We start from the raw sequence: 144,179 nt of genomic DNA, 5'->3' as shown, positions 1-144,179 counted from the left end.
AACCCACTATCCCCACTTTGCCTCAGTTTTGGCTACTGCCCAGTCTCCATCTAGCCCGTTCCCTGGGGCAGACTGCAGTATCAGCCACTCATCATAGGCAAAGGGGTTTGGACCTGCTGCCTTGGCATACCTCTTGGGCTGCCCCCTGCAATCCCCAGTACCTCTTGGCCTTATGCTAGGCCGCAGCCTGGGGCTTTCCAGACAGGAGCTCCCCAGCTCCTCTGCCTTTCCCCAGCCCTGGTCCCCTCAGGTACCCTGTGTCTAACTCCCTGCAGCCAGGCCCTTCTCCCTCTATAGGCAGAAAGAGACTGTCTGGGCTCCTGGCTCACTGCCTCTTATAGGGGCCAGCTGGGCCTGATTGGGACCTGGCCACGGCTGAGCCTACTTTCTCCCAATCAGCCCAGGCTTCTTGCTCCAGCCACAGCCCTCTCCTGGGCTGTTTTAAGCCCCAAAGGGCAGGAGCAGGTAACCACCCCACTACAGAAAGGAAGGAGGAGATGAGATGCCCCTGGCTTACCCTCTCCAAAGACGATACAATAGAATCTCAGAGTTACAAACACCAGAATTACAAACTGATCAGTCCAACCACACACCTCATTTGGAACAGGAAGTGTGCAATCATTCAGCAGCAGAGACCAAAAAAAAAAAAAAAAAGCAAATATAATACAGTACTGTGTTAAACATAAACTACTAAAAAATAAAGGGAAAGCATCATTTTTCTTCTGCATAGTAAAGTTTCAAAGCTGTATTATGTCAATGTTCAGTAGTAAACTTTTGAAAGAATAACCATAACATTTTGTTCAGAATTACAAAAAACCTCCATGCCCGAGGTGTTTGTAATGGTGAGGTTCTACTGTACATCCAGCAACAGAATTTATTCCTGTATCTTGTAGTTTAAGAAGCAGCATCTTTCCTTTTGGCTGCCTGTGCTTTAACTCTTCCTCTATATGCCAAACTCAACCACTATAGTGTGTGGCTACTGCTCCTAAGGATTCCACTCTCTTTTGGTTTGTTACCACTTCCCCTTTGTTAGTGACTGTCAAGTCTAAAAGGCCTCCCTTGTTGCCTTTTCTGCTTTTTGTATTAGAAAATTACCCTACGCAAAATGTTATCTCTTTATCTTGGAGGCAAACATTTTCTTCTTTAAAAGACTAACCTCTCTTCCTTTCTACCTTTCATCTAACAGCCTGCAAGGATTCTTCACGGGTAGTTTTTGTGCAAGGATTGCCATCTTTCATCTCTGCAAGCTGTTTCACTACCCATAATCCTGTAGCCATGGGGGGTAGGGAACAGTTCCTTGAAATGCCTTTAGATGATCACAGATGGGGTCAGACCCTTTCCTTTACAAAGATTTATTTGTAGAAATGAAATTCTAGCATATTTCACATTGTACTAAGATTTTATTACACTTGGGCAGGACTGCACCCGGAGGCAATGTTGATCAGTATATAAGGCACTGACCTGTGACTCATGAGAGCTGGGTTCTATTCTTGGCTCTGCACGTCACCTCTCTGTTTCTCTATCTATAATATGGGGATAATAATTATTTCTTTTAGTTGTAAAGTGATCTGAGATCTAAAAGTGAGAAGTGATATATAAGGGCCAAGTATTACTATTATCATGTACAAGCTCCAATTGTTAATGCCAGTTCTATTGTATCTAGCCTCAGTCTTGAACTATTACAAAATGCTATTGACTTGCCTACAGCAACTTGCAGGAGTAGATGTGTTGCATTAATCTGGTTTCACTTTTTCTTCTCTGCCAGGCTGCAGAAGGTAGCATGGGGCAGCTGCCTCTTGTCACCAAGAGTGGTCACATGTGAAGTGCCACAGGGCTCTTTTCTATGTACCCTCTTACTCAGTTTCTGTGCCAAACCAGAGGGGGAGCTCATGAGACACTACTGGCTGCAAACCCATAAGAGGCTGATAACACCCAGCTCTACATCTCTTTTTCAACAGACAGGAATAGAGCCATTGCCCCAGTCTCTGAAGGAAAATCTGGTGGCACATGAAGGTTAGGCGAGCTGTTGCTATCCTTGTTAGTAAGGGGGCTCTAAGAATCAGGATAGTCCAGCTTGTTGACTGGTAAATCCAGCTGAGCAGATGTGTTTAAGATTGTAGGTTAACAGAAGAGAAGTCAGATTATTTAGTGTCATCAAAACTGAGAACACTGTGAAAGTGGAAGGAGAAATCTGCTGAAGGACACAGAGTGGCAGTCAGTCAGAAATACTGCTCCCTGCTGCGCTTCTCCCTCCAGAGGACAGCCAAGGACACATCCACCATTGGCTGTGTGGAACATTTATAACTCAAGGGCTTGTCTACATCAGAAAGTTGCAGCGCTGGTGAGGGAGTTACAGCGCTGCAACTTAGGAGGTGTACACATCTGCAGGGCACCACCAGCGCTGCAACTCCCTGTTTGCAGCGCTGGCCGTACTCCCGTTTTGTCTCGGGTGTAGAGGATCCAGCGCTGGTGATCCAGCGCTGGTAATCAAGTATAGACACTTACCAGCGCTTTTCTTGACCTCCGTGGAATAAGCAGGTATCCCAGCATACCTGAGGAAGCCTCTGGTAATCAAGCTGGTCTCCTTCCCCGGCTTGCTCTCGCGTTCCCCGAACCCCGAGCAAGCAGGTCTCCTTCCCTGAGGTTTGCTGAGTGGTTCGGGGAACGCGAGAGCAAACCGGGAAAGGAGACCAGCTTCGCCGCGGTTTGCTCTCTCGTTCCCCGAACCCCCGAACAAGCAGGTCTCCTTCCCTGCGGTTTGCAGGGTGGTTCGGGGAACGCGAGAGCAAACTGCGGCGAAGCTGGTCTCCTTTCCCGGTTTGCTCTCTCGTTCCCCGAACCCCCGAGCAAGCAGGTCTCCTTCCCTGCGGTTTGCAGGGTGGTTCGGGGAACGCGAGAGCAAACCGCGGCGAAGCTGGTCTCCTTTCCCGGTTTGCTCTCTCGTTCCCCGAACCCCGAGCAAGCAGGTCTCCTTCCCTGCGGTTTGCTGAGTGGTTCCGGGAACGCGAGAGCAAACCGGGAAAGGAGACCAGCTTCGCCGCGGTTTGCTCTCGCGTTCCCCGAACAAGCAGGTCTCCTTCCCTGCGGTTTGCAGGGTGGTTCGGGGAACGCGAGAGCAAACCGGGAAAGGAGACCAGCTTCGCCGCGGTTTGCTCTCGCGTTCCCCGAACAAGCAGGTCTCCTTCCCTGCGGTTTGCAGGGTGGTTCGGGGAACGCGAGAGCAAACCGCGGCGAAGCTGGTCTCCTTTCCCGGTTTGCTCTCGCGTTCCCCGAACCCCCCCTTGAAGCCGCCCAACAGCGCTGCAGTGTGGCCACATCTAACACCACTTGCAGCGCTGGTTGCTGTAAGTGTGGCCACTCTGCAGCGCTGGCCCTATACAGCTGTACTAATACAGCTGTAACAACCAGCGCTGCAAAATTTTAGATGTAGACATGGCCTCAGAGATTATTTTTTTAGACACCAACAGCTCCAATGGTGAAATAATTTAGTTGTCTGTAATTCAAAGACTAAAATATCTCACTTCCAGAAACACTGATGAGTATCGATGACAAAATCAGACATTGGGACAATTGGGAAATGATGCTGTTCATGTCTGATGAGAAGGAAATGTAAAGCCTGTTAATGCCATTAACATCTCCAGGAACCCTCTTCCCTCCCTCCCCCCATGATTTGTGAGTGCTGGGAAAGATACTATAGAACAAAGGTGGGCAACTTTTTAGAAGCGGTGTGCCGAGTCTTCACTTATTCACTTTAACTTAAGGTTTCTAGTGCTGGTAATATATTTTTAATTTTTTTAAGAAGGTCTCTCTCTATAAGTCTAAATTATATAACTAAACTTTTGTTGTACATAAAGTAAACAAGGTTTTCAAAATGTTTAAGAAGCTTAATTTAAAATTAAATTAAATTGCTGATCTTAAGCCGCTGGACCACTCAGCCCACTGCCAGCCTGGGGTTCCGTTCACCTAGTTTGGCAGCGGGCTGAGTGGGGCCTGCGGGACCCCGTCTGGCAAGGGGCTGGCAGCTGAGACCCCAGACTGGGGATGCAGGTGGGAATGTGGGAGAGGGGGTGCAGGAGCTCCCGTTTGGCGCTCAGGGTGGGGGTGGGGATGTGGGGAGTGCAAGAATCAGGGCATGGGGCATGGGGGGGCTGGGTTGTGGGAAGTACAGGGGTCAGGGCAGAGGGCGGGTGTGTGTGAGGGGGTATGCGCAATTCCACTCCTTTCTCTAGGGCCCTGTCCATCCCCACCTCTTCTCTGCCTCCTCCCTGGAGCTCCCCTCTCCCCCTCGCAAGGGCAATCAGCTGATCAGCACAGGGAAGGAGAGGAGGAGGTGCAGGAAGGCAGCACGCTGGGGGAAGAAGCGGGGGAGGGAGGAGCTTGGCTGCTGGTAGGACCAAGCTTCTGCCTCCTGCCCCCGCAGGAGAGAGCGGTGGGCAGGGGGGCTGAGTGGGGCCAGGAACTCAGCAGGTGGCAGGGAGCTGCGTGCCATTAAAAATTGGCTTGGGTGCTGTCTTTGGCACATGTGCTGCAGGTTGCCAACCCCTGCTATAGAATAATAAAAGCACGCTCCCCACTGGGTTCTCCTCCTTGTAAACACAAAGAAATCCATAAAAAAACAAACAAAGAGACATGGAGATCACCTATGAGCAATCTCAAAATAACATGCACAGTATGATACTGCACAAGTATCTCTGACCCAAATAATTTCTGGCATAATACATTTGTCCATGGTATACACAAATATTAACTATAGATTCAGAGGATCATTTTCATATTCGCATTTCTCAGATGCACAAGGGATTTATTTATTTTTAAACTATTCTGTCCTGTTCCTGCATTCCTCATGCACTCGAACACCCAACGATGTTAATGTGCATTTTACATGTGTGAGGGATACAGAATCAGGCACTTAATAAAATTAATATATTTCATTTTGGTTAGGCAAGCAGCTAAGTGCTATTTTGCTAAATTAACAACACAGTCAATTACAGACATTTTAATGTAGGGTGCTGATTTTTATTATTTTTTACTTCTTTCAGTATACAAAAATTATCCATCTCTCGCCCTAGGGACTCTTACTAACTTTAAACATACACAACAACAAATAATTAAGCATGAAAGTAAATAAAAGAGACCAGTTTTGTCTAATTTATTCTTAATATGAATTCACTTAACTCTTATTATTTAAGTCAGGAATCTTGAATTATCTACAATATTGTGATGCTGTTTGATCCAAATATAACTATTTATATCATTACTATTGCCAGTGTTAGATAATTGCAACAAATCTTGTACAAAATATGTCATGTAAGTTGTTTATAGAAAAGTTATGATTTGCTGAGTATGATTATCCTGTTTGTACATATGTATCATCTTTGTATCTAAAGTTATGAATATTGACTGTTTACCAGTTTTTAAAATGTGTTTGTTCCTGGGGTAACAGCCACAAGGTAGTTTGGACCCAGTCTAACCAGCACATTGTGGGTGGACCATTCAAGTTGATGGCCCATTTAAAAACACAGTGGGCCATAGAAGAAGCTTGTCCGCACCCAGTGAGCCTTCCTGTGGACACTTTAGCCAAAATATGGGTAATGGCTGCTTCTATGAGTCATCAAAGCATGTGATGACTTGCATGCAAGGGCATATGACTTGCTCATGTGACCATGGACTCCATCTTGTGCCTGTAATTTCCCACAAACTAAGACTGAGAGCAGTCCCTCCACATGGGAAAAGGTATAAAGGACCCTGGAAGCATCTCCATTTTGACCTCTTTCCTGCTCTGATCTCTGGACTATGGACTTACACTAAAAGGAGCATTCCAGCCAATGGACTGAGGACCTTCCAATCTTCTGAAAGTTACCAGACACTTTACAAGACAGCATCAGAGGGGTAGCCCTGTTAGTCTGGATCTGTAAAAGCAGCAAAGAGTCCTGTGGCACCGTATAGACTAACAGACATATCGTGGGTGAAAGCTCATGCTCCAATACGTCTGTTAGTCTATAAGGTGCCACAGGACTCTTTGCTGCTTTTTCAAGACAGCAATTTATTCCAGCACTGCTTCAAACCTGATACAAGAACCTGAAATGATTGTATGAATTTGATTTCCTTAACCATTTTAACTCTCTACTTTTTCTTTTCTCTTATAAATAAACCTTTAGATATTAGATATTAAAGGATTGACAACAGCGTGATTATTGGGTAAGATCTGAGTTATATATTGACTGGTTATGTGGCTGATCTCTTGGGATTAGAAGGGCCCTTTGATGAAATTGGTTTTAAATAATCATTAATCATAAAGTCTAGTGTCTGCGTGGTGAAATGAGTGCTGGAAAAAAGACTGCATTTTTTACTTCCTGTTAACCAGTGTGGTGAGAGAGAAAAAACAGTTACTTATCTTCTTGTAACTATTGTTCTTTGAGATGTGTTGCTCATATCCACTCCAAATAGGTGTGCAAGCACAGCGTGCATGACAGATGGAAGATTTATCCCCTAGCAGTATCCGTAGGGTCAGCCTGTGCACCCCCTGGGGTTGCGCCTTCATGGCGTTCAATATAGGACCTTGCCAACCCACCACCCCTTCAGTTCCTTCTTGCCAGATACTCTGGCAGAGGGGAAGGAGGGAGGGTATTGGAATGGACATAAGCAACACATCTTGAAGAACAACTGTTATGAGAAGGTGAGTAACCGTTTTTTCTTCTTTGAGTGATTGCTCATATTAGTTGCAATCAGGTGATTCCCAAGCCTAAATTTGAAGGCTGGGTTGGAGCTTAAATGTTCGCTGACTGAAGCACCACCCTACCAATGGCTGTGTCATCTCTGACCTGTTGGGTAATGGCATAATGCAATGTGAATGTATGAATGGAGGACCTCATCACCGCTCTGCATATTTCCTGGATTGGAATGTGTGCCAGGAACATTGCTGACAAAGGCTGCACCCTGGTGAAGTGCGCTGTGAGTGGATGGGCAGGTATCTTTGCCAGGTTGTAACATTCCCGGATGCAAGACGTGATCCATGACAAAATCCTTTGGCAGGAGACTGGAAGCCCTTTCATTCTGTCCTCTACTGCGATGAACAACTGCATAGACATCTGGAATGGTTTGGTTCACTTGATGTAAAAGGCTAACACTCGGCGAACATCCCGTGAGTGAAGATTTGTTCCCTGCTGTTGCATGCAGCTTAGGGTAGAAAACAGTGAAGAAAATGTCCTGGTCGATATGAAACTGGGAGACAACCTTAGGGAGGAATGCTGAATAGGGTCTGTGCTGAACCTTGTCTTTGTAGAACACTGTGTAGGAAGGCTCTGATGTTTGGGCCCTGAGCTCAGATACGCTCTTGGCTGAGGTTATCGCTGTGACGTTGCAGTCTATATGGTTTTATAAAAATATGCTAATGAGTGAATATAATGTAACTGGAATATACTTCATGCAAAAGGTCTCTTGTAAGGTATCATTACAAATCTTATAATCTACTGAGTGTGATCATCCTAGTTGTATAAATGTACCACTCTTGTATCAGAAACTAGAAATATGAAATATAACTCTGAGGGCCTATTGTAATTATGCAAAGTGTGGGCCATTAATGGTGGTTTGGAATCTTGATGACACCCATTAACCAGGACCATTGTCTGCAGATGGGTGTGTAAGTCTTCTTGTATACAAGTGTGCTGGCAAGTGGGCAATGAAGTCTTGCAGTGACGTGTGATCATGTAACCTGAACTGGAAGCCATCTTTAACCTTTCCATTGAGAAGGAGGTTGTGGGAACCCAGAGAAAGACAAAGAATTCCCACCTTATGCAAAAGATATATAAAGGGATGGAATAGAACAAAGCGAGATGAGCCATCATGAAGAATCCCCTAGCTACCACCTGAGCTGGAACAAGAGCTGTACCAGGGGAAAGAATTGTGCCCAGGCCTGGAAGGTGTCCAGTCTGAGAAAAAAACTTACTGAAGCATCTCTGAGTGTGAGATTATCTATATTCAGTTTGATTAGACATAGCTTTGTGCATTTTATTTTATTTTGCTTGGTGACTTACTTTGTTCTGTCTGTTACCACTTGGAACCACTTAAATCCTACTTTCTCTATTTAATAAAATCACTTTTTACTTATTAATTAACTCAGAGTATGTATTATTACCTGGGGGAGCAAACAACTGTGCATATCTCTCTATCAGTGTTATAGAGGGTGAACAATTTATGAGTTTACCCTGTATAAAATTGATTTATTTGGGTTTAGACCCCACTGGGAGATGGGCATCTGAGTGTTAAAGACAGAAACACTTCTGTTAGCTGCTTTCAGGTAAACCTGCAGCTTTGGGACAAGTAATTCAGACCCTGGGTCTTTGTTGGAGCAGATGGGAGTGTCTGACTCAGCAAGATAGGGTGCTAGAGTCCTGAGCTGGCAGGAAAAGCAAGGGCAGAAGTAGTCTTGGCACATCGAGTGGCAGCTCCCAGGGGGTTTCTGTGATCTAACTCATCACAATCGCTACCAGAAATGCCAACTTGTACGAGAGGTAGAGAACAGAGCATGTTGCCTGCGGTTTGAATGGTGGCCCCATCCATCTGGAAAGGACAAGATTGAGGTCCGAGGCTAGGACTGGGCTGTCGGACGTGTGGATATAGCTGACCATAGGGTTGGCAAAGACCGATCAGCCCTCTGTGCTTGGATGGAAGGCAGAAATGGCGGCCAAGTGAACCGTTATTGACGACATGGACAGCCTTTAACATTTAAGGTGGAGAAGGTAGTCCAGTATAAGGGGTATGGACACAAGCATTGGGGACAGACAGTGTTGCACCAACCAGACTGAAAATCTCTTCCACTTGGCCAGGTAAGTGTCCCTGGTGGAAGGTTTCTATTGCCAAGGAGGACTTGTTTGACTGGGTCCAAACAAGCGAGTTCTGTCAGGTTCAGCTATGGAACTTCCACGATGTGAGGTGCAGCAACTTGAGGTTCGGGTGCTGAAGACGGCCATGATCCTGTGTTAACAAGTCCGGGAAGAGTGGCAAGGTGATTGGGGCTTCCATGGACATGTCGAAGAGAGATGTGTACCAGTGTTGACGGGGCCGAGGCCTCGTCCCGCTGAACTTTGAGGGGCACCTTGTGAACGAGAGGGATGGGAGGGAACATGTACAAGAGGTGGATTTCCCAAGGAAGAAGGAACCTGTCCACAATGGAGCCTGGGCTGTGATTCAGGAAGGATCAAAACTGCTAACACTTTCTGTTGTGTTGCGTAGCAAACAGATCTATCTGGGGAAACCCCCACTTTGGAAAATGGAGTTTGTGACATCCAGGGGCAGGGACCACTCCTGGCTATAGAATGACCTACTGAGATAGTCCTCTAACTCATTCTGTACTCTAGTGCGGTACAATGCTTCCAGGTGTATCGAATGAGCTACACAAAAGTCCTACATCATGAGGGCTTCCTGGCACAAGAGAGAGGAATGTGCATCCCCTTTTGTTGATATAAAACATCACCGTGGTGTTGTCTGTCATAACTGATACACATCTCCTCGTCAAGTGGGCTCTGAAATTCTGGCATGGTAGGCACCCCAGTCTCAGCTCTCTGACACTGATATGGCAAATGAGCTGATCAAGAGATCAGAGAGCTTATGTCATGAGGTCTCCCAGATGTGCACCCAAGCCCAAGGCTGACACGTCCATCACCAGCGAGAGGGATGGCTGAGGACTGGTGAAGGGGACTCCTGCACACACTACCTGTGGGTTGAGCCACCACAGGAGGGAGTCGAGGACCGGGCAAGGTAGAGTAATGACCCTGTCCAAATTGTCTCTAACTGGCCAATACACCAAAGCTCGCCAATTGGAGCCGCCGGAGTCTGAGACTGTCATGTTGCACTATGTATGTACAAGCAACCATATGTCCCAGGAGTTTCAGGCAATTCCTTGCTTTGGTGCCTGAGACCTAGTATGATGTTGCCTAGGGCCCAGAATCTCACTTCTGGGAGGTATGCCCTGGCCTGTGTCGAGTTCAGTACCGCCCCTATGAAGTCTATCAGCTGAACCAGGGACAGCGTAGATTTCCTCACGTTCACGAGAAGGCCCAGTTTATCGAAAATCATTATTATGAAGTTGACTTGTGCCTACACTTGAATCCTGAAGTGGCCTTTGATCAGCCAGTCATCTGAAACACCTGCACCTGCCACCTGTGCAGGAACACAGCCATGACTGCCATGCACTTGGTAAACACTCGAGGTGCTACTGACAGGCTGAACGGGAAGACTGTGAATTGGTAATGGGCGTGGTTGACCACAAACCTGAAATCCTTCTGTTGGACAGTGTGATGGCTATGTGAAAGTATGCATCCTTCAAGTTGAGGGCGGCATACCAGTCCCCTGGATCCAAGGAAGGGATAATGGAGGCCAAAGAGACCATGCGGAACTTCAGTTTCTTCATGAACCTGTTGAGTTCTCACAGGTCTAGGACAGGCCTTTCAGTATTAGGAATAGAAACCCTTGCCCTTCAGCTCCTGAGGAACCTCCTCCACTGTCGAGCGATAGGAGTGATTGAACCTCCTTTATGAGGAGTTGCTCATGAGAAGAGTCCCTGAGGAGGTACGAGAAAGGGAGGAAGGGCGGGAGGGCAAAGAATTGGAGGAAATATCACCTCTCTACCATGTGGAGCACCCAATGCTCCGATGTGATATAGACCCATGCAGGGTAGAAAGGGGATAGTCGGGACAAAAAGGTAAGGCAGTGTCGGAGAAAAACGCAGTTCTCGCTTTTTTGTTTGGGTGCAGCAAAATCAAATACTTTATTATTTCTCCAGCAATTGCAATAGAGGGAGGGAGTGCCCTAGGACACTGGGTCGCCCCAGTCCCGGACAGGTCTCTCAACACGTAAACAATTACAGCAAGCATTTATACCTCTGTTACAGACAATAACAAGCAATAATACAGACAATAATGAGCAATAGCTGCATTTTGTTTATGCATAGGCTATCCTGCTATCTCATTTTCCTCACTTCTGGGTGCCAGTCTACGTATTTGATTAGCAGTGCAAGGTCGTGATAACTTCTCACACAGTTCTTCCCTACTCGCCTCGCACTATCCTTGCTTCTACAAATCTCACGTCATTAGGGTTACAGCTGGCCTAACTCTTGTTAACTGACTGACATGCATTAAGATTCCCTACAAATCCTTGTCAATTCTTTTCCTACTTCTACACTCCCCCCTTTTGTACTTCTAGTACAACAGATATTCTCAAATCTCTATTTGCATTAAGCCATGGATTTCTGATTCTACATCAGATGTTTCAACCTTAGGGATTTTCACTGGATGTAATGACAATACATGATTAGCATGGACATGAAAGGTATTACTATTATTATGTCTTTTACAACAACAACAACATAATCCTAAACTAACTAACAACAATGCAAGCAATAATATCTCCATAGCAATAATATGGTTGTTGTACAGTTTTGGTTACAAAGCATAATATATCATACTTAGTACACGAAGTAGACACTCTATAAGCTGTATGAAAGGCATTCTTTTCAGCTTGATATATATTCTGAAGCATGTGAATTTGCCCTTGCAATTCAGAGATTCTTTAAACCTCTGGTAACAATGAAAACAAATTTTGAAATCGATCCGGTACTAAGCTGGTCCAATTAAAGGGTATCTGGAAACTAAGGGCTACTTGCAAAATTCTGTCTGCAGGCCAATAAACAATATGATTGCCTGCAGTAGGGGTAAGATGAATGTGTATATCTTGCAACATGATGGTTTTAACATACATACAGCTATCATTAGCTTGAAAAGTAAGTGTCCTGTCAGGATAGTTCCTTGTCCTTTACCCTCCCAGCAAACATTATCATGAACAGTGACAACTTCCTCTGGCTTCAGTTTATGGATACACTGAAGCTGCAGGGGTTCTAACAGCCAAATGTCCATTGACTCCCTATTCCTATCCAAAATGTCAGGTGTTATTCTAGGGGCACTGACTATAAATCAGTTAGGTATACCAGGTGGTCTAATTTCCCAGATGTCTCGGTGAATAATCCAGTCCCATATGCATCCTTCCCATGGACCCATCAGGATTCGGTATGTGGGAGCCCACACCCCCTTAACCAGTCCAAAAGCTTGGAAGGAGCACTGTGAATGTCCACACTTCCACCCAGAAAGTCTCCAGTATGTCTCCATGACCACAGATCAGATGGTACTCCTGATGTGTCTGTAAGGATAGTGGGCAAAGTCTAGTGCTCAAGATCACTCCAAATGGCCATCAGCTGGTCATTCAGGAAATCCTGAATTTCTAAACATACTAGATCCCACTGCAATGCCTTCCCAGCCTCAGTGATATTCAATACCATCTCTGTCAGTAACTTCTGGGTCATTGAACTAAGGGTGGAAATAACATGTAACTCACCAACTCCAGCCTGTAGTTGGGTTAGCTGAGCTCCAGAAATAAGGCTAGTGGCCTTTTCTAGTTGGCCCAATTTCTTATTATGTTCTTGGCTTTTAATAATATTCCAAATGGCTGCTGCGCTATTGGCCCCATCCCATAGGGATCCGGTCAAGTCCCTCTTCTTCCAGAGGAAATAACCCAGGCCCTCTGTTGTGCTAATCTAATGGCAGCCCCTAGTGTTGTATTAATCACAGTCCATTGATATTCTAATACATATCTCTTTGGTGTAGTACTATATCACATCTGTTGGTTGTATACCTTTAACTAATCTCAGGTACTTTCAAGAGGCATTGACATTAATTGCATAGGAGGGGGTGTATTGCAATAAGGTACAGGTTACATTATCAGTCACTGGAATGGTTTCAATACAAGTAAAATTTCCAGTGGCAGAACAAACTCTTTGGGTATTCATTTGATTATTCACTAATTGCGTAACCAAATAACAATAAGGGCTTCTTTCATGTAACACAGTACAAATTCCAGGAATAGCTATCATATCTACTTCACTATGGAACCCATCAATTTCAATTACAGATACTTGGGGTTTATTTGTAGTGATATCGTAGATTTCTATTTCCACTGATCCACTTAATTCTCCACTCAATTGTTCACTTATATGGGATATCCTGAACTTCTTAAATATTTTTTCTTTTTTTTTCCCAATCTTTAAATAAATCACTAAAGTGTGAAGGCCTTGTCCATTGGTTTTATCAAATATATGGCATTGTCTGTATTTGGATGTATTACAGGGGTTATAGTGTAATGGAGGAGATGGCAGTGGCAACAAAGTGCCTTTGGTACTTGTCATTTAAAATCCAATTAGAGAGAGCAATACATGCTGAAGTATTTATCCAAAACACATGGCACAGCCTGTACAATAAACCCCAAAATCCAATTAATACCACATTCCCAAGCAGGGTCCCACAAATTTCTTCCTGCCAGTGTATAATTCTTTGTTTCTTCACCAGGATCAGTTCTTAATGTCCTTTCTACTCAGGAATTCCTGGATTTTGGCAATTTCAGTGGAATGAGTGTTCCTTCTTCTTTCCCGAAACATTTGTGGCTCAGCATCCCACAGGGGAGAGGCTACCAGCACATCACCCTGTAATGGTTTTGATTCTTCTAGAAAAATCCAAAGGCACAGTAGGTCTGTCAGTGGACAAAGGAGAGGTTACTAGCACTTCACCTTGTCCTTTTTCCCTGCTGTCCAGAAGGCACAGAAGGAGAAATAGACTAATCATCAGTAGAAGAATCCTCCCGAGGTGGAGAGGTCTTTTTCCAGTGAGAATCATGGGTCCAAGCAGTCAGTCTTTGGCACTTCACAGCGGTGTTGGTAGTCAGGAGGACTTAATAAGGGCCTTTCCAGAATGGAGCCAAAGCAGTCTTTCGTTAGTGGACCTTTACATAGATCCAGTCTCCTGGTTCCAACAAGTGGCAGGGCTTTGGGTAATGCTTCTTTACCTGTGAGAAAAGAAACCTAACGCATTTCATTAGTGCCTGGCAGTGTTTTGCAGATCTCATAGCTGCTTGGGCACATTCAAGCCCCACTCCCTTTTCTTGGTTGTCAGCCAAGTCTTAGCTGTGAGCAGTGTCCTTGAATGGGGCCAGTGTCTTATCTTTAGACTGAACATGCTAGCTATTTTTTTTCAGTTAATTCATTCTGTTCTTTTTCCTTCTTCCCTTCTTGGCTTCTTTTAACCTACAAAGGAAACTTCCACTCTTCACTCATACACCTTTTTCCCAACCATGAACACATAAACATTGTCATTATCCTGTATATTAGTCTTATTATTCAATGTATGCCACATATACCCTTCCATTAAAATAACTTTATTACAGAGCTTTGGAGCAACAAGTCAGGACAAGCACACCCACTTCGAGGAGTTCACTCAATACAACCTCTGGTGTCCAATAGCTTCCCACCATCCCCAGCCCTCTGGCTAGAAATCTGAGGTAGCCAGAAGAATTCCATATACAATATGGGGAGTGGGTTAACTTTTCATGTCCTTGCTTCCAAAGACTGTTTGTAGGCAAATTTTAACAACAATTTTTTAATAGAGATTTCTCAGTAGGCGTTGCCATCCCCCAAATTGTCGGAGTAAAATGCAGTTCTTGCTTTTTTGTTTGGGTGCAGCAAAATCAAATACTTGCTTATTTCTCCAGCAATTGCAATAGAGGGAGGGAGTGCCCTAGGACACTGGGTCGCCCCAGTCCCGGACAGGTCTCTCAACACGTAAACAATTACAGCAAACATTTTTACCTTTGTTACAGACAATAACAAGCAATAATACAGACAATAATGAGCAATAGCTGCATTTTGTTTATGCATAGGCTATCCTGCTATCTCATTTTCCTCACTTCTGGGTGCCAGTCTACGTATTTGATTAGCAGTGCAAGGTCGTGATAACTTCTCACACAGTTCTTCCCTACTCGCCTTGCACTATCCTTGCTTCTTCAAATCTCACGTCATTAGGGTTACAGCTGGCCTAACTCCTGTTAACTGACTGACATGCATTAAGATTCCCTACAAATCCTTGTCAATTCTTTCCCTCCTTCCACAGCAGGATGGATCCAGTGGTGGCGCTGATACGTCATCCTTGAGCACTCCTTCAAAAGGCCTGCTTCTGGCCTGAAGACAGCTTGGTTTGGCCAGAGCCCTGGCCTGAGGATGGGTGTGGTCTTTTCCTGCCACTCCTGTTTCTCCTCTGAGAACCATCCTGCCAGTTCTGCGGTTGGTAGAACCATGGGGGAGGCTGCAGCCAGAAATGCTTCTGCAGAGTGGGAGGGGTATGGAGGCCCAGGGACTTGAGGGTGGCCCTCGAGTCCTTTAAACTCTGGAGTCTTTTATCGGTTTTCTCTGAGAAGAGGGCTAAACCCGTGAAAGAGAGGTCTTGTATGGTCTGATGGAATTTGTAGGGAAGACCAGAGACCTGGAGCCAGGCCACCCTGTACCAATGGTGCAGGTGGCAACATCCACTCCGTCCAGCGCCGCCTATAGGGAGGCCCGAACATTGAGTTTGCCCTCCTCTACCAGCACAGAGAATTCTGTGCAGGAGTCCTGCGGCAGCATCTCAGCAAATTTGGCCATCACTCCACAGGTGATGCATCAATCCACAGGCTGAGCGTGAGCAGGTGTGAACACACTTGCTCAAGATGGCCTGTTAGTTGGAGCTGCAATCCCCTGGTTGAATAGACCTTCCATTCAAGACCACTGGAGGCAGTGGGGCTGAGGTGACGTGGCCCGACTTGGGCCTCCCTACTGGAGGCTCCTTCAGCTTGGTTGGGGGGATATTGACCCCTCTCAAGCCTCCTTTTCTTCTGGGATACCGGGGATTGGGAACGGTGCCTCCCAGTAGTCTGCTTGTGTGCAGAGCCATGGCAGTGCCTAGCGTCTCTTGAGGAGTCCTTCTTTGGCCTCAGCTCACAAGTCGATGGTGCCGGTGCACTCCCAGTGGTGCTCGGGATGGGATCTGCCCACCCGGAATCAGATTATGGGTGGAGTGCAGCCCCCGTGAGGAGGATCTTAAGCCGCTGCTCCCTTCCTTAAAGGTCCTGGGATGAAGCCCTCAGCAGATCTTGCAGTGGTCCTTCTGATGACTCTCCTCCAAACACTTCAGACAAGAAGTGTGCAGGTCGCTCCTGGGCATAGACTTGCCACAGTCCTCACAGGGTTTAAACCCCGGGGACTGAGGCATGCCCCGGTGCCAGGAGAGCATTGGGTGGGGAGAGGACCCTCCAAGGAAACTTATGAAAACTATAACTAACTACTAATACTAATATACTACTACTAACTAAACTACAACTATGTGCACAGAAAAATGGACACTGCCAAGAAAGGAGCTTGCTGAGGCAAGAGCTATGGGATGTTCCAGCTAGCCGTCACTAGTGGTAAGAAGGAACTGAGGGGGTGGCAAGTCGGCAGGGCCGTATATCGAGCACCATGAAAGCGCAACCCCAGGGAGCGCCCAGGCTGACCCTACGGATACTGCTAGAGGGAAAATCTTCTGCTGTTGTGCACATGGTGCACACACACCTGATTGGAATTGACATGAGCAATCGCTTGAAGAAGAAGTTTAGTTGCATCTGAAGAAGTGGGTATTCACCCACGAAAGCTCATGCTCCAAAACGTCTGTTAGTCTATAAGGTGCCACAGGATTCTTTGCTGCTTTTACAAGTTTAGTTGTGTTACTGGCTTGGTATATCTAATGGTAGAATAACCACCAGTCTGGGGTATGTCTGCCCTATATCTCAGCAGTTCATCCTGAATTTGGCATCCTCAGCTGTGACCCACTGAGGCATGGTGACTACTATATAAAGCTTAATTCTAGATGTTAACCCCTCAGGGAAAAGACTGCCTCTTTACTAAATGTCTGCGCAACACCTAGCACAATGAAGTCCCAGACCATGACTTGAGCGATGTAGGCATAATAAAATAATAATAAATAATTCGTGCTTCTCTAGTACACCTCCCTTTACTAGCCCAAATTCAGTTATGTATTCAAGCACATGCCCAACTTTGAAGTCACTGGGACTACTCATGTGCTTAAAATTAGGCGCATGTTTAAATACTTTGCTGAATCGGTGACTTAAGCATCACTTGTAAAGCATTCTGACACAGCTTAAGTGACACTATGAGCTTCACCTATTGTAATGCAGTTGTCAGCCAGTTTATGAGCAGACACAGGTGTTTAGAGACACTTTCCAAATGAGATCTACCAATAATAAATATTGGAGTCTGCAATTTATAATACATTATTCCAGAAAATACGGTCACCTAGCAGCCAGCCACCAAATGGTTGTCTCATTTCAAAGACTACGAACTCCAGATTGCCATAATGTGAACAAATCATGGCATTATCCTAATAAATTGAAGACTACATCTGTTATCCTACACCTGCCATCACTTGCATAGTGAGGCAACAGAATGATTTATAGTTCCAGACTTCACATCATTATGAAATGGTGCATGAATAGACATGTGTGCAATCAACTGCTCCTGGAACAGATCGAAATCTAGCAATGTCATAAACTTCAGACATTATTTCCTGCTAATGCTGAACCGCTATGGAACTATTAATATCATGAGCAGATCTTCTGGGAATGACATTCGGAAACTAGTGACTAACATCCATATGTGCCCAACAGTGGTTTGATGAAAAATTATAAGGAATACTGAGTCTAAAGCATCTTTGACAACAGTAGCTAATGAATAACTTCTAATAGTTTGACTCATTTTAACTCATCATATGGAGCCTACTCATAACATTTGTGCACAGTGCAAAGATGAAAATCAATTTCTATACATGTGGCTTTTGTGTGCTAATAAAAAAGAGATCATTTCAAGCTATTTCTATTTTGCACTTTATTTAAAGGAAAGAAGCAGTATGGCAAGATTTAAAGGTGTAGCTGTAGCTCAGAAAGAACATATCAGCTAATACAGAGAAAATTTACTACAATACTGCCACGGCCAATAGGAAGTTTTACCCACTACTGGTTCCAGCCCTGCAACAATACCTATGCACCATGTTACTCCTGGGGGAATTCTGTGCCAAAAAAAAAAAAAAAAAAAAAAAGTCTGCATACCATCTTTTAAAATTCTGCAAAATTCTGCATATTTTATTCGTCAAAATAACACTATTTATTCACACCAGTTTCAATTGTTTTAGTCATTTATTTCAAAATACCGGTCAGCAAGTATTACTGTAACAATACAAGTATCAGAGGGGTAGCCATGTTAGGCTGCAGCCACAAAAATGAGGAGTCCAGTGGCACCTTAAAGACTAACAGATTTATTTGGGTACAAGCTTTTGTGGGTAAAAACCACTTCTTCAGATGCAACAATACAGACACATAAAAATTCCCCTAGGAGTACAGAGTTAAAGAAACCCCTACAACAATCCAGTTCCCCAAAGCCCAGCTGCAGGGTGCCCCCCCAGCAGAGACACCTGCACCTGTACCCCCCCCCAGGGCCCAGCTGCAGAACCCCCCAGCCAACCCAGACACCTACACCTCTACTCCCAGAGCCAAGGGATCCAGAGGAAGAAACAGCCTGATGCTGGGTCCCAGGCTTGTATGGAGTTTTCTGCATGCTGCCTCCTTCCTTCAGGGCATGCTGAGAACTGCAGCTGCTGAGATCCCTCCAGTTCCCTCCTTCTCCCCCCGGCAGTTTCTTCTATTTGCAAGCTGGGCTTTGCCAGGTCCAGCATCCCCTAGCGTCGGCCAGCAGCTCTGCAGCCTGTGGGGTGGAGAAAGGAAATTCTGCATGCACATTAATTTCTGTGTAAATTCTGCATTGCGCAGTGGCACAGAACACCCCCAGGAGTAAAAATGTGTTGAATGAAAATATGCTGAGGCCTAAGGTTTTTTTTTTAATTTTTCAAGAACCAAGAGTTTCTTTGCTTATTTTTTAATTATTCTTCATTTTCTCTATCTGCATTAGAACTCGCTTACACCGCTCTTCACTAACCTAACAACACAGTACTAGTTGATTATATTATAACACATTACCAAGCAATTCATATTGATTACTGATCATTTCATACACCCTGCACAGGACAGGGGTGCTACATAGTTCTCACAAGCAAGTTAGATTATAGCCTGTTTAAAGGCCATATAAATCAGTGCAAACAAGGCGATTATGCTTTTTGTTGATTCCAGGAATTTATGGCTAGATACTAAAGGTGGAACCATTGGAAATGCAGATTAGTCAAAAGTAAAATGTTCTATAGTAATGTAGTGATATCAGCTAATTTTTAGATGGAAGCCTGTCTGCTGTCCTGGCAGCTCCACTGCCTCCTCAGGTCCTTTGCTGGGCTGCCACTGAGCTGGAGCTCCCAGGGCCTCCAGGCTCTCAAGTCCTTGGCAGCTCACCGTGTGGGCTGCTGTTGAGCCCCAGATCCCAAGTTCCTCAGCTCTTCAGTAACCAGGAGCCTGGAAGCTCCTGGCTCCTCTGCAGCTCACCTGGCAGGTTGTCATGGAGCTGAGGCTGCCAAGAAGCATATTTCATTTTTAAAACTCCAAATGTGCTTACTATGAGAATATTTCAGTGTTTCCAAAACATTTTTTCCCAAAAAACTTGACATTTTTCATAGAAGTGAAATTCACTTTCCTGACCAATATTTTTATATACAGATATTTCACTGATAGATGAAAGTTTGTTAGAGAGAGGTGCATAGATTTTTGGTGACTTAGGGCCAGATTTTAAAGGCATTTAGATGGCATAAATTGCACCTAGTGGAATTTCCGAAAGTGCCTAGGCGATTAACACCCATCTGTGAAAGTTAAGTGCTTTTCAAAATCCTACTAGGTGCGTATCTGCATCTTTAGCCATCTAATACCTTTAAAATCTGACCCTTAATATTGAAAATGAACATTTGTGAGTTCTTTTTATTGCTTCTGTGAGAACGTCTCTGTAATAAATGTCAACTTTCCCTATATTTGGCAGGGGGGTTTATTGGTCTTTTGAGGATTTAATACATTTTGTGAGGATTACTGCTGTTCAGAGGTGTTTTGGATCCTGGAAGGTGTTTAAATTGTGAATTTTTTATTAAGAATTCACAGTATATTAATAATGTTTCCTGTAAATTAGTTATGTGTAAATGGGAACTACTCTCTCAAAACACAGGGTACAGGGCTAAATTCTGCCTTGGCATATACCCAATAAAATCACATTGACTTCACTAAAACTGAATAGGTTGTAAATCAAGTCAGATTTGGTCAATACAATGAAACAAATATAAAGCTCTGGGATCTATAACTCACTAATTTTATTTTTCTATTAAAATTCCTTCAAGAGCTGTTTCTTTTTTTTAGTGAGACCATAATTTCCAATCAACAGCCTCTGCCTCAAGGAAGAGGAAAGATGTGGCCACAAGACCAGCTTTATGCTTTCAAATGAAAATATGTGTCTTCATGTTTGTTAGTTATTTAGGATCCTTATCCAGATCCTGTTGAAGTCCACCATTTATGGGCTTTGGAGCAGGCCTTTAATAGTGGCAAAGAGACTATGTCTCAAAAACTGATCTTGGTTACTTTTATCCTAGATTTTCTATAGTGTGGCATTACCTGATTACTTTTATCTGACTTAGATTTTCTATAGCATGGCATGTCTATTACGCTGTTTAGCACTATTCTGTCTCAGAAGTTATATGAATTGTTTTGATTGTTACTAATAAACTGTTTCTGCATACAAAGACAAAACATTCTTCAAACCTTATTCACTGTACTGCTCTCTCCCCCCTCCCATCAAAATAATATTTACTTTCCTATTATGCTTCTTTTACTTCCAAAACACCTTTTCAGACATACCATTTTATCTCCAAACAATCTCATTCTGAAAGCAAGTGAGAAAGTTTAGAGAAAAGCACTTCATGTTTGCTGCAAGCTGTCTGATCTGGAAAGAATATACGAACCTTGCTGTATGAAATTCTAGGACAGGAAGCTTTTTTTAATCAGGATTAAAATTTTCTTATGCAGATTATCAGAAATATACCAGCAATGGAAATCCAAACCTGGAACTGCTCTCAGATTATTTCTCTATAAAATGACTCATGATTTTATCATGAAGCTCATGGTATTTGGTGTTTTTCTTCAGATATGTCTACACTTAAGCTGGCGGGGTGTGAATCTCAGTTTGAGGAAGCATACTCATGAGGAAACTGTGATCGAGCTAGTGCAATCAAAATAGAAAATAGCCATAGCAATGAAAGTAGCTAGCTGCCCTGAGTATGTGCCTAGGGTCTTGGATGGGTACATACTTGGGACAGCTAGCCCTGTTGCAGCTCTCACTACTGGTACATTCTGTTTTAGTGCACTAGCTTGATGAGAGCTAGTCCAGGTATATCTCCTCAAGACAGGAATCACACCCCCAGCTCAAAGTGTAGCCATATCCTTAAAATCCCAGCTTCTTGGAATCCAGCAATTACAAAATAATCTTAGTTTTCATTTAAAACAAAAGTGAGTTTCTAACCCTTGTAGTTGAGGAGAACAGCTTGAAAATGTGACCCAAGTGCACTCTAAAAGCTCACAACAAAGGGCAGGGGAGCAAAGAAAAAGACCCTAACATTCATTATTTTTTAAAATCTCACGATTTCTAAGCAACTTATGATTTTTTGGGGCCTGTCTCATGATTTTTGAACTTTTGGGTTTGGCAACACTCATGGAGTAGTCTGTTGAATAAAAGGCTGTGATCGCATCACTTAGAGCCTTATTATACTCTCATTTACACAACTCCACTGACATTAGTGGAGTTACTCCTGATATTATACTGGTTTGATTCTGGTTCTTGGTCCAGTTCTCCTTTACATTGCAACCCCTTTACACTATTCCAGGAGCGAAACGATGTTGTAAGACCATTGGAATCACCCCTCAGGGAATGCCCTGTGTGAGCTGATTCCCCAGATGATGCAGAGCCACAGAATAAGCTCTTAGCCACTATTCCTTGTAGTCTTTGGCATCAGGGACATGTTGAGGAGAAAGTAGATGTGGCCTGATCATGCTTTTCTCTGGGTAACCTTAATTATGAATGAGCCCAAAGAAAGGTTCTGCAGTAAAGCATAAATCAGAATAGCCCCGAGGCTCTCTAACGTAATCAATGGAGCCAGACCCAGAATACAAGTATTACAAAGATGGTTTACAGTCATCTTTGTCCCACCCTGCATTTCTGCACCATAGCTCAGCTGGAATGAAGTATTTGGCCCTTAGTTTTGAAACTATCAAAACTCCATAATGCAAAGTTTCCCTCCTCCTCTAATTCCCATCCTTCCACTTTCTTGTTAATGTCTCTTCTCACACATTACCACTCCAGTTTCATTTCAAGCACCAATTCAGAAGTGTTATGTTCTAGCTGCTTTACAAGACTGTGATGTAAATATCTTAATTTTTAAATAAAATTTCAACCTTTCTTCTCGTATTTCTAATCTTCATTTCAATTCCCCTTTCCAAGCCCAGTTCAGAAAACATATAATTAATAAAAATAATCCTTTACACTTATTTACCTCCTCTATCTGAAGATTTCAAAGCACTTTGGAAACATTAATTAAACCTCATAACACACCTCTAAGGTAGGGAAGTATTTGAGATAAAAAGAAACTGAAAGACAGAAATTAAATGATTTTCCCTTGGTCACGCAGTAAGCCAGTGGCAGTGCTTAGAATATAATTAGCAATCCGGAGATGCAGTCACCTCCTCTAACCACTACACCAATGCTTCCTTCCTCCAGACTCTGATCTTATTTATACAGGACTCAAGATGGACTAATCCCATTGAAATGAGACTGAGGTGTAACTGAGATGAGAATCTGGCCCTGATAGTCTTCTCTTTCTTTTCATTTCCCTCATTATCATTTGCCCTTTTTCTCAATGATAACACGCAGGTTCCACACTGAGCCTATCATAGCACTGTCTGATTTTATATAAATGGTCTCTGAGAACTCAGTGCACTGAAGCTGAGAGTGGGATGCATCACTAGGGAGAGACAGACTCATACGAGCAGTAAAAAGAGACCAGCTGTAATCTGTTTCACTTTCTAAACTACATTTAGAAATGACATTATTTGTACAGTGGCACAAAAGGTTAGGTCTCCCTGTCATAAACAGATAGCTAAGGGTTAATGTCTCTTTCACCTGGAAAGAAGTAATCTGAAACACCAGAGGACCAATCAGGAAACCAGACTTTTTCAGGTCTGGGTGGAGGGAAGTTTGTGTGTGAGTCCTTTGTTTTTGGTCTTGTGCCTATCTCCCTCTCGGCTATGGGAAGGATTTCTCTATTTCCTGCTTTCTAATCTTCTGTTTCCAAGTTGTGAGTAGAGAGATCATAATACAATAGGGGTTATTGTTTTTTTCTTTTGTATTTACATGGTATAGTTGCTAGAGTGCTTTGAATTGTATTCTTTTTGAATAAGGCTGTTTATTCATATTCCTTTTAAGCAATTGACCCTGTATTTGTCACCTTAATACAGAGAGACTATTTTTTATGTATTTTTCTTTCTTTTTACATAAAGCTTTCTTTTTAAGACCTGTTGGAGTTTTTCTTTAGTGGGGAACTCCAGGGAATTGAGTCTGTGCTCACCAGGGAATTGGTGGGAGAAAGAAGTCAGGGGGAAATCTGTGTGTGTTAGATTTACTAGCCTGACTTTGCATTCCCTCTGGGTGAGGGGGGAAGAGAGATTAGCTCTCGGTACTTCTCTTTTCCAAGGCTGGAAACGGGGAGGGTGGAATCCCTCTGTTTAGATTCACGGAGCTTGCTTCTGTGTGTCTCTCCAGGAACACCTGGAGGGGGGAAGGGAAAAGGTTTATTTCCCTTTGTTGTGAGACTCAAGGGATTTGGGTCTTGGGGTCCCCAGGGAAGGTTTGGGGGGACCAGAGTGCCCCAAAACACACTAATTTTTTGGGTGGTGGCAGCTTTACCAGGTCCAAGCTGGTAACTAAGATTGGAGGTTTTCATGCTAACCCCCATATTTTGGACGCTAAGGTCCAAATCTGGGACTAGGTTATGATATGGTGTGCAGTGGTGAGATAGAATCCAGAAGCCAGTAGGAATATTATATTTTTCTTTTCTCTGCTAGGGGCTTTTAAGCAGAGAGAAACAGTTTGGTTTTAAAAGGAACCAGAGAGAATTTTTTTCCTGCTCTCTCTGGCAGTTTTTGGCTTGCATATTAAGCAAGGACCCATTAAGGGACTATTACGAGTCTTTTATCACACAATAGCACTCCCATTAGGAGTCAAATACCAGCACTATACACATGCAAATAAAGTGGTTTTTCTGGTTTACTTTACATTGAAAAGATTAGCTAGAGGAAGAAAGGGAAAAAGGCACTGTTGCTAGGCAGACGCCAGGAGGCAACAGAGCCTGCAGTTCAGAAAACAAACACCAGAGGGCACCCCAACCCAAGAAAACAGGAACCATGACTTCCAAGGAAAAAAGGGAGGCAGAAGAACAAATCAAAGAAGCTGAACACAGGCGACAACTGGAGCTGAAAGAAAAGGAAGAAAGCATCAAACTGGCAGCCTACAAAAGAGAACAAGCAGCCAAAGAGGCAGCCCACAAAAGAAAACTAGAAGAAGAAGAGGTGGCCCACCGAAGGAAACTAGAAGAAGAAGAGGCGGCCCACCACTGAGACATGGAAAAACAACAAAAAGAAGTGGAAAAACAACAAAAAGAAAGTGAAGAGAGGGAAAAACAGAGAAAACTTGAACTGGAATTAGAAAAGGCTAAGCAACAGGCTCCAGCCAGTCCTAACAACCCTTCGCCAATTATGGTTCCACATCACAGGAAATTTCCCACCTACAAGGCAGGTGATGACACTGAGGCCCTTCTTGGAAAATTTTGAAAGAGCCTGTCTTGGGTACAGCATCCCTGAAGACCAGTACATGGTAGAATTGAGGCCACAGCTCAGTGGACCTTTAGCAGAGGTGGCAGCTGAAATGCCTAAGGAGAACATGAACGACTATAAACTTTTTCAAACCAAGGCCAGATACAGAATGGGGATAACCCCGGATCATGCCCGTCGCCGTTTCAGAACCCAAAAGTGGAAACCAGATGTGTCATTTCCCAAACACGCCTACAATGTTGGGAAAAATTATGAGGCCTGGATATCAGGACACAATGTTAAATCCTTGGAAGAACTGCACCTCCTCATACAAATGGAGCAGTTCTTGGATGGTGTTCCTGAGGACATAACATGGTACATACAAGATGGAAAACCCAAAAATCTCGCTGAGGCGGGGGAGATTGGAGCCAGATGGATGGAAGTGGCAGAAAGCAAGAAAGCTACTGTCAAGGGGAATGAATACCCCAGGGGGCACACCGACCATAAACCCTACAACCGAGGGCAGCCAAAAACCCCACCTACAACCCAAGTAAAGCCACAGACACACTATTCTTCCACCTCACCAGTCTCCAGTAACTCACCTCGACCCAGTGACCCATCAGATGGAAGATGCTTTAAGTGTAATGAACTGGGACATATCAAGGCCAACTGTCCAAAGAACGCCATCCGAGTGCAGTTCATTACACCACCATCACCCAAAAGATCCCCAGGCCCAGATGCCTCTCAAATACCCTTGGAGCGGAGGGAAAATTTGAGAGTGGGCGGAAAGAAGGTTACTGCGTGGAGAGACACGCACAAGTGTCAGCTATCCACCAATCCTTCGTAGACCCCAAATTCATCAACCCAAAGGCCAAAGTGACAATTTACCCCTTCATGTCACAAGCTGTAGACTTGCCTACAGCTGAACTGCCTGTCCAGTACAAAGGCTGGTCAGGAATGTGGACTTTTGCAGTCTATGACAATTATCCTATCCCCATGCTACTGGGGGAAGACTTGGCCAACCAGGTGAAGCGGGCCAAGAGAGTGGGAATGGTTACACGTAGCCAAACCAGGCAAGCTTCCAGACCCATTCCTGTTCCTGAGCCGTCCACAGGGGCCCCGTCTGTGTTACCAGAGACCCAGACAGAGGTAGTGGACCCGGATTCCATGCCAACCACTGAAACAGCCACAGCACCTCCAGTCCCAGGCCCGGAACTGGAACAGCAACCAGCACCAGCAAGTGCAACCACATCTTCAAACTCAACGCCAGAGGGCACCAGCGAGCCAAAACTGGCAGAAGCAACAGACAGCCATACTCAAAAGGCTCAGCCAGAGCCTGAAATACCCTCAGGTGCACCAGCGGAGAGCGGTTCACCAGCAACGGAAACAACCCCATCACCTACATCGCTTCCAGAGGGACCAAGCCCAAGTCTCCAGTCTGAGGAAGAACTGGTGACCCCAGCCTCAAGGGAACAGTTCCAGACTGAGCAGGAAGCAGATGACAGCCTTCAGAAAGCTTGGGCGGCGGCACGAAGCACCCCACCGCCTCTCAGCTCTTCAAATCGATCCCGAAGGAATATGAATAAACGGCCTTATTCAAAAAGAATACAATTCAAAGCACTCCAGCAACTATACCATGTAAATACAAAAGAAAAAAACAATAACCCCTATTGTATTATGATCTCTGTACTCACAACTTGGAAACAGAAGATTAGAAAGCAGGAAATAGAGAAATCCTTCCCATAGCCGAGAGGGAGATAGGCACAAGACCAAAAACAAAGGACTCACACACAAACTTCCCTCCACCCAGACCTGAAAAAGTCTGGTTTCCTGATTGGTCCTCTGGTCAGGTGTTTCAGATTACTTCTTTCCAGGAGAAAGAGACGTTAACCCTTAGCTATCTGTTTATGACAGTCCCATTTGAAGAGGCAATAATGCAGAAACTTCACTGGGATAAGAGTCTTCAGACCAGTTAATTGCCTCATAAAATGAGAAACCCGATTCTTTTATTTCTTAATTAAAATTAGAACAGGAAAAGAATCTTACATTGATTTAATTGATATCCACCTGTCATTTGCAAACATAATAATGGTTTGTCCACAGGACAAGTAAGAAATAAAGCTGACACAATAGTCTTTCCAGGGACCATTGATTTGCAGATTCAGCTTTCTTGTCTGTCTTGTTAGAATGCATGCCAAGCATGATCACATCACATAATATATTTTTATTAAAGTGCTCTGTTACTAATTGGAATTGTGCAAATTCAGTCTAGAAATACAATGTGTTCTGAAATACCAGCATGGATTCTCTGAAGACTGTTTGCAGAGTTGCTCTCAAAGGAGTTTATAGGAATTAGACAACATTAGCTACACAGTGACCTTTATTGACTTCAGAGTGAATCAGTCTATTGACTTTCTAAAGGCTATCCTTGCTAAGTTTACATTCAGCTTATTTCAAGATCTTTCTTGGTCTCTCGAACAATTTCACTGCTATATTTGGTCACTGAATCATTGTTACAAGGCATTAATATAATGGACCTGTTATAGCATAAAATTAGAGAGGAAAAAAGCTTAGTAAGACATCTTGTCCATTTCCCTGTCAATAGATGAGTGTTTCTTAGAGTACACTCTTGAGTGCTTTGTCCATTCTACTTCTACATTCCTCAAGCAATAAGGCTGACACAATTACCCTTTGGACAATATTCCAGTGTAGCAGACATCACTGTTAAGGTTTTCCCTGACAATAAGTCTAATTTTTTCTTTGCTCAGTTTCAGCCCATTATTTATAGTTTTGCCCCCTGGGTCCACTCTGAACAATTCCTCTTTCTCTTAGTTGATTAAGCCTTTCATTCATATAGCTGTAGATAGATATCTTGTCACCATATCCCAAGCCCTGAAACTCCTTTACACACTTATACATAACAGGATTCATTCTCCCTTGCTTTTACACATGTGCAAATGTGTTGTAAAATTTTATTGCATCGTATCTTTGTACTCTTTTTGCACAGGACTAGATGCTAATCTCCCACCGGGAAATCTTCCTGGTGATGCTACAAATAGCCTCTGAGTTATGGCTGCAGGGTTATGTGACCAAGTCACTTGCTACTGGACTCCATGATAATATTAGTATTTTTCTACAAACTGGGGGTGGGAACCACACTGGGAGACAAAGGATTCCTGCCCTATGCAAAAACTATTTAAGGCAGGGAAGTGACATTATCGGGATTCATTCTTCATTGACTTCCCACCCAACAAGGAAGACTGCTGAAAACACCTGAAAAAGAACTGGAGGGAAGGACTGAACACAGGCTAGAGGATTTTCTAGTGTGTAAAAGGAATATCTGGAGTTTTAAGCTGCAAGAAAGTCTCTGCAATCTGCCTAAAACATCATTTTGGGTGAGAATTTGCTGCTTATAACCAATTTCTTTAGTATATTAAACTTAGATTGTGTGTTTGTTTCATTTGCTAGGTAATTGGCTTTGATCTGTTTGTTAGCCCTTATAATTACTTAAAATCTATCTTTTGTAGTTAATAAACTTGTTTTGTTTTGTCTAAAACCAGTGTGTGTGGAAATCATAACTTGGGACAGAAAGCTGTGTGTCTCTCTCTCCACATTGAGGGAAGGGGCAAATTTCATGAGCTTATGCTGTATAGTTCTCTGTCCAGCGCAAGACGGATAAATTTTGGTTTTACACTCTAGAAAAGATGTGCACTTGAGTAACTGGGCAACTCCTTAGCTGACCTGTCCCATGCAGAGCTGATCTCAGCATCTGTGTGTATAGCTATAGCTTGGTGTGTCCCTACTTGTATGTGTGCTGGTAAAGTGCAATCTGAAGCTTGAGGGAGGGTTTGGCTGGCTTGCCTCAGCAATACAGTGTAAAGGGAGCCCAGGCTGGTGGGTCAGGCGGGCTCAGTGGTACCTCAGTTCCAGGCGGCACCCTGAAGATGTGGGGGAACCCATCACAGGCATCTCTTATCTTCTATGTGGGAAAACACACAGCATTAGGAAGAGCCAAAGTCTATGTTCTGCAGTCTTAGAAAATCATCAAACATTATGTGCTAAGAGATTTTGGCAAACCAGTAAAGTGCCTGAATCACTATTGCTTAAAGTAGCCAACTCAGCAGTCTGTAAATTGGCCAGACAGTAGCCTTAGCTTAGCCAACGCAGGAGGGGAGGGTGTTTTGGGTGCCACAGAAAGGGCAGCTTGACCCCACATCCTTCCTGCTAAGAATGTTGAAATTGCTGATACAGGGGAGTTGCATCTTACGGGGGGTTAGGTTCTAAAGTCAGCGCATAAGGCAAAAATCGCGTATAGACAAAATTACCCTTGAAAAATCCCTTAAATCACCCATAAAGTACAGTATCCTGTACATGGTTTTGTGTATACAACCCTGTACAGTAATACTGTATGTATAAATGTATAATGTACACAGTAATATAACAAACAGTACATATGCAAAATATAATTTTACAGTATTTTTAACCACATAAAAGAGAGAGAGAGATGGAAGAATGAAAGAATAAAAAAGGAAAACATTAAACCTACCCATTCCATTCATCTTGGATATTCTTGTAGTCTACAACGACAATAATGGTGATATGATGACTGTGACAATGGTGATGCGACAGCAATGAATGATGACGATGATTAGTACAGCACTCGTATGATGAATGATGAGACGATGAAGATGGGCGCTGTACACACTCCAATGATTAGTCTTCCTCTTCTCCAACAACACTACTTGGGGGTCGTCAGGGCTTGATGTCAATCCAGGAGACAGAGGTGACGGAGAGCAAGTCATAGACGAAGTGATTGGCTATGGTTCAGCACAGGAGCGGCGCGAGGCTTTTTGGCGCCCTAGGCGCAGGGCCGGCTCGCAGGTCCCGCGGCTCCGGTGGACCTCCCGCAGGCATTCCTGCGGACGGTCCGCTGGTCCTGCGGCTCTGGTGGACCTGCCGCAGGCGTCCCTGCAGATGCTCCACCGGAGCCGTGGGACCAACGGACCGTCCACAGGCACGCCTGTGGGAGGTCCACTGGAGCAGTCTGCCACCCTCCCAAATCCTAGTGCCCTAGGCGACCGCCTAGGTCGCCTAAATGGAAGCGCTGGCCTTGTTTCAGCACGAGAAGTTGATTGTGCGGGCTCATCTGCTGCTGGTTGTTTTTTCTTGAAAAATATGGTGATTGGCAACTGTCGCTGTTGTTTCTTGAGCAGCTCAAACACTTCTTGATATGGTCTCAAATCGTCTGTAATACTACGTGTGATTTTGAGGCTTCACTCCATAGAGGGATCGTATTCAGAAATTAAATCATTCAAGTGTTTCACTGCTTGGAACACTTCAGCAAATTTATGAAGATTCCAACTTGCTGGCTCTTCCTGTACGTCGTCATCATCTTTGTCTTCTGTAAAAGATTTTATTAGTTCCTCTAACTCTTCATTAGTTAACGTTTCTCTATGGCTCTCAATTAATTCTTCAATTTCTTCCTCAAGGACGTCAACGAAGCCATCACCACCCACTTGCCTGGCCACCTGAACAATGTGTTTCACTTCTTTGATATCTCTTATATACTCTTGAGGGAATGGCTGACAACAATCTAGGAGGTTCAAGGAAAATGTAGTTCTCAGAAAGTTTGGAAAGTTCCATGAGATTCTACAAAGGTCCAGAACATTTGAGGAGGTTAGTGAAAAAATGAATCCAGAATACCTGAGACATTTTACTTCAAAAAAATTATTTTTCCTTTTGTCGCTAACAACAAAAACAGCACTCTGAGCCTGGCATTCCCCCAAGCCCGGCACCCCTGGCTGTCACCTGGGTCGCCTGCCCCTAAATCCGGCCCTGCTAATACCCCTTTGTCCACTAGCTGATGGATACCAAAACAGCTTTCTGATTCTGCTTATATTTCCAAAACTCTATTGTAATCTGTTTCAAAAGCTGGGAAGGCTTCCTGGGGTTGCAGGCTCCATCCCCAATTATGCTCGTTAAATGGCCTCCCCTTTCCCTTTATTTAGCTTTATGGCTTTGTTTACCTATCCTGTACATATACTTTTCACTATCTTCTGAATTTACATTGGAGCCACGGGAAAAACGGACAAACCAACATTTCTTTGTCTAGGACAGGCTGGGTTTCTGCATTGCTTGCAAATCATCTTTTAAGAACATATTTCTAGCACACATCTATAATTCTCTATACACCGCCTAGTGCATACATCACACAATAATAATAATAATCAGTGTTACTGATTTGCATATGATACTTTACATGACACCTTTTTAGATACAGACTATGACAGCAATATGTTGAGGCAACAGCCACAACAGGTTGAGATAACAGAGTCTCAGGCCTTGGAGCAAACAGAACAAGTGGACTTGCCACCTCCTGACAGCAGTAGTGCTGATGTTGCAGGGGAGCCCTGAAGATCCAGGCAATAGCGCTGGCACCTCAAAGACTAGTTGAACATTGGTAGCAAGTTTAGTTATTAGGTTGGGTATAAGCATTTGTAATTGTGTTATATTAATGATTGGTTGTTTTAAGCATTAAATTTGGATTTGGAAGGGAAGATATGGTATTGGGAACTATGCCTTTAAGCACTGATCTTCCAAGACAGAGTTTGGGCAAGGCACTATGAAGCTCTTGTTGTTATTCACAGAAAGACACAGAATAAAGCAGATTTCTTGCAAGCATCTTAAGCACTGAAGCCCAGATCCTCAAAGGTATTTATACTCCTAACTCTTGGGAAGTTAGGAGTCTAAACACCTATTGAGGAGTGGGGCCTGAATGATCATTGAGCACCACATGGGTAACTATACCTGACATCAATCCTGGGCAAAATAATAGAAAAGCTGATTTGGGATTCAATCTACAAAGAATTGAAGGATAGGAATATAATTAGTGCCAGTCAACATGGGTTTATGGAATAGGTTTTGTGAAACAAATCTGATTTCATTTTTTGATATCAATGATTAAAAGTTTGATTGATAAAAATAATTATGAAGATGTAACAGATTTTTCTAAGGTATTTGACATAGCACTACATGCCTTTCTGATCTGAAGATTTAGTGCCATATAATATCAAAGTGCATATTAAATGGATTCAGAACTGGCTAATTGTCAGAACTCAAAAAGTAGCAGTCAATAGGGAATCATCAAATGAGGTTTTGCAAGGATTGGTATAACTCTGATGCTATTCAACATTTTCATTAATAAAATGTTTGACGACACAAAGATTAATGGAGTGATAAAATAATGATGGAGACAGAGAAGTCATACAAATGGTCTGGATCATTTGGTAAGCGCCCATTGGGCCCATTCAAACAAAATGTATTTCAATATAGTCAAATGCAAAGGTATACATCTAGGATTAAGAAATGCAGGTCATATCTAGAGGATAGAGGACTCTTATCCTGGAAAGCAGTGATTGTGACAAGGATTTAGGGGTCACAATGGACATACAACTCAATATGAGCTCCCAGTGCAATGCTGTGGAAAAAACAGCTAATGAGATCCTTATAAACAGGGGAGTAGCGAACAGGAGTAGGCAGGTGATTTTACTTCCGTAAACAACATTGCTGAGACCAATACCAGAATATTGCAAACAATTCTGGTGTCCATATTTTGAAAAGAATCTAGAAAACTTGAATAGTGTGCAGAAAAAAGACAAAAGTGGTTCAGGGCCAGAAAAAAATGCCTTTCTGCGAGAGACATAAGGAGCTAAATCAGTTTAGTTGTCAAAAAGATTGAGAGGTGAACTGATAACAGTGTATAAGTACTTTCAAGGAAAGAAAATACTGATGACTGAAGGGCTCTTTATTCTAGTGAAGAAAGGCACAAGAACCACCAATGGGCTGACAAATTCAAATTAGAAATTAGGCACAATTATTTAACAGTGATGGTGATTAACCATTGGAACTAACTGCAGTACTAAGAGTAGTGGTAGATTCTCCATATCTTGGAGTCTTCAGATCAAAACTAAATGGCTTTCAGAAACATATGCTTTAGCCAAACCCAATTTATGCTTCAGTCAAACATAAGTTATTAGGCTCAATACAGGGATAACTGGGTGAAATTTAATGGCCTATGATATATGGGAGGTCAGACTATTGATGTAATGGTCCCTTCTGGCCTCAGAATTTATGAATTTATGAATCTTCACTAGGTCCCTCCTCATGAACGGCAATCTACCAGGGCATGCACCCAGAAAGACCTGCCAGAGAACACAGACACCATTACAAGATCATATAAATGCAAGAGGTAACAGTATGAACTGTAATGGCCAAAAGTTATTCATCTTCCCACTTATTCCTAACAAGTAGTACCATCCAGGAGATACCAATTACTTTCCTTATATTATAACTGTAAATTCAGATTATAATATCTATGTACAATCTAAAAGATTAACAAATTTTATTGGTACAAGGATGCCAAAGGGTGCAAGTTGCAGTTACTCTCTGGCTACTCCCTGGCATTACACCTGGCAGTAGATTGCTCTACCATTTTGTCAGTCTCTGGCTAGCACTCCATTTAGGCACTGGGGTGTTACTTTACTCCTTAAAGACATAAGTGAGCAACCTGACTGGCTCCTAAACCAAGCAATATTTAAATGTAGCCTCTTGCTCAAAAAAACAAGTATTGTCACAGATGTTCAGCCCCTTTAGTAATCAGGCCTCTTTAAAGTGTCTGAAGTTAGCCACCTAAAAATAAAAGCTCCCAAAAGCACTAGTGACTTTTGAAAACTCAGGTCTGTATCTACAGTGTTAAAGTTTGGGAATAAACCATAGATGTGGATAGGACCACAAGAATTGCCCTACCAGATCAGACACGAGGTCCATCTAGTCCAGTATCCTGTCTCTGACAGTAACCAGTATCAGATGCTTCAGAGGAAGGTGTAAGAACCCTGCAGTTAACAGATGTAGGATAAGCTAAGACCCACATTAGGTCTCATCCTGATATCAAATGATTAGAGATTGTTAAGCTCTGAAGCATGAGGTTTAATATCCCTCTGAACATTTTATCATTAATTATAATAATTCTGGATATTCTTGATAGCAATATAAGCGTCCAGTTCCTTTTTAAATTTTGCTAAATTCAATAACATCCTGTGGCAATGAGTTCCTAGTCCAATTATTTGTTGTGTGAAATATTATTTCCCTTTTTTTGTGTCAGTTCTGAATTTTGTCATATTTTAAATTCACTGAACATCCCCTTGTTCTTGTGTTATGAGACAGGAAGAACAGAAATTCCTGATCTCTTCCCTATACAATTCATCTTGTGAGGGTGCTATGCTGATTCTATACCAACAGGGGAACAGTATCAGATCCAGATAATACTTAGTTCTGCCTTGAGTGTAGGGGACTGGACAAGATGACCTCTCGAGGTCCCTTCCACTTCTGTATTCTATTTGCGTAGAATGAGTTTGATTCTGAGCTTGTACGTGAATAACCAAGAGATTACACTGTATAAAAAGAGGATGCAATTGTAGTGTAATTGCCATTGATTCTACAGTGGGGTAAAAACATTCAGATAAGGGCATTTAAGGGGGGAAACAAAGCTAAAAGGGTATAAAAATGTGGAAGGGGACATAATCTATACAAGGGTAGGAACAAAGTTTGAACTGAATATAACCAATAGAGTTTTGTCTTTCTAATATACACAGACTGAAACAATAGCTCTGAGAGGTGTGAATGTCCCCTATTCATCTCAATGGATTGCAAACTCTGAAACCCAAGGGTGACAATCAAAATCCCAACATTGTTTGTTATTTTACTACACATAATTTTAGTAGAAACATCCATCTAATGTGTTTATCTCAAATCCCAAACTGCCTCACATATCTTCCAAGGTTTCAAAAGCCTCAACAGTCTCCCACCTGGGTGCCAAGACTCCAAGCTCCCCTATCAAAAACAACTTCTCCAATGTATAACAACCTATGCCGTTAAAAACTGAAAGGGTGGAGATGGCATAAAATAAATTGAATTTAAGATTAAAATAAAATATACAGTTGATATTCTATGAATTCCATATTCACTTTGAATGCTTACATTCAAATTTATGTTGAATCCTTAACCGAATTTTTGGTGGTTTCTTGTACTGCGAGGTCATTTTTAGCACAATATGGCACCTGTAAGTGGAAACAGTAATACACCATATGAGATCTGATACAGTCATATTTTTCTGCCTCTTTTCCCTCTCATTAATCATCGACAGATACCTGGAAGGATTTGCCATTTTCTGATAAGCAAGAACATGTTAACCAAAACACATTGCTGTTTACAGAGCACTGGAAACATCCCCACACTGCTAAGCTGAGAGTCATCCCCAGAAGACACTTTTATTGTAAACCTGTCAAATTGTCTTATGCTGCAGTAGCAACAACAATGTAAGCAGACGCACTGCAACAAAAGATGTAGTAGTGCTAAACACCATCATGAGTCTCTAGAAAGTCATACAAGCAGGAAGCTTTAGGAGAATAATTTCTCTTCTGCACATATACTACTACCTTGCATTTCCCCTTGTGATCATGACATATAAAAGGTTGAGATATTAGTTGTCCCAGTTACAGGGCTGGCTGCACTTCTGTGTCCTTCTGATTTCTTTGAGTGCACCCCTACGATGTTAACCTCATTCCTTTACCTATCCTGAGGTGGAATTCCACAATTCTCCCACTCTTAGACCAGACCGTGGAGCTACAGTACCCTGTGCCTCAACCATGCTTACCCAGCAAGGCTGATGCACACAATCTCATGAATAAATATCTTTTCTTTACCATAAAAAAGTGCCAGTTCTTAGAGACACTAGTATGATGGATTTGGAGCTGCTCTGTAATTATTGAATAAATTAATATTATATGTTGACCTGAATAATGGGATGTTTGCTATATGAATATATTGGTTTAATTTACTGGGGGACTGTTGGGAAAAACAAGTAGAAAGGAAAAAGAATGGGTAAAGATAAGCTATCCTTCAGCAAACATTTAAAAACTGTTAAGAGACCATGTGAGGACAAGAACAGGCTATAGTGTTACCAAGTATACCACCCAGGATTACAAAAATAAACATACATATATACTCTAACTATAACCTTTGTTTAAAAAGAATTACAGTTCAAAATGCTTAAATCCACTCCAACTAACACTAAAAAGATTATTACATTTCCATTACAAAAATTCTACACATTTAAAAAAATCAAATGTTAAAAATCTGGAAATGAACAATTAAGGGCCCTCCTACTTCCCACTAGGCATATAAACCTTCATGTAATACCACCCCATCTGATTTACACCAGTCAACCAATATTAACTTTGTCCCCTTGTTTGTTCTGTTAAGGAAATATTCTGTTGAATATATATTGTTCATTATATATATTTTAAACAAGTAGCAAATACTTTAAATGAATATACTCTCAGGAAATATTGTTATATAGCAGTTCTATATATTCTCATAGTATAACATGTTGGCAGAGTGAATATTTTTATGAATGGAATTTAAATTCAAGTCTCACTTCTTCCACTGACTGCTGTTAATATTTCTGTGCACTTCATAACCGTTATTACTGAGAAAGGCTTCACACATCCTTCCCTATGATGCAGACAACTATCATTCCCCTCATTTTACACAGAAGAGAACTTCTGCCAGAGCAGGGAATAAAACCCACATTGCTAATATGGCAGACCCAGCTCTTTGTCCTGTCCCTGTCTGATCTGGGGGAGAGACATTCCGCTTCCCCTCACCCACCACAGGGCCTGACTCTAGCTTTCTACTGCCTTTTGTCTATATATAGGCTCCAATTATTCTAGTTCACTTGTTCCCTGGCTAATTTAATATGGGGTATGTGTATTCCTCATAAGTTCTTTATTACAATATATCCTTGTAATTTCCCCCCCTCATCCCAGTCACTTCAAATACTATAAGGCAGTGGTTCTCAAAGCTGGTTCGCTGCTTGTTCAGGGAAAGCCCCTAGCAGGCCGGGCCGGTTTGTTTACTTGCTACGTCCGCAGGTTCAGCCGATTGCGGCTCCCAGCGGCCAATGGGGGCTCCAGGCCAATGGGGGCTGCGGGGTGCGGTGTGGGCTGAGGGATGTGCTGGCCACCCTTCCCACAGCCCCCATTGGCCTGCAGTGGCAAACTGTGGCCAGTAGGAGCTGCGATCGGCCGAACCTGTGGACGTGGCAGGTAAACAAACCTGCCTGGCCCACCAGAGGCTTTCCCTGAACAAGTGGCAGACCAGCTTTGAGAACCACTGCTGTAAGGCATCTCTTCTAAATAAGGACAACAAAACAAAACAAATTTTGTGGTTTTAGCCCAGCTATTCTGGAGAGAGAAGCAAAAATAAACAAAAACATTTCTGAAAAGTCAATAACAAGGACATTTTTAGACACCATAGCTGAGTTTTTCAAAGGCATGTAGGAGATTTAGAATCACAACGCCAACTGATTTCAATGGGAATTGTGCTTCCCGAGGCAGCTTTGAAAACCTCAGCTTATAATTTTAATACTACTTTTCTATTCCCCCCGCCAAAAAAAATTCCCTGAAAAACTCTATTGAAGTAGGAAATGTGGTAGTGAAATTTCAGAATGATTAGTTACTCTAGAAAAAAGTTCATGTATGTGCGTTGAAAATTGGGCTTGAAAAGTTAACTTCAACTGCTCCATAATAAATAACAAAACCAAGAAACAACTAATTAAATCATTAAAGTTTGCTGGCATTTAGATTTGTGAAGTTATTCTCAGGACATGAATTTAAATCCTTCTGAATGTGTTTTTAAAGGTGTTCGAAACCAGAAGAATATAAAAATCCAGAGTTTGAGCCATGACCATTATATTTCAAACACTTCAGGTATGTGATAAAAATAAACAGCTTGACTTGGTCAGTTCAAACTAATTTTGTTGCATTAAGTAAATATGCCAAAGAGGGTGCAACTAAGAAGGTAGCATGAGGCATTTCGAAGACATTTTAAAAAAAGAATACTGATGAAACTAAATTTTAAAAATAGAAAAATTAAGTGAACTCGAATTTTCAAAGTGGAAACAATTTTTAGTGATCTACATGGAATCTGCAAAAGAAAATAAGCTGCCCCACAAGGTACTGTTAGTAAACACTGAGGGGGGAGCAAACTTTCTGGAAATTTTGCATTTCATTTTGTTATTAGCTAGTCTTTAAAAATTGACTTTTTTGTAAAGAACATGGTTAGGAAGGAGGGTGTGAGTTTGAGAGGATGGGGCAGGCAATGACAGGGTTGGGATGGGCAGGGGAGGGGACAGAGTGTGAGGGGACGGGGCAGGGAATGACAGGCTTGGTATAGGAACGGGAGGGGGCTGACTGTGGGGGTTCAGGCAGGCAATAACAGGGTTGGGATGGGGAAGGGAGGGAGCAGAGTGTGAGGGTTTGTCAGGGCCGGCCCACAACATTTTGGCACCTGAGGTGGGGAGCTCAAATGATGCCCCCAAGCCCCCTTGCTTAGGCCAAAACTTTGAAAGGTCTCAGTTCTGCCTTTTTCCTGTTATACTCCTCTCATGGTACTGCTCTGCTACCTACCTCAATAAAGGAGAACTAACAACTTAAAATGCCTTGTTCAAAAATTTTAAGTAACACTTAACTCTCAAATGCCTGAACAGCAAATGTAACTTTTCTTGTCTGAATAGTAAACATTTTATATGTTTGAATAATCAAAGTGGTGCTTCCATGCCTTCTTGGCTGCTTTCTGATGGTCTACAGGCTGGGCCAGCTCATGCTCTATTGAGACAGTTGCAAGGTTGACCAGCCTCTCTTGTGTCATTGTGGAGTGTAGATGTGTTTTCATTAACTGGTCACTGCTACAGAAAGTGTTAGAAGTATGCACAGAGCAACATAAGCATTTGGAAAGAGGGTGGTCATCTTATTTGTGCATATATATTCTAGAACAGCCTTTGGAGTTGATCCTGCTGAAATGTACCTTGAAAGAGCTTTCAGTTCATCACCTAAATCACTTGCATCAATATCACACATGTCATCATGTGTCAACACTGTCTCTAGTGCTTCTCCATTGCTGGCGTAGCTCTTCTTCAGGTATAGTGAGGAGTTTTGGAATATCATACATCCCAAATATACTGCTGTGTTCCTTGAGCTGCATGAAACGTTCTTCAGCTGACTGTATTGCACAATCTAGCACCTGGTTAAAGAATTCAACTCCTGCCTGCCTGCCCTCCTGCCTGCCCATCTCTTGTGCCCTCTTTCCTCCAGCACAGCACTCCACCATCTCCGTGCATCTAGAGCAGAGAGAATACATATGCACCAGCAGCTGACACAATTTTCTACACTCTGGGTCCTAGTGGTACCCCCCAAAAGTCATCTCAATTTGCCTCATGGTTTGGGGCAGGCAATAATAGGCTTGGGAGAGGGCTGAGTATGAGTTTGGGGCAGGCAGTGACAGGGTTGGGGCGGTGAAAGAACAGTACTGAGTGTGAGGGGCAGGGCATGGTAGGCCTTGGGAAGTGAGGTCAGGGGTTGGGAGACAGGGCAGAGTGTGATAGGTAGGGTAACCAGGTGTCCAGTTTTTTTTACCAGAACACCTGATCAAAAAGGGACCTTGGCGGCTCCAGTCAGCAACACCGACCGGGCCATTAAAATTTCGGTCTGTGGTGCTGCGGAGCTAAGGCCAGCTAATCCCTACCTGTCCTGACTCTGCACTGTGCCCCAGAAATGGCCAGCAGGTCCAGCTCCTTGGCAGGGGAGCCACAGGGCTCCACACATTGTACCCTCTCCGAGCACCAGCTCTGCACTCCCATTGACCGGGAACTGAGGCCAATGGGAGCTCTGAGGGCAACACCTGTGGGCGAGAGCAGCGCGCAGAGCCTTCTGCCATGCCTCCACCTAGGAGCCAGACCTGCTGGCCACTGCCCGGGCGCAGTGCGGTCTGCAGTGCCAGGACACATAGGATGCCTGCCTTAGACCCCCACTGTGCCACTGACTGAGCGCCACTGAAGGTAAGGCCATGCCCCAACCCTAGCCCTGAGACCCCCAAACCGAGCGCCCCCTCCTGCACCCAAATCTCTCATCCCCGGCAGGGCCGGCTCTGGCTTTTTTGCCGTCCTAAGGAAAAAAAAACAACCTGCTGTGCAGCGGCCGGAACAGCAAAGGGGGGGCGGGAACCAACCTGCTGCCAGGCTGGAGCAGCAAGTGGGGGGAGCAGGAAACCAACCTGCCGTCCGGTTGGAGCAGTAAAGGAGGGGCGGAACCAACCTGCCGCCTGGCCAGAGCAGCAAAGGGGTGGGGGAACCAACCTGCCCGCTGGCCGGAGCAGCAAAAGGGAGGGGTGGGAATTCTGGGAAACGTGCCTGCTGGTCGGAGTGACGAAGGGGAGGGGGGTGTGAAACAAACCTGCCAGACGGAGCAGTGAAGGGGGGTGGGGCACGAAACAAACCTGCCAGCCGGCCGGTCGGAACAGAAAAGGGAAGGGAAAAGCAAAAAAAAAACAAAAAGAAAACAAATACCTGCGGGGCGACGGGCACACGGGTGCAGGAGGACTCCCAGCCCTGCAGACCCCTGGCAGCGGAGTGCACACCGCAGCTATCGGGGGCAGGGCTGGAGAGAGAAGGGGGCAGCCAGGGCTTCCTTAAGCGGGGCACTCGCCATGCAGCCCCTCCTGCCATGCCGCCTTCTGGGAGGGCTCCGCGCCGCTCCGGTGGGCGGGCTGCCATGCCGGGCTTGCTGCAGACCTGGCACTGCTCCCAGCAGCTCCCCTCCTCCGCGCCACCGCCCCCTACAGGGCGGCAGGAGCAGCAAACCAAAAAGAAAAGAACCTGCAGGGGCGGCAGAAGTGGCGAAGTGCAAAAAAAAAAAAAAAAAGGATTGGACAGAATGCTGCCCCTTGGAATCTGCCGCCCCGAGCACTAGCTTGCTCAGCTGGTGCCTGGAGCCGGCCCTGATCCCCGGCCCCAGTCCAGAGCCCACACCCTCAGACGGAATCCTCATCCCCTCCTGCACCCATCCCCTGCTCAAGCCCAGAGCCCCCTCCCACACCCTGAGCTCCTATGCCCCACCCCCAGCTTGGAGCCCCATCCTGGGCCTCTCATCCCCAACCCCACCGCAGAGCCCACACCCCTAGATGGAGCCCTCACCCCCCTGCACCCTATCCCCCTGCTTCAAACCACAACCACTTCCTGAACCCCTCATCCCCATCCCCACCCTAGAGCCTGCACCCCCCCAGCTGGAGCCCTCACCTGTCCAAAACCCTCACACTCTGCCTCATTCGCTGCCCATCCCAACTCTGTCATTGCCTGCCCCATCGCCTCACACTCTGCCCCTCCCCTCCCCTCCCCTCCCCAACCCACCCGTCATTGCCTGCCCCATCCCCTCACACTCTGCCCCTCCCTTCCCCAAACCACCCGTCATTGCCTGCCCCATCCCCTCACACTCTGCCCCTCCCCTCCTCAAACCACCCGTCATTGCCTGCCCCATCCCCTCACACTCTGCCTCTCCCCTCCCTTCCCCTCCCCAACCCTCCCGTCATTGCCTGCCCCATCCCCTCACACTCAGCCCCCTCCTCCCCTCCCACCCCTGTCATTGCCTGCCCCATCCCCTCACACTCAGCCCTTCCCCTCCCCAACCCACTCGTCATTGCCTGCCCCATCCCCTAACACTCTGCCCCTCCCCTCCCCAACCCACCCGTCATTGCCTGCCCCATCCCCTCACACTCTGCCCCTCCCCTCCCCAACCCACCCGTCATTGCCTGCCCCATCCCTCACACTCTGCCCCTCCCCTCCCCTCCCACCTCATCATTGCCTGCCCCATCCCCTCACACTCAGCCCCCTCCTCCCCTCCCACCCGTCATTGCCTGCCCCATCCCCTCACACTCTGCCCCTCCCCTCCCCTCTCCAACCCACCCGTCATTGCCTGCCCCATCCCCTCACACTTTGCCCCTCCCCTCCCCAACCCACCCATCATTGCCTGCCCCATCCCCTCACACTCTGCCCCTCCCCTCCCCTCCCCTCCCCAACCCACCCGTCATTGCCTGCCCCATCCCCTCACACTCAGCCCCCTCTCCTCCCCTCCCACCCCTGTCATTGCCTGCCCCATCCCCTCACACTCTGCCCTCCCCTCTCCAACCCACCCGTCATTGCCTGCCCCATCCCCTCACACTCTGCCCCTCCCCTCCCCTCCCACCCCTGTCATTGCCTGCCCCATCCCCTCACACTCTGCCCACTCTCCTCCCCTCCCACCCCGTCATTGCCTGCCCCATCCCCTCACACTCTGCCCCTCCCCTCCCCAACCCACCCGTCATTGCCTGCCCCATCCCCTCACACTCTGCCCCTCCCCTCCCCACCCCTGTCATTGCCTGCCCCATCCCCTCACACTCAGCCCCTCCCCTCCCCTCCCCAACCCACCCCGTCATTGCCTGCCCCATCCCCGCACAGAAATGTGGCAGGCAATGACACAGCGCCCCGTCCCCTCACTCTCTGACCCGCCTGCTGCAACTCCGCTGGTCTCAGACCCTGAGCCTGACCCTTTCCCCGGTCCCGCCCCAGCAACTTTCCTCAGCCGGGGCCTGCCCAGCCCAGCCCGCTCCGGCCACAACGCGCCTCCTCCCGTTGGCCTTTCGCGTTCCCCTGGTAACGGGAGAAGCCGCCGGCCCGTCCTGTAACCGCCGCGCGGTGCGGGAAGGCGGCAGCCGGGGCGGGACGGCGCGGCTGGGTGGCGGGTGCCGGGGATCAGGGACCGCGCTGCGGCCGGCGAACGCAGGCTCGGAGGAGCCGAGCCGGTAACTGCCCCGTCCGCGCTGGGGCGCAGGGAGAGCGGCGGGCGGATCGCGCGCTGCCTCGGAAGCGCAGCAACAGCGGCACTGGGGTCTGGAGGCGGCTCCACCGCCAGCAGCCACCCGGCGTGAGCGTCCCCGCGGCGGACACTGCCACAGAGCCAGGTACCCACCCCCGCCCCGTGCCAGTGTCAGCCTCACCCCGACTGGTACCTACCCCCGTGCCAGCCTCACCCCGAGGGGCCCTGCCCCCACAGAGCCAGGTACCCACCCCCGCCCCGTGCCACCGCCAGCCTCACCCCAAGGGGCCCTGCCCCCACAGAGCTGGGTACCTGCCCCCGTGCCAGCCTCACCCCGACTGGTTCCTGCCCCCACAGAGCTGGGTACCTGCCCCGGTGCCACCGCCAGCCTCACCCCGACTGGTACCTGCCCCTGTGCCAGCCTCACCCCGACTGGTACCTGCCCCTGTGCCAGCCTCACCCCGACTGGTTCCTGCCCCCACAGAGCTGGGTACCTGCCCCCGTGCCAGCCTCACCCTGACTGGTTCCTGCCCCCATGCCAGCCTCACCCCGACTGGTTCCTGCCCCCACAGAGCTGGGTACCTGCCCCCGTGCCACCGCCAGCCTCACCCCGACTGGTACCTGCCCCGTGCCAGCCTCACCCCGAGGGCCCTGCCCCCACAGAGCTGGGTACCTGCCCCGGTGCCACCGCCAGCCTCACCCCGACTGGTACCTGCCCCCGTGCCAGCCTCACCCCGAGGGCCCTGCCCCCACAGAGCTGGGTACCTGCCCCCGTGCCACCGCCAGCCTCACCCCGACTGGTTCCTGCCCCCACAGAGCTGGGTACCTGCCCCCGTGCCACCGACAGCCTCACCCCGACTGGTCTCTGCCGCTACAAGGCTGGGTTCATGCCCCCGTGCTAGTGTCAGCGACACCCCGACTAATCTCTGCCCCCTCAGAGCCGAGTACCTGCCCCCATGCCAGCCTCACCCCGAGGGGCCCTGCCCCCACAGAGCCGGGTACCTGCCCCCGTGCCACCGCCAGCCTCACCCCGACTGGTATCTGCCCCCACAGAGCCGGGTACCTACCCCCGTACCACTGCCAGCCTCACCCCGACTGGTTCCTGCCCCCACAGAGCCAGCTACCTGCCCCCGTGCCACCGCCAGCTTCACCCCGACTGGTTCCTGCCCCCACAGAGCCTGCTACCTGCCCCCGTGCCACCGCCAGCCTCACCCCGACTGGTTCCTGCCCCCACAGAGCTGGGTACCTGCCCCCGGTGCCAGCCTCACCCCAAGGGGCCCTGCCCCCACAGAGCCGGGGCCCTGCCCCCGTGCCACCACCAGCCTCACCCCGACTGGTCCCTGCCACTACAGAGCTGGGTTCGTGCCTCCATGCTAGTGTCAGCGACACCCCGACTAATCTCTGCCCCCACAGAGCTAGGTACCTGCCCCCGTGCCAGTGTCAGCCTCACCCTGACTGGTCCCTGCCCCCACAGAGCTGGGTCCCTGCCCCCATGCCAGTGCCAGCCTCACCCCTACTGGTTCCTGCCCCCACAGATCCGAGTACCTACCCCTGTGCCACTGCCGCCCTCACCCCAAGAGGTCCCTGCCCCCACAGAGCAGGGTACCTGCCCCGGTGCCAGCCTCACCTTGACAGGTCCCTGCCCCCACAGAGCCGGGTACCAACCCGCCATGTCAGTGCCGACACCCCGATAGGTCCCTGCCCCCCCACACAGCCAGGTACCTGCCCCCATGCCAGTGCCAGCCACACCCTGACTTGTCCCTGCCCCCACAGACCCAGGTACCGGATTACATGCCAGCGCCAGTCCCACCCCGACTGGTCCCTGCTCCCACAGAGCCCGGTACCTGCCCCCGTGCCAGTGTCAGCGACACCCCAACTGGTCCCTGCCCCCACAGAGCCAGGTACCTACCCCTGTGCCACTGCCAGCCTCACCCCGACTGGTCCCTGCCCCCACAGAGCCAGGTACCTACCTCTGTGCCACTGCCAGCCTCACCCCGACTGGTCCCTGCCCCCACAGATTGGGGTACCTACCCCTGTGCCACTGTCAGCCTCACCCCAAGAGGTCCCTCCCTCCACAGAGCTTTGTACCTGCCCCTGTGCCAGTGCCAGCCTCACCCCGACAGGTCCCTGCCCCCACAGAGCCAGGTACTGCCCCTGTGCCAGTCCCAGCCTCACCCCGACAGCTCCCTGCCCCAACAGAGCCAGGTACCGGCCCCTGTGCCAGTACCAACGACACTCCGACAGGTCCCTGCCCCCACAGAGCCGGGAACCAGCCCCCATGCCAGTGCTAATGACACCCCAATAGGTCCCTGCCCCCACAGAGCTGGGTACCTGCCCCTGTGCCAGTGCCAGCCTCACCCTGACTTGTCCCTGCCCCCACAGATCCGGCTACCGGCTCCCGTGCCAGTGCCATCCTCACCCCGATTAGTCCCTGCCCCCACAGAGCCAGGTACCTGCCCCCTTCCCAGTGTCAGCAACACCCCGACGGGTCTATGCCCCCAAAGAGCCGGGTACTGGCCCTCGTGCCAGTGCCAGCCTCACCCTGACTGGTCCCTGCCCCCACAGAGCCAGGTACTCACCCCCGTGCCAGTGCCAGCCTCACCCCGACTGGTTCCTGCCCCCACAGAACCAGCGTTGCCCCCCCCCACCAGTGCCAGCCTCACCCTGACTTGTGTCTGCTCCCAAAGAGCCAGGGCTGCCCTCCCCCATGCCAGTGTCAGCCTCACCCCAACTGATCCCTGCCCTCACAGAGCCGGGTACCTACCCCTGTGCCGCTGCCAGCCTCACCCCAACTGGTCCGTGCCCCCACAGATGCAAGTACCCACCCCTGTGCCAGTGGCAGCCTCACCGCGACTGGTCTCTGCCCCCACAGAGCCAGGTACCAGCCCCCATGTCAGTGCCAGTCTCACTCCAACTGGTCCCTGCCCCGACAGAGCCAGGGCTGCCCCCCCGCCAGTGCCAGCCTCACCCTGACTTGTGTCTGCCCCCAAAGAGCCAGGGCTGCCCTCCCCTGTGCCAGTGTCAGCCTCACCCCAACTGATCCCTTCCTCCACAAAGCCGGGTACCTACCCCTGTGCCACTGCCAGCCTCACCCCAACTGGTCCCTGCCTCCACAGAGACGGGTACCAGCCCCTGTGCCAGTGCCAGCCTCACCCCGACTGGTCCCTGCCCCCACAGAGCCAGGTACCTGCCCCCGTGCCAGTGTCAGCAACACCCTGACTGGTCTCTGCCCCCACCGAGCCGGGTACCAGCCCCCGTATCAGTGCCAGTCTCACCCCAACTGGTACCTGCCCCGACAGAGCCAGGGCTGCCCCCCCGCCAGTGCCAGCCTCACCCTGACTTGTGTCTGCCCCCAAAGAGCCAGGGCTGCCCTCCCCTGTGCCAGTGTCAGCCTCACCCCAACTGATCCCTTCCTCCACAAAGCCGGGTACCTACCCCTGTGCCACTGCCAGCCTCACCCCAACTGGTCCCTGCCTCCACAGAGACGGGTACCAGCCCCTGTTCCAGTGCCAGCCTCACCCCGACTGGTCCCTGCCCCCACAGAGCCAGGTACCTGCCCCCGTGCCAGTGTCAGCAACACCCCGACTGGTCTCTGCCCCCACCGAGCCGGGTACCAGCCCCCGTATCAGTGCCAGTCTCACCCCAACTGGTACCTGCCCTGACAGAGCCAGGGCTGCCCCCCCGCCAGTGCCAGCCTCACCCTGACTTGTGTCTGCCCCCACAGAGCCAGGTACCAGCCCCCATGTCAGTGCCAGTCTCACTCCAACTGGTCCCTGCCCCGACAGAGCCAGGGCTGCCCCCCCGCCAGTGCCAGCCTCACCCTGACTTGTGTCTGCCCCCAAAGAGCCAGGGCTGCCCTCCCCTGTGCCAGTGTCAGCCTCACCCCAACTGATCCCTTCCTCCACAAAGCCGGGTACCTACCCCTGTGCCACTGCCAGCCTCACCCCAACTGGTCCCTGCCTCCACAGAGACGGGTACCAGCCCCTGTGCCAGTGCCAGCCTCACCCCGACTGGTCCCTGCCCCCACAGAGCCAGGTACCTGCCCCCGTGCCAGTGTCAGCAACACCCTGACTGGTCTCTGCCCCCACCGAGCCGGGTACCAGCCCCCGTATCAGTGCCAGTCTCACCCCAACTGGTACCTGCCCCGACAGAGCCAGGGCTGCCCCCCCGCCAGTGCCAGCCTCACCCTGACTTGTGTCTGCCCCCAAAGAGCCAGGGCTGCCCTCCCCTGTGCCAGTGTCAGCCTCACCCCAACTGATCCCTTCCTCCACAAAGCCGGGTACCTACCCCTGTGCCACTGCCAGCCTCACCCCAACTGGTCCCTGCCTCCACAGAGACGGGTACCAGCCCCTGTTCCAGTGCCAGCCTCACCCCGACTGGTCCCTGCCCCCACAGAGCCAGGTACCTGCCCCCGTGCCAGTGTCAGCAACACCCCGACTGGTCTCTGCCCCCACCGAGCCGGGTACCAGCCCCCGTATCAGTGCCAGTCTCACCCCAACTGGTACCTGCCCTGACAGAGCCAGGGCTGCCCCCCCGCCAGTGCCAGCCTCACCCTGACTTGTGTCTGCCCCCAAAGAGCCAGGGCTGCCCTTCCCCATGCCAGTGTCAGTCTCACCCAAACTGGTCGCTGCCCCCACAGAGCCTAGGCTGTCCCCGTGCCAGTGTCAGCCTCACTCTGACTGATCCCTGCCTTTGCAGTGCTGGGGCTGCTCTCCCAACCTTGTTCAAATGTCAGCCTCACTCTGATTGGTCCCACCCCCCACAGAACCAGGGATGCCACCATGCCAGTGTCAGCCTCACTTTGCCCCCCATGCCAGTGCTAGCTTCACTCTGACTGTTTCCTGTTCCCACAGAGCTAGGCCTGCCCCCTCCCCATGCCAATATCAGCCTCACTCTGACTGATACCTGGTCCCACAGAGTCAGTGATGCTCTGCATTGGCTGCTCTGCACCCCAGTGGCACATTCACTCCATCTGGACCTCCTCTACACCCTGTTTTCACTCCTTCTTTGATCCACCTTTATCATGGTGCTGGGTCAACTCCACACGCAAGTGTTACTTTTGCTGTGTCTCGTCCTTGACTCCACATAGATGGGGCTATTCTAAACCCTATTGTCATGCTGCTGCCACCACCATGAATTCAGGGCTTCTCTGAATTCAGATTTTGGACCCACTCCAAGTGCCTGAGTGTCCTGTGAATCCAGGTATGCTCTGAACTAGTGCTGTCAATTAATCACAGTTAACTCACACGATTAACTAAAAAAAATTAATTGCGATTAAAATAATTAATCATGATTTATCAGTTTTAATCACACTGTTAAACAATAGAATACCAGCTTAAATGTATTAAATATTTGCACTTAAAAATTATAAAAGAAATAATATTTTTCAATTCACCTTATACAAATGCTGTAGTGAAATCTCTTTATCATGAAAGTGCAACTTACAAACGTAGATTTTTTTGGTTACATAACTGTAATCAAAAACAAAACAATGTAAAACTTTAGAGCCTACAAGTCCACTCAGTCCTACTTCTTGTTCAGCCAATCGCTAAGACAAATGAATTTGTTTACATTTTCAGGAAATAATGCTATCCGCTTCTTATTTATGATGTCACCTGAAAGTGAGAACAGGCGTTCCCATGGCACTTTTGTAGCCAGCATTGCAAGGTATTTACATGCCAGATATGCTACCCATTCATATGCCCATTCACGCTTCAGCCACCGTTCCAGAGGACATATTTCCATGCTGATGATGCTTGTTAAAAAAATAGCCTGTTAATTAAATTTGTGACTGAACTCTCTGAGGGAGAATTGTATGTATTCTGCTCTGTGTTTTACCCGCATTCTGCTATATATTTCATGTTATAGCAGTCTCGGATGGTGACCCAGCATGTTGTTCATTTTAAGAAGACTTTCATGGCAGATTTGACAAAATACAAAGAAGGTACTAATGTGAGATTTCTAAAGATAGGTCTAGCACTCAATTCAGAGTTTAAGAACCTGAAGTGCCTTCCAAAATCTGAGATGGACAAGGTCTTAAAAGATCAACACTCCAATACAGAAACTACAGAATCCAAACTACCCAAAAAGAAAATCAACCTTCTGCTGGTGGCAATCTGACTCAGATGATGAAAATGAACATGTGTCGGTCTGCACTGCTTTGAATTGTTAGTGGGCAGAACCTATCATCAGCATGGAATCATATCCTCTGAAATGGTGGTTGAAGCATGAAGGAACATATAAATCTTAAGTGCATCTGGCACGTAAATATCTTTCAATGCTGGCTACAATAGTGCCATGCCTGTTCCAACTTTTGTGCATCTGGCACGTAAATATTTTGCAATGCTAGCTACAATAGTGCCACACCTGTTCCAACTTTCAGGTGACAATGTAAACAAGAAGCAGGCAGCATTGTCTCCTGCATGTGTAAACAAACTTGTTTGTCTGAGCAATTGGCTGAAGAAGTAGGACTGAATGGACTTGTAGGGTCTAAAGTTTTACATTGTTTTTTTTTTAATGCAGTTATTGTTTGTGCATAATTCTGCATTTGTAAGTTCAACTTTCATGATAAAGAGATTGCACTACAGTACTTATATTAAGTGAATTTTATTTTTACAGTGCAAATATTTATTTAAAAAAATAAAGTGAGCAATGTACACTTTGTATTCTGTGTTGAAATTGAAATCAATATATTTGAAAATGTGGAAGACATCCAAAATATTTAAATAAAAGGTATTCTAAATTGTTTAACAGCACAATTAATCATGCGATTAATCACAATTAATATTTTTTATTGCTTGACAGCCCTTCTCTGAACCCTAGTGTCAGGACTTTTGCAATTCAGTGCTGTAGAGCTAGGACTGCGCCAAGCCCAAATTTCACACTCACTCCAGCTATTGCCACCACAGGACTGGAGTTTCTCTAAACCCCAGGTTTGTTGCTTCTCTCTAGCTTGTGCTGCCACCACACAGCTGGAGTTGATCCAAACCCAACTGACATACCATCTCTACCATGGAGCGGGGTCTGCTCTATCCCTAGAGTTACCTCAGAGCCACCACCCAACAGAGCCGAGGCTCCTCTAAACCCCAGTGTTGCATCAACTCCAACGGCTGCTGTCACAGAGCTGGGGTTACTCCAGATCCCAGCGCCATCCTCACTATGAGATATTCCACAGAGCTACTCCACAATTCAGTGTGTGTGGGGTATTTCCAACTGAAAAGTTACAAAATTAAAGAAAAGTTGAAACACTCCACATGTAGTGAATGTCTGTATAAGTATACACATAAAAGTCTAAGTTATTTTATTTCATTGTTTGCTTTTGACAGTTTAAAAGAACAATATAGAGGGGGAAATGGAGCAGAGATTGCAAGTGTTGCAGGAAGAATTTGTGGTTGGGTAAGCACTGACTTCTGTTTTGGGGGTTGGAGCCCTTATGGAATTGAATTTTTGTTGTTTTTTTAAAAGATGTAGAACATGGGGTAGTAAAGTTTTAAGATAATTCTTCTCCCAGGCCCTTCATTGCTTTTTTCTATGTATATTATGGAGAAGTAGTAGTCACTATTAGGTAGGGCAGTACAGCTCACTCCATGGTAATTTAATAATCTGATGCCTGGTCTGTCATTTATTTAAATTTTTAAAACTAGTTTAATTTATGTGGACAAAAGAAAGATATATGAGTTATTTTTGGAAGCCCTAAGAATTTTCTTAAAATTATTTTTAAAAGAACAGTTAAAGTTGGTAAGCCACAGTAGTATAGATACCGATCACATCATTTACAAAACCCAAGCTCTTAAGAGCAAGGAAATGAAAAGTTAAAGATATAATTAATCTTAGGTTGCCTACATAGTAAACATAAACACAGTATTTTGATCCAATATTGAGAAATGCTCTTTTTATCACAACAGAACAGTCTTAACTCTGACACAAAATAACTACAATTATTTCATCTGTAATCTCAATACACAACCTTTCTAAAGAAGAAATATAAACATGGGTCAGACTTGAACTTCTTACTTAGTTTCTGACACAAATAATACCATTTAAATCAATGGGATTTATTGCAAAGCACTGTACTACTTAACATAAGGATGATAGAATCTGGCCCTATATATGTACACATTAATGAGACATTTATCAGCTTCACATACAAGTACATATACATATAGCCAGACTATGGCCCATCCTGCTCGCTGCTAGAAGGGAGCAGGGGGGTCGTAAGGGATCCTTTAACTCTTTTCCACTAGTGCCACATACCTCCGCTTTTTGCATGCAAGGGAAGCAGGCTTTGCAGAACCACTCTGTCCCTTCCCTCACCCAGGTGGGTCGAACCTTGATTCCACATATGGTGTAGTTAAGTTGACACATCAGGGAAAATATACTGCCAGTATAGAGACCTGGATAGTTTATTCCCTTCCCAGAGCAGCAGAAAAACCAAGAGAAAGATTGTGACTTACTGTGGTTTCCCAGGAGCAGCACAACAAAGCACCACCCTTTATTATGGGTTAGGCAACAAATTGATGATTTGGCCCATAATTTATAAATAAAAAATGTTATGTTTTCCTATAAAGCAACATATACAGCATTGTTAATCTCAAGTAATTATAACTGTTTTATAAAAATATTCTGTTTATAAATATAATTAATAATACTTTAAAAGTAAAAGTATTCCTTAAAATTATACAAAAATCAATATAACACATTAAAAATGCCATGGGTCAGAATAAAGATTGTGTTGTACTGAAAAAGGTGTTTGTTTACACTTGTTAAGAATAACTTATTTATGTTTTGTATAGAATACGTTAAAAATGTAATATGTTACATATATGGTTTAATATGTCTTGAATTATTTTTCTTTGCTTATAAGTGCTTGGATTTTGTAAATGATCTGATAGGTAAATATGGTGATGTCACACAACAACCTTAACTGTTTTTCTTAAATAAAATTTATTTTTTTAGACTATATTTTAAAATTAATTGGAAGGATTCTTTAAAGGTCAAATTTGCTCTCCTCGCTAATAAATCTGACAAATTTTTTACTTTATTTTATCAACTGGTGGTTTAACGGCTTTGGTTGAGATTTCAGACATTTTTGCAGTAATTCACTTCACATAAAAAGCAGTTTTGACTTAAAAGTTGGAAGTTCGCACATTTTTAGCCATATTATAAACTAATTCCTTTGGCGATAAAAAAAAATCCATCAGCCAAAATATTGCTGTCGTAAAAAGCAGATACTGCTCTTTCTTAAAGATTTTAATATGCATAGTTACTGGGACTAGCACAGTGTACACTTAGCCATCAGTATACTAGGGAAAAAAGAATATTCCCTGAACTTTAGCAAGACAAATTGTATAAGGGTTAGCAAAATAATGAAGATTATTTTACTGCTACAAACACTCAAAATACACAGATTATCTATCCATGTATGTGTATGGATGATGGAAGGAGTGTAACTGTTAAGTAACTGAGCTCTGACTAATGCGATTAGGTTTTGGAGAATTTGATTTTTTTAAAATTTTGACAGATAATACTGATGTTTATTTTTAAATGTTTTGATTTGTATCTATTTAAATTTTCACATTTGTACAAAATTATGCATTTTAAGCCTTTTTTAATCAATTTAGATTTTCAAATTGTGGGAAATTGTAGAGGAACCTGACAGTAATTGTTTTATGATGGTGGATTTTGAGATTCAAAAAGTTAAACCCTGAACTGTTAAAAGTTAATCCATTGAAACATGAATTGTCAACATCAAATGTCAAAATATACAATGTAAATATTCTTAAATCAGAACTCTAATAAATTCTCAAGCAACATTTTTCTTACTTTGCCTATCTGGAAATTTAGATTATCATAGATGGAAATATTTTTTCATCAGTTTGTGTATGTATGGTGAAATCAATGTTTACTGATATTTTCACATAAAAATCTAATCCATCCAAGCCTAAATTTAATAGAACTTAATAGTAGCAGATCCTGATGGACTGTTGCAGGGATCAGCAACCTTTGGCAAATGGCCTGTCAGGGAAATCCGCTGGCGGGCTGGAACTGTTTGTTTACCTGCAGCGTCCACAGGTTTGACAAATCGCAGCTCCCAATGGCCATGGTTCATAGTTCCAGGCCAAAGAGGGCTGTGGGAAGCAGTGGCCAGCACATTCCTTGGCCCAGGCTGCTTCCTGCAGCCCCCATTGGCCTGGAATGGCGAACCATGGCCAGCAAGAGCTGCGATCGACCGAACCTGCGGACGCTGCAGGTAAACAAACCGTCCCGGCCCACCAGCAGATTTTCCTGACAGGCCATGTGCCAAAGGTTGCTGATCCCTGGACTGTTGTATTAATAATCAGATTACATTATTCCTTTTTTAAAAGCTATAATAAAGGAAAAATACATTAACATTCTAGTATCTGGTTTAAATATCTAAAGACAAGTGAACTTATGATTTAAGATGAAACTGTCCTTAACCTATGTTGTTTTGCATAGGCTTTGGTTCACATTTACATATATAATATCGTAGGTAATGATCCAGATGTCTGCAAAATCTAAGTATAATGAGGAGAGAGGACAAAAAGGAAAGAATGGTTTTCTGGACACAGCATTTTTACAAAGTTTTAGGCTCTAATTTCCATTTCTAAATTAAAAATTTAACTATTATAAAGAATAAGGACAAACAGGTTCTTGTTATGTCTATTAGCAAACATTAGGAAAATTATACAAACTGTCTAGAAACCTGGATGAGAAGGAGAATGAACAGAATTGGTGATTGAAGAGAGGGGCATGACTAGCGGGTAGAATCAACTATCATCGAATTAGAAGAGAGAGGTGTGGTCATTGGTAATAGGTTATTAATTATTATCATTGTATGTATTATCATAGTGCCTAGAATCCCCAGTCATAGAGCCGGTCCCCATTGTGTTAGGTGCTGTACAAACACAGATCAAAAAGATAATCCCTGCCCCAAAGAGTTTATAGTCTAAGCATGCGACAAGAGACCACAGATTGATACAGGCAGATGGGGGATACAAAGAAACAATGAGACATTATGGTCAGCATGGTAGGCTGTGGTCTCAGCACCTGAGCAGCCTGACTGTTGACAATGTTTTTGTAGACTCCATGGCAAAGGAGAGTTTGAAGGAGGATAATGAGTTGGTTTTGCAGATGTTTACTGGGAGCTTGTCCCTAGGATGAGGGTGCTTGTTTGAAAATTTAACAAGTGTATGATAGAGGCTGACATCATGGACCAATTTGAGGTTGGAGTTAACCTTTTAATACTGAATGAGAGAGGATAGGTAAGATAGGGATAGGTCTTGAAAGACTTGAAAATGAAGACAAGAAACTTATGTTTTATACGATAGAGAAGAGTGAAGTAGTGAAGGGATTCAAAAGAGAGGGTGACCTAGTTAAAGTTTGCTAATCTAATTCTGACCCAGTTCAGTAGTAAACAAAAGTTGTTACAGTCTGAAAGATATTTTGTGGTTTATGTGGAAAGCTGAATGGGTATTCATAGTGGAAAGTTGTCCATGGTACAAACCACTATCCAAAGCTGGCATTTTTGCTGGCAGATTTAGTACAGGAGGCTGATGAAAAATTACACAGAGTGTGGAAAGGTGGGATTTAAGCAGAATAAAGTAAACAGCCTGCACACACACACACACACACACACACAATTTGCTTTTTCTGGTGCAGCCCCATCCTTCCATTCTGTCGTCAAGTAAATTACATCAATTTACCGATGCGTAATTTACTGCACAATTTAAATGGGTTGTGCCCTGGTTACCTCACAGCCTCTCTCTCTATGTGATACCACAACATATGGGTTCAGCTGAGGTGCTGAATCTAAACAGCCCATAGCTGTATTGTACAGGGACTGTTGGTGCAGGAAGTTTTCAGTAAGGGGGCCTCAATTACAGGTTCATGGATTCAAGACAGATAGGACAATAGTGATCATCTACTCTTTCCTCCTGTATAACACAGGCCATAGAACTTCCCCCAAATAATCCCAGAGCATATATTTTTGAAAAATATCCAATCTCGATTTAAAATGTTTGTCAGTGACGGAGAATCCACCATGACTCTTGGTAAATTGTTCCAATGGTTAATCATGCTCACAGTAAGTGTACACCTTATTTTCAGTCTGAATTGGTTTAGCTTCAACTGCCAGCCATTGGATCCTGTTATACCTTTCTCTACTAGACTGAAGAGCCCATTAGTAAATATTTGTCCCCATGTAATTACTTATAAACTGTAATCAAGTCACCCCTTAACCTTCTCTTTGTTAAGCTAAATAGACTTATTCTGTCACTATAAACCAGGTTTTCTAATCATTTAATCATTTTTTGTCTCTTTTCTGAACCCTCTCCAATTTCTCTACATCCTTCTTGAATTGTGGTCACAGTACTCCCAGCAGCAGTTGCAGCAGTGCCAAAAACGGAGGTAAAATAACCTCTATATTCCTGCTCGAGATTCCCCTGTTTATTCATCAAGGGAGTGAGAGCATGTTGGCCACAGTATCACACTGAGAGCTCATGTTCAGCTGATAATCCACCATAAGCCCCAAATCTTTTTCAGAGTCACTGCTTCCCAGAATATAGCCCCCCATCAAGTAAGGCTTACATTCCTTGATCCTAGATGTGAACATAACACACGTTGTTTGCTTGCACTCAGTTTACCATGTAATCCAGATTGCTCTGAATCAGTGACCTGTCCTCTTCATTATTTACCATTCCCCCAATTTTGTGTCATCTACAAACTTTATCAGTGATGATTTTATGTTTTCTTCCAGGTCATTAATACAAATGATAGGGCCAAGAACCAATCCTTGAGGGACCCACTAGAAGCACACCCGTTCCATGATGATTTGCTGTTTATAGTTACATTTTGAGACCTATCAGTTAGCCAGATTTTAATCCATTTAATATGTGCCATGTTAATTATATATAATTCTATATTTTAATCAAAATGTCATGTGTACAGTCAAATGCATTACAGAAATCTGAGTATATTACATTAACACTATTACTTCTATCAACCAAACATGTAATCTCATAAAAAATAATTTAGTTTGACATGATCTATTTGCCATAAACCAACGTTGATTGGCATTAATTATGTTACCCTTCTTTAATTATTAATTGAATCCTTTATCTGCTATTCCATTATCTTGCACAGGATCAATGTCAGACTGACAGGCCAATAATTACCTAGGTCAACCTCTTTATCCTTTTTAAATATTGGCACAACATTAGTTTTCTTCCAGTCTATTGGAACTTCCCCAGTGTTCCAAGACTTATTGAAAATCAATAAAAACTGTCTAGCTTCTCAGCCAGTTCTTTTAAAACTCTTGGATGCATGTTATCTGGACTTGCGGATTAAAAAATGTCTAACTTTAGCAGCTGTTGTTTAACATCCGTCTGAGATACTAGTGGAACAGAGTGTTATCATCATCGTATGGTGAGACTATATTATCAGTCTTTACCCAAATACTGAACAGAAATATTCATTGAATACTTCTGCCTTTTCTGCGTTATTATATGTAATTCTACCATTTACATCTGTAACCCTTCTGCCAGGGCAACAACAACAGGGCAAATTGGCAACAACAAGGGCCAGGTTCTAGTCTAGTGGTTTCTCTTAACAACACAAAATAGAACTGGCTCAACATCCCACCAAGCAATCTGGGAAAACAAAATAACACTGCTGGGTGCTTCTAAGGGGTAATACTTCCCCTCTCACAAGCATTAAGTCTGTTTACAACAAAATGAACTTTGATTAAAAGGGGAAAGGGGACCCAACATTAATTTGGCAAAACACCACAACCATAATTCGAAAGCATGTGACGATAGGCAAACACCCACCTCACAGTATGTTGGGCATGGTTCTTTGCTTCAGTTTCTCACTTTGTAGTGTGAAAGCCCAACAAACAAATGTCCCTTAACACCTAACGCCCCCCCCGCCCCTGTTGTACCCACTCACAGTTGCTGTCCTTGGTTAGTGGAGACCCAGAGTTCAGAGGTGCATTCACAGAGGTTCACCTCCCACCCCAGAGAGGGTGAAGGCATCGAGCAATGCCTCTGCTGCTGCAGCCACTGCTGCAACTGCCTCACAGTTGCTGCCGTTCCCTTTGCCATTGCTGCCCACGGCTGCCGCTGTTCATTCTGCTACATCGTTCACTTTGCCACCTGCTTCTCTACCATGACATAACATTCTGAAGTTCCAACACATAATCCAGCTCTCAATGACTTCAGCAGATAGTGGGGAACCTCATTGCTAGTGCAATCTGTGCAGTCACTTTCAGTTCAACACTGTCCCACAGCAGGTCTAGGGTTCAGCACCCAGACCTGGTTATCAGTGACTTCAGCTCTAGTGATCACTGAACAAAACAGGGACTCTCAACTGACTCTTATCAGCTACCTCTTTAAACTGTGGAGACAGGAGGCCCAAATGATGTCTAGAACTCCTTAGGCAGTACCCACAGCATCATATAAGAACACATAGGTGCCAATTTTTCCCGGTACTCATGCCCTCTGGCTCCGCCCTGACTCCACTCCTGCCCTGCCCCCATTCCAACACCTTCCCCAAAGTCCGCACCCCAAATCTGCCCCCTCCCTGCCCCTATTGAACTCCTCCCCAAATCCCTGCCTCAGCCCCACCTTTTCCCCTGTGCACACTGCATTCTCCCTCTTCCCCCCTCCCTGCCTGCACGTGCCACCATGAAACAGCTGTTTCGCAGCGCAAGCACTGGGAGCCAAGGGGAAAAGCGGGCTCACGACACACTCAGGGGAAGAGGCGAAGCAGAGGCGGAGGTGAGCTGAGGCAGAGGGGAAGGTTGGGGAGCTGCCGATTGGTGCAGAGCACCCACCAAATTTTCCCCGTGGAAAAAAAAAGTTTCAAAAAAAGTAAATAGATAATTCATTAATATTAGGGGGGAATTGCATATGTTGATGACAGACTACTGAAAAAGTCATTAATTATACGGATGTTTTACAAAAAAGGAAATAAAAGTGATAAGTTATTGGCTTCGAACTGTAAAGGCATTCAGTAGCAAAACAATCAGCAAAAGATAGTTGTTCATCCTAATGAAATGTGTCACTTTTGCTGCTTTTTATAAAGGTATTTATACTTCAGATACTCCAAGCTCTGAAGGTATTCAAATTATCTAGAAATACAGCAGGCTTGCTAAAGATGTATAAAATTGGTAAAGAACCTTTAGAGAAAGAAGTAACAGAAGAAGAAAAAGTGATAAAACTCCAGGACCTGATTGACTTTCAGCTACATTTTTCAAGATATTTATATTGAGGGGTACCTTTAATTGTCGAGGAACTTCCACAATCTATGAAAGAAGCTACTGTTGGTCTCCCTAAAGTTGGAAAAGACCTTATCTTTATGCATCTCTTATAGGCCATATCACTGCTGAATCACGATACAAAGATTTTATCAAAAATACTAGCTAATCAATGTGCAATCCTGGCCATGGAGGAGAATGAGAACAGCAGGAAAGTTAAACTATTATTTTATCTTATTGGGGAACAAGGCAGAGAAATCTGCACCACTTTGAAGCTCACCATTGCCTCCAGCCTCACTGCAGTCCTAGGAGCCCTGGAGACCTGTTGCTCTCCACAGCAAAATGAAACTGTGGAGCAACACAAGTTTTTCACTGGAGACCAGTCTGAAGGAGTGTGGAGATAGACCCCTTTGCTACTGTTTTATATATATATGGGGACTAGACAGACTTCCTTAGTCAGGACTGTGGCAGTTGGGATCACCACCTGTGGGAGCGACTGCTCAACGAAGATGATCCCATATTAGACAGATGCTTAAATATGGGGCATGCACTGGAAGCCACAAATGACAGGACGAAAGCCCTAGGAGGCACTATACCCCAAAAAGTACATGAGATGAGACAACAGAAAAGGAGAGCAGGTGGCCAGACGATCATACCCATAGTGAGATGCATTTACTTTGGGAGAAAGCATGAGCTGGTAAAGGAGCAGTGCCCTGAGCTAGGACAGTATTGCATATGGCAATTTGAGCCATTTTGTCAGTGTATGCAAGAGCAGAGGAAGGTCTCAAAGATTCAGTCAGACTTATACAAGAGAGAAATGGACAGCAATGATGACATGAGTCTAAGAGCATATCAGGTTCAGGCTGCTGGGACACAAAGGAAACAAAGGACAACACCAACTTCTGTACATGCAACTTTGTTAATAGTGAAATGCCCTATGCGATTTCAGCTAGATGGTGCGGCTTCCTGCAGTGTGATTCCTCAGTGTAAACTGGACTCAAAGACACTCATTACAAAAGGAAGGTGCAGTCTGCTAATGTACAGTGGGAGCATAATGTAGCCCAGGGATCGGCAATCTTTGGCATGCAGCCCACCAGGATAAGCCCCCTAGTGGGCCGGGCTGATTTGTTCACTTGCCGCATCCACAGGTTCAGCTGATCGCGTCTCTCACTGGCCACGGTTCGCCGCTCCAGGCCAATGGGGCTGCGGGAAGTGGCATGGGCCTAGGGATATACTGGCCGCTGCTTCCCGTTGCCCCCACTGGCCTGGAGCGGTGAACCATGGCCAGTGGGAGCCGTAATCAGCTGAACTTGTGGACGCGGCAGGTAAACAAATCAGCCCAGCCTACCAGGGTGCTTACCCTGGCGGGCCATGGACCAAAGGTTGCCAATCGCTGATGTAGCCTATAGGAATATGTGACCTCTAAGTAACTAACCTGAAAAGTAACAGATGGTATCTGATGTTTGTGGTTGTGGCTGGTAAGCTCTCCAGACCTCTCTTGGGGTATACAGCTATAGAAGCCATGGATCTGATCAGGATCTAGTGTCAGAATTTTATAGCTGCAGTGCAAGAAGCAAAAGGGGGCGTTCCATGGACAATGGAGACAATTTTAAAAGCATATGGGGATGCTTTCAAAGGCGATGAGTGCCTCAAAGGAAACTGCGACCGGAAGTAGACCCCACAGTGGAACCTGTATGCTTACCACAAAAGGAAAATTGCAGTGACACTGTGCCATCCAGTACTGAAGGAGCTCGAAAGTCTGCAGAGCATGAGTGTCATAGAACCTGCAGAAGCCCCTAGAACTGGGTAAGCAGCATGGTGGTGGTAAAGAAGCCAACAGGCAAATTGCACATCTGCAGAGACCCAAAGCCAGTGAACCAGGCATTGAAAAGATGCCACTATCTATTGCCCACAATTGATAAAATTTTGCCAGCACTTTCCAAAGCCAGAATCGTTATGGTATATGATGTGAGAAATGGGTTTGGGCACATAAGCCTGGATAAAAAGTCCAACATGCTGACACCTTTGCAACACCATTTAATGCTACAGATGGCTGTGAATGCTGGTGGGCATAAGCCTAGCACCCAACATGTTCTAGATGGGACCCTGGAATGACTGCCTGTGTTAAAATAATTGCAGATGATATCCTCAGTATAGGTGAACAGAGCAACGAAACAGAAGCTGAATAAGACCATGACAGAAAACTCCAGGCTTTTCTGCAGCAATACAAGGACAAGAACATAAAACTCAGCCAGAAAAATGCAACTCAGAGAGCATGAGATGATATATTTTGGGACATCTGCTCACAGCAATGGAACTGAAAGCAAATTCTAACAAGATCAAAGCAGTCAGAGGCATGCCTACGCCAGTGAATATAAAAGGGATTCAGCTCATAGAAATGATACATTTTCTGTCCAGTTTTTCTCCCTTCCTGTCTGCAGCAGTGGAACCAATACATCAACTCACAAGGCAGGATGCTGAGTGTGCAGCTCCCAACAGCAAGCATTTAACATACTGAAATAAATTATATCAGATGCTAGAAGAGCCACTGACACTCCAGTACGATGCACTGGAGAAAGGTTTGGGTGTAGCTCTTTTACAGGAGTAGCCGGTCGCTTATGCCCACAGAGCCCTGTCAGAGATTGAACATGGGTATGCCCAAATAGAAAAAGAGTTTGTGGTTGTTGTATTTGGGGTTAAGTGATTCCATCAGCACACTTATGATCACTCATTAATAGTGCAGTCAGACCACAAAATTCCTAGAGACAGTTATGGCAAAGTCCATTCTTAGTGCTCCAAAGAGATTGCAGTTCATGTTGATGCACCTCCAGCACTATCAGGTGGAGATCAGATGTTGTTCAGAACAATTACTGGTGTTAGCTGACGCCCTGAGCAGGTCATATATTCCCAGCACCAGGGAGTTGGGGGAAGAGGAATCAGGATATTAAATCCATTAACTTGCTGCACTATCTACTAGGTTAAGATGATGGAAATCAAAGACATTATGAAAAAAATCCAATTACAGGCAGTCAAGACAGCAGTACTAGCAGGGTGGCCAGAAGACAAAAGCTAACTACTGGTAGGAGCAGAACCATATTTTCAAATTAAAGATGAGCTGAGTGTGCAGGATATAATTATATTTTGAGGAGGAGAGCTATTGTCCCCACCTCATTGCACTGGGATGTCATAAAAAAATATGCCTACAGCTGGGCATGACAGCTGTCTTAGACAGGCTCAAGCATATGTTTACTGGCCAGGAATGAATACATTTGATAGAAGGATGTGACACCTGTTGTTTATGTGATAACCACTTGCAGAATGAGACTTACCACATGAGCTGCCCACCTGACCATAAGAGAAAGTGGGAGTGGACTTATTTACCTTCAAGGAAAAACAGTACTTGCTTACAGTGGATTACTATTTGTATTTTTGGGAGGTTGATGCCCTGCCTGATACAAGAAGCAAGTCAGAGATCAGCTATACCCTTTTCATATCCACTGGTTCTGGAATGTCTCTGTCAAGGTTTTTTCCCCCACTTTGAACTTTAGGGTACAAAAAGTGGGGACCTGCATGAACACTTTTAAGCTTAATTACTAGCTTAAATCTGGTACGCTGCCACCAGCCAGAATTTAGTGTCTGGCACATTTTCTGTTCCCCCAAAACCTTCCCTGGGGAACCTTGGGTCTTAAAACAAGGAGAAATTAACCATCCCCCTCCTTTTCCCCCCAGACTTTCCCCTCCCTGGGTTGCCTTGAAAGGCTTCACACTGATCCAAACTCCTTGGATCTTAAAACAAGGAGGATGTTTATGACAGTCTCTGTCTGCCTTGATCTTTAACTGTCCCACTCTCCCATGGTACCAGTGCCTTCAAGTTAGGCATTATGGTTCAGATCCTCAAAGATATTTAGGCTCCTAACTGCCTTTTAAATCAATGGAACAGTGGTTCTCAATCTGTTTACTACTGTGGACTGCATATGCAGCTCTCTAATATATATCCTACCTGTATGGCCCTGACGTTGTCACATGGGTTGCAGCTGTGTGCTGATTGGGCCATGGGTTGAGAACAACTGCAATGGAAGCTAGGAGCCTAAATACCTTATCCCAGCTTATGTGTCGCAATTTTCTAGAAAAGTTATTTTATACAGAAAGCTAACTTTCATAGACACAATAATGGCTTCTGGTCAATTAGGAAAGAAAAAATCTAACTAATTTATATCAATCTTTGAATAGAGTCATAGAATTTAAGGGCAGAAAAGACCACAAGATTATTTAGTCTGACCTCCTGACATCTTTCCTAACAAAGCAATATAGTTTATATATGCACCAGAGGAAAAGGATTTGGATAGACAAATTACCTGAAAGGAATGGGCCTTGATCTGGAAAAGAAGATGACCATAAACTTCAGTTTGTAGTACAATAAAAGAAAATTTATTTAAGATCCTGTTTCAGTGGTACTTTGCAATGGAAAGAGACATTGAATGGAGGAAATGTTGGAGAAATTGTGATGAAAGAGGAGATTATATTCATGATGGACATTTCCAGTCATTAGAGAGCATTAGGATGTGATTAGTAATGAAATATTAAAAATCGTTGGGGCTTCATGGTAGAAATGGTCTCATTCAAAGAAATGAAGAATTAGTCACTCATGTGCTTCTAGATTCCAGGCTACTGATAGCCTCTCATTGAGAAAAGAAACACAGTTCAAAATTAGAGGAGTGGTCCTAAAAAATAAGGGAGGATGTTGTTATGGAAAAATTAACCTTCAGTTACATACCCCAGTAAAATAGAAGACAAACAGATGCTTAGATACTTGATTACTATTTATTCAATACTCAGACAATGTATATTCGCCTGCAAAGAACTACCATGCCTGTCCAATTTTTTTGGAATATTAATATTTGATAGAGACACCTGGTTTGATAAATAGGAGTAGTCAGTCGTTTCATTCAATTTAATAAAATCACCAGAAACAAGACAGTCTGGTGGTAAGAGGCTCACTTTGTAATATGATAACATCCTGCTAAACAGAGAGATGTTCACTGTTACATCATTGCATAATGTTTCTCTAAACAAAAATATAATCCCAGTGTTGTAATATTAATGTTTTATTCCTAATATTTATATGGCAATTATTGTAAACTTTCTTAAATAAACAGTTATAAAAATGGTTAAGAGGTGTAGTCCTCAAATACACATTTGATTTAATGTTTGGATAATAATTGAAAATGTTTAAATAAATTTTAAAAATGAGATAATACCCTGACTTACTTTTAATTGAGAAGGCAACAAATACTGAGTTTCTGATTACATTTCCTCTTACCGCCTTTAATATCCAGTTCAGGAATGTAAATACAGGGCTAGTTAGTCTCTGTTCAGATCTCTCGACAGTAAATAGCCTTCCTGCTTATGAAGAGTCATGACCTGGAAATAACACTGTAAAAATGGCATTCATCAGTGTCAAAGGAGTCCTGTTGAAAAGGATGAATTTCAAACTTAACTTCAAAGCTTTGGAATCCTTACTACTTTGTGTTTGAAGATATTGTGCAATTCTGCTTTTAGGAACAGCACAAGTACAATGGAAAAAAGGTTTCTTCATCTCCTGAAAAGGACATTTTCTCATGACTGGGCTTTTTTCTCTTTTTAGTGAAAGTAAAACTGTTGATTTAATAGGAGATGCTTTGTTGCTTGAGCTCTTTTACCAGTCAGACTGGGAAAGTCAATAACTAGCAATCTTGTTAAGTAGACTTAGTTTTAACAACCTTTTGGCCTTCACATTGGTCAAACAACTGGTCACAAAGACCTCTAAAATACTTTTGTTGTATTGGTGACATTCTGGAAGTTATTTCTGTACTAGGACTGCAGGATCTGAATGATTGCTTTAGTTTGATAGTGGGAAGACAATGGCTATGTCTACATCAGAGAAGGAGGTGTAATTTCCAGCTGTGATCAAGCTAACACCCTACAAATAGTAGTGTCACTACAGCATTGCAAGTGGCAGGATGGTCTAGCTGCTTAAGTATATATCTATGTTTCAGATGTGATCGTACTCAGATGGCTAGCCCAACCTGCTGCTTGCATCACCAGGGCTATACTTCTATTTTTAGCACACTATCTCAATCAGAGCTAGAGCAAGTATGTATATCCAAGCTGGAAGTTACACCACCAGCTCCTAGATATACCCAGTGTCTGTCACTTTCTACTGCACTATGTGAAGAGCACAGTCTGTATGCTATTCAGAGATGTTAATTATATCTGTGAAAAATTAACTTGCTTGAAACAAGGTGTTTTTTAAACTTATCTCAGTGTCTGATGTTGTAACAAAAAATATTGCTGTTAATATATCAAGCTTTTCTAATTAAAATGTTTATATTTAAATAGTTAATCTGTTTCTGAAAATATCAGTTCACTTATATGTGATAGAGTTAACTATTTCCCCTTGAATAATTAGAATAACCACCTTTTCTTTTGGGTAGAAATATCTGTACTTGCTATGTGCAAGCTTTCTAAATACTCAGCTAATTTAAGTCTCTCCGTCTAGGATTTTCAGGGTAGGATTTGTTTAAATGCCCAAATTAATGGAAGTGTTCAGTCAAAATATTCCCTTCAACTGGCTTATCAAGCTTGACCACACCAATTTTTCAGTTGCTTTCTTTTGGTAAGGCTGGACTCACAATAGCATTACTCTTGTTTTACACTGGAATAAATCCACAGAAATGAAGTTATACCTGTATAAAACTGGAGTAATGAAGCAGTGAATCAGGTTCGTAGTTAAAGAAAAAGACATAACTTTTCCATACGAGAGGGTGAATGGAGAAGAAATCTCATAGGACAGATGCTGGTCTTCCTGTTTATCCTTCACTCTGTAAGGCACCCACATACCAGAGTAATGGGTATGGTCTAAACAATATAGAATAGAGACATAGGGATGGAAGCACTATCTGACAGCCCTTCTTAGGGCTCCAGCAAATAAATGTTGGGAACCATTACATTAGCTATGGGTTGTATGACCAAATCCAGGTCTGGCAGGATGTAGTTTTGCACTCTCCACACTTGGGATTTTGAGAGATGGAACTTGGTGGAAATGACAGTTTACTATTCAGCAAAGCATGTTATTTACATGACCTACTATTAGATCTGCAGGGGAAAATATCAGTTTGACAAAAAATAATGAAATCAAGCTGCTAATTTAACTATATATTATTCATATGGCAGCACTATTGTGTGGCTACTGTTGTTGCATTGATTCTTCCACAGTAGTCCACTGTAATCAGGAAGTATTATAAGGTATTTATACTTGATAGGAGGCCCAGAATACATGCGGGAACTGCCATGCGTAAGGGCTTTAAAAAAACACTGTAGCCTCCGACCCTAACTTCAAGCTAAGGTAAGTATCATGAACTGGGATTATGACTACGTTTGAAGTCATCCTTTAGCTTTAAGGCTCCTCCCCTTCTGCTCCCACCCCTAAAGACCTGGTATTTCTATGAGAGTAAATAAATTACAGTAATCTGAATAAAAATATTTTTTGTCTCTAAATCTATATTTGGAAAATTTGTGTTTTTATTATTAGAGCTTCTCCATGTGAAGCTGAGCTTCAGGAATTAATCTACCAAATTGACATCATGGTAAACAACAAGAAACTGGAATGGGAAAGGAGGGTGCAAGCTTTAGAGGCAAGAATGGATGTCCGGGATCAAGAATTAGCAAATGCCCAAAGCAAGTTGGATCTGAAAGGTCAAGAGGTACGTACATGAATACCATCTCCTATAAAGAAAGCATTTAATTCTAGGAGTTAGTTAATAGCATGCTTTATAAATATGCCTGTTCAGTGTATCACATCAGAATACAGAACAAGTTCTTAAAAGATCAGTAAAGATCTCTGATATTTTGTATTAAAATGTGGTTCTGCTCTGAAAAATTACTGTAAAAATGTCATTCAGTGGTTCAATATTTAGTGTGTCTCAATTATGTCCAGTTCAAATATGTCCACTGTTTACAAGTGAAAAGTTGATTTGATGTTTTTTCTAAATGCCAGCCCAGCTAATTCAATCTGGGATTTTAAAGTCAAAATGGATTCTTTCCTTCTCACTAATTATAAAGGTTCTCCAGGCCAAATTAGGCCTTCATTTACACCTTGGCAACTCCATCATTATTACTATTTATATTGCAGTACCACCTAGGATTACTAATCAAAGATCAGACGCCCTTTCTGCTAGACACTGTACAGATGCACAGTCATATCTACTGAGTATACATTCAGAGACAATAGTGCAATCCTAATGTCTCCCAACAATCTGCATTTGTGTAATTCAAGTTTAGTAAAGAAATTTGGACAAAAATCCATCTTGCAAATTATTATGTAAATATGCAATGGACTTTTTGGGTACAAAATCTCAAACTTAAGCAATTTAGTTTGTGGTATCTAATTTTACTTTTTAATAACTTGTTAAAATATGTACAATAAAAATATTTACCTTTGGGGCACCAGTCCTATTTACAGTTTTGTCAATGTTAAATATTAGCCTTTTAGAAATTGTTTGGAAAAAGTAAATTTGAATGTTTATTCTAAATGTAGGTAGGTATACTTCGACAGAAGTTAGACAGCTTGCAGAAGACTAAATATGAGATGGCTCAGGATTTCGAAGCTCAACTTCAAGCATTGAAGTCTCAAGTAAGGAAAAAAATCAGATTCAGTATTTTACAGTGGTTCAATATTTTCAGGTTGGTTTAGTAGATTTTGAACAGTTTTCTAAACTTTATCACTTTATATTTCCATTTCTTATCATATCAGCTAATAATTCTTTAGAATTATTTAAAGACTTACTTTGTGTTGAGAATTTGGTTTGATAAATATGAAGTATTTTTGTACTTGTTCAATTTGTGTTATCTACATTTAAAAATTTTATCCTTAACTATTTTCTAAAAAATGTTTCTAATGTATAATTTGACAGATGTGTCTTCAGGGATTTGTGAATGGTAAATTATCAAACTTCTTAAATTTGGGTGACCATATCCACTTTCATGGGTTCAATTATAATTTCTATAAGGAGAACTCTGAATCTACTTCTCCACATTGGACTTACTGTGACAATGTGATCAAAGGACATGGAAAGAGTCTCTGCCAGACGTAAGACCTGTGTATTATGGATTAAGTACCTTGAAGGGCTAAAATCACTTAATTAGGGTCACGATAATTAGAAGATGATTGCACACAAGGAATCTTGATTTGAGAACTGTCTTTATGTTGACTGTTTTAGATTGCTTAAGGTTGTATTGTTTTTAAGTTAAGATTATTTGTGTTATGAAGGCTACTGGAAAGCTCTGGAACAGCTTTCAGGTTCATAGTTCCAGCTATGAACAGATTGGTAGTTTTCCATGAGAGAGGAGGTATAAAAACCAGAGCGAACTGGAAGGAGGAGGCATCAGGTTGGATTCGTTTTGCTTTTTGATTATTTTGTTTGCTCCATGTCTGTACTTTTTCTCTGTTTTTCTCTATTTTCCACTCTTAGCTATGAGTCTAATGGGTTTCAGGTTAACTGAACTTCAGTCCATAGTGTTTCTCAGATTTTAACAATGTAGCCTGGACAGTCCTAGATTTGGTCTTTTCTTTCTTATCTGATGGTGTCTTCAATGTTTTTTGCTAATGGGAAAAGGAAGGAAACAAAGGCTAGGGCTATACTTAAAACTTATACCAGCATAGCTATGTCAGTCAGCGGTGTGAAAAAAGCCATACCCTAGTGACATAGCTTTGCTGATAAAACCCCCAGTGTAGATGCAACTATGCCAGCAGAAAAACTCCTCCTGTCAGCGCATGCTTCATCTACACCAGGGGCCTGTGCCTGCATAAACTCTGTAATGTAAACATAGTTTGTCCAACAACCAGACCTCTTCACCAAATCAGCCTTCCATTAAAGCCTCAGATGGACCTCGGACTTGGCATGGCCAAGTAAAGAACCATAAGTTTGATCTGATGGTGACAACATTCCTCACCCATATACTACCAGACTATAAAATGGAGCATCTGTTCTTTTTTAAACTTTCATTTCCCTTCCTCAGTCTTCTCTTTTATCTGTTTGCCTTTATTTGGTTGGAGAAATTGATTTGACAAAGAAACAGCTTTGTAAATAAGCTGAGAATGTTTTGGTTGTCAACTAATTACCACTTTCAGTCATTTAAGAAAACAATTATGAAACAAAAGCTGATTCCTCACTTCCACTGACTTCTTCATCACAACCCTCAATGACGGCACAGTCAGCACCACTGACACTGACCTATTCTTTTGCCTTCCAACCATTTTGCCTGTTTCCACCAGCTCCGTCATATACATCCTCTATGTCAGTACCATTAGGACATTCACTATGGAGAGTTATATCACCTCTTCAAATTTGGACTATGATAGACCTGTATTTCCACCACTGTCTTGCGGGTCTCCTTTTCGGTCCCACTCTAGTGATGCCAGAATCAAGGGGCAAGATTGGCATTTTTACAAGGAAGTTCTTGTATTATGCCTATCACCCTCATCGGCAGTTCAAAGAGTGGAATTCCCCTTTGGCTTTATTGTGCATCTTGGACTTCCCCAAGAGTGTCTAGACCACTGTTGGAGTCTCAGTGTAGGAGATGATTGCATTCTCCCTTTCTGGAGAGGGAGATATACTCCTACCATTCCTCAATCCCCTCCTTTGCTGAAGCCCACAGAAAAAGATGCAAGAGAAGAACACCTAGGTGTTCCCATCACCATATTTCATCTTCTTCGATGCATAAGGCCATCACCCCACAGTTGACATCACCCTCCTCCCCATCCCACCCCCAACAGAGGGCTTTAAAGTGTTTCAGGACCTCATGGCCACATCTCTAGGATTGCAGGAAGAGCTTGTGCAAGACCACCTACACAAGTTTTTTCGATATCTTACAAACACCTACCACAAGAAGGGTTGCCTGTCCCAAAAATGAAGCCTTTCTCGAACCTGTGAAGAACCTCTGGCAGATGCTGGCCTCTGTCATGCCCCTTCTTAAACATGTGGACAGGTGTTATCAGGTTCCTCAGCAGGAATTTGATTATTTCTTCACCCATCCTGTCCCGGAATCCCTTGTGGTTATGGTAGCCAATGAGTCTTCAAAGCAGTCTCATCCTAGGGCCACTTCAAAGGATAAATTTAAAAGATTGGATTTATAGTGCCTTTCTGGCACTATCAAGCGGCCTATATCACTGTGCTCCTTCAGATGAGGGTGTTGAATTATCAGGCACTGTTGTTGAAATATACCTTTATTAACTGGTGAGCAGTTTCCAAATTGGGGGACAAAATTGCCTGAAGAATACAAAGAACAGTTCTTGGCCATGATCTCTGAAGAACATCTCACTGCCTGAACATCACTCCAAGTGCCCATCAGTGTGGCCAACACTACCTTGTTGTGTACAATGGATTGTATATGTGCACAGTCACGTAGGAGGAATAACAGTTATTTACCTGTACAGTAACTGTTGTTCTTCAAGATGTATTGTGCACATTCTTCAACTCTCATGCCTTCCCCACTATTTCGGATATTAGATAGGCAGTGGTGTGAATGAACAGAGAAGGAAGCTGCGGTCAGACCCCTTTTATGCCATCACTCTGAGCATAAGGAGAGGAAATGCTGCCTATTGTGATCCCTGGTGATAATGCTGGCAAAAGTCTTTGGTGCAAGTGCACTGGGCACACTTATACTTACAGTGAAATATATATGTGCACAACACATCTCAAAGAACAATAGTTACTGTACCAGTAAGTAACTATTTTTTTAGCACTAGGTGTGGGTGGATTTTGGTACAATTAAATAATCCATAAATTACATCAGATCTAAATCCTGCCTTACATTATCATATTTCCTGTTGTCGCTGTAGTATCTTGGATCGCTTGCCATCATCTCAAGTTAAACATGATCTACCTTTTTCTCCAAATGCTCTCCACTGCCATCATTTTCTGTTTCTGCTAACAACTTCACCATCCTCACTGTTACTGAGACTCACAATTTGACGGTCATAGATTTATATATTCCAAGGCCAGAGGGGACCATTGTGATTATAAATAAGAAATAATAATAATTAATGAATAATGAATGTAATCTTTCATGACAATTGTGCCCTTGAGCATATTTCTTTCTTCTGCACATCCAAACCATGAGCAAATCCTATTTGTTCCCTTCATATTTAAAAAAAAATCTGACCATTTCTACCCATCTTAACAACAGTCAAATTATTTGTCTGCACTCTGAACATCTTCAACACCAACTAGCATAATTTCTTTTTTCTCTGGTCTTGGGTCCCATCTTGCCAAAATTTTCTTTGTTATCCAGCACTCAGACCATTTCAACCTCTCTTTGAATCTCTTCATTGATTTCTTATTGCTCTACATGTATGAATTGCAAAGTTCTTCTTCTGGCTTGTAATGCCATACATCACTCTCTCCTGACTTCAACTGCCACCTGCTTTTGCTTTCTGAGACTTTGGCCAGACATGCCAGTCTTGATGCCCCCTTCATTACATTCTCCCTCTTCTGCTTCTTTGCCTTCTTTCATGCATCTCTTTGCATGGAACATCCTTCAAATTCTTATTCACTAAGCTACCACTCACTCTTTCCTCATTCAGATCCCTGCTAAAAGCACAATTCTGTCCTGAAGAAGATGAGTATAAAGGCTCCCTATCCCAGATGTATCAGTTTATACGCATGCCTAAACTAAGTAGCCACATGATCTGATTAGTGTAATCCTTTTCCAACCTCATTTCTTCACCTCCTCTTGTTTGTTTACTACCCTCACTTGTGTGTTAAACCTAAACCTAAACTGTGAATTCTTCAGGGTTGAGAATGGGGCCTAGCATACTTCTGAGTGCAGAAAAATAGTATATCATAATAATATAGAGTGTTAATCCTGAGGCCCTGCTAATTAAGATTAACATTAATTTAAGGCTAAAATTCACTGGAATGTAAACAGGGACTGGCAGCTCTACACTTCCAGATTATTTGGAGAAGTGTCCTTGGTAAAAATTGTAAAATATTGGTAAATGTGGTGACTGGCCATTTTAAGTATGGCCCAGTTCCTTCCACCTCAACCCCTCCAAGAATCCTCCTGCTACTGCCTGATTCCCTCCCTCTACCCTGTCACCAATGTCTTCTGCTGCTTAGCTTACCTTCTTCCATCTTGTACCCAGCACCTGAGTTGTTCTTTGTCCTCCTGTTGGCTACCTCCCTGTTCTTTCTATGGCTCCAGAGCCATCCCTTCATTATAGGTATCAGTATGCAGAGTTATATTTGGTATTATTTGGTTCCTGATGATCCCAAGGTAATGGAACCACCATATCCCTAATATATCAACAGTTTTAATGTTAAAATTAAGCATTTAAATATCTTAAACTGCTAAATGTCTTCATGAATATGTGAATATACACCAGTTAATCCCTTATTCTGATTACCGAAGTACTTTTAAAAATTGTCAACACAAGATGGCACTAAACAAATGTAAAATGTAAATGTAAATGTAAAACAATTCATATAAATACAATATGAGAATTGATTTTACATGGTTGAAAACAAAAGTGCCATACAAAATTTCAACAGAAAAAAACAACTGTGAAGTAAATCTGTGTTTAACTGTGTTATATGAAAGCTTAGTCTTGTTCATCTTTAATCATTTAGTTTTAGTAACTGGTACTTTGTTACAGAGATTCACTAATTAGAATGTTTAAGCTTCACTGCATTTACCAATTATGACTTAAATAAAAGATTATCTGAGATAGAAGAGTGACACATATTCTTAATATTCATATCTCCTTTCATTTCTAGTTTTGCAGACTCACACAAAGCTATGAAAAACTACAGTTACACCAGATAAAACAAGATAGGGTTCACGGTAAAGAAATATGTGCAGAAAATCTGGAAACTCCATTTGAACTGAGCAATTTAAACCAGAAATTGGAAGTAAGTATATTTTGCTGTGATAGTAGACCTAGTATATCTTCAGGATTCATACTTGGTTTACAGTTGCAGACTGTAAATCCCATAAGCATGTACAGTGTTCTGTATACAATATGGAAAGAACTGTGTTTTGACAGTGCTTTCTGTTCTTCAAAGGCATTAATTTTATTAATGCTGTTTTTAGTCCTGTTAATATATCTCAGCCAGCTCATACATTTAAATTTGAAAGAAACAGTAACTCTGTCCCTGATCTCTGAGGAACATATTATTCAATAAGGGAATGGTTCAGGAGAATTTTTGCATTCAGGGGATGTTCTAGGCTTTTCATGTTATGGTCACTATTAATTAGTTTTAATAGATTTCAAGACTAGAAGAGACCATTTTGATTATCTAGTCTGACTTCTTGCATAACATAGAGCATAGGATTAACTCCTCCCACCTACAGAGGATTGCTCCTGCCTGACAGAGCACATCACGAGCCCTCCAATAGATGTGTGGCTATCTTTTCCATGTGGAAAAGCCCAGACCATTATAAAATCTGTCAAGCCTGGAGCCCACCAGAGTGGCTAACAGTTGTTACTACTAGAGTAATGCATGGTTTATGCACCCACCTAGGGCTATACATAGATCTTCCATGACACTGTCAGAATCTGCTAATCTGAGAATGACCTTATCCAAGGTTTGAACATGAATACAATGCAACATAGTGCTACCAGTTGGTAAATTATGCAATATGAAAAATGAATGCTTGGAATGTGTTCAGCAGAGTCTAGTTTTAAGAAAATAATGACTGTATTGAAAATCTACTGAAGCTCAGCAATATTTTACTAGTGCCTTGAACCTGCAGACCTCACTTTGTAGTCGGATGAATATGCCTCGTATCTGATGTGAAGAAATAAAAGTTGTTTATATTTGCTTATAATTCAGAAACAGACAGTAGTAAAAGTATAGAAAAATTATGGATTATCAGCTTCATAGAGCATAGATGCAGCAAACAGAATCTGACTGTTCAAAATTCATAATTACACTGAGATAGGAAAACTGCACAAATTTATCTAGGTCTCTGGAACCTACATTTCCATTTGGAAGAATGAAGTTCCTAGTCTGGGTTTAAATATATTTTAGGGGTGTGGGTTGTGTGTAAATCAATGCATTGTTACTTTGATTCTTTATGCAAACTGAAAAAGCAACAATCTCCAGTAGCTATGGAGTACTATTAATTATTTTATTGGGTATAATCTTCAAAGTCTAGTTATGAATATTTAAATTCTAATACATACCTTTAAACAACTAACTAAAATACACTCAGCTCCATTACAGAAATATGAAAATAATAGAATTTGATAATCAGGTTTGGGTTTAAATTCTGTGGGCTCAGGGCAGGAATTCCTCCTACCCCTTAAAAAACCTCAAAAAAACCTTTACCAGAATGAGCAGCAAAAAAGGGCAAGAGAGGAAATGTTTCCCCGTTAGCTGCCCTCCCACATTCTTAAGAAAAAATATAATAATTTCAGCACTGAAATTGTTCATCTGAATACCAAGAGCATGACTTACTGCTGCATTATTCTAATTTGTACTGGTGTAACTCCATTGAAATCAAAAGAATTACACTGTATAAAACTGGAGTAACACGGTGGTCAATCAGGCCTCTACGGTCTACAATAACTGAAGATATATGAAACTTTAAAAATGTTTCTAACATTTTACTGCAGTTATTGTGGATATTATTCAGCTTGCTCAGAATAACAACTTTTTCAAATGCTGGAATTTTCTCTTGTGGCAAGAAAATGAAAAACTTTTTTTGCATTTTTTGACTTCTTTTCTTTCCACAGATTTGATTGTCCCTCATTATTAATAATAAATATATATTAATTACACAAGTGACTTTTCTTAGAACTATAAAAAAATCTGAGTGTTCATTATTAAGAGTGCACTAGTGCAACTTGGAGAAAAATTATTTCAAGGCTTAGTGACCTCGTGCTGCTTTTTTCAGGAATTTGAAGCAAAATCAAGAGAATGGGATCAGAAGGAGACACTATATCAAAACCATCTCATTTCTTTAGATGCCCAACGAAAATTATTGTCTGAGAAGTGTAATTTATTTCAGGTATAGTTCCTACCTTCCTGCTTTCGAAAAATATTAATTGAACCATGAGCTCAGCTTAAGAGCTGTTTTAACTAACACTAAAATGTTTCTAAAACACTTGTTTGCAGTGGTGTTATAGCCGTGTCAATCTCAGGGTATTATAGAGACAAGGTAGGTAAGGTAATATCTTTTGTTGGACTAATTTCTGTTAGTCAAAAAGGTCCTACATATGCCTATCACAACATGCAGTATATCTCATCCAGTGCACTAAGAGCCCTAATAACAATTATGTGGGTGAAATGAGACTATGCTCTCAAATTAACTCACACAGAAAAATGATAAAATACTAAAGCACCATATTGCCCCGGGAGAACACTATTCAGAAAACAGTCACTCCATATCTGACCTCTCAGTCCTCATCCTCAAAGGAATCCTCATCACTTTAAAAAGATGAGCCTGGGAGTTTAAATTTATAACTTTGTTAGACACTAAAAATCATGGATTCAATAAAGATACTGGATATATGGCTCATTACAACAATCTATAACCCACTAACCTCCTTTGTTCAATGACTGCAGAGATCTTAACTGCCCACTTCACATTGAATGGTCTCTTACATGTTAACTCTTTATGCGAAACAATCTATTCCACCTTGTATTTAGCTGTGACCCTCTGAGTAACTTTCCCAGACCTAAAGAAGGGTTCTGTGTAAGCTCAAAAGCTTGTCTCTATCACCAGCAGAGGTTGGTTCAATAGAAGCTATTACCTCACTCATCTTGTCTTTCTAAAACACTGCTAAATTTGCTGTGACTCTAAAGAATTCCTATGCACAAATTTTTGTAAATATAAGAGAATCCTCTCTGAAACAACTAATACTTTATACTTGGAGTAGTTTTTATTTAAGTTTTTCTTGTATATTGTGAATACATACCAAGTGAGTATTACAAATATTTGGAATAGATAAATATGGAAAAATAACGTATACTCAGTTTTGCTTTAAAAAAGCATGATGCATATGGGGTCTTGCTCAGGTTCTTGTCTAGGTGGCATCTGTTCTATGCTATTTATTAATATACAGTTCATTAGGATGATCTGTACTGCAAGAAAACTTGCAAAGTAAGTAGTGCAAACTATTAGTGTTCATTCAATAACTGTCTAAATTGATCCCCATTCATGAGAACAGTGCGGCCCCAGAATTCAAGGTCAAAAATCTTCTAGGAAGTAATGTTTGATGTGTCCACTCATCCTTCTCTCCTTGCGCTGATTTCTGGGATTATAACAGTTGAAGTGGCTTGAATCACTTTCCACTCCTCTTGACCACCAAAGGTTCAGCAAGTTGTCCTCTGTGCTCTCCTCATTGGCTTTGGGGGTTACTGTTTTGTTTATATAGTTACTTGGTCAGTCAATTTTTAATTTTTTAATCTTTAATCCTAGCACAAAGGGTAGATTTTTTTGGATCTTGATAGATTATACAACTATACAAGCCTTCTTGCCTAAAGAAGGTTCCATGCCATCCAGGAGATAGGCTCCAGGCTATCAGTCTTGCGGAGAAGCCTGGCTGGGGCCAAGATCTGGGGTGGACTGTTCCCTCTCAGGGCCTCCCTGAGAGAAGGGAATAGTTTATATTTCTTTGCATTTATTTTGAACTTTGGGTACCTTGGGAGGGGTGGAACTGCTGTCTGACCTAACTGGAGGGCTAAATCACCTGGAAGTTATTGGTAGCTGGATAGATCAGCTGAAGGCCGTGTGAGAAACAGAGGCTTAATCACTGCTGCACCAGTCCATCCCATAAGAAGGCATGCTGGCATTGAATATGGCCACAGGCAGATAGGTGTCTGAATACTTTTGTTGATCTAGCACTTCGTGTAATATGAGGCTAAAACCTCGGGTCAGTTTACCTCATCTTAGACGGGTGTTGAGCCATCAAAAGGTATCAGAACACACAAAATAGGATGTAAGACAATCTATAGCATGCCTTTTCATTGCCTCCATCAATTAAATATGCTACTTGTAGCTCTGTACACTTTTTTATGCAGCATTACTCTTTCAAGTGAGCTTTAGACCTGATGCCCAATTTGAAGGAGCAGTCCTGCAATAATTTTTCAGCTAATTCAGGTCCATCTTCTGGATAATTACTGCTGCTTACGTATCAGAGGGGTAGCCATGTTAGTCTGGATCTGTAAAAGCAGCAAAGAGTCTTGTGGCACCTTATAGACTAACAGAGGTTTTGGAGCATGAGCTTTCGTGGGTGAATACCCACTTCGTCGGATGCATGTAGTGGAAATTTCCAGGGGCAGGTATATATAAGCAAGCAAGAAGCAGGCTAGAGATAACGAGGTTAGTTCAATCAGGGAGGATGAGGCCCTCTTCTAGCAGCTGAGGTGTGAAAACCAAGAGAGGAGAAACTGGTTTTGTAGTTGGCAGTCTTTGTTAAATCCATCCGACAAAGTGGGTATTCATCCACGAAAGCTCATGCTCCAAAATGTCTGTTAGTCTATAAGGTGCCACAAGACCCTTTGCTGCTTTTACAGATCCAGACTAACACGGCTACTCCTCTGATACTTGACACCATGCAAGGCACTACATTTAGCCGTATGGAGTGGAAATCCATCAACCTCATGAAGAAACTTGCACAAATAGAGACAGATATCATCTTCTTTTCCAAATGCAAACGGATGGACATCATACCGGATGGACTAAAGGTAAAAAATCCACTGCTATCTACATACTACACAGACCACAGTGAGAGACTATGCCATACTCTAACAAAGAAACTGAGGAACCACCTGATCAGCATCCTATACAGCAAACAGGAAAACATCAAAAAAGAGCTCTCCAACCGCGACACTCTCATAAATAACCAAACTACCATACAAACGGACTTCACTAAAATAAGACAGGAGATCTACATTACTCACTTCACCTCTCTACAAAGGAAAAAGGACTGTAAGCTGTCTAAACTCCTACCTGCCACATGGGGCCACAACCATGGTACCCCTAACCCACCCAGCAATATCGTCAATCTATCCAACCACACACTCAGCCCAGAAGAAAAGTCTGTCCTATCTCGGGGACTCTCTTTCTGCCCTGCCACCCCCACTAACATGATACAGTTCTGCGGCGATCTGGAAGCCTACTTTCACCGTCTCCAACTCAAAGAATACTTTCAGGATAACACTGAACAGCCCACTGATTACAAAGTTACCCTCCCACCAACAGCACAAGAAGAAGAACTCCACATGGACTCCTCCTGAGGATCGAAATGACAGTCTGGACCTATACATAGAATGCTTCCGCAGACGTGCACAGGCAGAAATTATGGAAAAACAACATCGCTCGCCTCATAACCTAAGTCGTGCAGAATGCAATGCCATCCACAGCCTCAGAAACCACCCTGACATTATAATCAAAGAGGCTGATAAAGGAATTGCTGTTGTCACCGTGAACAGGTCTGACTACCAAAAGGAGGCCACCAGACAACTCTCCAATACCAGATTCTACAGGCCATTTCCCTCAGATCCCACTGAGGAATACACTAAGAAACTGCACCATCTACTCAGGACATTCCCTACACTAACACCGGAACAAATCAACATACCCTTAGAGCCCCGACCAGGGTTATTCTTTCTAGTACCCAAGATCCACAGCCTGGAAATCCTGGATGCCCTATCATCTCGGGCATTGGCACTCTCACTGAAGGACTGTCTGGATATGTGGACTCTCTACTCAGACCCTATGCCGCCAGCACTCCCAGCTATCTCTGTGATACCACTGATTTCCTGAGGAAACTACAATGCATTGGTCACCTCCCAGAAAACACCATCCTAGCCACCATGGATGTAGAGGCTCTCTACACAAACATCCCACACACTGATGGAATACAAGCTGTCAGGAACACTATCCCTGATGTTGCCACAGCACAACTGGTTGCTGAGCTCTGTGCCTTTATCCTCACACACAACTATTTCAAATTTGATGACAATATATATCTCCAGATCAGTGGCACCGCTATGGGTACCCGCATGGCCCCACAATATGCCAGCATTTTTATGGCTGACCTGGAACAAGGCTTCCTAAGCTCTCGTCCACTCACGCCCCTTCTCTACCTATGCTACATTGATGACATCTTCATCATCTGGACCCATGGAAAGGAGACTCTAGAAAAATTCCACCATTATTTCAAGAGCTTCCACCCCACCATCAACCTCAGCCTGGACCAATCTACACGGGAGGTCCACTTCCTAGACACCACGGTGCAAATAAGTGATGGTCACATTAACACCACCCTGTAACGAAAACCTGCCGACCTCTATGCCTACCTTCATGCCTCCAGCTTCCATCCTGGGCACACCACACGATCCATAGTCTACAGCCAAACACTGAGGTACAACCGTATCTGCTCTAACCCCTCAGACAGAGACCAACACCTACAAAATCTCCATCAAGCATTCTCAAAACTACAATACCCACACGAGGAAATAAGGAAACAGATCAACAGAGCCAGACGTGTACCCAGAAGCCTCCTACTGCAAGACAAACCCAAGAAAGAAACCATCAGGTCTCCACTGGCCATCACATACAGTCCCCAGCTAAAACCCCTCCAACGCATCATCAGGGATCTACAACCCATTCTGGACAATGATCCCACACTTTCACAGGCCTTGGGTGGCAGGCCAGTCCTCGCCCACGGACAACCTGACAACCTGAAGCATATTCTAACCAGTAACTGCACACTGCACCACAGTAACTCTAACTTAGAAACCAATCCATGCAACAAACCTCGATGCTAACTCTGCCCACATAGCTACACCAGCGACACCATCACAGGACCTAACCAGATCAGCCACACCATCACCGGTTCATTCACCTGCACGTCCACCAATGTAATATACGCCATCATATGCCAGCAATGCCCCTCTGCTATGTACATCGGCCAAACTGGACAGTCTGTACAGAAAAGGATAAATGGACACAAATCAGATATTAGGAATGGCAATATACAAAAACCTGTAGGAGAACACTTCAACCTCCCTGGCCACACAATAGCAGATTTTAAGGTGGCCATCCTGCAGCAAAAAAACTTCAGGACCAGACTTCAAAGAGAAACTGCTGAGCTGCAAATTTGACACCATCAGCTCAGGATTAAACAAAGACTGTGAATGGCTTGCCAACTACAAAACCAGTTTCTCCTCTCTTGGTTTTCACACCTCGGCTGCTAGAATAGGGCCTCATCCTCCCTGATTGAACTTACCTCGTTATCTCTAGCCTGCTCCTTGCTTGCTTATATATACCTGCCCCTGGAAATTTTCACTACATGCATCCGATGAAGTGGGTATTCACCCATGAAAGCTCATGCTCCAAAACGTCTGTTAGTCTATAAGGTGCCACAAGACTCTTTGCTGCTTTTACTGCTGTTTGTTAATCTTCCAGGGGTGGGGATCCACGTGGTCAGTTCTTGAAACAGTGAAAGTGGTTACCATAGTAACTGATTTTCCAAGGTGACTGTGGATCCATAAACACTGCCCACCTTCCCCAACTTTCAGTTCAAGGATTCCCTAATTAGCAAAAGGGACTACAGGATGGTTGGAGGTCAATCCCATCATACTCTCAGCTCAGATCCCTGTGTAATAGTACTTTCTAGAAGATTCTGAAGGTACAATTATTCCGCAGTTGAGTGGATCCATGTGGGCAATCATCTCAGAGAAGCACAGTTACTATGTAACTAACTGGGTTTTTTATATATGGATTGTGTGGTGTTAGCTTAAAAGTGAAGGGTAAATTTCTGCCTTCAAATGCACATACACATCTCTTATTGAAGTCAATGTATTGGAGGGCAAAATTGCCCTCAGTTAATTATTTTTCTGTAGCTCTGTGGTCCAAATATATCATTACATTCACATTAGTATTTACTCACATTATTGTCTATATCTTTCCCTTCTAGGGAAATAAGCAGAAGAAGGGAAAACTCTTTGAGAAATTCTGCAAACTTAACTTTTCAGAGTTTCAACCACATTCTTCCACTGAGGGCAAGGGATTTGAGGCCCAATAAAGACAAGAGTGAAACGTCCCTTGTATTTTGGAGAAGCAGCAAGGAAATCCTCCAGTGGGCACAAGCCTCTCTGTGGTGCACTCTCCAACTCCCATTGTAGTTAATGAAAAGACCACTACTGATTTTATTGGTAGTGGACTGGACTAAAGGGACAAAATATAGTTTTTGAATTTCACTGAAATTATTTTCTTGTTCTATAGAAACAGACACAGAATTATCAGTTCCAAATAAGCAATAAGAACCAGAAACAGGAAGATGCAGCTACTTCCAGCCAATCCAAAATTGAGAGAGATGAGTTCATTATTGAAAAATTAAAGTCAACTGTGAATGAAATAGCAATAAACAGGAATAAGTTACAAGAGGAAAATCTAAAGCTACAACAAGAATTAACAGTGTACCAAACACAGTGCCAGGTAATGACTAGTAACGGTATTTCTTCTTTATAAGTACAATGGAATAAAGCTAAAGGAATTAATGTAGAAGCATTAATTATTGAGGAATACATTTTCAAAATTCCTTTGGAACACTTGTATGGAGGATGATTATGTAAAGTACATTCATTCTTTACAAGACCATAATGTGCTTCCAGATGTGCCATCTTTTGAATGACACAGAAGAGAAAACAAAAATGTTTTTTGATACGCAGTACTGTCTTTTATTTTATTGTTGTCTATGTTGTATACCTCACACTTTACACCTCAGACTTCACCAAAGAAACCCAGCTTCAATTTACTGTATCTTGTGTATCAATGGCTTTCATGAATGTTGTTTGTCCGGCTTACGTGGAATAGTACACAAGATGCTATGAAATTGTATCTAAGTATCTAGAAAAAATGTATGGTAATATATTTTGTTATAGGCAGAGCTGGTAGCGCAACCTGGTATTAGGGTTGCCCACCATCCTTGAAGCCTGCCGAAGTTGCAGAAGCCTGTCCCCTGGTTTTGTGGGATTCAGTGCTGTCCAGAATCTCTGCAGTGCTATATACTGCAGCCCCATCTGCAATATACCCTGCTTTCCCTCAGCTTGCCTTCCATGCCAGAACTTGGGAGGGTGTCCTCAGAAGGCAGTCTTACTGGTATCTTTTTTAGTTCTTCTTTGACTAGGGTCTCTATGAGTGCTCCAGTTCGGTGTGATTTTCGGTAGCAGTGCCAGCTATGTAGGGCTGCGTGGGCAAACTGCCTTCAGTTCCTTCTTAATCACCTAGGCCTCAGACAGAGTATTTAGCATGCCCACGTTAGAACTGGTCAAGCTTGCCTCTGGTTTTCAGTTAGTTATAGTGTTTTGTTTAATTTAATGTAGTATTTAGTATTTATTTTCTTTATTCTTGAGAGTTTTTACTTATTTCCCTTGATCGTCCTCTCACCCTCTCCTCCTGGGACGTCTCCCTCCATTTGAGGAGATATGCCAGGATCATTGGGACTCAAGCATGTGTGACATTTATGCAAATTATTTGCAAATATCTAATTAAATCATTTGCATGTATGCAAATGATTTGTATATACACATACATTTCTGGTTAACATCTAAGCAGCACAGAACTTGGTAACTGTGGCAGGAGGGTGGGTGCCTGAAAGGTTATTGGAGCTGCCTTGGTGGGGAGGTAAGCTGTGGCAGGTGGATTTGTGGGAAGGTCTGGAGACTGTATGGGAGGAGGTGGCTGAGAGATGCTGCGCCATATCTGAGGTTTATGGGGCTGTTTGAACAGAAGATGGGGTAACTGTGGTATTGTAAGGGAGGCTGGATGAAGCTGTGTTTGTAGGAGTACCCAAGAGGGAGAAGATGGGGTAAAGTCATTGCATGAGGGAAGATGGGTAATAGCTTAGGGAAGATATGTTTGTGGGGGTGTCCAGGAAGATAGTAGGGGAGGTGTCTGAGAGGAAGAAGGAAACAGCTGGAGAGGGCATCTTGGGAAAGTTGGGATGAGCCGAGTGGGGTGGTGAAGGATTGGGTTAGAGCTGGGTCCTATTGGGAATGAGGGAGAGAGGAAGCATGGATGAGGGGGACTGGCTGGTTACTATGGTGGGTTGCCTGGGGCTTGTATTGGGCCCTCCTCACCTTCTGTCCTTCCCACAATTAATTGCCTGCTCCTTCTGGCTGTTTTTTCCCCCACTGGGATCCATCAGAGGAGCAGTGAGCCAGAGGACAATTGGCTGCCTGCTCAGGAGGAGCCACAGCAGCCAAGAAAGAGATCTGATGGGATCATTGTGGATAGTTCTCTAAAAACATCCATTCAGTGTGCAATGGCAGGCAAAAAAGGTAACAGAATGTTAGGAACAATTAGGAAAGGGATAGATAATATGACAGTAAATATCATAATGCCACTATATAAATCCATGGTATGCTCACATCTTGAATACTGCATGTAATTCTGGTTCCCCATCTCAAAAAAAGATATATTAAAATTGGAGAAGGAACAGAGAAGAGCAATAAACATGAGTAAGGGTTTGGGACAGCTTCCATATGAGAAAAAATTAAAAAGACTGGCATTAAGTGGGCATATAATAGAGGTCTATAAAATCATGAATGGTGTGGAGAAAGTGAATGAGGAAGTCTTATTTGTACACCTTCACAAAACACAAGAACTAGGGGTCCCTCAATGAAATCAATAGGTAGCAGATTTAAAATAAACAAAAGGAAGTACTTCTTCACACAATGCACAAGCAACTCGTGGAACTAATTGCCAGGGATGTTGTGAAGGCCAAGAGTATAACTGGGTTCAAAAAAGGATTAGATAAGTTAATGAGGATAGGTCCATCAAAGGCTATTAGTCAAGATGGTCAGGGATGCAACCCCATGCTCTAGGTGTCCCTAAGACTCTGACTGTCAGATTTTGGGACTGGATGACAGGGGATGGATCACTTGATAATTGCCCTGTTCTGTTCATTCTCTTTGAAGCATCTGGCATTGGCCACTATTCGAAGACAGGATACTGGGCTGGATGGACCATTGATCTGACCCAGCATGCCTAGTCTTATGTTCTTTAGCAACCATAAGCCATGATTAAAGGTCATTCCTCAAGCTTGTTGAACTCAGTCTGGGCTGTGGTCTGGAAATATTTGAGGTGTGGCCTCTATGTGTGTGTGACACTTGGCAGGTCTGCATAGTTCAGGTGATGGCAGTGAATTCACTAGTGGTAATGAATTTACATGACAACTCAGTCACACACATCTAACAAAGAAGCTGAATAGGTACAGAGAAGAGTTGAGTAGAGTTGGTTGGAAATTTTGGAAAATACTAATTTGTCAAAACTGAAACTTTTTGCAGGTAAGTGTTGGTTTTGACTAATTATTTGAGTAAGAAGAGTTAAGAAAAAAAAGTTTTGAAATTGTCCAAATTTTTCTTTTGATATTTTCAGCACAAAAAAATCCAGTTTTCCAGTTTGAAATGTCTTTTTGATTTGAAATTTAAGCTAATTAGAATAAAAACATTTTGAAATTATCAAAACAAAATGGTCTAGTTAAGGCACATAGTGGACAAATGAAGCAGTTTGTGAGAAAAACTGCTGGCTTGCTGAAGATTTAGGCATAGCTGCATTCTGGGTTCTTTGAATTATAAACCTTGCTACTGCTTTTATTATTTAATGTCCATTCCTGCTCAATTCCAAAGCAAGACTTATGCGATTATAAATATAGTAATAAGAATTTCCTGGGTTTGTGTCCACTCACTATCACCTCACAAGGAGCTGTCTGATTCCCGGAATCCAAATCTTTCCTGCCTCTTTGGAAGCCAAACTAGAAGGTCTTGCAGAATTTCTGGTATTTATAGTAAATGCTGACAATACATCTATACATTTAAAATCAATTCTTAAAAGAATCAAACTCTAAGGTAGCCATGAGTAAGTCCTTGTAGCTTCTATTAAGAGTTTATTAAATTTAATTTTTACTTGGAAATGCTCAGAGATGCACTTTGGTGTTTAACTAAAGCTTTTAACCCTTTAAACAAAGGGCCAGCCCAGTGGTGGAGTTGTAGCACATTTCTCTGAAATGCTAGAGATCCTGTACGCAATTAAAGCTTGGTCCACCCCATCTCAAGCCAACAAAGGCTGTGACAATTTAGTCAGTATGCCCAACTCCCGCAGGAGAGAGGAAGTGCTTCACATCACTCTTCAGCAACCCTTTCAGGCAAAGAAAACCACAGTCCTCTTTGGGTTGGAAGAAAAGTCACTCTAATCTGAGCCCCCCCCGCCTTCTGGGGGAATAAACCCTTTGAAGGAACTCTCTTGCAATAGCTGTTCTGGATTCACTCTTCTGAGATGTGAATTTCCATGGTCATTTTTGAAGGTTAACAAGCTTTCTTTTCATTTTTAAATGTATTGAAATAAAACGAAGAAGTAATGAAAAACACTAACATTTTTTTAGCATACTATTTTAAAGGCAAAGTCTACCACCATTGGAACATCCTTGTTTCTTTTATCCACTTTGTTTTTTTTGCCATTGCTCAAAAGTTATGTTTTCAAATTATATGCTCATATTTTGGTATAATTGTGCTGGTTATAAGGAGGGCTTATACACAGATATTATTTCAAGCATAATACCGTTGCCCTTTTTGACCCAAGCAGCTAGTTGAGTTTGGGCGCTGAGGGTGTTCCAGTTGGGAGTAGAAATTGGTGTTAGGTATTTCCTTGATGCAGTTTTGTGTATTTACAAAGAATGTACAAAGTCCTGTGATCTCTGAATGCAGAAGGAATCAAATAGCAATAAACAGATTATTTTGCTTACAGCACCAAGAGCACTCTTATCAGCCTGCACTCTCTGTCCCAAAAGTCTCTCCCCAGGTTTCTTCCAGGATCAGTCATCATGCTCCTTTAGGCTGTCTTTTTCTTGTCTGTTCTCAGCTTTTTAGTGTAATCACACACACACACATGCTTGCTCACTTCTGGGCAGATTCGCACACTCCTTTTGCCTTAAGTGGGGCTTCTGCTTACAGTTAGGGTGAGTTCACACTTATCAGTCTCAATCCCATAACAAGCTTTCACCAAGCTCATTGCAATGTGATGTTTACATGTCAGTTGTTTGTCACATTTTTAATTCCAAGAAATGAAAGGTGAAGTAGGATCAGCACTAGAGAAGTCCAAGGGCAAAGCTCAATAGTGATGGTTTGAAAGCGTGTATAGTTGATGCTATAAATAAACTGTCATCTCTGACTAGATGCAGATAGCTCTGGAGATGAATGAGTGCATGTTTTAGCTAGATAGATTCTACTTCAAAGTGGCCTATGCATGTTCCCACATGTGAAATCTAGTTGCATACACTGCAAGCTTCTGGAAGCTTTTAGAGAGTGTCTATTGGAGCCATTCACCTCCACCTAATCTCCTTATTCAGGATTCCAAGGATATAAAATGTTAGACTTCAATGTTAGAAAAATATAAAATACCACTAAATGGTGCCACTGAATCCTGCATCATAGAATGTGATCTAGAACAGTAGTTCCCAACCATGGGTCTCTGGTCCTCTGGGGGGCAACAAACAGGTTTCAGGGGGTCCACCAAAATAAACTGGGCTTCAGCCTTGGGTAGTGGGGCTCAGGGAGGGAGTGCCACCTCCTCCCCCAGTGTCACCTCATTGGGCCACCCAGCCTGCAGGTCAGCACCAACAACAAGTTTCACGCTAAGTAAAAAAAAAAAAAATTCAGTTTTTTATTTTTGTACGTATAGTCTCCTTTTCTTTTTATATTATATATGTGTATGTGTGTGTTTAGCTCTATAATTATCAATTTAATACAGCTTTTAATATACTGGATATGCAGAAAAATAGTTGTTATGGCACAGGTGGGTCATGAAGTTTTTATAGCATGTGTCGGGGGGGGTTTCAGAAAGAAAAAGGTTGAGAACTCATGGTCTAGATAGAACACACTGAAGCAAACTGAAACTGTTTTGGAAAACTTAAATAAAATGAGAAGTTACCATAACGCTGTAGAAGGTTTCCTATGAATATGTCAGAGACAAATGCATCTTAGCAATGCATGACCTAAAGAACTTTAAGTATCTTATTTTTGAATGACGTTTCTGGAGAGAGAGAGAGAGATTGACTGTTGAAAACCTTAAAAAAGCAGTGCCTACTCCAACATAGGAACTGGCCTCAGAATAAAAAAGATTTTTCAAATAAAAATTGCTTCTTACATTCATATTAAATATGTAATATAAAGTATATGTCAGAATATTTATGCTACAAGACCACAGAATTTAAAGCCGCTATTGAGTCATTTGAATCATTTATTTATTTAGAACGTGGAGGCAGGACTTTCAGAGATGAGAAATGAGCTGCAGTCACATGATGCCCTCTGGAGAGGGATGGAAGTGGAATTCCAGCAGTTGCGTAAAGAATTATTGAAATATGGAGAATGTAAAAACATCCAAGAAAATCAAATGAAGTATGTATTTGAAAGATATCATTTACTTTGTAAAGAATTTGTGAGCTAAATAACCTTTTTCTTCCCTTTGGTATATATTTAAAAGATACTGTAGATTAGAAAATAAAATTCATGTTTGAATTAATATTTTAGTAATTTTATCTTATAAGATCGTAATCAATAGCTACGCACTCAGTTAAACGGTTTTCATGATGCCTAATTGTTTAGGCTTTATATGCTTATTTGATTAAAGGAACACCTTTCCTTTGATCTAGGCACTCTAACACAGTTTTTAAAAATGCATTGATTAAAGAACAAGACTCTCTAACACACCCCACCCCCTGACAACAATTTGTATGATTTTTACAGCTAGGCTAGTAAATGTGTGTTTTGCTGTAGCCACATGGCATTACATGACATGTGGATTCACAAGTGATTTCAGGATTTTTACAGCAGACAGGTGGTCCATGGATCTACCAAGCTCCACCTTGGTTTAGGTGACCAAATCTCCTGCCTTTTCTGTAAGAGGGCAGCCCTTCCCTGATTGAATGGTGAGGCAAAAAACTGTGGCTCATGGCACTGTCTGCCCACTTCATGGGTTTTTCTCATGCAGGGAACAATTTGACCCTCAATGATTATTATTATTAATACTTTTTTATTTAAAGGCTTCAATCAGCCTATGCACAATGTATTCAGGAACTGGAAAACAAAAAAGCGGAGCTATTACATTTGGAACAACACCAGGAAAGTCAGCAAAAAGAGCTAAACAAGGTATTTCACATTTGTAAATATTTTGAAATCTTAGTTGTAGTAGAGTTTTTTGGGTTTTTTTTTAAGTATTAAGGCAAAATCATGACCTTGCTTATACGAATGCACTAAAGTGCATAAGAGAATAGCTGCATTTTCACAGGTAAGAAGGAAGTTTATGTGCGTACTGTGTTCCCAGAAGAAATAGAACAGCTGTACACTCAACACCACTGTGCACAGGGCAAACACCAGAACTGGGTGAAACGTGCAAATAGAGGCAGAGACCCATGTCAAAGGGGCACAGTCATGGAAATAACTCCTACACAGACCATTTGGTCTGAAACATAAGCTGCACTGGCTGAACAGCTGGAGCAAGTTACCATGGGCACTTTGGAATACAATGCACATAACACAGCGCAGTGCAGGGCTTCTTTGGTTGAACTGCGTGCCATACTGCTCATACAGGACCCTGGTGAGGTCAGTATAGTAGTGGCATGAGGTGACATATGGCTTGGCGGGTCTCTATACCAAATGTGGCTGTGTTACTCTCTCTGGTGTGTAGGGGTGCCCAGCCCGTTCTTCTCACATACAGCTTATACCATTGACCAGGGATGTGAGCAGCAGCATCTGCAATTGGGAGCAGACTATGTGGTTGCTGAAGCAGATTTATAGTGACTTTGACATGAGATCATGATATATCCCTTAGATGTTTATATCTAAATTTAATTGTTCTAAAATGTTTATTGTTTTTAATAAATGAAAATATCAACTATTGATCATGTGCATTATTATGGGATACTAATTAAAACAAATTCAGATGTAGTTTGGCTGATTTTTGTTCTTGCTTCTAAGTAATATGAAAATCTTCTGATGTTGCAATATTTGTTGCATTATTTGTTACTGGCAGAAGGATTATGAGACCCACAATCTCTTTATAGACACTCTGGAGTATCAGACAGGGGAAGGTTTTGCAGAAAATATTACCTTAAATGTTATGTATTATAGCAGCAGTAGCTGTCATAAAGTGATTTTGGTGGCAATTTTTTATTCTGTAATAGGTAATACCAATAAGAGCTCTGTTTCATAATACTGTATAAGCTCTTTATTTCTGTGATTATTTCTCATAAAGAGCTTCTTTGGATTCATTTTGAGTGAAGTGAGTGCTTTTAAGACAGCCTAAATTAATTTAGAGGTAAGGTAAATACATCTTAGTAAGTAATACCTTTCAGTAGATTTAACATAAGAACATAAGAATGGCCATACTGGGTCAGACCAAAGGTCCATCCAACCCAGTATCCTGTCTACTGACAGTGGCCAATTCCAGGTGGGAGTGAACCTAACAGGTAATGATCAAGTGATCTCTCTCCTGCAGTCCATCACCACCCTCTCACAAACAGAGGCTGGGGACACCAGAGATACTTTTTGTCTTAAGGTATTATTTTTAAAATTAATATTTTTACAAACCCTATGATTATTGTTTTTGTTTTGTTGTTGTTGTTGTGAATTTAAATATTGCTACCACCTTTAACACCAAATAAATAGACAAGTGATCTAAAGAATAAATTATGGATTGTGAAAAGATGCTGAATAAAGAAAAAAGTTAATTGCATTGAATCATAAAGACATTTTATTTTAAAATGGCCTTAAAATCACTGATACAGTTAGAAGAGTTGGTGTACTGGAATAGGAGAGGAAAAAATCACTAGTAGGTAATAAGTGATGCAATCTTATATACTGCATAAACATTGTCTTTTGGGAACACATTTGCTACAGATAAGGGACCATCTTTATCACGAGGAGCAGTCCCATAGCTCTGAGCAGGAAAGAATGAGGACAGAAATCTCTGACCTGACAGAAGAGCTTCATCAGAAGGAGATCACTATAGCAACTATCATGGAGAAAGCTACTCTTCTGGAAAGAAAGTTAAAAATGGAGTTAGAGATAAAAGAAAAATTGTTAGCAAAACAACAGGTATGCAAGCAAGCAAAAAAAAAAAACAACTTGTGCTTTTGTTTTCATTGGCCTGCTATTATATTTAAGCTTTATGAAATAATACTAAAATAGAGCCAAAATGGTGCCCGAACAATAAAGGACAGAAACATCAATTGTGCAACACCTAATTTTAACATACAGTCCATTTTGGTCATCAGTACTGTAGTTACATTTAAGCACATAGAAGATCTTGAAAAATTGGTTTTATTATATCTGCTGGTTTTATTATACCTACTGTATCATTAAAATTGTTCATTAGATTAGCCAGAAACTTTGTCTAATTTTGACCACTCTTTTTAACCTATTGATTAAAGAATGTTTATGAAATTTTTTGGAGATGTGTGTCAGTTGTAAAGCTCGATTGTTAATCTTGCAGTATTGTAAAGCATTGTAAACTTCAGTTTTAAAAACAGATAAGCTCCATCCTTACTCACATATTTGAAAACATCTGGGTAGCAGAAACACAACTTACCCAAACCCTTGAAATTTAAGAGGTGCTAATTTTCTGCTTATGTAGAGAAATTAATGCTGCTTATTTCAAGAAAAACTTTCACTATATTAGTGTCATGATTCTTTATGAATGTTTTGAGTAAAGTATAAAATTAAATGTATACAGAACTATACTGAATATTTTGTAGCTAATATTGTTAAGTTCAACTAAGAATTTAATTTTTCCTCAGATGTCAGAGATGAAGTATGAAGCTATCAGATCGGAAAACACACATTTGAAGAAGATGATAGAAAATTTGCAGTCTAGAAGATACATGGTAATTTTTGTGCTATGAAATATACAAATCAGTTATTTGTTTGTTGTTGTAATGATCTTGGGGTTCATTAAATAACAAATCAGTGAATGAGAAAAGGAATAAAACTTTAATAAAAGAAACTGGAGAGCTTTTGCACACAGCCATGCAGTGTTCCCAACCTTGGCCTCTAGGGAAAATCTCCAAATTCCTACACTAATTACATTGTCTTTTATGAGGGAATGTAGACGTGTGGACTTACCCCTGCAGCGCCTCCTGCTGGTTGTCCTTGGGAATTAGCTCTTTTCCAGCCAGGAGCGCCCGCTGCAGGCCGGTGATCCGCCTGTCCTCTTGGCCCCCCATGTCCCTCCTTGGACCCCGGTACCCTTTCAACTGAGGTGCTGCCCCCTGGCAGTATCCCACCAATCTGGGTCTCCTCAACCTACTATCCCCACTTTGCCTCAGTTTTGGCTACTGCCCAGTCTCCATCTAGCCCCTATGCTCTGGGCAGACTGCAGTATCAGCCACTCATCATAGGCAAAGGGGTTTGGACCTGCTGCCTTTGCCTACCCCTGGGTTGCCCCAGTACCTCTTGGCCTTATGCTCGGCGGCAGCCTGGGCTTTCCAGGCAGGAGCTCCCCAGCTCCTCTGCTTTTCCCCAGCCCTGCTCCACTCAGGTACCCTGTGTCTAACTCCCTGCAGCCAGGCCCTTCTCCCTCTACAGGCAGAGGAAGATTGCCTAGGCCCCTGGCTCACAGCCTTTTATAGGGGCCAGCTGGGCCTGATTGGGGCATGGCCACAGCAGAGCCTACTTTTCCCAATCAGCCCAGGCTTCTTGCCCCAGCCACAGCCCTCTCCTGGGCTGTTTCAAGCCCCGCAGGGCAGGAGCAGGTAATCACTCTGCTACAAAGAACATCTTCAAATCACAATCTTTCATAAATATTGTGACAGTTTGCCCCTTTTTGGTTTCCCCTGTTGTGCTGAGATACCATTGAGCCTGCCTGTTATGCAACCTGGGTACCCTTTGTACCTGTCTTGCTGAGCCAAGCTAGTAAGCTTCCTCCAGCACACGGGGTTATGTTATAAAAAAGAAATAAGTATATTAACTACAAAAGGTGAATTTTAAGTGAATATATGAGATAACAGACAGAACAAAGCAGATTACTGAGCAAATAAACCAAAGTACGCAAGTTAAGCTCAATATACTTAAGAAACAGGTTACAAAATGTAATTTCTTACCCTAAATATTATTTTAGGCAGGTTGCAAAGATTCTGTGGTTCAGGGATCCAGTTATATTTCCTTTCAGACTGGACCCCTGTCTCAGACTGGACTCTCCCCCTGCCTCCCCTTCAGGTGGCTTTAGCAGTCTTTCTTCTTGGACAGACAGACCACGGAGAGGAGTCCCGTTTGCCTTCCTCCCCACTCTTAAATAGGATTTACATAAGGCAGGAATCCTTTGTTTCCCAAACTTGACTCCCCTTCCCTTCCAGTGGAAAGTTACAAGAAGTCCCTAGTAATATTTAGGATCAGGTAACAAGACCGACTGACCTAGTAGTGTCACAGTTACCTCCCGAACAGCTCCCAGGAGAGAGAGGGATTAGTATCTTCATGATTTTGTTGTTCCTTCCTGATGGCTCATCAAATTTGATGAACTGTCATCTGGCGGGTATCTTCCCAATATACACCCAGTTGTAATTGTTACGTAGTTCCATGTTCCTAACTTTACATACAGAAATGATACATGCATACAAATTGGATAATCACATTCAGTAAATTATAACCTTTCCAATGATATCTTACAACAGGGGTAGGCAACCTATGGCACGCAAACTGATTTTCAGTGGCACACTGCCCAGGTTCTGGCCACCGGTCTGGGGGGCTCTGCATTTTAATTTAATTTTAAATGAAGCTTCTTAAATATTTTAAAAACCTTATTTACTTTACATACAACAATAGTTTACTTGTATATTATAGACTTATAGAAAGAAACCCTCTAAAACGTTAAAATATATTACTGGCACGCGAAACCTTAAATTAGAGTGAATAAATGAAGACTCGGCACAGCACATCTGAAAGGTTGCCGACTTCTGTCTTACAAGATCCATCTTGCATAAAGTACATCTCCATTATGTCATATCTATAACATTTCCAAAAATTCTAAGGCATTCTATTTCAGGTTAATAGAGAAGCTTCCCAACCATTATAAATATAAATCTGTAGGTGCCTATATTGTTTCCATTGACACATTTATTTTAAACATTTTCAGTGAAATCTATAGACCATTTTCCCCTTTAAGAACCAGATGAATTTATTCATTAGTAGAAAAAAAAACATTATTTGCAACTTTAATTACTAAAATTATGACCCAAAAAAGCTGCTTATTTTGAAGTATTTTCTTCATGGATTTTCATTGGGGTTATATAAGAGCCCAATTCTTTGATGTACTAAGCACCTCCAGTAGAATTCAGAGCTTCCTCATTGTCTGTGGAAGTTAATGGGGGTTGAAGATGCTCAGAACTTTGAAGAAGATGCTCAGCATTTTGAGGATTTTAGCCTTTAACTCGTAAGCCCTTTTGCACCTTTCCAATTCTTCTAACCCCAAAAATCTAACAAGACCTTCTTTTTTGTACTAGTTGTAATTTTGGTTGAATCAATTAACTTTTGGACCTGCAAACTAAATCATTTTACAGTAGCTTTTATGATGAGAGTCTTGCAAAGTCACCTCTGAGGGTAGTGTTGGAATTGGATTTCAATCTCTAAACTCAGTTACCATTTTTTTTTCTATTGCATCTTTTTGAACTCCAGGGAAGCCTGTTTATTTATAAACAAATGTCTAAGAAGATTTCTCCAGGTTTTTTATCAGTAGTCTGACATGTCTTTCTGGATATTTTGCCTTTGACACCAATGTATTGCTACTATATATAGTGTTTAAACAAATAGTTTGATAATGCCTTTGTGTATTTTTTCTTATTATTCTTTAGTGGAAATATTACTTGAGGAAGAAATATAGTTAAATCAACTGCAAGCTTTGGCAGCTAAGGATTACTTTCATGACTTAGTTTTTCAAGGAGAGTAATTCAAATAACCGAACAATTTTACCACTCTGCTGCCTTGAATGCATTGTTTGTGGAAAAATTCTAATTTAATTTCATTGTGTTTCAAAGGCTATTATTCCCATTTATGTAGTTCTTTTTTTCTAGAGGCACTTCTACTGGTGTGTCATTTACTATGAATGCTGTGTGATTACATATGGTAACTAAGTATTTAGCAAACAGTGTTGCCTTGTGTTTCATTTTAAAAATATTAATTCTAGTTACAGTGAAAAAATGATGATTTAATGATGATTTTATTTTCTTCCACAGACTATAGATTTATCTAGCACAGAACATGAGAGTTACACAGCTTCCATTCATGAACTTGAGTGTGAGAATGAAAGGTTACGGAATAATCTTGGTAAATTGCAGAGTGATTCGGAAACATCAATATTGGCTGCTCTGGATAGATATGGAGAAACAAAGCAAACTAAGCAAAACCAATTAGAAATGCAAGAAAAGGAAGAGAGGTAAAATTTAAGTTGCAAAGATACATTAATTTTTCCATAAGTGTTTTATAAGACTTTTGAAAGAGTCAAATCCTGAAGTCCTTACTCCGTTTTTGTTCATTTAAAACTCCCACTACCTCAATAGACATTTAGTTCAATTAGTAAGCAAGTAAGGCTGCACAATTTGGCCAGAATTTAAATTATTAAAACATCTGTTTATTATTTATAGATTATTTTTCTGCTGTTTCTTCTCAAATAGTAAAAATTTTGAAGATAAAGTACATTGGCACCTGATATTGGAGACCCATGGAAGCCAGTGGGAATCTGCAAGTGTTTAATATTGCAGAATTGTACCCAATGGATATAAACCTTGGTTTCTGAGTTGCAGGCAATATTACAATATAACATCAGAAATCTGGTATAATAAATTTAGCAATAAATCAGGACTATAATTATAATTTTAGGGTTGAGATCTGCTCTTATACAAAAAAATCTCAGTTTTGTTTGTTCACTGCTTATGGTGCAGGAACTCCAGTGTGTGCTAAGGTGCCTAACTGAAGAGAACAGAGGCAATTTTCAAGACAATTTAGGACTATATCTAATTTTCATATACATTTATATGAATTTTATTATCAAAATATACACAACCATAATTTGTGTGGTACTTCAATCTTCCTTGATAATATCCTAATAGAAATATTTTTGTTTGTTCTGAGCGATAAAAATTGGCAGTTTTTCAGCTTTGTCTTCACTCTGCAGTCACAGAGATAAGTTACTCAGGAACACATTTTTATGACTCCAGGGGATACATTTGAATCTCTGACACTAACCTGTGCATCTTATGTTATTCAAATATGAAGGGAAATTATGGTTTCATTTACTTATTCAGATTTATATACACACTAAAAAAGAGCAAATATCTATTTTTTATGGGCACCAGAACATAACTGAAATGTATATCTATCTATCAAAATACTGAAACATATCTAAAGTACAGCAGTACCATTCAGTATGGCCCACCACCAGCAAATCAAGGAATTCAAAAGCTTAAATCTCCCTTCAACAATTCCCCCCTCTGACATCTCCTCTCCTAATTTTGAATTCCTGTGAAAAGATGAGCTTTTCAGACTACCCTGATCATCATCAAGTTCAGGCTACTTTGGGCCAACACCTTTCATCCCAAACTGTTTTCCTAACAAAAAAACAAAAATATACATGTAGTGGTGGAGTGGACATTTACCTTTCACCCCCTTATGGCCAGGGATTGCTTTACAAGAACCCTCTCCCTATTAACCCCCTCTTGCCAGCCTGTTTAAGTACTACTCACGGTCTTAGTTGTGGCTTACAGCACCCCTTTCTGGGCCTGATTTAATATCAAATAAAGTTCACACAATCCTCACAGTCCTTAATCACAATGAGTCCCACACATAATGTCCATAACCGTAATTTAACAGTACATACTTAGCTCTGGTTCTTGAGCCACACCCAAAGCTCTTCCTCTGTTCCACCCAAAGCCAATAATCCTGTCTGGCTGGAGCTCACTGTTTTGGCCCTGGCTTCCCTCTGCATCAGTGTCTCCCTTCATCTGAGACAAAATGCAATCTATATATTGCCCTCCTCCAGAGAGCTCCTCTTGATTGGCTGGAAGCAGGGCTGGTGCAAGGATGTTTTGCGCCCTAGGTGAAACTTCCACCTTGCGCCCTCCCCCTCCATGCCCCCGCCCTGAGAGTCCCCCCTTGAAAGTCCCCCTCCACCCTGAGGTGCCCCCTCCGCAGCAGCTCCCCCCTGTCTTGAGGCATCCCCCTTACGGCAGCTCCCCACCCTCTGCCCGGAGGCACTCGCCCCACCCCAGCTCACCTCTGCTCCGCGCACGAGCACCCCAAGCACGCTATCGGTGCTTCACTTCTCCTGCCTCCCAGGCTTGCGGCACCTAAGCTGATTGGCGCTGCAAGCCTGGGTGGTGGGAGAAGTGAAGCAGCTCACCCCTGCCCCGCCTCCTCCCCGAGCACACCGTGGCTGCTTCACTTCTCCCACCTCCCAGGCTTGCGGCACTAATCAGCTTAGGTGCTGCAAGCCTGGGAGGCAGTAGCAGTAAAGCAGCCAGGGTGCACTCGGGGAGGAGGCGGGGCAGGGGTGAGCTGGGGCGGGGAGTTCCCCTGCGTGCTGGCCCTGCCCTTACTTGCTGCAGGCAGCCCTCCCTGCGCTCCCCTGCTCCAGCTCCCTCCGCCTAAATGCCGGCGGCAACTGGGGCAGCCAAAGATCCGGCCGCCGCGCTCGCTGCTGAAGAAAATAGCGCCCCCCAAATGCCAGTGCCCTAGGCGACTGCCTAGGTCGCCTAAATGGTTGCACTGGCCCTGGCTGGAAGAGAGGAGAGACCTGTTCATCATACAGAGCTCTTGATCCTAGGCCCTTAAAGGAACTGTGTTCAAGGGTTTTTCCCACCTCATGCAACTCCTAGTTCTGCAGGACCACTTCCTCTGTTCTACTATCATTTTCTGGGCCCATTTTCCATTCCAACACCTGACACTAGGTCTTCTGGCCCCCGTATTCTTAAAGGGCTAGTATGCCCCGTTATAATAAAGGAATCACCATTAAAATAAAATGTGGCCGTCATTAGGGTGACAGGGTGGCAGCCAAAGGGCAGCTACCACATAGTATTTTGCACAACAGTGAACGTAGTTGAAAATGCACTAAGGGAAAATCTTTTCTCTTAGAGAGTACCATGGGATTATTATTACTTATTATTTGTGTAACGCTTCTGTTGGGTGCCATCGACAGCACCAAGGGCTCTGTTCCATATCTAGGGGTTTCTCTTAACATTACAAAACCAAATTGTCTTGGGCCTCCATTCAGAAATTTGGGAAAACTAAACACCACCCCGGGTGCCTCTAAGAGGCAATGTTTCCCCACTTGCAAGCACTGAGTCTGTGGATAAGAAAAGAAAACTTTATTAAGAGCGGAGGGATACACAGCATTAACTTGGGAAAGCACCACCACAACAACTGAGAAGTAAGTAAACAATAAGTAAAGTAATTAATTAACTAAAGCACCCTCCTCACAGGATCTTGAGCAGCAGTTCTTTGCCTCAGTTTCCCACCTTGTGATGTGAAAGTCCAATGGATAAATAACCCTTAAACACAGCATTTCCTTTTTCCCTCCACTGGACCCCACTGATGGTTTGTTGTCTGAGGTTAGTGAAGTGCTGCATTCCAGGGGTGAATTCAGGTGGGACAACCTCCCAGCCCACCGTTGAGGGCTGGTAGAGTGATGATACTGACTCTGCTCACCGGTGTTGCTGCCACCTCTGTCACTACTTGCAGTCATTGCCTTCTATTGCTTCTTGCCAGCATTGCAGTCACTGGCACTGTTCGCCACTGTCACTCCACTAGTCCATTTGTAATTTCAGCTTTTAGTGATTTCACAGGGTAGTAGGCAACCTCACTGGGACTGCCTCCTAAGCATTATATTTTGTCACAATACTGTCCACACCACGAGGTCTAAGGCTCAGGGCCTACCCCAGCTTATCAGAAATCTCAGCTCTAGCAGTCACATAGAAGAAACAAAGACTCACAACTGAGTCTGATCAGCTCTGTCTAAACAATAGAGAGGGAAGGTCAAATGGTTTAGTACCCTTTAAACAAGTCCACACAACCAGATAAAAACTCCTGTCCACAGCCATCTCTTTCACTTGGATTTGGCATCACTACTACTCACTTAACGAGTGAATTTAGGGTGATCCTTCTCAGTTAAGGCATATTAAATATAGTTCTACTGCTCTTTACTCATACAATAAGGATAATGACATTACATTACCCCTGCATCCAAGACTAAAGTTAATTTTAACCCAGACCAGCCAAAACTGATCACTTGGCAGAGCAGGCTGGTCTGCTGATCACCTAGGCAAAGTAGGTGTGTCCTTGAAAATAAGGTGTGCACCTGAAGTCTTTCTCCCCAGTTCATCAATTAATGGCAGGGGAGAGCTCATTCAGACAACTATGTTTAAATTGTGATAGCACCTAGGAGCCCCAGTCATGACTATGCCCCCTTGTGTTAGGCACTGTACAAACACAGAACAAAAATATGGTCCTTGCCCCAAAGAGTTTACAATCTAAAGATCTTTAATGACAGACAGACCAGACAAGAGCACAGTTTTTAAGGATTCAGCAGAAAAACACACAAATTAAACTCTATAAAACTTGGTTTATGCTTATCAGATGGTTTAAGAACTGTATTTATATTCCTTGAATTTTAATCTTAGTGGGTTTAGTTTTTTCTAAATACGGGAAAGTTGTGGCTTTCAGTCTCTGGAATGCTGTGATATTGGAGCACTTCGTGTGTTTTAGAAGGAAGCATGATAACTATGGTGGTCCTAATGCCTCTGGGGGCATTGGAGGAGCCTGCTGAGGAAAGAGGTGGTCTCCTCTGCCTATATTTTTATATTGACATCAATGAGACTACTCACATATTTACAGTTAAGCAAATGCTTAAATGCTTTGCTGGATTCAGGCCAGAGTATATAATGCCATGTGGGATCATAATGAGGAAGTATATTCTTTGTGCAGGTAATGATGTACTTTGTTGAATCTATTATCATAATTTGTAAGAGGAGTCTTTTTATGTCTTTTAAATAGTAACAGTTGAATGTAACAGTTGAATTACACAGTTTGTATACTTCTAGCAAGCCACACAGACTAAATAGATGAGGTGCTTTTTCCCCACCAAAAAGCAGCATTTAGCATAAACTGAGATTAACACCAGACAGCTACTTGTAACCCAAAGAACCAAGTAGAAAGAAACAATCAATTACCAGCCCAACCATTGCTGATTTTGTTAGGAGAGTCAAAATCCTACTCACTCTATACAAACAGTCCAATGTCTACACAATCATAAACTCTTACCGGGGAAGTTAAGTGTCTGTAAGTTGCAAAGTTCATTAATTGATTAAATCCTCATATCCATATTATTTTACTATCTTTTCACTTCTCCGTAACTTTTCTCGGGATGAAGTAACAGCATAGTCTGAAAATACAATATTTTTGAGTCTGTATGTGACTCATCTCTGCCAAATGGAAACTATCGTGTTGTTTCCGTGTTCTGTAAAGGGCTGTTTGTATTGGTAGCCTTTTCTTCAATCATGTGGCTCAAATCACAACAGCAAGATCTGAAGCTTGTCTTAGTCTTATCTTAGTTTACTGTTAGTATCAGTATTGTTTTTGGTATTTTTATTAAAAACTGTATTGATAGTCATAAATATTGCATTTTGTAACGGGCCCAGCTACATCCTTGTCCCGTGCAGAAATCGCACAGACTCCACTAGGTGTGCTCTTAGTGACACTTTATTTCTATTTCTCTTCACCAGTATCACCACAGACCCCGTGCTCCCACCTATTTACAGTGTTTGCTGAGTTTTATGCTCACTGAGTAGCATCTGCAAGGAACAGAGATCTTCCTAGTCTGGGACCACTACATTGCCAGGCTCAGCTAGCCCTGTTTCTCCCACCCACCCCTTCTTGCACTTCCTTCCTATGCCTCTTTAGGGCCAGTTGAATGTTTACCCCACCCAGCCCATCACCCTGATTAGATAATTACTCCCATTCAGCTTCTCCTGGGACACTAATTAGCCTCCAAGTGATCAGAGTATAGGCTCACCTACTTACTCCCTGGAAAAAGACATTCTTAGTATGCTTTATGATTCATATGTCAATGTACATTACTGTACCAAATAGCTTGCAGTATTGTGCAGGATCTGGATATAAAATATTAAAATAATCTATAGCTCTCCAACTGCAAAACACCCATACTTATTAGTCAAATGAAGGTCATGTTAACAACAATTCTCTCCTTTCCTAAAATTCTCCTTTCATACAATTCCTCATCCCCTCAAACATTTAGAAAGCTCTGCTGAGATCCTTTACATATCATCCACTAATGTTTTACTCCTCTTTCATTAAAATCATAATGCAAGACATTGGCTGGGGAGTATCAGAGTTGCTAAATTACTTTTGTATTTATTCTAAAATATTAATATGGATACAAAATTTGCATAAAACATTTTTCATACATTTTTGTTTTTTTCTATAAGACAGCCTTTTACAAATGAAATATACTGTAAATGTTTATTAGTAATGGAGACTGATATTTGTATGTGTGGTCTTGCCAATTTTTCCTTCGAGGGCATTCTTGATGGAATTAAATGCACACCATCCTGCCCGAATCCTTCACGAGAATTCTCCGTTCCTGTCTTGGCGCATATTAACTTCTTGGCCCAAACATACATACTGTTACACTTCTTCAATTTCTTCTCATGTTACCTCTATTCGGGCTTTTCGTAAGACATCTGATCGTATGTATTTCGTTTTGCAGCAGTTCATTTTCAGACTGACCTGACTGCTTTTCTTATTGAGTCTCCGTAGCATGCTTTGCAGTTGGTTAGTGCTTTCAGCAATTAGTACGATGTTGTCTGCGAATCTGAGATGAGATAATTGTTCTCCATTTATATTAACACCACTCTTCCAATTGATCTTGTTCATAACCATTTCAAGGTAGGTGTTAAATAGTTTTGGTGAAATTGTATCTCCTTGCTTTATGCTTTTCTGGATTGGGATGCGGAGCGGAGTTTTGAAGAGAGTAATGTCTGTTGTACATCCAGTATTCACTTCCTTCAACAAACTGAGGTACTGCATATTAATGCCCTCCTCTGTGAGCGCCTTTAATATTGCATTGAACTTGACGCTATCGAAGGCCTTTTCACAGTCAACTAAAGCAATGCACAGCGGGAGTTTGTATTACCTCGCTGGCTACGGGTAAATATATGGTCAATCGTGCTAAAATTTCTTCTAAACCCTGCCTGCTCTCTCGGTTGTTGTTCATCCAGACTCTGTGAGAGTTGGTTCATTATCACCTTTGTAAAGAGTTTAAAGATATGAGAGATCAGGCATATAGGGCGATCCTCCTTTTTGTACAGCAAGATGGTATTCGACTCCTTCCAACTTGATGCTATTTTTCCTTCTTGGAGATACCGACTGAATCTTAAAGCAAGGGCCTTCCAATGTTTTTCGCATCCTGCAGAAATCATTTCTGACGTTATTCCATCTTTGCCTGGAGCTTTTCCCTTCTTCACCTGGTGTAGTGCGCTTCGGACTTTGCTGACGATTATTGGGCGGACACATTCTTTTGACTCTTGGAGCGTTGAGAGAGGGACGTTGATTCTTGCTTTGAACAGTTCTGTATAGAAGTCCTTGCAGACCTCCTCCATCCCTGCTCTGTCAATTACTGTCTCTCCATCCTTGTTCTTCAATGCTGTTACACCAGTGATTTCCCTAGACCCCCCCCAGGGGGGTGTACACCCCCCCTGAATTTCCCCAACACCCCCCCTAGTTTTGTGAGCTAGTTACATACCAATTTAGTGACTGTTTGGAAATCTGAATTAAAACTGAAACATTAATACACACTTAAAAGCTTATACAGTGTATGATAAAATATGTGTATCTGAAAAAGTATACTAGATTTGAAAAGTATGAACATAGACTAGCTTCCTTGCTTCTTTATACAGCTGTTGTTTTTTTTTATGTCAGTGCATTCATGTTGTTGGCCAACCTAATGATATCAAATGATGATTTGTAAGCAAAGTCTAACAGCTAGTGATGAGCTGGGGCTGTGGGGCCAGATTATATTTACATTCACACCTAATCTACCTAGGTATCCAGCAAACAGAGCTGTGTTGTCCAAGTGATAGATTTTGGCTGGGGTTGGGTTACAAACCATTTGAATGTGGCGGCGGATGCGAGGGGGGATGAAATGTTGTTCTTATTGTATGAGTAAAGGGCAGTAGAACTGTACTTAGCCTGTGGTGATTTGAAGGCATCAAGAGAGAGGGTGGGGATCTGTCCCTCTCCACCGTTTAAAGACAGAGCTGATTAGGCTCCATAGATAGTCTTTTATTCTGTTAAGTGACCACTGCAGCTGAAATCACTGACAATCAGGTCTAAGAGCTTAGTCCTGTTGTGGGGACAGTGTTTTTGTGGAAGAGACAGCCCAGACTGCACTAGCAGCGAGGTTCCCCCAATGAGAGCTCAGCTGAAATGACTGAGAGCTGGTGGAACCTCAAGAGACCCACTCGCAGAGGTCACAGTGGCAGGTGGCAGCAGAAGGTGACTGCGCAGGGCCATTGGCAACAGAATGGTGGAGTGAACGGTGGCACAACGAACAGCCGTGGCCAGAGCAAACAGTGAGCAGCTGGAGGAACGAGCAAGGTGCCTTCTTGTCCCTCACCTGGAAGGTGTACTCACATGAAAGCACCTCTGAACTCTGAGTGTACTCTCCACTGACCAAGGACAACACCGGTGAGTGGGGTGCGGGGGAGGGAAAAGTTAAATAAACATTTGTTTGTTGGACTATATTTTAGTCACTTTGCTCCAGAATGCTAGATTTGTGACTGGGAATGGAAAGTTATATAAATATGTTTCCTAGTAGGCCAATATTTTTAAAATGCTTTATTTGCCAAGGTTGTTATCTCACATTGTTGCTATCTTGGGAGGTCATTATGTTGGGGAGTTTCTGTACTAAACATTTTTATTAATATAATTAATTTTTACATAAGAATGGTCATACTGGGTCAGACCAATGGTCCATATAGCCCAGTACCCTGTCTTACAACAGTGGTCAAGGCCAGGTGTCCCAGAGGGAATGAACCGAACAGGTAATCATCAAGTGACTATCCCCTGTTGCCCATTCCCAGCTTCTGGAAAACAGGCTAGGGACAGTCAGAGCATGGTGTTGCATCTGTCCCCATCTTGGCTAATAGCCACAGATGGACCTATTCTCCAGGAATTTATCTAGTTCTTTTTATAATCCTGTTATAATTTTGGTCTTCACAGCGTCCTCTGGCAAAGAGATCCCGGGGTTGACTTTATATTGTGTGAAGAAGTACTTCCTTTTGCTTTTTTTAAAACCTGCTGCCTATTAATTTCTTTAGGGACTGCTAGTTCTTGTGTTATGTGAAGGATTAAATAAAATTTCCTTATTCACTTTCTTCGCACCAGTCAAGATTTTGTAGACCTCTATCATATCCCCATTAGTCATCTCTTTTCTAAGCTGAAAATTCCCAGTCATTTTAAACTCTCCTCCTGTTTCATACTCCTGATCATTTTAGTGGCCCATCTCTGTACCTTTTCCAGTTCCAATATATATATTTTTAGGATGAGTGACCAGATCTGCAAACACTATTCAAGGTGTGAGCGTACCATGGATTTATATAGAGGCAGTATGATATTTTCTGTCTTATTATCTATCCCTTTCTTAATGATTCCCAACATTGTTTGCTTTTGTGACTGCTGCCGCACATTGAGTGGATGTTCTCAGAGAACTATCCACAATGACTCCAAGATCTCTTTCATGAGTGTTAACAGCTAATTCAGATACCATCATTTTGTATGTATAGTTGAGATTGCTTTCCAATGTGCATTACTTTGCATTTATCAACATTGAATTTCATTTGCCATTTTGTTGCCCAGTCACCCAGTTTTGTGAGATCCCTTTGTAGCTCTTCGCAGTCTGCCTGGGACTTAACTATCTTGAATAGTTCTGTATCATGTGCAAATTTTGCCACCTCACTGTTTACCCATTTTTCCAGATGAATATGTTGAACAGTACTGGTCCCAGTACTGACCCCTCAAGGATACCACTATTTATCTCTCTCCATTCTGACACCTATAATTTATTCCTACCCTTTGTTTCCCATCTTTTAACCAGTTACTGATCCATGAGAGGACTGCCCTCTTACCCTATGATGGCTTACTTTTCAAAAGTCAATTTAAATTAAATACTTTTTTTTTAAATGTATATTTTTTTAGAAATCTAGACCTGTTATGTACTTTGGTGTAACTTGTATTAGTCTTATGTTAAATTTGCATAATCCTAACAAAACATTTACTTTATTTATATCTCTTTTATTTATCTCTTTGGTCCTGACACTCCCCCTGTAAATTCGAATACCCCCCCCTAATTTCAATTCCTGGGGAAACCACCGTGTTACACTCAATCTATACTGCGCCAATTCCCGCTTGCATGTCCTGAGGCTCTTGTGTGATTCAGCTGTTCTAAAGAGCTTTTCTTTCTGGAAGTTTTCAAAGTCGTCCTTCAGTTTTTGCCTTATAAGCTTGCACAGAATGGAGTACTCAAGGTTGTAATCCAAGCTCCTTTTCATATTTCTCCGCTTCTCTAACAAGCTTTTCATTTAGTTCAAGATTCTTCCCTTTGCTTTCTTCATCTTTTCAATTTCAGCTGCTTTTATGCAATGTCTCAGCTTGTCAGCAAAGATATTATAGTCCTCATCACGCTTTTCTGTCTGGCTCCAGTCAAACCCAGAAATCACTTTCTTCAGCTTTGCTTCATCAAAAATACTATTATAAATATTATAAATATTTTGGAATTTTTTCTACATTTTCATATTGATTTCATTTACAACACAGAATACAAAGTGTACAGTGCTCACTTTATATTATTTTGATTATAAATATTTGCCCTGTTATAAAGATAAACAAAATAAATAGTATTTTTCAGTTCACCTCATACAAGTACTGTAGTGCAATCTCTTTATGAAAGTGCAACTTACAAATGTAGAATTATTATGTTGCTTTATTTCTAGTGGCTATGTAAAAAAATGTAAAACTTTAGGGCCTACAAGTCCAGTCAGTCCTACTTCTTGTTCAGCCAGTCACTAAGAAAAACAAGTTTGTTTACATTTACAAGAGATAATGCTGCCCACTTCTTATTTACGTCACCTGAAAGTGAGAACAGGTGTTTCTGTGGCACTGTTGTAGCCAGTGTTGCAAGGTATTTACTTGCAAGATATGCTAAACATTCATATGCACCTTCATGCTTCGGCCACCAGAAAGGCAATTCCTTAAGGTATGGTGGGCAATTTGTTAACAAGAAAATGGGTTCATCCCTAATAAGGTTTATGAGTACTCAATGCAAAGAAATATTTGCTGTTAAAGCCCTGTGTAGCAGAAGTGAAGTATTTGTGAGTCTTGACCATCAAAAGATACCTGGGTATCAAGAGGGCCTTCCTCTCTCTGCCTAAGTTCAGGCATAAGACACTCATCTATGTACAAGGCAAGTAATTTTTTTTAATGGCTTATTCCCAGCTGATATCTGGTCCTTTCCTACTCCTGAGACAGCATGTAGGTGTCTCTATAGCAATAGGGATGGACAAATGCTCACAGACCTTTTGCAGTTAGATAGCTGCATAATATAGGCAGCTGTTGGGTATAAGAGAAGGTGGGATGCTGTGACACTTCCCAAGGGTACCTAGGGTGTGAGGCACCTTGCTAGCAGCTGCCCTTAGCGGGAGAAAGCCTTGTTTGTGTCTTCCAGGGTTCAGTTCCCTGACTCCACCAGCCACAGGCAACAAAAGCACTCCCCTCTCAGCCCACTCAGCCTTGGCTGTCCCTCATCAGGCAAGCAATAGGCACACTCCAATCTCCCAACACTCCCCCTGGAATGACCAGCCCTATGCTTACAGAATTCAGAGATACACTACTCCCAGTGCAATAACACATCCAACTTACCACTTTCATGTCTGCTTGACTCACAGCACTTAGATTTGTTTACAGAGAAAACAAGTAAAAGTTTATTTATCAAAGAAGAGATATTCTAGAAGAAGCAAGTAGAATTAATGGAAACAAATAGTTATGTATAAAATAAAACCATAACTTATTTTCTAGAATTTAAACTTAACTAACAAGTCTCTTAAAGGATAGCTCATCCAAAGTTTTTCTCCCAGTGTTAAACAGCCAGACTGGTTGTGATCTTCCATCCATAAGAACAGCCAGCTAGCAGCTTGTCCCCTAGGTAGATGTACCTTTGCACCCCCGGAAATAGTTCCATTGTTTTCACTTGTGAACAGGATAACCCCTGCTGCTTGTTTTTGCCTGTAATAATCTCTTGGAGAGAGTCTTCAATCACTTGATTAGCATTTTGCTCAGATTGTAAATATGTATTCATTGTGAAGGATAGGATACTTAGTTTACATATAGCATACAGGTAGATAAGCATTTCCTGCCTAAAAGAAACTTGTTTATCACCTTAAGAGCATAATTTTCAGTATAGATATATAACTCCTTACATATTATCTGTACGCATATTTTGCAGTGTGTGACATAGGTTTTCAGTATAGACGTTACATGACACATTCCCTTCACATACACAACTCCTCCTCTGGGATGTCAGGTTTTATTATTATTACATCGCCAGAAGTGCCCATGGCAGGGCTCAAAAGGCCTCAGAAATTTTTGAGGCATAACTTCCTTTGTTACACAATGTCAGTTATGGAATTAAACTCTAGTTATGCATGGACAGGTTTATTTATTGTCATAATTATATCAATAGTTTCCCAACAGATCCACATAAAGGACCTTTTATCTTACTTTTTTGCATTTGATAATATCAGTTACCCCATTCAGTACATCTGAGTCAAATTGTTACCCCTTTCTGGATGACTGTAGGAATTTGATACGAAATAATACCCTAGACATTTCCTACTAGTGTTCTGTGTTGTTTGTTTAGATATACAAAAAGTTGACTATAGCATATTTTAACTGATTTTTTTAAACCTTGTTTTGTATTCTGTTTGTGTTATTCTTTTGCTACTCACTTTGCAAAATAGTACAGGCTATGTTAATACTGCCTGATAAAACAACACGGTGGGGGCATATACAAACCAAGATGAGAGGTAAACTGCTCTGCAGGAGATTATCTTAATAAGCAGTTAGAACTACAACTCCTGCTGCACAGCCTTGTGTCCTGCCAGTTTCATTCGTTGGAAGTTTCATTAAATGCATTTTAATGCCTTGTCTGCTTTTGGTGTTCTTCAGTGACCTGATTTTTAAAAGAAACAGCATTTCAGATGTCCTGAATAAATTATCAAGTTAAACTCCATATTAAGGGGAAAATAGTGAATGCAGACGCAGAAAAAAGCATATTGCATAAGTATCTATAGTTCTCAATTCATTTTAGCCAGTGAAGTACTGAATTACTCCAAAATATGTAATAAACATTAAATTGAAAATTAAAAGACAATTAAAGTAGTTAATTAAAAGAAAAATAAACTACTTACTATCATACTTTATTTAGTATAGCAAAGTAAAAATGAATGGAAAGATAAAAATTGTGATTTTACCAATTTGAAGAACCTGTGCAACAGCAAAATTCCAGGAAGTAAAGATTTGAATAATTGGCAGCCACAGATATTATATGGTTTAGGTTTTCTGAACCTGTATATTTAATTCTTGGCTACTACTACTTTCTAAAAGTTATACTAGTGCAATATAATAATACATTTGTCTAATTATCTTCTTATATTCTTCAGCCTAAAATTTCCCTTTCAAAGTGAATGTACTGTTGTTGCTATTTTTAATCATAACATTTACAATATATTGTTTCTGGTTTCACCAACTGTATGCTAGCCACTATAAAAGGAGGTATGGTAATTTTCTAAAAGAGCTTTAAATATTTTTAGAATTTTATTTTCTTACTTATCAGAGGGATAGCCATGTTAGTTTGGCTCTGTAAAAAGCAACAGAGGCCTGTAGCACCTTATAGACTAACAAATGTATGGGAGCATAAGCTTTCATGGGTGAATACCCACTTCGTCAGACACATGCGTCTGCTCACGAAAGCTTATGCTCCCATACATTTGTTAGTCTATAAGGTGCCACAGGACTCTCTATTCTTTTACTTATTGCTCAGGAGAATCTTAGTGTTAGAGGCAATAGAAGAACCCAGGTCCTTTATAGAACTTTTATTTTATAACCATCTGAGATTTGTTAAATGTTATTCCAAAATGTGAGTGCTGATCTTTCTCTCATGATGGAAATCTAAAAAGTACCTGTGAATAAAATATAACTGTAATTCTAATTAGCTTTGTTAAGAACTTCAAAGTGAGACCCTCCCCAAATCTTTGATAAAACTCAGATATATACCTACAGAATTTCCCTTCATTCATTAATCTTGTAATTTAATCAAAAACCAATCCAATTTTTCTGGCATGATTTGTTGTTTATGCTTCCACTACCCTTAATAGAGGGGGAGAAAACCCACTAATTGTTTCTCTATTTTATTAGAGATTAAAGTTAGATTTAATGGATGGTGATTGCCAGGATCTGTTTGTTTGTTTTTTGAAGATGAAGACTGCACACAAGCACAGCAGTGTATACTATTTAAAGTTATTGTAATGTAATTTGGGATACTTTGAGAAAGAAATGTGTTCCACTTTTTATAAGATACTTAAATATTCATTGGGTCAGACAGAGAAAAACTCTATAGCCCAGTGGGTGGGGTAGTCACATGGGAGACCCAGGTTCCAGTCCTTGCTCCAATCAAATTTTAGTATTTTATACAAAGTGGAATAGCTTCAATAGGAGGGAGAGCGAGAGCAAAGCCCACTGCTGAATATCCTATAGCCTGATGGTTAGGGAACTCACCTTAGAAGTGGGAGATCTGGTTTTCAAGTCTCTGCTCCAAATCAGGCAGAGTGGGTACTTGAATCTGGGTCTCCCATTTTCTATGTGAGTGCGCTAACCATTTGGATTTTAAGAAATAAGGAGGATAGCTCCTCCTCAGTTTTTTGTGGAAAAAGGTCTGATTTGGCTTAGGCACCTAACTCCAGGAGAGGGCTTATAGTTGTAAATCCTGAGTGCACAAGGGCACTTCCCTCCAGCCCAAAGTTAAGAGACTAACTCCCTTTGAGGAATAGGGCTTACGCCACACCCCTCTCATTGGCATTTCCTACTGGCTAGTTTAGGCAGCTCCCTGCTCAGCCTGCTGGTTTATGTAAATTCTTTTCTTAGATTCCAAATTTTTCCAATGCATTTATGGTAGCTTGCGAACCTAACTCGGGGCTGTGGATTCCACTAGGTGCCAGGAAGCCTAAAAGTTGGATGTTGTGGGTATATCTACACTGCAATAAAAGACCCATGACATCAAGTCTTAGAGCCCAGGTCAATTTACTCAGGCTTGCAGGGCTTGGGCTGTAAAGCTAAAAATAGCAATATAGGCACTCTGACCTGGGCTGGAGCCCAGGCTCTGAAATCCAGCAAGGTGGTAGGGTCTCAGAGCCTGGGCTCCAGTCCAAGCAGGGATGGCCTACACTGCTATTTTTAACCCCTCAGCCCAAGTCCCATGAACCCAAGTCAGTTGACCCAGGCTCTGATAATTGGTACGACGTGTTTTTCTTTGCAGTATAGATATACCCTGTAATGCTGAGTCTAAGCTCTTATTGTGCATCTAGAGCTTAGGAAACTAAGAGCCATATTTTCAAAAGTATTTAGGCACTTAAAGATGCAGATAGCACTCTAGGACCATATTTTCAAAGGTATTGAGATACATGAAGGTCCAGATACACCTAAGAACAAAAGAACTGCCATCCTGAGTTAGACCAATGGTCCATCTAGCTCAGTATAATGTCTCTGACAGTGGCCAGTACTACAGCTTCATTGGGAGAATGTACAGAACAAGGCAATTTTGGAGAGATCCACCCGTTTTTTTCTCCAAGCTTCTGGCAGTCAGAGGTTTAGGGTTGCCCCAAGCATGCGGACTGTGACAGGGCTTGGGTGGGCAGGCGGCCTAGTGGTTAGATCGTCAGGCTCTCAGATGCCAGCTGGGCTGAGTACTCTTAGTCCTTAAGGCTGAGCGGGTGGTAGGGGGACCCGGGCCTTCCCTCTCCCCCGGGTCCTAGCTCAGGGCCCTGTATATATCAACCTCTGGACAGTTGGTATCTCTCCTGGTGGACAGTCAGAACCTGCTGTCCTGGACTAGTTCTTACAAGTCTCTCACAGCTACTCTCCGCCATCCCAGGAAAAGAAGTTGGCATTCAGGTGGGCTCTTCTAGTCCAGTATTGAATGTGGAAGGAAAAGGGATAGAGGGAGAGGTACCACCTCATAATTCAGGGGTTCATATCATTCATGGCATGTAGCCATTGGAGAGGGGCATGGTCGGTGACTAGAGTGAAGTGAGTGCCCAGAAGGTAATCGCATAGTGAATCCATAGCCCATTTTACTGCCAGTACCTCTTTTTCAATTACAAAGTGAGCCTTCTCCCTTGGTAATAGTTTCCAGCTAATGTACAGAATGGGTGTTCATCACCTACTACTTCCTGGGATAAAACTGCTACTGTGCCCACATCCGAAGCATCCATCTGTAGCAGGAACTCCTTGGTGAAGTCAGGGCTATATAGAACAGGTTCTTGGCAGAACTGGACTTTCAGGGTTTGAAAGCCCTCCTCCCAGACTCTGGTCCACTGGATCTGTTTTGGGCTCTTATTCTTGAGAATATCGGAAAGAGGGGCTGCAATGGTTGAGAACCCTAGAGTAAATCAGTGATAGTATCTGGCCAGTCCTAAAAAATGGTATAATTGTTTCTTCAAGAAAGGTGGGGGGAACACCTGGAGGGCCTTAACCTTGCTGACCAGGGTCGTACTGTGCTTTTTCCCAAAGTATACCCGAGGTAGGTGGTCTCATCCTTGCGAGGTGACATTTAGCGGGATTTGCCATCTGGCCGACCTCCTTGAGAGATTGCAACACAGTTGTCACATGTTTTAGATGGTCCTGCCAGTCTTGACTGTAGATAACAACATTGTCTACGTATGCAGCAGCATACTGGCTGTGGGGCTGGAGGCATCTCTCCATTAGCCTTTGGAATGTGGCAGGGGCCCCATGCAATCTGAAGGGCATTGTCTGCAACTGAAGAGCCGAAAGGGGGTAGAGAAAGGGGATCGGCCAATACCCTTTTGTTAAATCCAGAGTGGTGATGTATTCTGGCTTCCCTAGCTGGTCAAGTAGTTTATAAATGTGAGGTATCAGGTACATGTAAAATTTTGATACTGCATTCACCTTTAGGAAATCGGTGCAAAATCAGGTAATCTCATCAGATTTAGGGACCAGCACTACAGGGCTTTTCCAGTCAAAAAACTTATTCTTCAATCACGCCTCACTCTAGCATGGACTGGAGTTCTTGCTTCATGGGCAAGAGGATATGGGTTTTCCTTGACCTTAACTCCGGGTTCCATCTGAATATTGAGGGTTATCAGGTGGGTTCACCCCGGTTGGGTAGCAAATACTGAGGAGAAGGAGGTGATCAATTTCTGAGCCTGGATTCTCTGTTCTGGAGTAAGGTTGTTCCCAATCTTGAACACTCTCGGCTTTGAGGCCTTGACAGCCTGTGGGCCTAATTCAGGCTCTGGTGGGTAAGAAGTTATTAGTAGGCTTTCTTGGGCTTTCCACAGTTTTAAAAGGTTCATATGGTAGATTTGTTATACCTTCTGCTTGTTGGGTTGTCTGATTTCGTAGTTCACCTGTCCTATGTGTTGAATCACCTCATACGGCCCCTGCCAGTGGGCTAAAGAGCTGTATCAGAGCTGGGCAATAACAAAGTACCTAATCACTAGGCTCAAACTGCTGGAGGAGAGCCCATTTATTGTAGGCTGCTTCCTGAGTGCTTTGGGCATGTAGGAGGTTCTCCCTGACAAATGAGCCTAAAGATTCAAGAGATGACTGCTCTTCTAACATTTCCCAAATGAGGTCCAAAATCTCTCATGGTTGCCATCCATATAAGAGCTCAAATGGTGAGAAGCCAGTGGAAGACTGGGGAGCTTCTCACATCACAAATAGAAGAGGAGAAACTAACTGGTTCCAGTGTCAGACATGCATAAGGATGAACCTTCGGAGCATCTTTTTTAGTGTTTTGTTAAAGCGCTCCATTTACTTGATTTTCAGTAAATGGCAAAATTGCTTCATCAAGTTTGTTCCTTGATCTGTTAAGATCACCTGTAGCATCCCAACTCAAGTGAAGATTTTCATAAATTCTGTGGCAACAGTTTTGATGTTCATGGAGCGTAATGGTACAGCTTCTGGGTACCAGGTTGCATAGTCCATTACAACTAAAATGAACTGGTATCCTGTAGCGCTCTTCTCCAGTGGGCCAACTATGTTGATTCCAATCCACTCAAAGGGTATACTTATAAGCAGGAGGTGAATCAAGGAGGCTCTCTCAGTTGGTCAAGAGCAGTGAGCTGACACTCCAGGCATGAGGCACAGAAATCCAGCACATCTTTGTAGACCCCAGGCCAAAAAAAATGGGCCAGAATCCAAGCTAGTGCCCTTCCCTGGTGCATGGTGAAGGGTATCGCATGGGCCAGTTGCATAATCTCCTTCCAGTAGGGTCGGGGCACCAAAAGCTGATTCCAAACCTCCTCAGTTTCTCAGTCGTTCTCTGTGCATTATAGATGGTCACCCTGAATCTCAAAGTGTGGGAACAATCCCATTTGATGGGATTCGACAGATTCCCCATTTATTGCTGCCACTTGAGTATTCCCAGCTCATTGTGTTGTCTGCCTGTTGCTCTTCCACGAAGTTGGAGAACTGAATCAGAATCTCCTCATCTGGTTGAGACGGGGTTTGTTCTTGCTGAGTTGGCACTGAAGAACAGGAAGTCCCCTCACCTGCAAGTATAGCATGGCAGGACTAGCTGAACCCAAAGGTTTTCTTTAACCCTTGCTATGCCAGCTGGTAGTTTCTCTGCTTCATCACAGGGACTTATACTGAAACTATCCTCCATGAACATATCTAAGGGTATGTCTACACTACCTGCCGGATAGGCAGGTCGTGATCAATCTATTGGGGACTGATTTATCGTGCCTAGTGTAGACATGATAAAATCAATCCCTGATCGCTCTGCCGTTGACTCCGGAACTCCACCATGGTGAGAGGTGGAATCGGAGTCGACGGGGGAGCAGCAGTGGTCAACTCACCGCCATCCTCACAGCCAGTTAAATCGACCTAAGATATGCTGACTTCAGCTACACTATTTGCGTAGCTGAAGTTGCGTATCTTAGGTCAACTCCCCTCCATTGTAGTCCTAACCTAAGTCTTTTTTGAACACAGTTATACTTTTGGCCATCACTTTTGGCAGTGAATTCCACAGATATTATATGAAAAAGTTTTTTCTCTTGTTCGTATTAAACCTGGTGCCTTTTAATTTCATCAGAGAACCCCAGTTTTTGTATTGTGGGAAACAGGGGTGTTGGAATAATTTGTATAGTGGGGATGCTGAGAGCCACTGAACCAAACTAAACTCTGTATGTGATGGAAACCACTTCAAGCCAGGAAGTGCAGCAGCACCCCTAGTACCCATATTTCTAGCACTTTTGGTGGGAAATGGTAAATAGCACTTCTCTATTCACTTTCTCCACACCATTCATGATTTTATTGACCTCTAGCATATCCCCCCCCCTCCTTAATCAATTCTTTTCTATGCTGAACAGCCCAAATCTTTTTAGTCTCTCCTATTATGGACACCACGCTACCCTTGACCATCATTGCGGCCCTTCTCTGAACTCTTTCCAGTTCCACTACATCCTTTTTGATATGGGGTAACCAGAACTGCACACAGTATTTAAGGTCATGTTAATGGGCACTGTAGGGAGAGAAATCAAAATTGAAGAAAAGAAACTTGAGAAGGTGGACAATTTTACATATCTTGGAAGGACCATCAGCCAAGATGGTACTAGTTTCAAGGAAATATAAGAATCAGGAAGGCAAAGACTGCATTTGGAATACTCAAAAACATCTGGCAACTCAAAAACATCTCCCTCAGGACAAAACTGAATGTGTACAAAACAATTGTTATTGCCATTACAACATATAGCAGTGAGACATGGCAACTTACCAAGAACGATACGCAAAAAGCTGGATGCATTTCACCACAAATGTCTTAAGAATACTGGGAATAACATACAGAGATAGGAAGACAAATGAAGAAGTCAGAAAAATTACTTGACAAGGTACTCTCTCACAAATACTCTACAAAAGAAGACATCAGTGGCTGGGACATGTGCTGACTTACTAAATACCAGAACACTTACCAAATACTGCTCTTGAATGGAAGCCAGAAAATGCAAAAAGAAAGAGGGGAAGACCACGAATAACATGGAAACAAACAGTTTTGAACGACATCAAGCACCTCAACATGAAACGGGAAAGTTTGGAGAGAAGGGTAGTTGACAAGCAAGGATAGCAAATGTGGGTAGCCCAATGTGCAGCAAAGCACGGGATGGACTAAGGTCTAAGGTAATATCATGGATTAAAGTGGCATTATGATATTTTAAGTGCCAAGGCACCTAATTCTCATTGAAACCAATGGTAGTTAGGCTCTAAGCACTTCTGAAAATCCCACAAGCATCTGCATCTTTAGGAGCCAAAAACTCCTTTGAAAATATGGCCTTTAGGCACTTTTGTAGTGTTAGAGGCAATGGAAGAACCCAGTGGGCATATAGACCTGTGGTTTTTTATAACCATAACATCTCAGAACAGAAATCTAAACAGGTCTAAACAAGTACTTCAAAATAAAATATAACTAATTCTAATTAACAGTGTTAAGCACTTGGAAGTGTGACCAATTTTGACATTCTAGAACAGTTTTTTGGTTACTTCTTTGTGCCCCACTTTCACTAGAATTTCAAAATGCAAAGACCAATGGGTGACATGAGCACCTTTCTGTGATCGGTTTGTAACTGAGGTCACTTTAGTTAGCATGTCAGCAAAGGGGGGGGGAGGAGCAGTACCCTGAATTAGTGCCTGTTTATGCTTTTGTGTTGGTGCAGTGCAGTGTCAGGTTTGAAGGAGCCAGAACTTTGTAGTTGTTGCACATGAAAGTAGAGAACATATTTGCATGAGCTAAGGGATTTAGGGCTTCTTTGGCTGGCCAAAAATTTCTTAGAGTAGGTCATGAAGCTACTAAGATATGTGATGGCTCTTTAACTGGTAAATCTTGGGTCTGGTTTTCAAGAAGTAAAGGGCCCACGTGTTTACAATTTAAAGTCTAATTTACATATTCAGTTGCCATAAATGCATGCACAAACTGGGAACTTGTGTTTACAAATATGATAATTGTCCATGCAAATCAAATATGCAAATTCCACATGTATTTTGTATGCACATTAACATACCAGACTTTTTGAAAATCAGGTCCATTGTATGTTTCTAATTTTGTGTTCCCAAACAAGGAACTACATCAACATTTTCCCAGACAACTAGAGTTAAATTTTCAATCATCAGATGTATGCAGATGAACCAGACAATTGTTGCTGATTTATTATGAGGCTAGGACATGTTTTATTTTATTATGAACATAAACTATGTTATTTCTGTTTTAATTTGCTCTTTTGTTTCCATGGTAATTATGACATAGGAGAAACAGCAAAAATATATATATTTTTAGATAGTAAAAATAGAAACGTGGTGCTGCTGGTGGGTTTCTTACTTTTAAGTAGTAATTTCTAGATGCCATGCTGGATTTTTTTGTTTGGTTTGGGGGTTTTGTTTGTTTGGTTTTGCTATTTGTATTCATAATTCTGGCATAATGGAAAAGGAGCCTTCATTCAAGTGTATTCTTTAATGCTTTCAGCCATACCACCATGATCTATATTTCCACCAGAACCTCAGGGATAAGCCTGGTCAGTAGCTAAATGGGAGAACCCCAGGGAAATCCAGGATGTTGCAGGAAGTGATATTAGTGATTTAGGAGGTGGGATTCTTCTGTATCAGTTTTTAGCCAATGTCTGAATGTTAGGGGCATTACTCTACTGTCTTTCAGCTGAGACATATAACCAAAATATGACCACTTGTGGGCATTAAAGATCCCTTGGTTCTGTTTCTTAAGAGTCAAAATGTTAACTCTGGAAAACAGTCTAGGGGCTTGATCCTGTATTATTGATCTCACTAGGGATCTTGTAATCAGGGGCAGCTCCAGGCCCTGCATGCCAAGCGCGTGCCTGGAGTGGCAAGCCACGGGGGGTGCTCTGCTGGTCGCCGCAAGGTCGGAAGGCAGGTTGCCTTCGGCGGCATGCCTGTGGAGGGTCCGCTGGTCCCGCGGCTTCGGCGGACCTCCTGCAGGCGTGCCGCCAAATCCGCGGGACCAGGGACCTCCCGCAGGCAAGCCGCCGAAGGCAGCTTGCCTGCCGTGCTTGGGGCAGCAAAATACCTAGAGCCGCCCCTGCTTGTAATTGATTTCAGTAGGAACAGTATCAAGCTACAAATTACAGTTTGGGTTATTACATTTTGCCTGTGTAAATTTCCCTTGCAGTTTCAGTTGGATGGGGGTTACTTTGTGTCCACCAAAACAATGAAGTTATGCCTGTGCCGTATGTGTATATATTAATGATTCCATCCTAGACCAAATGATAATACAAATAATAAGCAAAATGCAAAAACTTGATGAATGGTTAACCTGCACCTTTTCAGAATTTGACTTGCCTGTATAAACAAATAGTCATGTTTTCACAATTTTTCAGATCTTTTCATACCTTTAATCTTGTATTAAAATTAGAACTCTGTTTTTTACACATTATGGTAGATTGAATTGGCAGAAATTTAGGTCAAAATGATCAAACATGAATGTCTAAAGTTAGGATACAAAATCCATAATAAGGCACCTAAATATAGATGGCCTGTTTTTCAAAGTTAGTGTGCAGCATAGATCCATTAACTTGAGTGGAGACTGGGGTTGCTAAGCACCTTTGAAAAATGATACCATCTATATTTAGGTACGTAAATATTTTTTTGTTTTTATTATCTTAAAAAATATTATAACTGTGGACCCACAGGTTTGGAAATGTTGGCCTTTGTGAAGTAAATTTCAATATAAATCAGTAATAACTATTATTAAATACATAGAGAATCAGGTTTGAAAAACAGAACACAGAGACCTTTGCTGTGGGCTTTTCAAGGAAATTACTTTAAAAAAGGTCAAAACACAAAATGAGCATGTCATAAACAGATAAGTAAGAGTTAATAGAACAAATTTGACACCATCAGCTCAGCATTGAACAAAGACTGTGAATGGCTTGCCAACTACAGAACCAGTTTCTCCTCTCTTGGTTTTCACACCTCAACTGCTAGAACAGGGCCTCATCCTCCCTGATTGAACTGACCTCGTTATCTCTAGCTTGCTTGCTAGCATATATATACCTTCCCCTGGATATTTCCACCACATGCATCTGAAGAAGTGGGTATTCACCCACGAAAGCTCATGCTCCAAAACGTCTGTTAGTCTATAAGGTGCCACAGGATTCTTTGCTGCTTTTAATAGAACAGAAGTACTTCATGTCTGTTTTGCCTGTAAAGGGTTAACAAGTTCAGTGAGCCTGGCTGTCACCTGACCAGAGGACCAATCAGGGAACAGGATACTTTCAAATCTTGAGGGAGGAAAGTTGTGTGTGTGCTGTTAGTTTTTGTTTGTTGTTCTCTCTAGGTTCTGAGAGTGACCAGACGTGCAACCAGGTTTCTCTCCAATCTCCCTGATACAGGTTCTTATAGATTCAAAATAGTAAGTACTAGGTGATAAGGCGAGTTAGGCTTATGTTTGTTTTCTTTATTTGCAAATTTGTATTTTGCTGAAAGGATTTTAATTTGTACTTGTATACTTAGGCTGGGAGGATATTCCCAGTGTCTATAGCTGAAAGACCCTATACCTATTCCATTTTAAATTTACAAAGATAATTTTTACTGTTTTTTCTTTCTTTAATTAAAAGCTTTTCTTGCTTAAGAACCTGATTGTTTTTTATTCTGGTGAGACCCCAGGAGACTGGGTCTGGATTCACCAGGGTGTTGGTGGGGAGAAAGGAGGGAAGGGGGAGAGAAAGGTTAATTTTCTCTCTGTGTTAGGATTACTTTCTCTCTCAGGGAGAGTCTGGGAGGGGGAGAGAGAAGGAGGGGGGAAGGTGGATTTTCCTCTCTGTTTTAAGATTCAAGGAGTTTGAATCACAGGTATCTTCCAGGGTAACCCAGGGAGGGGAAGCCTGGGAAAGGCAATGGTGAAGGAAAGAGTTTACTTTCCTTGTGTTAAGATCCAGAGGGTCTGGGTCTTGGGGGTCCCCGGGCAAGGTTTTAGGGGGACCAGAGTGTACCAGGCACTGGAATTCCTGGTTGGTGGCAGTGCTACAAGTACTAAGCTGATAATTGAGCTTAGAGGAATTCATCTTTTGGACGCTAAGGTTCAGAGTGGGGAATTATACCATGACAGAGCAATTCCATGTTTTTATTATTTATGCCAGCTCTCATCACTGTAGAGGCTTCTTCACTGTGCCCTTAATCCAACACAGAACTAAATTGGCTTTAAAATGGTGGGTTGGGGAGGATTTATTCTGTGCTCCAAAGAGCAAACTGTATCTATTCAGTGAGCGGTAAGGAGTAAAGTGGAAAATTCTGCTGAAGGTAGAGTGGACATTAGATGACTTTGAGGTCTTACTTTCAGAGTATCTCATCTTGGAGTGGATAATAATTACAGCATTCCAAACCTTCTGCACCTGAGTATTATATTCTGCTTATTTTAATCCCAACTTCATTTGTAATTAGAGAAGATATTCTTCATTACTTCTTTGAGGTGGCCTTTACATATTCCCACTTGTGGGATGCTCCCTCCCCCCACAACTCCAGCACCAGTGAACTATTTAAAAAGTATTTTAAAAGTTCCTAGTATTAGTGCATAGACACCACCTCACAGCATCAAATATTCAAAATGAGATTATACAAGGTCTGTGTGATCTCTAACTGTCTCAATTCCTTCCCTTCTGCACCTCTATGGGAACAGGGACCTTCACTCCATGCTTGGAGACTATTTTTTTAAGTCAACTTCCTTTGTACTGGGTAATGTGCTCTTTTGAACACTTGTCAGATTTTACCACAGAAGTGTTGGTATTTCAGTGAGAGATAAAATAATAATTGTCAAAGTTTGTATACTAGTATATTATATTAGTAAAATGCTTTGGGATCCTTTGGGATTTAAGTTGGTATATAAATTTAGGATTGCTATAGTGTTTAATTAAAGTAGTTATTAAGTACTCCATGTTACCTACAAAAGCAGAACCCTTCTTTGTAATAAGCTCAGACTTTAATACAATGGTGGAAACATTTACCACTACGAAAAGTATTCTAAGAGAAAAACCTGCTATGTAAGAAAAAATGAGGTTATCGGATTTTTCTGTTTTTCATACTTTGGTACATATTACAAATAAAGATACAACTGGAAATTATTCTAATTAAGAAAGCATGTGTATAAGTAAGAAGAAATCAAAACCGTGTGCTATTTCTCAGTATGTTTTTAACAGTTGCTTAGACAGCTACCAGGAGAATTTGTTTGCAATGGGTAGCAAATAGATTTCTTTTCTTATACAACAGTTAATTACAATAGTTGTTACTTGACTGATCTTCAGGTAGATAAAAAATGTATGATTTTACATCTACTATGGATTACACAGTCAATAGGTCCAAAAGATAATGGAGCACCATAATACTGTACTTGAAGGATTCTTGAATCAGCATGAAGTTCTTCAGTTATTATTGTTAGAGAAAGAAATACCCCTGTTCAGTTTAAATATGTATTTAATGTTTCTTCTTTTCTCATTCTTGTTTTGACCCTGCACTCATTGAAGTCAGTGAAAAAGCTTCCTATTGAGTTTAATGATGCAGGATCAGGGGCTCCACATGCTAAAGCTTTAATTTGATTTATTAAAAGTATCAGTTCTAAATCCTAGGCACCTGCATGTATTTACATCCATACGATGTTTGAATGGATCAAAATCCACTAACCAAAACACCATAAATAAGGTCTCCCCTTCCTATCTCTCTTACACTCTCATATTGTAGCTCGTTGTATCAGTTAAAGCATGAGAAAATATAGATGTTAGCAGGCCTGCAGGTCAGCTACATTGGACTGTATCAGACCAAGGTGGAGAATAAATTTCAGAGATTAATGTCATTCTCTGAAAGTGCCATGCCCACTACTATTTTAAGCTGATTTAAACTTATCCGTCATGGAACTCATACATGAAGCAGTTTGAAAAGCAAAGAGGACAAAATTATATTAACAGAAACCATGGCCTAACCACTATGTTTCATAGTTTAACTGGTCTTCATATTTTGAAAACATTATTTTTATTATTTTAGAACTTTCCAAAATAAAATTGAATGGCAAATCAAACCTATGCAATCTACTATCTATGACCTCTGCAGAAACCAAAATCATATTCTACATGGTCAAGGTGATGATATCAGTACTAAAAGTGGCAGCAGTTTACCATCTCAGAGACTTAGCAGAGATCATGACCAGAAACTAGATGGTAAATCTCCATCACCACCAATGTTATATCCTTCGCACTACAACAGCCCATTTCCTGAAAAGCATAGGTGTGATGTTTTACTGAGCCATGTGTACACTGTGGAAGAAGTCAACCCAGTGGTGAGTAGTTATTTTACTTTAAATACAGAGGTGGCCAAAGTTCAGTCTATAGGCCAAATGTGATTCATGGATTCCTATAATATAGTTTACATTTGCTGTTATGGTATATTTCATGCAGAGCCATACTTCAGTGTTAATGGTGATGGTGGTTATCATCCGCTATTATGAAAATAAGGTATGAAATTCAGGCTTTTAGCAAGTTGCCAATATGGCCTTCAGCTAGGGCACCCTGCTTTAACAACTCTATCACAGTAAATTCATAACGACTCTAATAAGGACCCTAATGTGCTGTTAGAAAAATAAAATTTCTTTAGAAGTAGATTAATGGATTAAATGAAAGCAATCTGTGTACCTGTTATTGTATGTGTAAACTATTGTATCCAAACATGAAGGAGAAAATCCTGAATGTTGTAATCTCTATTTTTCTTAAAGGGAAAGAGTAAAATTATAGCATTCTCAGTCCTCTCCATGTCACTCTTTACAGTAGAGTGTTACCCATTCCCATGGCAACTGGGGGCAGACAACATCTTTGCTGCAAGCCTGAATTTAGGAGTACCTATCAAGAAGAATTGCCCAGAATTCTCGGCCTCTGAACTGCACGTGCTGCAGACTCCAGGGCTCCCTTTGTAGCAGAACTTTTGCAGAGAGAGTGTGTGTGCGTGTGTCTCAATTTCTTCATTGGCTTTAGTTTTTCTGTCCTTTTTTGTCCTTCCATTTTGTTAAATGGAAAAAAAAATATTCTTTTGGCTCTCTGAAGTGGATTTGAAGGACAGCACCTTTCCTCCCTGTCTCCCTTCACAGTAAATGGCAGACAAGGACAACAGGCCAAAGGGAAACTAGCTCCCAGCCAGCACCTGGGTTAGGTCCATGTTCTGACAATTGAGCAGACCATTTGGAAGCTGCTTTCATTGAAACCAGGCCAGTATCTGTGGCATGGGTCATAGAGTAAGTTTTTCAAAACCCATGCAGGCCCCCATACCCCATCCTCCCCTAGTCATAGGGCTCCTATTTCAACAACTTGTAGATGAAGGAGGAAAGCTTCACTGGAGCCTCCTGACTCTTGCAGGAGGGCAAGTTCTCCCCATAGCAACCAGGAGGAAAAATTTCTGCTCCCAGACAGCCTGTAGGCAAGGTCTATGCCAAGGTGCTTGAGAAGACCACAAAGCATGCCCTCTTCCTATAAGCAATTTTACCTGTAAGGCCTCAGCTGCCATGAAAAGTTAGATTAAATGACCCTTGTGATCCTGTCTAATCTTATGGTTCTATACCAGCTCCTGTGACCTTTCTAATACTGATGGGTAATTTGCCTTCAATGGCTCCAGCTCATTAATCATTTTGTGCAGTCAGTCCCTAGTCAGCACTGATCCAGCAGCAGGTAGCATGGGGTGAAGTAATTTAGATCCTCTACTCTGGTAGATAGGCCTTCCTCCTCTCCCCTTCCAATCTACAAGGGTGCCACAGGAGGTCATAAAATGGCCACTATTTTCCTTAAGGAGATATGCAGGATACATGCCTGTAGACTTTCCTTACAATCTCCCAGGAATAGCACTCTCCCCTTCATGGGGCCCCTCCCACCTTTTCCCAGGGATTTTTGACCTAGGGACTGGTGAAGTATCTTAGCATTTAAAAGGACAGCATAAGAACATAAGAATGGTCATACTGGGTCAGACCAAAGGTCCATCTAGCCCAGTATCCTGTCTTCCAAGAATGGCCAATACCAGGTGCCCCAGAGAGAAAGAACAGAACAGGTAATCATCAAGCGATCCATTCCCTGTCACCCATTCCCAGCTTCTGGGAAACAGAGGCTGGGCACACCTTCCCTGTCCATCTTGGCTAATAGCCATTGATGGACCTATGCTCCATGAACTTAGCTAGTTGTTTTTGAACCCTGTTATAGTCTTGGCCTTCACAACATCCTCTGGCAAGAAGTTCCACAGGTTGACTGGGCGTTGGGTGAAAAAATACTTCCTTTTGTTTTAAACCTGCTGCGTATTAATTTCATTTGGTGACCCGGAGTTCTTGTGTTATGATAAGGATTAAACAAACTTCCTTCTTTACTTTCTTCACACCAGTCATGATTTTATTGGCCTCTATCATATCCCCTCCCCCTCATTAGTTGTCTCTTTTCCAAGCTGAAAAGTCCCAGTCTCTCCTCATATGGCAGTTGTTCCATACTCCTAATCATTTTTGTTGCCCTTTTCTGAACCTTTTCCAATTCCAATATATCTTTTTTGAGATGGGGCGACTACATCTGCATGCAGTATTCAAGGTGTGGGCGTACCATGGATTTATATAGAGACAATATGATATTTTCTGTCTTATCTATCCCTGTCTTAATGATTCCCAACATTCTGTTAGCTTTTTTCACTGCCGCTGCACATTGAGTGGATGTTCTCAGAGAATTCTCCACAAGGACTCCAAGATCTCTTTCTTGAGTGGTAACAGCTAATTTAGACCCCATTGTTTTATACGTATAGCTGGGATTATGTTTTCCAATGTGCCTTACTTTGCATTTATCAACATTGAATTTCATCTGCCATTTTGTTGCCCATTCACTCAGTTTGTGAGATCCTTTTGTAGCTCTTCACAGTCTGCCTGGGACTTAACTATCTTGAGTAGTTTTGTATCATCTGCAGTTTTTGCCACCTCACTGTTTACTCCTTTTTCCAGATCATTTATGAATATGTTAAATAGGACTGGGCCCAGTACAGATCCCTGGGAGACACCACTATTTACCTCTCTCTATTCTGAAAACTGACATTTATTCCTACCCTTTGTTTCTATCTTTTAACCAGTTACCAGTCCATGAGAGGACCTTCCCTCTTATCCCATGACAGCTTACTCTGCTTAAGAGCCTTTGGTGAGGGACCTTGTCCAAGGGTTTCTGAAAATCTAAGTACACTATATCCACTAGATCCCTCTTGTCCACATGTTTGTTGACCCCCCCTCAAAGAATTCTAGTAGCTTGGTGAGGCATGATTTCCCTTTACAAAAACCATCTTTACTCTTCGCCAATAAATTATGTTCATCTATGTTTCTGACAATTTTGTTCTTTACTATCATTTCAGCCATTTGCTCGGTACTGAAGTCAGGCTTACCAGCCTGTAATTGCTGGGATCACCTCTGGAGCCCTTTTTAAAAATTGGCGTCACATTAGCTATCCTCCATTCATTTGTTACAGAAGCTGATTTAAATGATAGGTTACAGACTACAGCTAGTAGTTCTGCAATTTCATATTTTGAGTTCCTTCAGAACTCTTGGGTGAATACCATCTGGTCTTCCTGACTTATTACTATTTAGGTTATCAATTTGTTCCAAAACTTCCTCTAATGACACCTCAATCTGGGAAAGTTCCTCAGATTTGTCACCTAAAAGGAATGGCTCAGGTTTGGGAATCTCCCTCACATCCTCAGCTGTGAAGACCAATGCAAAGAATTCATTTAGTTTCTCCACAATGGCTTTATCATCCTTGCGTGCTCCTTTAGCATCTCAATCGTAAGCATAAAGTCTTAAATCCTCTGAGAGAGACTCTCCTCTTTAGATTCTCTAAAGAGGCAAAATCTCTAAAACTGAGGCTTTGAGCAAGATACATCAGACTCTCAACTAAGTTTTCCAGAACTAAGCACAAATGGGTGTTTAGCTTCACAAGTGCTTATTTTCTTAGAAAATGAAACACCAATAAATAAGTTAATAAATAAATAAAAATTGGAAAGGTGATGAAGAGGTGTGTGATTTTTCCTCTGCTGGTTTATAAAGGAGTGAGAATTTCTCAACTGAGACCTACTTATACCTAACGACTACAAATTTTTCATTACTCTGCCTCAAGTTAAGCCTGTTGCATTCTTAGTAAAGGAGATAGTTATACTAATGGAGGGAGTATTCCTGCCAAATACACAGACAGGAAAATAAAATAATTCAAACAAAACTTGTATACAACTGCCTCAGGACTGATAGTGTTGGCTGCAGTCGTTTATTGTGGGAGGTCTATGCTAAACTCAGAGGCCACTGGGACTGTGCACAAAGAAAAACATGACATAAAATTTACTTTAACTACACTCCCTAGCAACTTTTTCAAGAATGATTTTCTATACATTCAAATATATGTTCCCAGGGCAACTATAGAATAGCATTCTAAACTCTGATATCCTTCTAAATGTTTTGTTGGTAAGCTCTTTAGGGAGCACAGAGACAAAGCAGTCACTGATACTTTAAACAAGGGAATAAGGGGTTTTCGAAGTGTGGGCAGATTTCCCCCTTTAATTGTCATCTGGGAATTAATTATCTAAGGAAATTGGTGCTTGAGATGTCCAAGAGACAAGTTTATCCTTTCCCCATGTATGTTAAAATAAACCAACACTATCAGTAAGACCCTTTCTGATAGCAGAAGATAAAAGGTGCAATCGGCTATCTTCTACTCATTGGAACAACAGAACCAGCTTCATGAAGAAACAGATATTTTGGAAAGGGCACAAGATTCTTTGTGGTACAAAGAGAAACAATGACATAGAAATCTCAGGTGTCCCAACAAGTCCACAAGGAGATCAATATTTTAAGTGGAAAAACTGAAATCCATCATTACAGAATTTTCTTCCCCAAACATTAGAATACAAAAACAAATTTCCTGTAGTCCCTGCTGATCAGGGAGAGTCACCCAGAGATACTTTAGTTTCTGCAACACAAAAAGCATTTTCAATACAAAGTACTCACTTTTTGGACTTGTAACTTCTATGCGGTTCACAAATGCCGTATTTCATCCCTCCCTTCAAGAGAAAAGGATACATGTCTGTCTTTCTCTGGACAACCTTCTCATCGTGTTACTCAGACCTCAGCAGCCATCACAAAATACCTTCAGAAACAAAAGTTTGAGCAAACAGGTGGAAGGGCCAATTACAGCACTCACAAAATTCCAGCATTTAACTTATCTTCTATGATAACCTTTATTTCAGAAGAGAGACAGAAGAAAATAAAGTCTGATATTACCAGACCTCTACTAAGAAAAAATCTCTGACAGCTCCTGGGTTTTTTGGTCTCGTGTATACCCAGCACAATTGTTTCTTCACTTCCAGCTATCAATTCCAACAAATAAGTATATAAAAATCTTGGTCCAAATCCAGGACTAGCATCTCATGTTGAATTTATTCTTAATATTATTTAATAGCTACCTGATGTCGGGTCTAGATAACAGATGCCATGTGGACTCTTATGTGGGGGATATGGTTCCAAGATGAGACACGAAGTATAACCTGTTGCATACTGTGGACTTCCAAGCTCACTCCTCCATTTTCAGCAGATGATTCTTCAAAAACATGGTGTTTAACTGCTCAGAAGGCAGAAAACCTTCAGCACAGTTTAGAGAAGTAATTTTGTTTATGTCCTGGATGGAAGCCTTGGCTCTGTTTCTCAGGGCCTTAAACAATGAAGAAAAGTCAGGGTTGGTCAGCTCAGGAAGACACACTTAGAACCAAGTGATGCAGTCTAGCTTTTTGGTGCATCACACACCAGGCTGGAAGCCTGTTGGTGAACCTATTTGCATCCAAGTCCAGTTGGAAAACCAGAAGAGATACTGTGTGAGAAAGGGAAACTCAAAAGCAGAGGCTGTGGTCCCCTTATCTGAGAAGCCACCAAATATTGTTCAGTCTTTTGACTATCCCAAGCAGCCTCTATGGCCTTTCTACTAGTATTCCCATATTAGACATTTGCAAAGTGACAACCTGCTTATCTTATCATACATTTACCTCTCACAATGGACGAGTGGTTCAACAGACTCCGAACCCACCTCCATTTGGAACTGCTTGTGAGTCATCTATAGGGGAATGGACATATGCAATCATTCAAAAAGAAACCAACCAGTTACTAACCTTTCTGTAACTGTTGTTCTTCAATACGTGTTGCATATGTCCATTCCACTGTAGGTGTGTGTGCCTGTTGGGGCATCCTCTTCTGTATCATGCACTGAACATAGGCATGAAAGACAGAGCAACCCCTGACCCCTCCTCAGTTCCTTCATACCAGAAGACTCCAATAGAGAGGGGAAGGAGGATGCTTCATGGAATGGATATGTGCAATCACTGGAAGAAGAAGAAATGGTTTCTGTAACTGTTGTTCTTCAAGATATGCTTTGCATGTGTCTATTCCATGACCCACCCTCTTTCCCCTCTCTACTTGAGTCTTCCAGTAGGAAGGAATTGAGGAGGGTCAGGGGTGGCTCTACGCTTTGTGTGTGCATTGCTTGTACAATATTAGGGTTGGAAGGGACCTCAAGAGGTCATCTAGTCCAACCCCCTGCTCAAAGCAGGACCAATCCCCAAATGGCCCCTTCAAGGAATGAACTCACAATCCTGGGTTTAGCAGCCCAATGCTCAAACCTCTGAGCTATCCATCCCCCCCTGTGCACAAGACAGCAGAGGACACTTATGCTATACTGATGGATACAGCTAAGGAGGAAAACGCTGCAGCAGCTGTGCACTGGAGTACGCACATACCTAAGTGAAATGGACATGTGTGACATCTCAAAGAACAACAGTTACAGAAACAATTTGTAATGGTTTCTTCTGGAGAGTTCTTCCTGAGTAGCAGTCCTAAGTCCAGCTCAGACCAAAGATCTGGTCTGCTTCAGTTGCCATGGAGATGGGGAACATCCCACTGTGAAGACTATGTGACATGGAGGTCCTAGAATAAAAATTCACTGGTAGGAGAAATGAGGTGTAACCCACACCAGGTTGAGGCTAATGTTTTTCTGAGTGTCTTGGTTGCTAGTATTACTGAATTAACATTCTTTTAGGGGACCATCTATCTAACTTCTTAAGATGCAAAAGAAAAAAAAATGGGGAGGGCGTTTTTATTCAATATATCCCATCATTTCACACTCTGTTTGCTAGAGGCTACTCTAAACTACAGCAGGGACCGAAGAAGTGTTCTGTGACTGGCCCAAGGGTCTTGAGGATAGCAGGGGAGCCAAATTGTGACCGGCAGTAGTACATTTAAATATGTAGTGACACACCTAAGGACTAAGTCTAGTAAAAGAAAATGTGCAAAGTTACCAGCTTGTAAAATTTAAGATGAAAATCTTGTTTTATCCTTCAATAATGTAAAATTATTGCTGTACTTTCAATTCTGTACTAACTGTGCCTGCTCTATGTATTGTTCAGCTTCCCCCAGAGATGTCCTTACCTACAACTGCAACAGAAAAGTTCTTTCAAGAAGAAGAGAAACGAGCAAAAGAATTTGAAGAGATTTTAAATTCACACATTGAAGAACTGCAAAGGCATTCTGAAAATACTGTCAAAAAATATGCCAGGCTAAAGCAAAATAGACATATATGAGCCTTTTAGCTTTTTATATGCAGTTTAAAAAAAATAAAGGTATAACCAAATAGTTACTCTTCTGATTCTCAAAACTAAAATCTGCTACCATTTTCTTGAATTTACACAGAAGACAGCTAGTGTCTTGTAATATAAATGGGGAGGAGGGGTTTGCATTCCTATATTAACATGACACATTGCTCTGTTATGGCTTTAGTTACAGCGTATATTTGCAATCTAAGACATATCTAGAAATTAAATATGTATTTTTTTTTGTCTACTTGAATTGTGCGCTCCAGAAACCCATTTGGACCACTGTAAATTAAGTAATGATACATGAAACTTGGATGGGGTAAGGGAGCTATATAATCAATGGAGCTAGCCACTTGAGACTACACCTAGTCTAAGGGGATTCTCTAGCTTGCATAGAACTGGAATAACAGTTTTACACTGTCCTATTCACAGCTTATAGCATCAGAAGCATAGCTGTGCTCTGGTCATGCTTGGCTACAAGGATAGCCGTTTATGTCCATTGCAGCTGAGCCTGCTCGAACCCATGCTTAGCACCAGGCAAGCCCACGGCATGGTCAAGAGTAGGAAAAGAGCAAACATATCTTGAATTCACCATTCCCACCACTGTTTGCATTACTGTGCTAAGCAGAGTTCAGTTGCAACAGAGCATCTTACCCATAATCAGGGCCCTATCAAATTCATGGCCATGAAAAACACATCATGGACCGTGAAATCAGGTCTTTTGTGTGCTTTTACCCTATACTATACAGATTTCACAGGGAAGACCTGCATTTCTCAAATTGGGGATCCTGATCCAAAAGAGGGTTGCAGGGGAGGGGGAGGGAGGGTCACAAGGTTATTTTATGGGGATCACGGTATTGCCACCCTTACTTCTGCACCGCCTTCAGAGCTGGGGGGCTGGAGAGCAGCAGCTGTTGGATGGGAGCCCCGCTCTGAAGGCGGCGTCCCACCAGCAGCAGCAGCGCAGAAGGGTGGTAATACCACACCATACTATCCTTACTTCTGTGCTGCTGCTGGCAGTGGCTCTGCCTTCGGAGCTGGGCAGCTAAAAAATAGTGTCTGTTGGCCATGTGCCCAGCTCTGAAGGCAGCACTGCCGCCAGCAGCAGCGCAGAAGTAAGGGTATCAGTACTGCAACCCCCCTACAATAACTTTGTGACCCCCCCCACACAACTCCTTTTTGGGTCAGGACCCCTACAGTTACAACACTGAAATTTCACATTTAAATAGCTGAAATCATGAAATTTACTATTTTTAAAAATCCTATGACCATGAAACTGACCAAAATGGACTGTGAATTTGGTAGGGCCCTTCCTATAATGGTTTAAAAGTTTTTCATTAATATTTAAATATTTGAAAAAAATATTCTGAAAAGTAAATCTTTCTGTAAAGCAAATATTGGTGTTTAAGTATAATGCTGGTCTATTGTTTTTATCACAGTGTAGAATATGTAAAACCTTTGTCCTCAGACTACCTAGATTGCTGAACATCCCTTTTGTAAAGGTTCTCAGCAGTTACTACTTTTCCAATCCTCAATCCTTCTTCCAACCCAGTGCTCTGCATCTTGAGCAACTGTCTGTTTTACACAACAGTTTCTTTTATTTGCAGTTCATACTAAATTATTTCGCTGCGTAAGTGGAACAGTCAGAAAGTACAGGAGACAGATTAACAATCAACTTTAATAGAATAGTTACAGAAGAACTACAGTACAGCATGTAGTGCATTTTCTATTTGCAATTTCATGGAAAAAGCTGGATAAAAATAATACTGGTGAATCAAATAGGCTGGTTTGTGAGTAACAGAATTATCATTAATATTCAAACCCACACCAAAATGTGAATTGTTTTGGAAGCTATATTTCCAACATAGCAAAACACACTATTTCACACTTAGACAAAATAGCCAGATTTTAAATAATTTGCTCAGTTTTCAATAAAATAGGTAATGATAACGAAGATATAAAAGAACCTTTAACTCAGGCAAATAACTAAAGAAAGCTGGAGAGCAAAGAGTGAACAAAAAGATGATGAAAGAGTATTTGAACAAACTAAATAAAGGTATCAGAGGGGTAGCTGTGTTATTCTGAATCTGTAAAAAGTGACAAAGAGTGCTGTGGCACCTTATAGACTAACAGACGTATTGAAGCATAAGCTTTCGTGAGTGAATACCCACTTTGATGGATGTAAAGTAAATCTTCAGTTTAAAAGACAATGCATCTGGAATTTTTAAAAGAACTATGGTATAAATTTAGGAATCTCTGGAAATAATATTAATAAGTAAGAAGTTGTCCTTGGAGACTAAGACTAATAAATTATAAGTAAGAAGTTGTCCCTGGAGACTAAGAAAGCAAAAATTTGCTTTTAAGAATGACAGAAAGGAAGATACTAGAAAATATTAACATATTAGCCTTGTTTCTTTTCAAAGTAAAATATTCAAACATATAATGAGTCAGTATTGCCCAGCTCCTCAAAGGTACTTAGGTGTTACAACATGCTGTGGAAAACCACCTAATCCCTGCACATTCCAGTGAAATCTTCAGCACCAAGCATGGGGAGAGTTATGTGCCTGAGGCCAGATTCACAATGGTACTTAAGTGCACTTAACTGCCTCTTTAAGTGTCAACATTTAGGCACCATTGACATTCTCAAACCACCACTCAGATGTCACTTGATCTTGTAGCACTGGAACACCTAAATACCTTTGTGAACCCAGCCCACAGGCGCCAACTCCATGGGTGCTCCAGGCTTAACCACAGGAAAAAAAGAGGGGGTGCTCAGCACACACCAACCATAGCTGTTCAGTGGGGTCCACTAATCAGCTGTTGGTCAGCTGGCAAGGAGGTGCTCATGGGAGGGCTGAGAGCTGGGAATGGCGGGGGGTGAGAAGAGGAGAAGTGAGAGCAGGGTCTAGGGGAGAGGGGGCTGAACAAGGGGAGGGGTCAGAGACAGGGCAGAGCCGGGGCAGGAAGAGGCAGAGTGAGGGCAGGGCCTCAGGGTGGAGCAGGGGTGGAGCACCCACCGGGAAAAACAGAAGTTATACCTGTGATCCAGCCCCTAAGAAAGGAATCGTCAGAAGTCAGCAAGCTGAGCAGGGAGCTGCTTGAGCTAACCAGGAGTGAAATGGTGGGGAGGGGGGTGGGGAAAAAAAGAAGGGCTTAGGCATCTAAACTGCTGACCTTTTGTACCTGGCTGATGGGCCAGAGATAGGTATTTCCTTCTGCTGGTGTTCCTCAGCTGCAAACCTTCTCCTGGAGTTAGGTGCCTAAGCCAGGTCAGCCGCTTATGTAGTCCATGGCCTAATAGCTGATACCATCTCTCTCACTGCCTCCTCTTCATGGGCAATACCTCTCTCATGCTTGCCCTGTTTCCCTGCACGCCCTACCTATTGGTGGCCTACATCTGGACCACCTGCTGCAGGGTCTGACAGGTATGTTCCTGCTCTGAGCATGCCTACAGGAGCAACCTCCCCTAGTTGGAGAATCCTGCTTTGGGGCCTCCGGAGCTTTGGCTTGAGTTAGGGCTTTGAGCTGTTTATTAGCTGTGGGCAGCATTAGGGTGTAGGTGGCTTTGTGAATGCCAGCCAGCAGAAACTTAAATGCCTACAAGGTTAGTAGCACCTAAATGGTGGAATTAGGTGCCTAAAGAGGTAGGTAGGCACCCAAATATTTTTGGAGATCTGGGCCTATGTGACTATTTAGAAGAAAACTGTCCAACACATTAGTTTATTAAAAAAATACATCTGGCCAAATTAATAACCTTGTTCGCTGCAATTACTCATTCAACTTTCTTGATGCCATATACCATAGACTCATGGTACACAGTGCACCAAAATGCCATTTGTAACTTCAGGTAGTGCACATAGAAACCAATTTGCTAACCAATGTTTCTTCTTCGAGTGCTTGCTCATATCAATTCCAGCTAGGTGTGTATGCGCACCACATGCACGGATGTCGGAAACTTTTTCCCTAGCAGCTACCCGTCAGGCTAGCTGGGGAGGCCCCTGGAATGGCACCGGCATGGCGCTCTATACAAGATCCCGCCGGCCCGACCCCTCTTCAGCTCCTTCTTACCGCCAGTGACAGTTGTTGGAACAGTGGTCTCTTGGTTATCAAGTGTTCCACTAACCGTTAGCTTTTGCTTATCTAATAGTTACCTTTATTAGTTAATTCTTAATAGTTACCCTAGTGTTAAGTAGTTATTATAGTGTTAAGCTTAGTATAGTAGTTATTGTAATGTTAAGTGTAGCTTTATAGTTGGGGGGGAGTTCCTCCTTTCAACGACTGACCTGCGGGGCTCCAGGGCTTCAAACCCTGCCATTCTTGTGTCAAAGTTAGACTCAGGACACACAGTTTGTCAGACCACTCTGTTTTATTAGCACAGCACTCTGCTAATAACACCCAGATAATGTGAGCACCATGCAAGACACAAACTATCTTATTTATACAGATAAAAGGGCGAGCACTTAACAAGATAACAAAGGAAGCAGAATCTGATAAGTTTGCCTGGGCTAGACATGCATATCTTATTTCCTTACTAACTATTACCGATCTTCTGTTAATGTTTCGCCATTAGCACCATTGTTTATACCTAATGTTTCTTTTCCTGGCACCCGTATTTCAACATTTCTTATTTCTGCTTAAAGGTACATACAACATTTCTTTAATCCATTCTTATTTTTACAATATAATTCATTCTACTTTCACAAGCTCATGTCCATGGGCGATGCCCATGACTCCTGCCTTAGGTGTCTGGGGGAGGCCCATCAGGCTGACAAGTGCAAGATCTGTAAAGCCTTCAAGGCCCGAACTAGAAAAGAGAGGGAAATCCACCTCAAACAACTCCTCATGGAGTCTGCATTGCATCCCTCTCAAGACTCAGGCCCCAGCGCCTCGGTGCACAGTGCTCCTCCAGCAACACTGGCCATGGCACCGCAGAAGATCCTGCACCCGCCTCGGGACCAATGATCCCATAGGCCCCAAAGGCGTCCATCCCAGCACCGCTCCCACACCCGTCGCTTGAAAAAAGCAAGCCTTGGTAGGATCTTCCAATAGGCCCGAAGCGGTCACTGCGACCCTGGTTGAGCAGATTTCAGACCAGGTCTCTAAATCTGACAAGCTGGTTAGGCCTGGCCTGCTCCGGACAGTCCCACACCACAGGGGCTCCTGCAAGTGGAGGAGGTTACACTACCTTCCACTCCAGACACCTTCAAAGCCGCCAGAGGTCTTATCAAAATGACAGCACCGGTGCCCCGGTATCAAGCGCCAGCCCCAGCTTGAGCCCCGGCATTGTTCGGACAGTCTGCCCCTAGACCAGCATCTCCACGCTGCTCTGAGTCCCAGCGTCATTCGGAGTCCCAGCACCATACCACATACCGGTCTGACTTACGACACTGGTCTGACTCGCGGCGCTGGTCCCACAGCCCCGACTCTCGGAGCCGTTCACACTCAAGGTCGCTGTCAGCTGCCATAACATGGTCCCACTCAAGGTCCAGATCGTACTCAGCAACCTTGCGGCACCGCTCAGACCAGCACTGTTCGGGGTACCGATCTCCACACCATTCGTTGCCACAGCTCCAATCTGCAACTCGTCGACGATCCTCTTCACGACACCGCTCCCCAGCGTGGCACTACTCCCCATTGCAGCACCGTGCCCCATCGCGGCACTGCTCTCTATCATGACACCAGTCTCCACTGCAGCACCAGTCCCCAGTGTGGCACAGGCCTCCTTCACACCACCGCTCCCCAACACGGCATTGGCCTGCCTCGTGGCACCACACTTCAACATGGCACCGGTCACGGTTACGGTCGGCATTACAACACCATTCACTGTATGACCCTTGTCTTCCAAGGGACTCGGTGCTCCCCTTGCTGCATTTGTGCACCGCTCCCCCCCTTGGTCGTCACGCTCCCAATCCCTTTCCAGTAGGTCGGGGAGAGCTTCAGGGGCTTCGGACATTCCCCGTTTGGACCCAGAAAGCCTTGGCCACGACCCCTCGCTGTCCCACTGGCAACCCCAGTGGCAATTTTGGACCCTCTGGGCATAACCATCAGGCCCAGGGCGTCCATTCTGTTGCCCGCCCGCTGATACAATCAGGCCCCTTGCCCCCTGAGGCAACCCTCAGCCGCCCTCCTCCAGACTCAGAACAACCTGCAGAGCCAGTCCCTGTGGTAGATGCTACCCCAGACACCCGGGAAAATTTGCCCCCAGAAGACCAAAGGGCTACTTCCAACCCGGCTCTCCTGGTGGCGTCATCCTCATCTTCCCCTGACGAGACTGTGGCTGGCACATCCATGTCTGGCCTGCCCTGATGGACTTCAGGGTCCTCCAAGAACTACTCAGGCGTGTAGCCCTAAATATGAACCTCCAAGCTGAGGAGGTCGTGGAAGAGGAGGATTCTATGGTGGACATTTTAGGCCCATAAGGGCCTTCCAGGGTGGCCCTCCCCATGAATACAACCATACAGACCAATGCCAAAGCACTCTGGCAAACTCCAGCCTCCATCCCCCCCACAGCCAAAGGGGTGGAAAGAAAGTACTCTGTCCCCACCAGGGGATACGAATACCTTTTCACCCACCCTGCCTCTTGTTCACTTGTAGTAGATGTGGTGAACGCAAAAGAGAGACAGGGCCAACAAAGGCCCGGCCCTTAAATCAAAGGACGCCAAACTTTTTGGTGAAAAGTTTACTCTACTGGTGGTCTCTCACTATGGATTGCAAACCATCGTGCGATCCTCAGTAGGTGCAACTTCAATTCATGGTCTGCAGTCCTAAAATTCCAAGAACTCCTTCCAGCAGAGGCTCGTACGGAATTGGGGGCCATTGCCGAGGAGGGCAAGTTGGTAGCTCGCAACTCCCTTCAGGGCTCCCTTGATGCTGCGGACGCGGCAGCATGCACCCTAGCATCCGGCATCGCCATGCACCAAAATGCCTGGCTCCAGTCATTGGGTCTTCTGCCTGAGGTGCAACATACCATACGGGATCTCCCCTTTGACAGTCAGGGCCTATTCGCGGAGCAAACTGACTCCCGTCTTCATACCCTGAAAGACACAAGAAAAACTATTAAGTCCTTGGGCATGCATACCCCGGCTACCCAAAGAAAGCTGTTCAAATCCCAGCCCACCCAACAGCACCCCTTCTCGCCTAGACCCAGGCAGGACTTCTCCCGTAGGAGAAGCAGGTACCCTCGGCATAGACCGTCATGTCCTCCCCCTGTGCAGGGTCAAGGGCAATCTAAGCCACCACCAGGCCTCAAGCGCCCATTTTGAAGGTACGCTACACCTTCAAGGTAAACTTTAAAGCCTATTTGCTCTCCGTTCCCCAGAGGCGAGGACCAGAGAGCGGTAAGAGAATGCACTTTGGTCATTGTGAATAGGTGAGGTCACTCTGGTCTATTTGATGACATTTATAAATGAAGGGAGTGGCAAAGGGGTTGTGTACAGATATCTGAACCAACAAACTATGCAGGGGCATATTTTAAAAATCAATACACATTTTATACTTTTATTAAGTATGTAAAAAAAGGTGAAAACTCAACCATGATCAGATTGATTGGGAGGTGCAATCTAAAAATTGCTGGGTGATGGGGCACCTAAAATACTTTGTGCTCTAACTGCCACATTTTAGGAAAGTTAGTGGAAAAACTAGGAAAATTTATGGTGACCAGCAAATACAATGAGGATTGAGATATAATATATGTGATGACCAACTGCAGGAGCTAAATTTGTCAAGAAAAGAATCCTCAAAATGGGACATGAATCAGAGGCTATATAAACTTGCAAGTAAGAATATAAATTAAAACGTTTTAATAAATTACAATTTAAAATAATTATGAATTATTATTCATAAATTCATTCAGAAGTTGCTAGGACAAGGTGCAGTGACCTGATGCTAAAGTTTACAAAAACTTGAGTATGAGCAATTGGGCAATGGAGCAGATATCTAAGCAGCAACACTGTTTTTAACATTTTTCAAAGGCCTCCCAAAAATATTTGTAGCACCCCTATTGAACGGCTCATTTTAAATAAAAAGTTGCCATCTTTCTTTGCATCAGGAGAAATGAAGATCAGTTGTGTATAATTGCCAACCTGTTTTATCACGGGATAATTTTGAAATAGATGGTGGCCTAGGGGCTGCTAGCATATCCTATCCATTTTTTCCCAAGACTTACATTGGAAGTGAGATCTGTCAGTGAAATAACAATAAAGGAGCATAAATATATTAAAATCACTCACCTGACAGTTGGGTAGGTATTTTCTTCTTTCCTTCTCTTTGGCCTCCTCTTTTTCTTACCTTCCATTTCCCACTCATCCTGTCTATGTCCAACCCAATTTTCTCATTTGTGTTTTCTCTTATTTATTATTCTGTCCCACCTCATCCCTAGGGCTATTGGTGGGGCTATTCAACACACACACAGTCACCTACAAGTCAGTTCAGGGGCTTCCAAAAACCTTGGTAATCCACAAAGTTTGTGGGTTCCAAAGGTCAGCCATTCACAGCCATGTTGAGAACTAGGAAAAAACCCTAGTGATGGGCTCGCAATGTGAAAGTTAGCTTTGCAGCAAAATGAAATTCATCTCTCATTTAAATGAGACGGGTCTTTTATTTAGAGAGTCCTAAAGAGCATGGTGTCAAGTATCAGAGGGGTAGCCGTGTTAGTCTGGATCTGTAAAAGCAGCAAAGAATCCTGTGGCACCTTATAGACTGACAGACGTTTTGGAGCATGAGCTTTCGTGGGTGAATACCCACTTCCTCAGATGCATGTAATGGAAATTTCCAGGGGCAGGTATATATATGCTAGCAAGCAAGCTAGAGATAACGAGGTCAGTTCAATCAGGGAGGATGAGGCCCTGTTCTAGCGGTTGAGGTGTGAAAACCAAGAGAGGAGAAACTAGTTCTGGCTTGCCAATTACAGAACCAGTTTCTCCTCTCTTGGTTTTCACACCTCAACCGCTAGAACAGGGCCTCATCCTCCCTGATTGAACTGACCTCGTTATCTCTAGCTTGCTTGCTAGCATATATATACTGCCCCTGGAAATTTCCATTACATGCATCTGAGGAAGTGGGTATTCACCCACAAAAGCTCATGCTCCAAAACGTCTGTTAGTCTATAAGGTGCCACAGGATTCTTTGCTGCTTCTAAAGAGCATGTGGCCCAAAGGCCAGCTCTGTAAAGTGACAGGATTAACCTGTCTTGTGCACTAAGCCAAAGCTAGCAGTGTCGGGCCCCCACATTCCATTCCACTCTAAGGGCAGGAAGTAAAAACAGCTTGCTCCTACAAGTCCCACCATGGATGCTACCAGTCATACTAGATCTGAACCTGACTAACAGGCAAAACTTGTAATGAATGCAAGAACAAGTCAGACACTATGTCTCAATGATCAGGGAGTGGCTACCAGGGGCAGCTCCAGGCACCAGCGCAGCAAGCACATGCCTGGGGTGGCAAGCTGGGGGGCGGGGGAGCTGCCAGTCGTCATGCCCGGGCAAAACTGGAGGTTTCCACACAAAATGTCATCATCCTCTATTGGGCATAAAGTGGAACAACTTCATTCATGACGCAGATGTTTACGGTCACTCTGGTCTATACTGGGGTCATTTTCCACTGCTGGCGTCTTACACTTTTCGGACATGTCACCAGAATGCCTCAAGACGTTCTGACAAACGCCATTCTCTGGGTGGCTTGTAACATCCAGGATAAAATTCCACCAACAGAGAGGTGGAGACGGCCCAGGGGAAGACCCCCTATTACATGGGTGCATCAAGTCTGTTCCAACATTGAACTTTCGGCCTATCAAGCCTTTGCGGCCTTGCACAGGAACATACCAAATGGCCACCGATCACTACGGCTGACTCTTCGGCTAAGTGATGAAGATAAAGAAGTATCTGAGGATCCTGTGGGCAGTACCAGACCTAGAAGTCAGTGATTCCGAGACCATCGACTAAGCAGGAAACCAAGATCTCTTTGGAACAGTCTCCTTATGAGGTGAGTCAGAGCCTCTCTTCCTGGGGCCTTTACAGCTCTCTGAGGTAGTTCCCCTTCTTGGAGAAGTGATGTACCAAAGTCAAAGGGGCACTAGCTCTGCCTGGACCAGGGTTGCCTTAGGAGTGGGCAAGTTGGGTCCCTGCCCAGGGTGCAGTATTCAAGAGGACACCGTGCTGGTAGTTCCAACCCACCTCATCTGCTGATGGCCAGCAGGGCTTAGAGGCAGCCAGGCAGCATCTGGAGTGAAGGAAGAGATTGAGCTGTGGGGGAAGGGAGTTGGAATAGCCAGGTAACTCCTCCGAAGTGGGGGTGCCCCTCTCCCTCTACTGCCCTGCTGTCTGCAGCTGCCGTTTTCCTGTTCTCCTTCCTCCCCCAGCGTATGGAGTCACCCTGGGCCAAACTTTGACCTGGAGTCTGCCTCATGTGCTGTCACCCGCAACCTGTGTACCCGATCTCTGCTGAGCTGGGGTGGCGGTCAAGGAGAGCATGTCTTTGCTGATGCCTCTGGGTGCAGACGGGGAGCTGCTGGAACTGCTGTTCAGGCTCCTGAATGCTCTTTTCAAAGAGACAGCGTTCTGACACAATCACTTAGGCACACATACGCTCCCCCCAACACACACACACACTCATGCACACACTACCCCCAGCACACATTCACCCTCTCTCTCACACTCTCAAAATACACATTCATCCTCTCTCACACACATATGCATACTTTCTCCCAACACACACACACTCACACACCCCAACACACACACACACACCATCTCTCACACAACCAACACACACACACCCCCTCTCACACACACCCCAACACACACATACACACTCACACCCCAACACACACACACCCCATCTCTCACACAACCAACACACACACACACACTTACACACCCCAACACACACACACCATCTCACACAACCAACACACACACACACACACACTCCCCCTCTCAGACACACCCCCAACACACACACCCAGCACACACACACACTGCCCCTCTCACACACACCTCCCAAAACTCCGAGCTGGGTGTCAGGCTAGCACCAGCTGCTCAGCCAGTGTTTAATTTGTTCCAGGGCTGAGCCCTGCACCTCTTTCAATACAAATTAAGCACTATGGGAGTCAGTGGGGCCTGGAGGGGAGTTGTCAGTGCCAGGGACGATGGAGGGGAGTTGTCAGGGCCAGGGATGATGGGGGGTGTCTGCCAGGACAGAGGTGCCAAAATACAATTTCACCCAGGGCACCATTTTCACTAAGGCAGGCGCTGCTGGAGACCAGTGTACAGAGGCAGTCTCCGGGCCTGGCTCCAATCCAGAACGAAGGGAGTGCTTCATCATAAGAATTCTCAGCTTGATCTCCTGGTTCTTCCTGGCCCTAGATTTCAGACCTAAATAGAAGTTACACTTCTGTGGGATGTGTAATTCCCCTAGGCAGTGGAGACACCTGGAGTGGCCATTGCCAGCTGGGATAGTCTCCCAGCAAGCGATGTAATGTTTTAATCTCCCGGCATGATCTCCCGAAGAAGGCAAGTCTTCCCAATGGGGGGGGGGGGGGGAGTAGGGAGAAGGCTCTCCTCTCGCTAAAAACTAAACTAACAACTTAATAAGCTGAACTAACAGTAAGAAAAAGATTCTAAGAAGATGAGGCATGCTAAAAGCAGGTCTATCTCAGGTGAAGGTGGTTGATAAGGAATTGATGGCAGTTCACCCACAGCACAGGACACAAGGATATGTACAGTGCATGTGTGGGCTGAAAGGACACAGCTAATGAAAATCTCTAATCGCATGAGCACCTGAAGTGGATCACCCATAGGGACACTACTTGAAGAACCTGACTTATGAGGAAAGGTTAAAAAAGCGATTGAATGTTTAATCTTGAGAAAAGACGACTGAGGGGAGAACCTGAAAACAGGCTTCAAATATGGTAACTGCTGTTATAAAAAAAAAAGACAGGAACAATTGTTCTCCATGACCACTGAAGATAGGACCATGAGTAATGGGCTTAGTCTGCAGCAAGGGAGATACAAATTAAAACTTTCTAACTATAAGAATAGTTAAGCTTTGGAATAGACTTCCAAGGGAGGTTGTAGAATCCCCATTATTGGAGGTTTTGAAGAACAGGTTAGACAATCACCTTCCAGGGAAGGTCTAGGTTTATTTGGTCCTGCTTCAGCTCAGGGGGCTGGACTTGATGACCTCTTGAGGTACCTTCCAGGCCAGCCCTACATGTTTATGATTATATGCAGTAACAGGTAAATACCCATTGGTTCTGACCCAGCAAAGATTTAAGCCCGTTTAAGTGTATGCATGAGTAGCCCCACTGATTTAAATGTAACTACTCACCTATACAAAGTTAAAGCACATGCCTGAGGGTCGAATTTTCAAAAATGTCTTAAGTGAATTAGGCACATAGATCCCTAAATACCTCTGAGAATCTGGGCCTATCTACCCCTTTAGACACCTAATCCACCATTTAGGTACCACTGGTACTTTCAAAACCAATGCTCAGCCACCACCTAACCCTGTGAGTGCCTAAGTCCCTAGGGTGCCTAAGTTTCCACTGACCTAAACCCGGATGCTGACCCATGCATAATGAGCAGCTCAGAGCCCTTGCTCAAGCTGAAGCCCCAGAGGCCCCAAAGCTGGATTCAAGAAGCAAGCAGGGGATGCCCTATCTCATCAGCAGAGCCTGGTCCTGTAGGTATGGAGCTTAACACTTGATACCTGTCAGACTCAAGCAGAAAGGCTGGCTGCAGGCCAGCAATAGGTGGGAGAGAAGCACAGAACCCACACTGATGATGGGGGGCACAGGAACTCATAAGGCCAGTGGGAAAGAAGTATCAAGCAGGAAGACAGTTTCAGCTGGTTGGGCCAGGGCCAGCTGAGATGCCCAGCTCTGGACCATCAGCCAGGTGTGCCAGGTCAGCAACTTGGGTACCTAAGTCACTTTTCTCAGCATTTCACTCCTGTAGAATTTAGGTGGCCTCTCATTCAGCTTGTTAGCTTCTATGGGGTCCTTTTTTAGGCACCTCTCTCTTCTGCATTGTAGGGTGGGAACCTGGATGCCTAGCCCAGGGTTGAGGATTCCCCTGGGCAGCAAGCCACTTCAAAGTTAGGCATTGCAATGCTGAACAGAGCAATGCCTAGGTATCTTTGAGGGGCAGCGCCCCAAGCACTTAAGTACCATTGACTTGCATTTTATCTGCCTAGAGGCACTCAGATACTACAGTAATGAACAAAGAAGAACCAAAATAGGTAAAGACAATGACTTTATTGTACTTATCGCTGAACTGACACAGACAGTCAGCATTATTTCCAGGTGCAGTGAGGCCTTTAAACACCCTCCAGAACTTTACTGTTTGAATTGCAGAAACTTCAGTCAAGTCTCTAGAAGAGGCTGAACAGCTCAGATGGACCTGGCCAATGTCCCAAATGTTACATGCTTTAGGAGTCTTCAGGGTATCATATTTGCATTCAGGTAAAATAAAATTAATGTAAAAAAATTAACAGTAAGGGAAAATGCATTTAGAATTGAGAGAGACACTCAACTTTAAGAGGCCCAAGGTATTTTTCTCAAATCAATTGGTAAATTTCATGTAATTTTTCAAGACTTTCCTATAAATATTCCACACAAAACTCAAGCTTAATCAGAGAGACAGTCAGAGAATCAGGGCTGTGATTGCAATCTCCTTGGGCCATCTGTATATGTGATCTCTGCAGATGCAGCATACTCAGCTCTCGGGTGAAACAAAGGATGTTCCCTGCACTGCTCCCAATTCTGGGGTGGTTGTGTGGCTCTTCTTTACTGGTCATGGTGAGATCTATGATGAACCTTTGTGCATGAGGGAAAAGGCTGCACAACATCTTTGAGAGAATGAACTAGGGGGACTGGACTAGATGACCTCTCGAGGTCCCTTCCAGTTGTATGATTCTAAGCAGGATCGATTCCTCCTCTGCCAAGAGATTATTGGAAAGTATTTTTTTAAATGTAACTCAGGGTTATTCTATCACTCACTGCTTACACCCTGTAAACAACCAATTTGGTGTTGGGGAAGGAAAAATAATTTGAAACTTACATAGAAGATAAAGACTAAGTTAAAAAAAATGAAATAACTTTTGTTTGCAGTGTTGTTCTGGCCTCTCAGTCCAAGAATGTTAGAGAGACAAGGTGAGTGAGGTAATGGCTTTTATTGGACCAACTTCTGTTGCTGAAAGCCACAAGCTTTTGAGTTTACACAGAAGAGCCCTGTGTAAGCTTGTCTCTCTCACCAATAAAATATTGGTCCAATAAAAGACATTACCTCACCCACCTTGTCTCTCATGAAACAACAGGTCGTTCATTACAATGGTTTAACTATTAATTGCTATTTCATAAGTATGATTTGCAAGCCAACCTCAGGCTGGAGAGCTGTAAAAATACTGAGCCTAGTTTGGAAGATCATATATACATTGTACAACAGTTTAACTTCACTGATTGCAGTGCAATTACTCCTGATCTACACTAGAGCAGTATTGCCACCTTCAAACATTCAGTGAGATCAGCTTAAATATCACAAGATTTAAAAATAAACACTTTTTTTTTTTTAAATTTACCTTCTGGCTTTTGAACCTTCAGGCTTCATGTTTTCAAGCTTTTCTCTGCGCTGTGAAGGCTACAAAGTTACTTTTTTTTTTTAAAGTAAAAGCTGACATTCTCTCTTGTAATCACATGGCTCCAGAACCTGGTGTCTTAAATAAAACACCACATAATGTGGGAGTTGGCAGTATTGCTAGTGGGGAGTCTACATGAGCTACATTCTATACAGAATATGGCCCTAGATCCTGCAATTTATTGTGCATAGGCAGACGGCAGCACCTGCAAGGCGCTTATCTGATCCAGTGTAGTTCCTCATGAAAGCAACAACATGCCAAAATGCAAAAAAAATCACAGGATCAGGGCTGGCACAAATTTGAAGAGCATTCTGTGTTTGAGCTTCTCTTTCAGTAGATCCCCGGTCTGCATAGACATTTTTTGTCCATGCGCCATAGTACATATTATTCCTTTTTTTTAAATGAAGGCCAATTTCATATTTCCACTATTAACTTTACCAAAAATAATTTTCAAAGTGAAAATTTAAAGAAGCAAGCATGCTCCTATTGGGTGATTGAACCAGAAGACTGAAGATCAAGTGCTCTAGCCTCTAAAAACTGTGTAGTTTTACCCTCAAAACCCCTTGCAGTGTCAGTTGTCTTGTACGCTCTGGTGACAGGGATTAAAATCTTGTTTGAGAAATAGCCACTTACACCATTCTGTGAGTATTTGACATAACTCCTTTATTTTCTTTGCACTTCAAAGCCATTTATAAAAACTCCATTAAAACCTTGATCTTTAAGTATTTTACTTATATTTGATTTATGCTTTGAAAATTTGCTCCTAATAAATTGCTCCATAACTTGATTTATCAGATGGGAACGCCAGGTTTATAATGACTTCACCTGATAATGAGCCCTCTTGGAAACCATATCACAAGACATTGTTGCAGAAATACCTCAGCATGATTTCCTTGTAAAATGCTTGTAATCAATCATTCAATTTTGCCACAGGCCACTATATGCTGGGAGACAGTTTGAAATCTTATTTCTAAAATACTTGTGAAGTCTAATGACACTTGGGATAATACATAGTTAAAAAATCATAGATACAATTAAACCTTTGTCTGGCACGTTCAGAATAGTTGACATTTGACCAACTGCCATTAGTTTAGTTCCTGATGCTTAAGTGTCAGTGATTTATGTCAATTTTAAAACATGATAAAGAAAATATATTTTTCTAATGCATATTCCCATATGCTGTAATTAAAAGATCTCAGTAAAAGATGCCAAAGTTGAGGTGCAAAATGTGATCTCCACAACATAAAAATATTGACAGGTCTATAATCATTTTTAAAAGATTTTTTTTTAAAAAGTTTCAAATTAAGGCCATTAATTTATTCTATGTTATTTTGCATAACACCTCAATAAGTGAAGTGTTATATTTTACTCCTGGAGGTAGCAGTCTTTAAAATTGCATGTTCCAGTGCACTGGAAATACTGTACTGGATATTAGAATATCAATTTGAATAAACATTTTGATCCATATAGTTGATTATTTTGATTACAGTAGCACTCCGAATACATTAGGTGTGACACACTGTCCTTGTCCTAAAGAGCTCAATATCAACGAAGATAAGTGACAAATGAAAAAAATGAGAGAAGACACGATCAATGAGGGTCATTATTAATTATTTGTGAGTTATGGTAGAAACAAGTCTTGATCGATTTTAAAGGAATAGCATAGTGACTTTGTGAACTAGTTCAGAGGCAGCCTTCCAGGTCGATAGTGCTTCTCAGGATGGCAAGGAACACACAACAGACTGACCAAAAGAATCCCTTTTTTGAACTCAGAGGGAAAACTTATGGGATTTAATATAGAGGACACACAAAGAGCAACCCTGGATAGACAAGGATGGCAGAGCCTTATCTGTGCCCTAAGCAATATCTGACAGGACAGGAAGGATTCAGATTCAAGGCTGGTCTCTAACTAAATGCAATTTTACTTACACTTGAACAGGCAGACGAAGGACACTGCAGAATTTACATGTAGGTTGTGTGGTGGTTTGTTAGCTTCCTCAGCCACAAATTTTAATTCATTCTTATTTAAGGTAACCAACTTTTATCCAGTGAGGACAACGTACAACACAGAACCATGGCTGTCCCTAATAAAAAAGTAATTCTTCGTCACAGGAAAGTAGAGGAAGACAAACATTATGCGAAAAGCCATGAGAACTACAGTAACAATTGAGAAGGGGAGCATCAGAGATTGACCAACTCCAGCACAGATGTCATTTAGCTTGATCTCTAACCACACGAGGGCATTTCCTCAATATAAGAGGTCCAGATGATTTTTCAAGAACAGGAGACGCTTTGAGCCACAAGTGATAGTACAGTGCAACCTCAAAGATACGAACACCAGAGTTACAGACTGGCCTCTCAACCGGACACCATGTGGAACCAGAAGTAAGCAATCAGGCAGTAGCAGAGACAAAAAAATCCCTCAAAAACAAAACCCAAAAAAACCGTGCCTGTATTGCATCCTAAAGGTAGGCACATCTAGGCTGCCTGTTCCCACCCCCCTAATCACCACACAGGGGGCAGCCACTTACAGATAGGTGAATTTCACAGGCACAGCTATGGAGGAGCAGCTCAGTTTTAAAGGTCCATAGCCTTCACCACGTGCCGATGCCATGGTGCCTCACTCATCAGTCTTGCAGTCAGGGGGCTAGAACCAGCTGCCTGTCCCCACCCCCACTTGCTGGGCAGCCACTTACAGGCAGGATATGAACACCCTGAAGTTTGCAGG

At 42.9% G+C, this 144,179-nt stretch overlaps 1 protein-coding gene across 5 annotated transcripts; it reads left to right on the top strand.

The window, feature by feature from the left end:
- The first annotated feature begins 42,536 nt into the window (after positions 1 to 42,536).
- Positions 42,537 to 126,809, top strand: DEUP1 (deuterosome assembly protein 1). Of its 5 annotated transcripts, none has more exons than XM_050941231.1 (14): positions 42,537 to 42,615; positions 49,796 to 49,865; positions 65,315 to 65,486; positions 66,320 to 66,415; positions 71,559 to 71,693; positions 73,684 to 73,797; positions 80,026 to 80,238; positions 86,050 to 86,195; positions 86,840 to 86,945; positions 88,695 to 88,892; positions 89,594 to 89,680; positions 93,020 to 93,219; positions 119,262 to 119,487; positions 126,636 to 126,809. In XM_050941231.1, the coding sequence occupies exons 2-14, from the start codon at positions 49,822 to 49,824 to the stop codon at positions 126,807 to 126,809; spliced, it is 1,911 nt and encodes a 636-aa protein (XP_050797188.1). In that variant the 5' UTR covers positions 42,537 to 42,615; positions 49,796 to 49,821. The 5 variants fall into 5 exon arrangements, with proteins under 5 accessions (XP_050797188.1, XP_050797177.1, XP_050797216.1 ...); XM_050941220.1 differs by having other exon boundaries at positions 119,196 to 119,487; XM_050941259.1 differs by lacking the exons at positions 119,262 to 119,487; positions 126,636 to 126,809 and adding an exon at positions 93,725 to 93,788.
- The last annotated feature ends 17,370 nt before the right edge of the window (positions 126,810 to 144,179 follow it).

Source organism: Gopherus flavomarginatus, chromosome 1 (assembly GCF_025201925.1).
Source record: "Gopherus flavomarginatus isolate rGopFla2 chromosome 1, rGopFla2.mat.asm, whole genome shotgun sequence".
In the NCBI taxonomy this organism is placed as follows: Eukaryota; Metazoa; Chordata; order Testudines; family Testudinidae; genus Gopherus; species Gopherus flavomarginatus.
The sequence above is the reverse complement of the archived record's forward strand: the minus strand, read 5'-3'. Positions and strand labels throughout refer to the sequence as shown.

What these genes read in the sequence shown, in the direction of transcription:
- DEUP1 (XM_050941220.1), top strand. Translation starts at nt 49,822, where the DNA reads ATGGAGCAGAGATTGCAAGTGTTGCAGGAAGAATTTGTGGTTGG. An exon ending in ATTTAAACCAGAAATTGGAA is followed by an intron (nt 71,694 to 73,683) that starts GTAAGTATATTT and finishes TGCTTTTTTCAG; the next exon opens with GAATTTGAAGCAAAATCAAG. An exon ending in AGCAAAAAGAGCTAAACAAG is followed by an intron (nt 86,946 to 88,694) that starts GTATTTCACATT and finishes CATTTGCTACAG; the next exon opens with ATAAGGGACCATCTTTATCA.